General features: G+C 43.7%; 1 protein-coding gene, 1 long non-coding RNA gene, 5 other non-coding genes and 1 pseudogene across 9 annotated transcripts; 7 read left to right on the forward strand and 1 right to left on the reverse strand.

The window, feature by feature from the left end:
• Positions 1 to 16,103: 16,103 nt before the first annotated feature.
• On the forward strand, positions 16,104 to 75,487 carry LOC124055285 (protein SON). 3 transcript variants are annotated; one of them, XM_046381936.1, is made up of 20 exons: positions 16,104 to 16,258; positions 17,129 to 17,323; positions 22,621 to 22,655; positions 22,938 to 23,137; positions 32,740 to 32,930; positions 33,983 to 34,200; positions 43,469 to 43,757; positions 49,631 to 49,824; positions 50,242 to 50,394; positions 52,973 to 53,148; positions 57,142 to 57,276; positions 57,836 to 57,922; positions 58,394 to 58,612; positions 60,519 to 60,629; positions 61,781 to 61,897; positions 62,806 to 62,953; positions 63,889 to 63,957; positions 65,010 to 65,125; positions 70,682 to 70,783; positions 74,774 to 75,487. In XM_046381936.1, the coding sequence occupies exons 1-20, from the start codon at positions 16,176 to 16,178 to the stop codon at positions 74,849 to 74,851; spliced, it is 2,916 nt and encodes a 971-aa protein (XP_046237892.1). In that variant the 5' UTR covers positions 16,104 to 16,175; the 3' UTR covers positions 74,852 to 75,487. The 3 variants fall into 3 exon arrangements, with proteins under 3 accessions (XP_046237892.1, XP_046237893.1, XP_046237894.1); XM_046381937.1 differs by lacking the exon at positions 16,104 to 16,258 and having other exon boundaries at positions 17,207 to 17,323; positions 22,601 to 22,655; XM_046381938.1 differs by lacking the exons at positions 16,104 to 16,258; positions 17,129 to 17,323 and having other exon boundaries at positions 22,188 to 22,655; positions 22,918 to 23,137.
• A 31,404-nt stretch (positions 75,488 to 106,891) lies between these two features.
• On the reverse strand, positions 106,892 to 107,633 carry LOC124055564. Its single transcript, XR_006842715.1, has 3 exons — positions 107,342 to 107,633; positions 107,144 to 107,264; positions 106,892 to 107,058 (listed from the first exon to the last, which is right to left on the reverse strand). It is a non-coding gene; the product is annotated as an uncharacterized LOC124055564 (long non-coding RNA).
• Positions 107,634 to 130,464: 22,831 nt separating this feature from the next.
• LOC124055863 lies at positions 130,465 to 130,577 on the forward strand. Its single transcript, XR_006842851.1, has one exon. It is a non-coding gene; the product is annotated as a U5 spliceosomal RNA (small nuclear RNA).
• Positions 130,578 to 130,758: 181 nt separating this feature from the next.
• On the forward strand, positions 130,759 to 130,949 carry LOC124055858. The gene has a single exon (XR_006842847.1). It is a non-coding gene; the product is annotated as a U2 spliceosomal RNA (small nuclear RNA).
• Positions 130,950 to 132,961: 2,012 nt separating this feature from the next.
• LOC124055864 lies at positions 132,962 to 133,074 on the forward strand. The gene has a single exon (XR_006842852.1). It is a non-coding gene; the product is annotated as a U5 spliceosomal RNA (small nuclear RNA).
• A 181-nt stretch (positions 133,075 to 133,255) lies between these two features.
• Positions 133,256 to 133,446, forward strand: LOC124055860. The gene has a single exon (XR_006842849.1). It is a non-coding gene; the product is annotated as a U2 spliceosomal RNA (small nuclear RNA).
• A 2,011-nt stretch (positions 133,447 to 135,457) lies between these two features.
• On the forward strand, positions 135,458 to 135,570 carry LOC124055865. The gene has a single exon (XR_006842853.1). It is a non-coding gene; the product is annotated as a U5 spliceosomal RNA (small nuclear RNA).
• Positions 135,571 to 135,751: 181 nt separating this feature from the next.
• On the forward strand, positions 135,752 to 135,870 carry LOC124055862 (annotated as a pseudogene).
• The last annotated feature ends 1,707 nt before the right edge of the window (positions 135,871 to 137,577 follow it).

Raw genomic sequence — 137,577 nt, forward strand, 5'->3', positions numbered from 1 at the left:
GATTCTCAGAATGGTGCAATTTCATCCAACTGCCATCATATAACCTGCCTCTGCTCAGCATGGAAGCTCCTGTCAGGCATCGTAACGGCTAAGATTAGTCACTTGGGACAGCAAGATCAGGCAGACCAACCTGTGCACCACCTGGATTGACTACAAGAAAGCCTATGACTCCCTGGTACACATATGGATACGGCAAGGAAAGAGAAAGAGGCATCACATACCAACAAAGAGTGTCAGGTATGAAGAGCTGTGCAGCGGCAGGTCCTGATATGATCCACGCCTACTGCCTAAAGAAGCTAACTACACTGTATGAGTACCTAGCAGCACAAATGAACCTGTTGCTGATGAATGGGACACACTCAGATTTGCTAACCCAATTAAGGACAGTCCTCATTATGGAGAAACCTCAGATTGGTGCAATTCCATCCAACTACCAACTATTAACGTGCCTCTGCACAACACTGAAGCATCATAGTGGCTAAGATAAGTAGGCACATGAGTGGGGCTCAGGAGGGAATTGCTAGCAAGACTAGGGGAGCCAAGCACCAGTTGCTGGTCAACAGAGTAGTCACTCGAGACTGCAAGATTAAGCAGACCAACCTGTGCACCGCACATGGATACTGGAATGCCTGGAAATGTACAACACCAGCAGGACACTGAGGAGACGCCTTCATCAAGAACTCAATGGGGCTGTGGAAAATGACTCTTGAGGCCAACTCAAAGCCATTTGCACAAGTTATCATCAATACACAAAGGTGATGCATTATCCCCACTGCTGTTCTCTCATTGGGACAAGATAAGTGTGGTCAAATGGTATCAAAGAGAGTGAAGATCAGGTCCGAGGGGGTTGAACTACCAGAAGGTAACATTGCAGATGTTCAGGACAGCTACAAATACCTTGGGATCTCACAGGCAAATGAGGTTGCAAGGAAGTCAGCCACAATCAAATATCTACACAGGGTGAGGCTGAGAAGTCAACTGGGAAGAACACGGTCCAAGCCATCAACACATACAGCCTGCCAGTCATCAGAAACCCTGCTGGTTTAATAAGTTGGCCAAAGGAAGAGACAGAGGCTGCTGACACAAAGACAAGGAAGCTCCTCATGATGCATGGAGGCTTTCACCCCAGGTCCAGCGTGCTGACGCTCTACACTAAGTGGAAGGGAGGCCAGGGACACTGAAAAATAGTAACTGAAACAACAAAGATCCCAGAGTACATCAGAAAGATGACCCCCAAAGATGAACTTATAAGTAAATAATGTACCTTAGGCAGCAGAAACTTATGATGAGGAGCATGTACCTCTGACAGACAGAAGAAGTAGCTGATATCAAGAAATCCTAGCGGCTGGAAAAGATTGGATTGAATGACTGCACAGAAGCACTAATCATGTCAGCACTAGAACATGCACTTTCATGATCAATAGGGGTGGGGTCTACCACACTAGACTGGACCAAAGGTGCATGGTGTGCAAAGATGTCCCTGAGACAGTTCAGCACTTAACATGGATGCAGGCATGGGACACTATAAAAAAAGTAGCTGTCATAGTGTACACAAACATGGACTGGAAGTCCCAAGGTCAGGATGGAAGACACCTTCTAAGTTGGTTGAAAATGATCAAGCTAAGATCCTGTGGGACTTCCAGATAAAGACTGACAAAATGGTGATGGTTAACCAACCAGATATTGTCGTGCTTGACAAACAACAGAAGAAGGCAGTGGTGTCAGATACAGATACATTTATATATATATGCAAAAACACCAAATTGTAATAACTGCAGTTTACAATTTACAAGAACAATGTGAAATCTTATTCTGCTGCACTGTCATTCAGTTTTTATATATACATATAGTACATATAGTATTACTGTGATTATTAGCAGATTAACCCAAAGGTCAAACTTCACACTGACCTAATAAAAAGCAATAAGAAATATCCTCTAAAATATAAGGGCTTTGTTCCACATGTGATTAAATTATAGGAGGGCCAGCAGGTGCACAGCGCACATAGAAATGGAAACCTATAATACCAACATAATAATTGTCCCACCAGAAAAGAAAAAATGTGGACTTTTACCCAGCAGTGAACAGGCCTCCTGCACCAGGCTTAGGGTTATGATATCATCATAAACCGTGTATGTCATGAAGGTATCCTGGACCCCTGGTAGAGAGCTTTGCAAAGAACATGATTTATTAAACATGTACAAGTCCACAGCATCTAGATTAACATCTTGATCCCGACAGCCATTGCCGTCCATTATAATATACTGAATGTATGTATACGTGCCCAAACCTCAGTTTGTCCCAGGTGTCTTGGCCAAATCTCTCCATCACTAGAGACTGGAGGCAGCTATTAATGAACCCATACTGCAAAAAACAAAAACACTTTAATTGGTCACTGCAATCCAGTAAGGCGTAACAAACCTACTGAACAAATCATTTAAACGAGCACCTTCACTTAACTTAAATGGAATGTCTTTTACTAATCATCATACAATGTTTAACAGAGTACAATGATTGTCTACACAATATTTACCAATATTTGCAAATAGCCAAAATTAATCAATAAACCACATAATATATCGATTATAATGCAGCTACAGCTGAAACAATCATGAATAAATAAGCACACAGTGCACTTTTTCTCCAATAAAACTCAAATTACACATCCCTCTGTCCAGTTCCTTGTGCTATAGTTCAACACATATATGTTTTACTGTGATCAGCAGTCAACTTGCCAATGAACAACGACATAGACTAAATATCAAATGTTTTTTTCATATAGCATTATACACACTCTTTGGTGAATAAAGGTCAGCCTAAGAAATGATGAACGTAAGAAACAAAACAAATCCCACAAACACACTGAAGATTTAAATAAATTACTAGTATGATAACTTATATAATTTTAGGCTAGGGTATTTCAGTTTCACACTGGCACAATATATACACAACTTAGGATCAAATTTTGAAATGCAATGTGTTGCTATAATAACTGTAAACCCACATAAAATAGGAAACATAAATTGTAATTGTCGAAGCATTAAATTATTCACTCCAAAATTATTGGAAATGTTACATCTTTGGAAGAATATACCATTGATATTGGTCATAATAATCCCTACCAGAGCTTGTTAGACGTTGTCTTAAATCTATCAAAATAGGAATGCATACTCACCATGTCTGTCTGATGTTGTCCTACAACCACATGCCACATGGGTGCAAATGTAGAATGAACTCTCTTTGTCTGTCTTTCTCTCTGTCAGTCAGTCCCTCCCCACCACCACCACCACCTCTCTATCTCACCCCATGAGGCAAACATATCAGACTGATATCTCGAAACTTAGATAACACAGCTAGATATAAAAAAAATAATGCTTTGAGACTAAATAATAATATTTATAATACCATATTATTTTTGTGTCCATTTAAAATTTATAAATAAATGTGCAAATTACTTCCATATATACTTTGTTGAGACCCTAGTCTAAACTTTCTTTGGTTTTAATACATTTTGAGAGAGCACTTGGGTGATAGTGCTGCGAACCATCTTCTTATATCAGTTAAGTACTATACAACTAAAAAAGCAATTGATAGTGACAGACAAAGGCTCACCTTTGGGAAATGATGCAAAGGACAAAGTTGAGGTGTCCTAGCAAGGAGTGTGTCTGCCTAGGCCCTGGGTTTTTCTGCAGACAAGAGGACATTGGGGTTGAGGTAAACTCAAGTGACCAGTCCCAAAGACGGTGGTGATGACAGAGGGAAAATAATGAGGAGGATGTTTAGAAGTGTGAACACCAGGAAAGAAGCAGGGCCTGACGGCATCAGCAGACAGGTCCTCAAAGCCTGCGCTGAACAGCTCGCACCGGTGTTTACAATGATTTTCAACCTCTCCCTCTCACAGTGTGTGATTCCCATCTGCTTTAAGAAGTCTATTGTGGTCCCTGCCCCAAAGACAGCCCAGCCACCCCAATGACTATCACTGCCCTCACATCTGTGGTGATGAAATGTTTTAAAAGTTGGTCAAAACATTCATCACTTTCTTCAGAATTTAAAGTTACCATCATTATCAGAAGAAGAAGATTCTATATTAGGGGCCCCTTTATCACTTGATGAATCCAAACATTCTTTAGCAAAAATGAATAAAGCTAGGTCCTCTGGAAATGATGGCATACATCCTGAGGTCTATTTAAAATTTTGGAACCTTTTAGGACCACCAATGCTCGAGATGTTTAACACAGCTATTCAGAAAGGATGTTTTGGAAGAGATGTAAACTCAGCATTAATAATACTTCTTTTAAAAAAAGACAAGGGCCCAACTAATTGCGCTATTGCCCTCTGTCCTTACTGAATGCAGATATCAAATTATTTTCAAAAACACTTGCTAGTCGTTTGGAGGTGTACTTGCCAAAATTAATTCATCCAGACCAAGTGGATTTGTAAAAAAGCGCCTCACAGCAGACAACATTTGTCGATTACTACATAATCTTGATAATTCTGATAATTTATCATCAAAAGCTCTTTTGTCAGCTGATGCAGAAAAGGCTTTTGATCGCCTTGAATGGTCTTTCTTATGGTCTGTATTGGATCGCATGGGTTTGGGATTTGATTTCATTAACATGGTCAAAACTATCTATGCAAACCCTTCAGCTAGTGTATGTGGTGGCGCGAGGGGCCCGCATGCTAGGGGCCATGAAAGTAGGTAATAGTTGCCAGACAAAACCATCCTGGGAATTTCACCCAGGGAATTCTTTCCAATGGACTAACTCCACAAAAATGAACGGCACTCAGGTCTGTTTGCAACTGAGACAGAGACAGTAGTTCAAAAGTATAAATATAAATTTTTTTTTACAATTTAATCAAATCTCTTAAAAGACACAGGACTAGTATAAAATAACAAAAACAGTCATTGGGGAAAAATACGGGAGACCAATCAGGGCTGAACCTACTGTGTCCGATCCAAACAAAAAGGGGATCCCTGGAACACCACGCGTGAAATGAACAAAAATCAACCTGATGTGCAAACACAACACTAGAGGGACACCACCACCAGGACCGTCCACCACTGTAGGTTCAACACCTGAATGGGAGAGACCAAAGATCAACGGTTTAAAAATGAGAACAACCAACCGACAAAAAGAATATCAACTGAAAAGAAAGAAACTAATCAATGGGGACAAATGCAATAAATCAAAACGCAACCCACCATAATCAAAGTAAAATTAACAGTAAGTCCTTATTTGTGAGTTGCCAGCAAACCAATTGCTACAAAGAAACTAAAGAATATACCATAAAGAGCAAAAAAAGTAACCAAGAGACCAAAAGGAACAAATCCCATGCTACTCCCTCACCCCCTCCACACACGCGAACTACTACACACACAAACACACAGAGAGAAAGCCCCAGACAGCGACGGGAGCACCGAACGACAAGCCAGGGCCAAACCAAAGAGGCAAGGTACAGCAATTAGTCCCTGCTAAGGTAAAGCGATATCCAGCGCGAGGCAAAGCAGTTAGTCTCTGTTATGGCAAAGCAATATCCAGCGTGAGGCAAAGCAGTTAGTCTCTGTTACGGCAAAGCAATATCCAGCGTGAGGCAAAGCAGCAGTGAGTTCCTTCGCCGATTAGCCAACACTGCACGGCTGCCAGGTTATCCTTCCACCTACAATAATAATCACACACAACATGAACAACTTAGCAATGGCTGGAGGAGAAGCTAAAGCGCTACCTTACGTACCAATCAGGCAGTCCTGGACAAGGATTCAAGGATTCAAGGAGCTTTATTGTCATTTCACACACGTAAAACATGAGTGGAACGAAATTAGTTTCCCCGGTCCCAGTATAAGCCCAGTTTCCTAACAAAATAAATATAAATATAAACAATGCTATATAATATAAAAACAGTGGAATATAAGTGAAAACAGTAGATGATATAAACACCAGTGTAAACAGTATAAACAGTAGTGCAAATGGCTGACAGGGTAGTGCAAAATGACCGTAGTGCAATGAACATGAGTAGTTTGAGTTCTGTGCAAATGCTGCATTGTGCAAAATGTTCCATGGGTGGTTGTTTGTGTGTTTGTTGGTGTGTGAGGTGTGAGTTTGGCAGCAGGGGCTACAGAGGACCTCCAGAGTTCAACAGTCTCACAGCTTCTGGGAAGAAGCTGTTCCTCAGTCTGGTGGTCCTGCTCTTGATGCTCCGCAGCCTCCTGCCTGAGGGGAGAGGGGCAAACAGTTTGTGTGAGGGGTGGGTGGGGTCCTTCATGATGCAGGAGGCCCTTTTCCTGCACCTGGAGGTGTAAATGTCTGTGGTGGTGGATAGGCTGCGTCCCACAGTCTTTTGTGCAGCTTTCACCACCCTCTGCAGAGCTTTTTTCTCTGCTGCAGAGCAGCTGCCGTGCCACACAGTGATGCAGGAGCACAGGACGCTCTCCACCACACATCTGTAGAAGGATGTGAGGACCGAACTCCCCAGTCCGGCACGCCTCAGCCTCCTGAGGAAGTAGAGGCGCTGGTGTGCCTTCCTGATGAGGCAGGAAGTGTTGTTGCTCCAGGTGAGGTCGTCCGTTATGTGGATGCCCAGGTACCTGAAGCTGGAGACCACTTCCACCGCTGTCCCTCCGATGTACAGGGGAGGAAGGGGGAGATGTCTGCCCCTTCTGAAGTCCACGATCATCTCCTTGGTCTTTTTCACGTTGATGCAGAGGTTGCTCTCTCTGCACCAACCCTCCAGGCGTTCCACCTCCTGCCTGTAGTCGGACTCGTCGCTGTTGGCGATGCGTCCAACCACAGCTGTATCATCCGCAAACTTCACGATGAGGCAGCTCGGATGTTGCGCTGAGCAGTCGTGTGTTAGCAGGGTGAACAGGAGGGGGCTCAGCACACAGCCCTGGGGAGAGCAGGTGCTGAGGGTGATGGGGGAGGAGGAGATGTCATGGATCTTCACTGTTTGCGGCCTGTCCGTCAGGAAGTCCAGGACCCAGTTGCAGAGGGTGGAGCTCAAACCGAGAGCACTGAGCTTGTGGATCAGTGTCTGCGGAATGATCGTATTAAAGGCTGATGTGAAATCCACAAAGAGAAGGCGGACATAGGAGTCTTTATTCTCTAGGTGGGTGAGAGTTGTGTGGACCACAGAAGATATGGCATCCTCTGTGGATCGGTTCTTCCTATATGCGTATTGGTGTGGATCCACAGTGACGTCGATGCAGTCTTTGATGCGGGCCATGACCAGTCTCTCAAAGCACTTCATGACTATCGGAGTGAGGGCTACTGGCCGATAGTCATTCAGGCTCGTCACTGTGGAGGTCTTGGGAATGGGGATGATTGTGGCGGTCTTCAGACAGGTGGGGACCGTCGCTTGTTGGAGAGAGGTGTTGAAGATGTCCGTCAGTACCTCTGTGAGCTGATGTGCACAGCCCTTCAGCACCCGCCCCGGGATATTATCGGGACCTGCAGCTCTGTGTGGGTTTTTCCGCTGGAGGATCCTCCTCACTTCAGCTGAGGTCACGCTGAGGGGCTCTTCACCAGGTGGGGGGGTGAGTCTGGTGCTGAGGGGGGCGTCCGGGTCCTCAAAGCGGGCAAAGAAGTTGTTGAGAGCTTCAGGCAGAGAGGGGTCCCTGGGGCATTGTGCATCTTTGGTGTTATAGTCTGTGATGCACTTAATGCCCCTCCACATGCTCCGTGGATCGTTGGACGCAATGTGTCCCTGGATCCTCTGGGCGTATGCGGTCTTGGCCCTCTTCACTCCTGCCGTCAGCTCTCTCCTTGCCGCCCTGAGTGCCATTCTATCACCTGACCTAAACGCAGCATCCCTGGCTTTCAGCAGAGAACAGACCTCCGTGTTCAGCCAGGGTTTCTGGTTTGCGTAGGTGGTTACTGTCCTGGTACTGGTAACATCCTCTGCACACTTGTAGATGTAGCTGAGGACCGCAGATGTGTAGTCCTCCAGGTCCACCTCTCCCTCACGGACAGCTGCTTCCCTGAAGACCTGCCAGTCCGTGCGCTGGAAGCAGTCCTGTAGTGCAGGGACTGCATCGCTGGGCCACACGGTGATGGTCCTCTGCGTTGGTGTGTGGCGTCTGAGCAGCGGACGGTAGGCAGGAAGCAGCATGATAGAGATGTGGTCGGAGAAGCCGAGGTGGGGGTGGGGGACAGCTCTGTATGCGTCTCGTTTGTTCGTGTAAACACGGTCCAGCGTGTTATTTCCCCGTGTTGGTATGGTGACATGCTGGTAGAACTTAGGCAGAGTGTCTGTCAGGTTTACGTGGTTGAAGTCTCCCGCAACCACGTAAAAAGCCTCCGGGTGCTTGTGCTGGATAGAGCTGATGTTATTGTGTAGCTCCCTTAGCGCCTCGTTAGCATTAGCACCCGGCGCGATGTAAACAGCCATAACAAACACCGCCGTAAACTCCCGAGGCAGATAGTGTGGCCGACATTTCACAGTCATATACTCTATCGCCTCAGAGCAGTGGCTGTTAACTTTTATACAGTTTGTACACCAACCTTGTTAACGTAGACGCATAGTCCGCCAGGAAATGCCGCGACCCAGCGACCAAGCCAAAAGGGACACAGGTGCTCTCTATCTGCTTTTATGCGATATTCTCCCACAGCGATTGGCTGAGATCCTAACCCAGCTGAAACTCATCAGGACCACCAATTGCGTCCTGCCACATGTAGTCACAGGTAATATACATTCCCCTCCTTTTGAATTAAGCAGGGGTCGGCAAAGAGATCCAATTTCATCAATGCTGTTTATAGCACTGGAGCCTCTAGCACAGGCTATTAGGTTATCTCCAAATATTACACCAATAAAAATAAGATCCACTGAGCATCATATATCTTTATTTGCCGATGAGGTTCATTTATTTTTATCTGATATTAAGTATTCTCTTCCAAACAACCTCGACATGTTTGAACAGTTTAGCCATGTCTCCAGCTATACGATAAATTGGACTAAGTCCTCCCTGTTACCATTGAACTCTATGAGCAAGGATGAGTGTACAGATTTCAATATCCTGGTAGTATCTCATTTTTAATTAATACTGAGGGGTAAATGTATTTACATCTCCAGATAAAATAATCACTGAGAATTATAATAACACCCTTAAACAAGATTAAACAAGACCTGGAAAGATCTTTTTGCTACATGCTACCTCTGGCACCCCCTCCAAGATACTGGGATAAAATACATAGCATTATCACAAGGTTCTTATGGAGAGGCAGACGACCTAAAATAAAGTTACCCAATTTACAAAGAAAGAAGGAACTAGGAGGTTTATCAATCCCTAATTTTAAACTTTACTTCCACACTCTAACTAATCGTCCTTTGTTAAACTGGTTGACTGAAAAATCCTCACCTCCATGACTTAACATAGAGAAGAATCTGGTGGAACCATCCATCCATCCATTTTCTATACCGCTTATCCATCAGGGTCGCGGTGGAGCTGGAGCCTATCCCAGCTGACTACGGGTGAGAGGCGGGGTACACCCTGGACTGGTCGCCAGTCAATCGTAGGGCCAACACACAAAGACACAACCACACACTCTCACACTCACACCTAGGGGCAATGTAGAGTAGCCAATTAACCTAATCGCTTGATGCTGCCCACTGCTCCTGTGTGTGTTTCATTGCATGTAATTTGCCAGGTGTTGCATGTGTGTGTTCAACTGAGGATGGGTCAAATGCAGAAGACGAATTCAGAGTGTGTTTGTAAAAATATATATACTGTCAATAAAGCTGATTCTTCTTCTTCTTCAAATATCGGGGCTAACTAAAGGACGTGTCTCTGCAATTTATAATAGTTTGTTAGAACATATGCAAACTCCTTTAGCGATAACAAACGTGTGAAATAAGGACTGTTCAGAATCACCTATAGATTGGCCTAGAGTTTGGAGGAATGTTGGCCATTCCTCACAAAATCTAAATAATAAATTTGCCAATCTCAATTTCTTATATCATACTTATTTAACACCAAAGCGACGCTTTATGATTAAGCGGTCTCCTTCTTCAAATTGTAATCTCTGCGACTTGAATCAGATACGGACTTTCTTGTATATCATGTGGGAGTGTCCATCAGCTCATAATTTCTGGCAACAAATAGCAAAACATCTCTCTGATGCACTCGACATCCACCTCTCTCCAAAATGTATGCTTTTAAATGGTGATTCCGGTCAAAATTTTAACCATATGCAACGGTTGCTGTGGCTATCTTCAGGTACAGTGGCTAAAAAGATGCTGTCGGTTAGGTGGCAATTACCGCATTCACTTTCTATCCATCAATGGGCTGACTCCAATGTGCTTAAGGCTAGGAAGGAGGTACAGTCGATGTAGCTCGGTCTATGGTTTAACTCCTTACTATTATTTGGTATTTTTATGTATTTATCTGAAATATCCAGCACTTTGTGAATTTTGGAGAAAGATCTGTGGGATAGGGTTGGTTAGGGTCAAAGGACTATAAAATAGGCAGTTGCTTTGTGTTATTTTTCTTCTATTTTTTATTTTTTAATTATGACTCGTGTCTGCCACAGTAGTGACATACTTATGTATGTGTATATGTGTGTACATGTGTTTATATGTATATTTATTGTTATTTATTTATTTTTTGTTGTTTCTGTGATTTATTTCCCAATTAATGTATTTGCATATATATGTGTGCATGTTTACATGTCTTCTCTGCAGTGACAGACATATGTAGATTTGCACCTACTTTCCAATAATAATAATAAAAAAAACATTCATCAGCTCCTCTCAGCCCACCACCCTGGACCCTCTTCAGTTTGCATACAGCCCAGACGGATCCATCAACAACGCCATAACCTTCATGCTGCACAAGACACTTTCCCACGTGGACACTAGGACAGGGAACTATGTGAGAGTGCTGTTTGTGGACTACAGCTCAGCATTCAACGCCATAGTTAAATACCATCCCATCACACAGGATCTGTTCTGGTTACTGCACGTTAACAGGACTGTTGAGAAGGCCAGGCAGCGTCTGTTCCACCTCAGACGCCTCAGAGACTTCAGGCTCCCCCTCAAGGTGCTCAGGAACTTTTACACCTGCACCATTGAGAGCATCTTGAGTGGGAGCATCACCATATGGATGGGCAGCTGCACAAAGCAGGACCTCTCGGCCCTTAGGAGGGTAGTCCACTCAGCTGAGTTGACTACCAGAACAGCTCTACCCGACCCACAAGACATTTACACCAAACGATGCAGGTCGAGAGCTGAGGAGATCCTCAGGCAGCCCCATCACCCTGGACACTCACTCCTCTTCCTGCTGCCATCAGGCCATCAGTTCTGCTACCTGAGAACCAACGCATAGAGGATGAGAAAAAGTTTCTTCCCCCAGGCCATCCGTCTGCTCAACAGTGAGCATTAAACTGGACAATCCTACTCCCACCTGCACTAGATGTAAATACACTACTTTTTATTTTTGTAGCAAGGACAAAGAGAATTTCACTGCACATTGTACTGTGCATGATTGTGTGTGTAACAAATAAAACTATCTTGAATCTTTTACAGCCAGTTATGAACCTAATATAGCAAAGTAACAAGCATCTCTCCAGCACATGCCAAAGAATGTGCAGAAGTCAGGGAGGATGACATGTTCTTTGTCCAGTCTGCCCCAATCCTTATGTTTGATTACAGTGGTTGTCTGAAGACAACCAACCGCCTGACAAACCAGGACCCAGGCCAGGAGGCAGAGTCGCTGTCTTCACACTTCTCTGCTGCTTCTGTAGGACTGCCGCCCTCCGTTAAAAGTAGAATAAATAAAAATATAAATGCACACATCCCATAGAAATAGTGTCAGTGCCTCGTCCTCCCATAGTCCAACAAGCACAAAATGTAAGTGTTAATCATAATAACCTCATGAAAATACAAACTAGCAAATATTTAGAGCCAAAAAATAGGACAATCAGATGTGGATTATTAAATATACGATCCCTCCTAGTCAGTGATCTAATTATTGATCATCAGTCTGATATATTCTGTCTCACTGAGACTTGGTTACAGGATGAAGAGTATGTTAATTTAAATTAATCAAACTGGCCAAGGAGGAGGAGTGGCAGCAATCTACCATTCCAGTCTTCAGATTAACCCCAAAATTAAATCTATCTATAGTTCATTTGAGAGTCTCACTCTCAGCCTGTCTCACCAAAACTGGAAGTCAGAAAAGCCAGTTTTATTAGTTGTTGTGTATCGCCCACCTGCTGCTGCTTACTCAGAGTTCCTGTCTGAGTTTTCAGACTTCTTATCTAGTTTAATGCTCAGTACAGATAAAGTCATTATAGTGGGTGACTTTAATATTCGTATGGATGTTGACTCTGACAGTCTTAAGACAGCCTTTAGTTCACTGTTAGATTCAATAGGTTTCCTTCAGATAGTGAATGAACCAACACACTGCCACAATCACACACTCGATCTAGTTCTCACCTACGGCCTAGAAACTAAGAACCTGTTAGTTGTCCCTCAAAACCCTCTCCTTTCAGACCATTCACTTGTAATTTTTAACTAACTCTAACAGACTTTACAGCACACAACAAAAAGGTCTACTGTACCAGATGCCTCTCTGAGAATAGTGTAGACAGATTTAGGGATGCAATCCCATCACAGCTCCCTTCAGCACCATATACCAGTACAACAGAGCGTACTGATTTAAACGTTACTCCTGGAGACATTGATTCTTTTGTCAACAACACTGCAGCAATGTTGCACACAGTTTTAGACATGGTTGCTCCACTGAAAAAGAAGGTGACAAATCATAGGAGGCTAGCTTCTTGGTATAATTCAAATATACGAACACTGAAGCAAACATCAAGACGGATGGAGAGGAAGTGGTACTCCTCCAAATCAGTTGAATCCCAGAGGGCCTGGAAAGATAGTCTATTGGCATACAAATAGGCCCTTCGTAAAGCCAGAACTGCTTATTATTCAACATTATTAGAGCAAAACAAGAACAACAAATCAATAACATTAGAGAAAAAATCAATAAAGATCTCCCCAGAATAGCCAATATAGTGCCATCTCTAGAAACCTCTTTAAATCCTACTCCATCTCTGGACAGCTTCCTGTCCATAGACCTCCCCAAGCTGACCTCCTGCATTAACAAATCTAACCCAACTACATGTCTCTTAGACCCCATCCCAACTAAGCTGCTCAAGGACGTATTTCCCTTGATTGGCATTTCCTTCTTAGATCAGATCGACTTGTCTTTAACAACAGGTTATGTACCACAGGCGTTTAAAGCCGCTGTTATCAGACCTTTACTTAAAAAAACCTTCACTTGATCCAGACATCTTAGCAAACTATAGGCTGATATCCAACCTCCCATTTTTGTCTAAAATGCTTGAAAGAGTGGTTGCAAATCAGTTAACTGATCACCTACACAGGAACAGTCTGTTTGAAGTGTTTCAGTCTGGTTTCAGAGCCCATCACAGCACAGAAACAGCACTGGTTAAAGTTACAAATGACCTCCTCATGGGATAAGACCACGGGCTTGTCTCCATACTCGTCCTATTGGATCTCAGTGCTTCTTTCAACACTGTAGATCACAACATTTTATTACACAGATTAGAACATGAGACTAGGATCACAGGGACTGCGCTACGCTGGTTCAAATCATATTTAACAGATAGATTTCACTTTGCTCAAGTTAATAATGTTTCCTCTTCATATATAAGGGTTAGCCTCGGTGTTCCACAGGGTTCAGTGCTTGGGCCAATCCTGTTCACCTTATACATGCTCCCGCTAGAAAATATTATTCAGAAACATGGCATCAACTTTCATTGTTATGCTGATGACACTCAGCTGTACTTATCCTTAAAGCCTGAAGAAACAGAGCTGTTAGCCAGACTCCAGGCATGTCTTAAGGACATAAAGGACTGGATGACCTCCAATTTTTTATTATTAAACGCAGACAAAACTGAGATCATTGTTCTAGGCCCCAAACACCTTAGAACTAGAATAGCTGATAATATTCTTTCTCTGGACGGCATTACTTTGGCCTCCAGTACGACTGCGAGGAACCTCAGCGTTATCTTTGATCAGGACGTGTCATTTATCCATCACATTAAACAGATCTCTAAGACCGCCTTCTTTCACCTCCCTAATATTGCTAAGATTAGGAGTGTCCTCTCTCAGAGTGATGCTGAAAAACTTGTCCATGCTTTCGTTACCACTAGGCTGGACTACTGCAACTCCAAATTACTCTTTCAATAGCCTGCAGCTGATCCAGAATGCAGCAGCTAGAGTTTTAACAGGAATCAGTAAAAGGGATCATATCTCCCCCATCTTAGCTTCTCTTCACTGGCTTCCGGTAAAATTCAGAATAGACTTTAAAATTCTCCTACTTACATATAAGATAGACTAGCCTCATCATACCTGCAGGATCTAATAGTCCCATATATTCCCAATAGAACACTCAGATCACAGAATGCAGGTTTTAGTTCCCAGAATTCATAAAAGGAGAATGGGAGGACGAGCCTTCAGCTATCAGGCACCCTTACTGTGGAACCAGTTGCCAATCTGGGTTCGACAGGCAGACACCACCTCCACTTTTAAGACCAGACTTAAAACTTTTCTGTTTAGTAAAGCATACAGTTAGCTTCAAACAAAGTGTGTAGGGCTGGTAGGCATAGTTACAGTCACTTCTTGATACATAGCCACAGGTAGAATAGGTCTGACTAACTGTTAATCTTTAATCTCTATCATAGCTATGCTGCTATAGGCCTATGCTGCTGGGGGACACAAACATGATCCACCGAGCAGTTCCCCCTCCTCCTTTTCCTCTTCTTCCTCTTCTATCCTCTCCCCTCGTCAGATTAACATGCAGTTCATTATTTCATGTCACTAACTGTGTGTCCAGTTCTCCTCGTAGTTTTGTGTCTCTCCCTCCCTCCCTCTCTCTCTCTCTCTCTGTATCTTTCTGCAGGTATCTCTCCATCCAGATCTTCATGTTGAACTGCATCCGGCTCTATGAATAACCCAATGTCCACTGTTGACATCTGCCTGTCATTCTTCTGTGCACCAACTATGGGCGGGGTGGTTCTCCCTTGTGGGCCGGAATTGAACTGAATTGAATTGAATTGATAGGATAGTGGTTTTCAACAGAACATGAAAAATACATAAATGATACAGCATTTTATTATAATTTCAGTCTTGTGAAATCTTAAAATCATATTGAGGTGGTATGGAAAGTGAAAATGAATGGATGAATGACATGAAAATTTAAAATTTTTATGAGTTGAGATTTTGTTTTATTTGTCTTTTTAGTAATGTTGCTTTCATGTTGTTAACTGCCTGTACAACATCCATTGCACGTCCTGGGTGAGGGATCCCTCCTCTGTTGCTGATCCTGAGGTTTCTCCCTTTTTTTCCTGTTAAAGGTTTTTCTGGGAGTTTTTCCTTAGTCGATGTGAGGGTCGAAGGGCAGAGGATGTTGCTATGATGTTATGTAAACCCTTTGAGACAAGCTGCTTGTAAAAATGGGCTATACAAATAAAGTTGTCTTGTCTTGTTTTGTCTTGCACATGTGAATTTTCTGCCTCGGTCATAGCACCCCCTCCTGGCAACAGAAAGTAACAAGCTCTCTGTACTAATCCTACCAAAATGATCATATCGACCTCAGATTTGGTCAGCACAACGTCAATGTGTTGATGATCCTTCAGTATGAAGTTGATGAGGTTTCGTCAAATACTGTTGCCGTGGCAATGCATTCTTTGCCATAAAACAGGAAGTTGTGTTTGAGAGAGTACAGATGCTCAAAATCTTATGGAACTTGGCACGCAGGATAGTAATATTTAATATGTTTTTGTATTGGCCGTGTTAAATGTATGAAAGACGGTAGTTGTTATGGTTTTTGTTTAGGGTTTTTGTGCCATTAAGGCATAAAACTGCGTTAATGAGCGATAAAATAATTGTCGGCGTTAATTAATTATTTTATTAATAACGCGTAACTTGCCAAACCCCTATACGTTAACGCGTTAAAATTGCCCAGCCCTATACATTAGCTCAGGTCACAATGAATCTCCAACAGGTCGCCAGCAGGTCACAATGGTCATCCACAACCAAGGTTCTTTGAAAGCCCAGGAGCCTGTCGAATGTGAAATAGACATAGCGGAACATAGCGGAAAACATAACTGTTCCTACCCGGACCAACAAGTAGATGCACACTCTTAATCATGGCGGCCAACATAGAGCAAATTTTCCAAGATTTTATATTGAATAAAATCAGAGAAATCGAAGACCAGAATGAAGATAAAGCGTATGCCACTTTTATGTTTTGTATTTCTCATATTGGTAGTCAAATACTGTTAACTAGTCAGTTAATAGAACCTAAAATCTATCTGAAGCGGCCGGTTTCCACTCTGGTTACCAATTGTACCATACAAGCTAACATTAGCTAGATATTTTTACAGTTAAACATTGGGATACAACTGGTGATGATGTTATTGATGAGGTTCGTGGGATGCAAATAATGCTCCCGTTAAAAGTGATTAAGTGCGTTAATTAGTCCTATTTGTATTTACGTGAGATAGATAAGATAGCGTTCGCTTGATCACTTTTACTGCTTAGCTAGCTAACCTGCAAATTGCATGCACGATAGTCAGCAAACTTGACTAAGGAATACTCATTCAAGAACTGTACATTTTCTCCATTTGTGAAAGATTATTGCTCTGCGGACTTTCAGAGAAACGGGTGCTCACATAATACTTTGCGTGTGTTTCTGAGATACCCAGTTCCCAGGCACCCTTCCAAATACATAATTTTTTCCATAAGATATGTTCATTATATGTGTGCGAATCACACATATAATAAACTTGAGATTCAAATCTGACGTTGTGGTGGTACAGCATAACTTTCCCATTCTTCTGGCTGACCATCTAAGCATAATAAAATTCATAGAATAAAATCTCTGTCACATTAAGAATATGTACCTGAACTTCAGTTCTGGGTTTTGCTGAGCAGATTAATTGAGGTTGTCTACTCTCTTTGAAATAGCCCCATGAATGAATTTCCAAGTTCAGACTCAGGTTTCCTGACATGGACATTTAACAGACGTTGCTGCAGCTGTGTTGGGCCAATCCAGTTGCAAGTGCAAATAATAATATCTTATTTTGTTCTGTGTGTGCAGCAGCAGCAGTGAAATGATTGGAGCAGAGAGCGCCACTTCAGAGAAAGAGAAACGGGAAGACTTCAGGGGCAGTGGTTCACAAAAGAAACATAAGAAGCATAAAAAACATAAAAGCAAGAAGAAGAGGAGGAACCGAGAGAAGGCAGAGAAAGAAAGCAGTTCAGAGTCAGCAAGAGGACAAAAACATCAGCCAAGGTGAAACATGAATAATGAATGTTGTCACTCACAGAATAGTTTTATTCAAACTATTTAATAACATTGTGCTTACACTTCCATCATACCATGCTTTAACAGTTAAAGTAACCTCCCCAACATAATATTTACAAGATTATGTTGCTGTGCAACATAATGGCTGTTGATGTGTTCCTTTGTAGAGGGGGTTGTAATCCATCAGTGAGTTTGTTGTACCAGTGTTGTACATTGTGTGTGTCAATTGTAGTGACTTTTGCTAATTGAAGAATAGAATAGAAAGCTTTTATTGTCATTGTACAACAACAGACATGCCTTTGCAGGGGCTATGAGGTGCTGGTCCTAATATAGGAATTAGTATAGTTGTAGTGTAAATGAAAAAATATGGATGCTGTACAAGAACACAAATGCTGCAAAAATCAGAATGCTGTATTAAATATTAATGTTATCCATGTTACAAAGATATAAATGTCATCTAAAGCACCAAGCATCTAAAACAAATGCTACACAAAAATACGAATGGTATACCAAAAAGAATGAAGAATGCTGCATCTTACTTGTGTCTGCATAGCAAATGGTAAGAGCAGGATGTTGCCTGACAAGGTTATTGCTGATTATTGCACATACGGTTATTGCACATAACTCACAGGTTAAGATATTGCACAGGAAGTTGTTGTAGAGGTAAGGTTTTTGCACAAGAGAATTTGTTTCACATGAGATTTTTGCATGTTAGGGGTCTGGTGCATTTGTGCATTCAGGATGGTGATGGCTTTTGGAAAGAAATTGTTCCTGAGTCTGTTTGTCTTGTATGTAATGCACCTGTAGGGTCTGCCAGAGGGCAGCAGGTCGAACACAAAGCACACATCCCGCTGTGCTTTCTCTGGTGATGGTCTGCGCTCTACTGAGGCAGTGAGATGTGTATAGGGAGGTTAGGGGGCAGTCCATGATCTTCTACGCTGTCTTGACCACTCTCTGGAGCTTCTGCCAGTCTGCCTCCTTGCAGTGGGAGAACCACACTGAAGTACAGTATGTCAGGATGCTCTCAATAGTGGATTGGTAGAAGGTTATCAACAGCTTCTGGTTGATGTTCTCCCTGAGCACTCTAAGAAAGTGCAGACGCTGTTTTGCCTTCTTGACGACAGCCTTGGTGTTAGCTGACCAGGACAGATCAGCGGAGATGGTGGTGCCCAGGAAGGTGAAGGTTTGGACTCTCTCCACTGAGTCCCCGTTGATGGAGAGAGGAGACGGGTCTGCCCTGTGTTTCCTGAAGTCTCCTCCTGAGATTAGCCCCACCACTGTTGTGTCATCAGCGAACTACACGATGGTGTTGCTGCTGTGGGCCGGTCTGCAGTCGGAGGTGTAGAGGTTATGAGGAGGAGGCTCAGCACACACCCCCCTGTGTGGAACCTGTGCTGAGTGTTCGGGTGGAGGGGAGGTGGGAACCAAGGTTGACTGTTTGGGTCTGGCTAGTGAGGCTGGGATGGAGGCCTGTGTCAGGGAGAGGTTAAAGATTTTGGTGAAGCCCTGTGCAAGCCGGTCAGCACAGGCTCTGAGTACTTTCCCAGGTACACCATCTGGTCCAGTGGCTTTCCTGGGATTGACTTTGCTGAGCTCCCGTTTCACATCCTGTGCCTGCACAGTGAGTGTTTGAGAGCTGTGGGGGGTGGTTGGGGTTGGGGTTGTGGGGGTGTGGCTGCAGGTTGTTGGGTCGGGGTCTCAAAGCGTGTAAAGAAGGTGTTCAGCTACTCCGCTAGTTGGACGCTTGAGTGCACAGCCGTGTTGTTCTGGCCCTTGAAGTTGATGATCTCCTGGTTGCCCTGCCACATCTGCCGTGGGTTGTGGTTGGAGAGATGGTCCTCTATTTTGGTTTTGTAATCCAGTTTGGCTTTTGTAATTCCTATTTTCAGGTTGCATGGCAGCACTGTACAGTTCCTTATTGCCTTACCTGAAGGCGGTGTTGTACTCATTGAGAAGCATCCTGACTTGGCTGGTCAGCCAGGGCTTCTGGTTGGGGAAAATCCGGATGCGTTTATCCACTGTGACATTCCCCATGCAGAACTTGATGTAAGATAGCACAAACTCTGTGTGTGCCGCCAGGTTCTGGTGTTCAAAGATACTTCACTGGAAAAGTGCATCCTCTGGCCATGTGGTGATGGTCTTGGTCAGAGGAGCACAGAGACGTGGTCTGACTAGCCCAGTGCTTCTCAATTATTTTCTGTTACGCCCCCCCCAGCAAGAAGAAAACAATTCGCCCCCCCACCCCACCCCACCCCACCCACTCTCTGCCGCGACTATAAATAATAGTAATAATAATATGTAATAATATTTAATAATATGTAATAATATGATGCTAACAGTGCTCGCTGGTTTACTGCAGTAGCATTCACAAAGCGGGATGATTGTTGGCAATATTCGGCACGTTTTCGCTGAAAAAACTCCAGCGGCTTATCAGCATGATTGGGATGTAATGTCTTCAAGTGGCGCCTTAATTTATTTGGCTTCATGCTGTCCGCTGCCAGCATTTTTAGACACAGTAAACACACCGGTCTTTCGTCTCCCACTGTAGTCACAGTGAAGCCAAGCGCTACATATGCTTCGTCACATTTCCTCGTCTTAGCTTTCGGGTGTGTTACTTTTGTCTCATTATCTTCGTCTCTCTCCGCCTTTCTTTTCATCCCTGTTAAAAATTTCTTCATGTTGTATGCTATGCTAACGTTAGCATCTGGTGGTATACAGCTGTGATTAGAACGACTGTTAGGTCTTTCGGCATGAAAAAGGGACAGAATCTGATTGTTATGAACTCTGAGGTCCGGTGAACAATGTCTTTGTATGCTGAGGTTATCACTGGCCCAGTTGTTGTGTATATAGATGCACAGACCGCCACCTATGCTCTTACCAGAGTCTTTGTTGCGGTCCCAACAATGAGCAACAAAGACTCCGGCTAATGGTCCTGCTGTGCCTCTGCTGGTGTTTTTTTCATCAACTTTAACTTAAATTACCCTCTACCTTTTAAAAAAAAAAGACTTAGACAAAAACTTCAAACAAAAACAGAAAAGCATTGAGACACAAACATAAAACTTTTGAAGTATGTGGGTGCATCAAAACAAGATTTGAATAATTCAAAAAACGTGCATGCTTGCAGTTATTTTTTAATGTTGTGATCTCAAGATAACTAGTTTTTATTTTATCAGTTTCAATTGTTTTGTTGGGAAAATGAGGTTTGTTATTTTGAGATAACAACCCGTTTATATAAGAAAACAAAGGGTGATTTTCAGTTATTTGCTGTCATGTTTATTCAAGATCAGGGTTGTCATGCCAGCATGCATTGATGGTCTCTGACTGTAGCAAATGACTTCAGCTGAGAATGTCACATTAAGGACCACCCTTTACTATTCAGCATATCAGACTTAACATCCGTCTTACTAATTTCCGTATTTTATTATGTTGTTCAAACACCAACTAGTGATGGTTGTATCTTCTCCAGTTTCCCAATGGTTATGAGAATTTCCTATGCCTGTAGCCTACTGGCTAGCACATGTGCTTTAAGATGACCACTGTGTGTGGTTCAAATCTCTACCTTACAATAATTATCAATCCAGTAGGGATAATATTTTTATAACAAATGGCAAAAGTTCTTATTCCCATACACCAAACCTGCCCCAGTGTATGTCGTGGTCTACTATTGTGAATGTTATGAAGTAATTTTCTCTTGATTATTTTGTTATCTCTAGAAGCCAGTCTTTTCCAGGTCATCTTCCATAGAATAGTTTAAGTTGGGGCAACTGGACTTCAGTTTAAAGCAAAGACATTTTGCTTCTCATCTAAAAGGCTTCTTCAGTTCTGATAAACTGGTCAAGACTTCCAGGTATTAAATTAGGTGGCTAGATGGTAGACCCGCTCCACCAATATGTGACTGCAATGAGGCTGAATGGGTTGTTGTCCCACATAGCCATCATGTGAAGTGCATTGTTGTCTACATCTTGGATAGGGAAGACAGGTGGTTTGAGAGAGATGTGAAGGAAGCCATCTATGTCCACCTGGAACAACTTTCCTTCAACAGAGGTGGTGCTCTGTGCCACCACCCATCAGCCACCTACAGTGCATCCTTGAGATTCCTCCCCAGGAGACCCACACCTCATTCCCCCAGGACATACAGTATGTGACGTTTACAAGTTAAATGATGAAAGGGTGGGCTGACGACCCCTTTGATGGGCCAATATGACTGTGGGGGGTGGGTGAGTCATTCACACCTGAATACATGAGACTCTAATAAGTCACATGATGGCTGTGTGGGACAATGACCCATTCAGCCACCCTTGCAGTCACATATTGACAGGGTGGGTCAACCATCTAGCCATTAGATTTAATTAATACCTGGGACTCTCGACCAGTTTATCAGAAATGACGAAGCCTTTTTGGTGAAAGGTGGAACATCTTTGCTTTAAACTTAAGTCCAGTTGTCCCAGCTTAAATTCTTCTGTTAAGAGGACTTGCAAGTATGGGTATTCTTGTCTTATGTACATATGGCAGAGCAAAGGTAATATTTAATTTTAAAAAGAACTGCACCAAAGATAGTGCTGTGGGACAGTGGAACATTTTACAGTGTCAGTGTTCTCTAGTGGACAATCTGTGTAGTGGAAGCACTGTCTCATAATGACCTCAGATATGCTTAAATAAAACCTTACCAGTTCTGATTCCTATTGTAAAGGCAGGAGTGACCCTTTCAGTTGCCCTCTTTGGTAGTAAGTCTTAGATAGATAGATATTTTATTGATCCCGATGGAAATTCAAGCATCCAGTAGCCCATTACAGCAGTGTAGCTTAGTCAAAAAGTAAGCAAACAAACAATCAAACAAGGCCTAACTGTTAGTAGGAAAAATAGACTAAAATATACTAAATAAACTAACATATGCTACATGATAGCACAATAGAGTGCAAAGAAAGCAGGTTGACCTGATTGACTGTGTGTATAAAACAAGAGACTAAAAGCTACAGTGTAAACATGTGAAGACGGATTGCTACCCAGAAATGAGTTATAAAGTGCAGGTTAATTGTGCAAATCATAGAAGGTAAGGAGGTCTTGACACTGATCTGAACATTTGTGATGCAATTTAGCAGTCTATGCATGTAAGTGTGAAACACTAAATAAGATCTAGTAGATATCCTTAAAGTATTTGGGCCTGGACAGACACATTTCAAAATATTTTTGTCACTGTGGGGGAAAAAAAGGTGGTCTCCTTCCATTTTACTATTAATACCTGCTTTTCAACTGTGCCTAACTCAGGTTTTATCTTTGCTTCATAGAAGAGGAACACCAACAGCAGCAAATATGGAACGATGTAAGTCTCTCATTATTTTATGTAAAGTGATATAGTTTTATATCATTGTTGTCTTAGTGTGTCTTTTAAGTGTTTTAAACTGTGTTTAAGTGTTTTAAACACTTTTTCAGTCTGATGTTGTGCTGTGGCTGATGTACCAAGTAACCACTTTGCTTGTGGACATCGGCAAAAAGCCATAAATCACAGAATTGCTCATTCAGTTACTGCTTACATTATTATACTGTATTTTCTGTTGTACAATACATGCTGTCTTGGCACACAGCTGCTGTGTTGTTTGTTCAGGTGAGGATAACAAGAACAATGCCAGATGCCACAAGCGGCATGCTACAGCAAAGAGGAAGAAGAAAAAAAGACAGAGGAAAAGTGATGAGAACTCATCAGATTCAGACTTAGAGTTTGTCTCAAAGTTGAGGGACAGTAAATGCGGTCCAAGTTTTTCATCAAGGCGACAAGAGGAACTGCCTGATATCATCCCAAAACAGGTAATAGTACCAATAAACAAACAAATACAAATAATATTGACAGTACATAATTTCCCTTAGTTTACTTCAAATGAACATACACATTTTTTCTTTCACTATAAGTAAGGGAAAATGTAAATATTGGACTGCAGCTCTTTTGACTGTGACTTATTCTATTTTCTGTCTATTTCCTTGTTTTAATTATCAAGAATGTAACCTGTTGTAAACTACAGATGTTTTAGATTTTTTTTTTAGAAAAGTTATACATTTACAGATAGAGATTTTAGAATTTAATCTTGATGTTATGTTCAGCAATGTGAAAATCACCATTGAGAGGTCATTGCGAACAAATTCGTGTTTACAGCTGATAGGACGGCTGTAGGCATAATTTATGAATTCCCTTATCATGCATTGTTGCAGAATGATATATGCAAAACCTGAAGTTTACCAAATTAATAACTAAATCAGAGTGCTTACTATGAATAGGTTGTTTGTCATATGCACAAGTACAATGAAGCAGTTGTTGGCAAATAAATTCTTGCTTTTAGTGATTTTCCCTAGGTTGACTACTTTCAGAGTTAGGTAAACAACAAGTTGAGGACTGGACCACTGAAACAGGTTTGCTGGAAAATTGACCACTACAGTCATCAGTTAGATTAAGCTCTTTATTAATAGAATGGAAATGGTACAAATGCTAGAGCATGGTGTTGCAAAATTCTCTAGTTTTTTAAATTAAGTACAAAGAAACACATGAACACTTGCATGGTTGTCTGTAGAGTAAAACAGGGCAAGCTAGCTAGCTAGTTGTGTGAGAAAAAAAATCTCACGTTTGGAGAAATATGGTAGTGATAATAATTTTTCATTTTCATTTCATTTTTTTTTAAATTCATCCATCAATGTAATTTCAGGCACTATAATAAAATTTTAAAAACTCAACAAAAATGGGAGACGGTGACGTAAGTGGTGAAGATGGCAGCTTAGGTGTGGGACTCTGCAATCTAGACAGCCTATTTTCTCAAGTAGGAATGATAAATGACTTTATCCCGCTGCACAGAGGACATTTAACAAGTCATCGGCCGGCAGTCTATATGTACGAACTCAAAATGCCCACCTAACAACAACAAGAAAAACTTCGGCGTCAACATGCTAATAAAGAGGGCTTGACTAAAGCTTGCGATCCAACGGAGAAGAGTGATAGCCCGCCACTGCCCCCAAGCACTGCTGGTAATGGCAAAACTGAGTGTGGCGTGGTGTACACTACGGAGCATAAAAATCGTGGTTGCGACAACGCCACCTGGGGAATTGCACCCCAGGAAATCTGAGCCCAACTGTGTTGGTTATTTAGACCAAGGCCACACAGATTCAGTACCACAGGGCAAGACAGTTCCACAACAAAAGCAATTTATTAACAAATGAAATAAACAAAATACAATTCAAAAACAGTCACACCAGTTAAGCACACAATAAAATAAACTAGGGGGCAAATGAAGCTGGCCGGGGCTACCGTGCGGCAGGACAACCACAAGACAAGGAGGAGGGAGGTCCTCAAAAGAATCACCTGTGAAACTGCACACACACGCACACACAAAACCAAAAAAAAGGGGGGGATCGTGAAGAGCACACCACCACCAGGGATTAACTGCCACAGGGAGCCCACGACACCTGGCAACAAAAGAAACAACGATTAATAAAACAAGCCCAAAGGTTAGTATAACTGGCGTGAACTAAACAAACATTTACCTAAAGAAAGAAGAAAGAAAAACAATATAATAAATCATCAATACAATAAAAGAAAAAAACCAACACAGAGAAAAAAAAGGAGAAACAAACTCCACATAAGGCCGAAACAACAATAAAGCTGAAACAATAATAGAGCCCAAAATGGGAGTAGAGCCAAAACGGTAGTAGAGCCAAAATGGTAGTAGAGCCAAAACAGCAGCGCAGACCCAGGGAGGGGTGGCTTATATTTGCCGGCAGTTTACCCTCGCCTCGTTCCGTAAGGAACGGCCACGCCAGAGAGAGGCAGAAGACAACCAGCTCCCGTCACGGGTCAATCACTCAGCTGCACCAAAACACCAAAACAATCAGCTGGGAACTGAGGGACAGAGCCGCTGGACGGCAGACAATCGCAGACTTACCGAAAGGGCAGGTGAGCATCTCCAGGAAAAAACTACAAGCGGGGCGACACATCCCCACGGCCCGGCAGCCGGTCACGCTCTACAAAGCAAAGATCGCTTCACCAAAACCACCAAAGAGTAGCAGAATGCATTACCTGAGTGAAGAGGATCATACGCCCACAACAACCACGTCACACAATCACGGTGGCCACAGGAAGGAAGCGAAAGAGGAAGAGGCAAGTGCATCGCACATCTATATATAGAGATGCATCGCACCGCCCCTCAATCAAGGCGCTCAGTCCTTTGGCACAATGCCATATAGTGGCAGGGAGAGAGACGACCGGTCACACCTACCCCCCACTTTTGCATCGTCGCCTCAAAGATGGATAAAATAACCAATGGAACTACCTCCAGGGCCTGAAGATGGCAGTCTGGGCATTAAACACAGTCTCTGTTAGCAGCATTTTGCTGCTGGCTGGCAGGCTGAGGGAGATGATGGACATTAGAATGGTGGCCAGCTGTAACACGAGCTGTTCTATGCAACGCTGGCTGGCTCGTGCTCGGCTGGTTAGTTGGAGACAACAATGAGGCTGTTGGTAAGGCACCTTCGCATGCTGGAGAAATCACTGGAGCAAGACTGACCAGCTGAGAAGTCACAGTGGGGGGGTCTATAGGGCAAGAGGTACCCGGGACAGCTGCCGGTGGCGGACAAGATCTTTCAGTGACCGAAGCCCACAGTTCATCGTCACTGGAGGGTTCACCATCCAGTGCTGCCACAGCAGATGGAGAGGACACCTCCAGCTGGGGGCAACAGCTTCAGGTTGGATTATAGTCTTCAGCGTCTTCCGATGCACGTTCTGAACCCTTTGCGGGTCACTCACAGGAGCAACAGTGTAAACTGCTCCTTCACCAACAGGGGCCTTCACAATCTGATAGACCACCAAGCTCCAAAGATCTTGTATTTTATGGCGCCCTCTGACACTGTGGTCCCTCAAATACACCTGCTGTCCCACTGAAAGCGGTGCCTCTCTGACCTGCTGATCATGCCGCTCTTTCCGTCGGCCAGCTGCAGCCAACATCTTGTCACGAACACCCTCAAAAGCGAGTCTGAGTCTCACCTGATTCTCGGCCACCCAGTCCTGTACCTGGCCTGCTGCAGGCTCCTGGACACGTCCCAGGAGAAAATCGACTGGAAGACGTGGTTCTTGCCCGAACATAAGGAAGAATGGAGACTCGCGTGTGCTCTGATGAGGAGTTGTGTTATAACAATAAAGCACCTGAGGCAAACAAGCTACCCAATCCCGGGAAACCGGAAGGGTGCGAAGGAGATTATGCAGGGTTCGGTTAAACCGTTCGCATTGACCGTTATCCGTGGGATGGTACGGGGTGGTACGGGATTTAGCAACGCCATACAAAAGGCAGAGCTGATGAATCATTGAGCCCTCAAAGCTTCTCCCTTGGTCCGAGTGCAGGCGACTCGGGACACCAAACTTGTAAAACCACTCGGAGATCAAAACCTGGGCCACGGTGGAGGCCCGTTGATCCTGAGTGGGAATAGCCACCGTGAATTTACTGAACACATCTGTCATGACCAGAACATTCTCGTACCCATTCCGAGAAGGCTCCAACAATGTGAAATCAATGGCCACAATCTCATTAGGTCGGGAGGCCAACAAGTGGCCCATAAAGCTGTTAGGCCCGTGTCCTGAGTCCTTAACCCACTGCTTTATGTCTGCTGACATTCCTGGCCAATAGCAACGTTGCCGGACCAACTCTGTGGTCCGCTCTATGCCTTGGTGACCATGGTCTTGGTGAAGCTGGCTTAAAGTCTCCTGCTTAAGGGCGGCAGGCAGAATGAGCTGTAGAAACTCTTCACCCCCATCGGAACGGAAGACCTTGCGAAAGAGAACACCATCTATCTCCACTAGGCAGTCCCATTGGCGAAAAAGTGCCAGGACTGGCTTGGAGAGCTGCCGCCTTTCCACAGAAGTCATCATATATTTTTAAAAAGTTAGAACTGATCTGTCTTCAATCAGTAAACAGTTTCTAAGTAGATCTCCATTTAGAGAGTGGTAATGTATAGTTAGATATTCCTTGACTCATAGCAAGAGAAGTGTCTGTTCTTGCGAAATAAAAGTAGGTTTATTGTTCCTCATACATAGGCATGGTCTAATGTCTGGCCATAGCCTTATCAAACACACAAGATAGATTGAATGTGGGTGAGGATGTTGTCAGTTGTTTAGGACCCCTATTTATAAGCACTCTTGCTTCTTTGGGGTTCCCTTTCATGTACATCTGTTGCATACTGTTCATGTGTAATAGGGATGGGCAATATGGACTAAAAAATGAAGCCTAATCTTTTTGACTATAAATCTACCGTCAAAATAGTAATAAAGGCTACTAAACTACATCAGTTAAATTCAAGTAGTACACCTGGACTGCAAAAATGTAGTGAGTGACAACAAACAAACAAGTCTGAAATGTGAAAACAGAATCTATTATTTATTAAAAATGTATTAAAACATTTTGGCACACAGGCAGTAAAAAAAACAGTGCAAACAGCAAAAATAACTTAGCTTAGAAATATCACAAGACTTAGACTTAGACTTTCTTTATTTGTCATTTGGATTTTCATCACAAACGAAATTTCGGTACAGTGGCTCAAGCATAGCAGGAATTACCGACATATTCTTTTTAAAAGAAAAAAAAAGTAAAAAATATAATATATACACAACATATACACACACAATAAATATGCAGTAAAAAGTACTTGAAAGTGAGGTATTTTGTATAATAAGTCAGTCAGCATATATACTTATGTAATTATTATTGCACAGTGAGTATTTGTAATAAATAGTACTTTTGTAGATGTACAGAATATAAATATATTGCACAGTAAATAAATGGGCTGTAGTCTTGAGTGGTGTTTGTGTGGGTGAGGAGGGGAAGTGATCATGTAGAGTTAAGTAGTCTTATGGCATATGGAAAGAAGCTGTTTGCGAGTCTGGTTGTTCTGCACCGCATGCTGCGGAATCTTCTGCCAGACTTCAGCAGTGAAAACAGGCATGTTGTCAGGGCCAGCTGCTTTCCGGGCATTCACCTTCCTCAGGGTTCTCCGGACATCAGCTGAATCCAGGCGGAGTATCTGCTCACCTGGGCGAGGAATGGATTTTATTGCTGAGGTGGTGTTCAGTGCTTCGAACCTCCCAAAGTGTTTGTTCAGTTGGTTGAGGAAGCTAGTGTTGTTCTCACAGGAAGGGGTAGGAGCCTTGTAGTCAGTAATAGATTGGATGCCCTGCCACATCCGCCTGGTGTTAGTGGGGTCATTGAAAAAGTCCTGTATTATTTGTCCATGAGCACGCTTGGCCAGTCTTATAGCCCGGTTCAGGTTGGCTCTAGCTGTTTTCAGAGCCACCATGTCACCGGACTTGAAAGCCTCGTTTCTTGCTTTCAGCCTTGCGCGTACCTCACTGGTCATCCAGGGTTTCTCATTTGCCCGGGTGGTGATAGTTTTTACCACGCTAACATCCTCCGAACATTTCTGGATGTATCCTGACACAGATTCAGCATACTCCTCAATGTCCACGGCAGCTGACTTAAACATGTCCCAGTCAGTAGACTCGAAACAGTCTTGTAGGGCATGCATGGCTCCTGCAGGCCAAATCCTCACCTGTTTCACAGTGGGCTTATTCCTGATCAATAGTGGCTTATATGCAGGAATTAGCATTACAGAGAGGTGGTCTGAGGAGCCAAGGTGGGGGCGGGGTGTTGCCTTGAAAGCCCCTTTGATGTTGCTGTAGATCAGGTCCAGCGTATTCTCGCCTCTCGTGGCAAAATCCACATACTGGTGGAAGTGAGGAAAGTTTTCATATTGGCCTGATTAAAGTCCCCTGCCACCATAAACACCCCCTCTGGATGTGCAGCTTGCAGGTCACTGATGGAGCGGTAGAGGACATTCATGGCATCTGTGGTATTTGCATTGGGTGGAATGTACACTGCTGTGATGATGATAGCAGTGAATTCCCGAGGTAGATGAAACGGTCTGCATTTCACCGTCAGTAGTTCCACATCAGTGACATGTGATCTTCTCTGCATTGCTACACCAGTTGTTATTTATGTATATGCAGACCCCACCGCCCCGCGATTTGCCAGTGAGAGAGCTGTCTCTGTCCAACCTGAATGTTGTTAGCCCCTCCATGCTAACGGCGTCATCCGGTACAGATGGAGTCAGCCAGGTCTGTGTGAGAATGATGGCGCAGCAGTCTCTCGTTTCCCGCCTGGTCGTCATCTCTAGCTTTAGGTGATCCAGTTTGTTCTCTAGGGAACGGACATTGGAGAGCAGGACAGAGGGTAGCGACGACCTGAACGGGTTAGCCTTTAGCTTGGCTTGTAGCCCCGCTCGACACCCCCGCTTCCTCTTCCTGCCTCCCACGTTGTCAGACACCGCTGGTACGAGGCTCCGCTGCACCACAGGCCGCTGGATGTAGCTGGCGCAGCAGTCCGAGGCTGTCAACTACCTCCGTTAATTCTTTCCACCATTTGCTCTGATCATCATACGGTGTGAATTGAGCAAATGCATCGGCAAGTTTCTTCTGAGTGGATGGTTTCTTTGGATGAAGTTGACGCTGCTTCTGCATCCTTGTGCACTTTCTGGCTTTCATCGTATTGCGGTTTGTGCTTGTGTTTGAGATGGTGGAGCAAATTAGTCGTGTTACTGTTTGTATGCACTATTTGTTTGCAAACCTTGCACGTGGTAAATTGCTGCTTCACGTCAGACTTTGTAAAACCAAACCAGTTCCAGATAACAGAGCTGGAGCCCCCTTAAGAAACGAGCACCTCGCTGCCCGGCATATCTGCTCCCCCTTCCATCATTGTTGTCAATATTCCACACGTGTGTCGTGTGTCATGCACTTACATACGTCATCAATGGGAATTTATCGTTTTTATCATGGGGTGACCTATTCTTGCCGTGGGGAATGTTTTCGACGATATATCATAAACGATAACATATCACCCATCCCTAATGTTTAACCTATTTTTCTTGGCGAATGTGAGTTGTGAGAATGTGAGTAAGTTTAATGGCAGCTCATGTGACCATTCTTGGGAATGGAGGACAATGCAAATGTGAAGTCACACTTCCACTCAGACCATCTACACTCTTGAGATGTGTGTAAATATATGGTTATGTGGGTTAGTAAAGAGGAAAAAAGAGGGAACAGAAGGAGAAGCCCTCAGCAGCGCAGCTCTTGCAGTACTGAGAGAGGTGCAGTAGCCTGTCTGTTGTAAGACAGAACATATCGGCTCAGCTTATGAGCAGGACTGGTCACTGGACAGTAGAGTACGGACCTCAAACACAATTGCAGAGTAACATTCACAAACTTCATGCAGTGGATGAACAAATAACCAGCACTTAAAGAAACAGTATGCCAATCACAATACTATACAGTAAAGGGGAGGGTTCCGAGTTCCACAAACAGCAATTACCTTAGCAAAACACACTAATCAACTACATCTACTGAGAGCTCAAGGCCTCTTACTATGCTTTTCTGAGTGAAGTTGGCATGTGTAAATCTGTGCTTGTTGTCCTCACAGTAGGTCAGTAGTGTTAATCAGCAGCTACCAGCGACAAATATCCTTGGCGAGGTGGTGGAAGGAGCTCAGCAGATTAGCTGATGCAGGGGGTGCTGGGAAGAGTAATTCCAACTAAGATTCTTTGTTTTGGCGAGCAAAACGTTACTCAGGGTTTGGCTAGTTCATGTAGACCAGAGGCAAGCTTGTTATCAGAGTCGACCTGCATGGTTTGAAATCTTGATGAGGGACAACCATAGTCTTGGCATGTTCACTCCACTCTTCTCCTCCATTGTGTCTCTCTTGTCACAAACTTTTTATTTTCCCTGCATACTTTCAAAGGAATTAATAACATTTGTTACAAATTTGGGAATAAATGAGCATTTACACTAGGATTAGCATTGGTACTACATGTCAAAGTGTCCTTGGGCAAGACACTGAACCCCAAATTGTTCCCAGTGGCCGATGCGTTGGTGTATGAGTGTTATCATGGTTATCACTCCTGATGAGCGGGTGGAACTTTGCATGGCATCAGTGTGTGAATATTTTTATGAATGGATGATTGCTGGCTTGTATTGTAAAGTGCTTTGAGTGGTCAGTCAGGCTAGAAGAGCGCTAAATACGTATAGTGCATTTACCATAGACCATTTTGCAGCAACTAATATAACAACAACAATAATAATAATAGGAATACTGATATAGTAGAAATATGAATATCAATAAATGATAACAATAGCAGTTGGTGTCATGCAGGACCACAACAGGAGATCCAACCATGATCCATGGAACCTGTGAGATAAGAAAGCACAAACATCCTGGGGAAGAAGCAAAGTTAGTAGCATGCATTTATGGGACATGAGTGTGCAGAAGGAGAGGGAGAGGTGCAGATAGAAGCTCAGTGTATCATAGGAGGTCTCCCAACAGTTAAACATTGATGTTAACATTATTAACGGATGCTTGTATTTTGGGTATTTTTTTTATAGAGTTATACCTGACTAGGAAGACTGGACTTCAGAACAGTAATCAACAAGCTGTAGCTGCTTAGTAGTGTTTAGTGAATTAACAGTTTGACTATCTCACCATTACTTTTTTCAGTGTGTTACATGCAAGAATCCATAAATATTGTCTGTAAATCTCCATAGAGCCACATATTTTACCACTAAAACAATGTGGGGTTCCCCTGTCCATCAACACCCGTCCCTTAAATAAAAATTCCGACCTATTGAAAGTGACCCAAAGTGCAAAGGTGGCACCTATTGTGTTAAGGTTGCAAAAATTGGTACCACAAAAGCAGCACACTCAAGATAAAGGGAAAAGTTTTGAAACTGAAGCTTTACAGATTGATTTGTCCAAATATTATTGAACTAGATGGCAGGCATTACGAAGATCTAACATTGAGAAGATCCTAGCTCCCTGCAGTGGTTCAAAGGTGGAACTATAAAAGAGGTAAAGGGTATTTGTTATTTATTACATTTTTAATGGTAATGTTGTTCAAACCATGGTAAGTCTATGCAGGGACGATAGGAGGCTAAGGGGTCCCTGATCTGCTAAAAATCTCCTAAAGACCTTTGAATGCTCGATAGATGCTAATAATAATAATAACAGTAATGATGCACTTAACCAACTTTTAATTCCGGTGTCGGCTTGTGAGGTTCATTGAAATATGGAGTAAAACAAATATGAAGTACAATATGCGGCAAGATTTTGTGATGGAGTGCTCTAACCCCTAATAATTCAAACCGTAAAAGGAAATAAAACAATACATTTTCTTTAACCCCTTCCTGTATTATTTATTTGTGTATTGAGTTTTACATACATTCATCAGATACTCTATTATTGCTTTGTGTTGATTTTTAGGTCTCCACAGAAATTTACAAGAAGTTCAAAGGAAGTTGACAGTTCATCAATGTCTACCTTTTTTTATTTGCTTCCTGACAGGACAGCTCCAATAAAAGAAGAGGAGTTGAGGAAAGAAATGGGAAAAGGACTCATCATTCCAATTCACATTCCTGTTCTCATTCACATTCCTGTTCAGCGAGGAGGGACACTCACTCTTGTTCTAGACACCCCCTTCAGAGATACAGGACTCACTCTATATCCAGTTCACAGCACCCCAGGACCCGGTCCAGGTATGAAGGAAAAAACATCAATTGATAGCATGATTCTTGAGAAAAATGCATTGCTGGATAACATTGCATAGACTTTTTATTCATTTAAATTGTTTGGGGTCTGCATTGTTTTCACATAGTTGTCCCTTTAACACAGACTATTCAAGGCAGGACTATTGCGCCATTACTTAGCGGTTAGAAGCTAACTCAAAGAAAAAGGAATAACTAATAGTGTTTGATAACTGTGGGGTCAACATGAGTTTTGGGAGCTTCTTACCCTCCAAGCAGAGGATGAGATCGACTGCCATCCAACAGGAATGGTAAATGGTAATTATTGTCTGTGTCGTAACGTTGTTCAGAGAGCGCTGCTAGAAGTGTATGTAACACTTTGTTAACACTTCATACCTCTTTCTCTTGTGAAACACCTGATAAATCACACACTATGGTGGGATTATGCTTTGATTAAATTGATTATGTCAATTTCAGTATTTCACTATGGATTTTGCCCTCTTGTTGTAATAAGTGCAACACATTTGGGAGATATACTGCCAGGGGATGTGCTCGATATGGTCAGTGCTTGGTTCAATTTCTCATTTGTGAAGTGATAGTCTCTCCATCCCAAACACATTATTGTAGCTTGCTTGGCTAAAGATTATGTGGGGGATGATGGTGAGTATGCTTTTAGTGGTGCATAGAGAAGCTGACTCGTGTTTATGTGATTGGCGGTTTCATAGAGACCACCACCAACAAACTATGATAACCCAATAAAAATTGGTGGTAGATCATTCAGAGTACCCTTAAATCGGTCCTGAAAACATAAGGAGGCAGCAGTGTAATCATGTAATGTTTTGCAGATTGTCCTTTCAGATGTTACCCAAAAAAAATTAATTTGGACTCCGAACGTAGTGTCAAAGTGATGTGATGTGTCTCACAGTTTTATTTAGAAATGATTGTAAATCACTGGGTCGTTCACAATATATTATAATACTACCCACACTAACTGTAATGGCACAAGATCCTATCTTCTCTCATTGTGATGTTGCTTTATCCTGCCTTGATCTGACTGATGGAAGCTCCTCTGAGAAGATGGGCGCTCTGGATGAATCCATACAGTCGACACTAAGTCCATCAAAAGGCTTCCAGCTGTGTCAGCTGTCCTCCACCTATGCCCAAAGAAACATCAGAACAGAGGAGCTCACAGATTCAAGCACAAAGTTTCTGAGCCCTGATCAAAGTCAGAAGTCACCAGAGAAAAAAGAAGAAAAGGCAGAGGACACAAGACAAAAACTAGGTAGGACCTGTTTGATGACATTGTACCTATAGTGTACACATTGTCCCATGTTGAAACTTGTTCATTGACCTGAATACAGTTCTACACTAATGATAGGAGGGCGGAAGGTGTGTTAAATCTTTAGATATTCTCAAAGCAGTTTGTTATTTCCTTTATTGACTCTACCACTTCTATTGTATGACAGTTATTTAAAAATTGATTTAATATATAAGCTGTAAATTTCCCACAAACTGAATTTTTTGATTGTCTTAGATACAATAGGTGCACATAGATCTTGGTGATATTGCTGAAAAAATAATCTCAATAAAATGTTTAATTTCAGTCAATGTCTTTTTTATATATTTCAGTCAATATATTTTTGCTACTCGATTATAATGACCTATTATAACTCTTTTAGGTAATTAAAAATGTATGAATTTAACAACCTATTTTTATTAAAGCTCAGAAGTCTGGCCGTAACAAACACCATATTCGAAAATAAGATGGTCCATAAATGTACTTGTCACCAGACTATCTTAGGCCAAAGGTCATTGATTGACTTTGGTCATATCTTCAGAACTGTGGCTATATTTCTTGGAGACATAGTTGAAGAGAGGAGTATAGCTATCAACTGATCAAGGCCTGGTGGTGAGTTGGATCAGATGGTGGGGGAGGCTGCCGGACAGACAATGTAAGCCCAAATGAGTAATGAAGGTGAACTGGGAATGTCTGGCAGAGGCCCTAGTCCATCAGGTATTCAAGTCCAGCCTCTGGAAAGAATTTCATACACATCCTGAGCAAGGGTTGGCACATGGAGTCCAAGTGGGCCATGTTTAAAGCCTCCATTGTTGAGCCGCAAAACTGTGGTTGGAAGGTGCATTCTGTGGCAGTAACTGAAGAACCTGCTGGTGGTGAACAGTGGTGAAGGAAACTGTTAAACTGAAGAAGGAAACCTTTCAGGCCTAGCTGACCCAGGGCTCTCCCAAAGCAGCAGACAGGTACCAGAAGACTGCTTGGGCATTTACTGAAGCAAAAACCTGGTTGTAGGAGGAGTTTGGGGAGGCTATGGAGAAGGACTGTGGGTTGGCCTCAAGGAAGCTCTGGCAACCTGACAGACGACTCAGGAAGGGAAAGCAAAGGAGATGATGGATAACAACCAGGCAAAGGGGTTGAGGTATCTTGGGGTCTCCATAGGGTGGCTGGACTCAGTCTTATAGATCAGGTGAGAAGCTTGGACATCCAGCCTGAGCTCAGAGTAGAGCCACTGCTCCGAAGTGTTGAAAGCAGCCAGATGAGGTGGTTTGGGCATCCGATTACCCATTGTTAAGAGATATGATTGGCTTTTTATGAGCCATGGCATGTATGTTACCTGCATTCATTGTAGTTTGCATGTAAGTGAAACTGTTTATCAAATAGTGTTGTTTATTTCTGTTGATGAAATGTCTGTCCCTGGTACATATTACATTTGTTTCATTGATCAGGTCTAATCACACAGTAGTGGGTATTTACAGATACCTTATAAATCATAGGGATCTCTTTCTGTGGCCTCACAAAAAGTTGGTATTTTCTTTGTATTAGAAATTGGGTCTTTGTCACACAGACTTATAGTGAACCCAAGCATGTGGGCTTGGACAGAGGGAATGGCCAGAGAGAGCGTCCAATGTTTCTGTGCGGGACATTGGTAACCATGGGCACAAAGACACTGAGAATGGAATGGATACAGTTGATAATGATGTGTATTACAGTTTTGACTGTTGGACAGGTTGAAGACCTGTGAAGATCTTTGCTTTCCTGCCTGTACAACATCCATTGCACGTCTGGCCATCCTGGATGAGGGTATCCCTCCTCTGTTGCTCACCCTACGGTTTCTTTTTCCTTGTTAAAGGTTTTTCTGGGAGTTTTTCCTAAGTCTATCTGAGGGTCGAAGAGCAGAGGATTTTGCTATGATGTTATGTTAAGCCATTTGAAACAAACTGCTTGTAAAAATGGGCTATACATATAAAGTTGTCTTGTCTTGAAGAAATCCAAAGTGACATGAGCCCATGGAGACCAGAGCGAGGCATTGCGGATGATTTACTGTATGTTGAGCGAATTTATGCTGAGATTAAATCAGCTAAAATACAGACTCCATCTGGCTTATCAGGTGTTCAGTAGATTGGATAGGCAAGGTACTTTGGGTCTATATCATGAAGGGTTGGTCTGCTCCTTCCAGCCAGTGGCACCTCTCCTCCAAAACCACAAATTTATTTGACATGTCATAGAGGTCATCCTTCATCAGGGCATGACAGGGTATTCAGTGGAGTGGACCAAGAATGTAATTCAATTAAATTCAATTCAGTTCAATTTTATTTTAAGTGCCAATTCATAACATGGTTATCTCAAGACACTTTACAGGTGTGTAAACAATACATTCAAAAAAAGAGAAGAGAATCAGAGAGAAACAGGTCCCAGGGCAAAACCCTACACTGAGTAAGCTCCACACTGAGGGACAGGACAGGGGTGAGATGAGAGACAGGAGATGGAGAGAACAGTGCAGAGCAGGAGCAGCAGGATCCGGGCAGGACCGTGGCGAGGGTTCTGGATCCAGCAGCACTATCAGTGCAATAGGCAGGGCCATAGAGAGCTCAGGATCCAGCAGCATCTTGGAGGTCTGATATGGTTCAATGAGATCAGTGATATATGATGGTGCCAGACCATGCATGGCTTTGTAGGTTAGGAGGAGGATCTTAAATTCTACTCTAAATTTTACTGGGAGCCAATGTAGAGAGGCCAGCACAGGTGAAATGTGGTCACACCTCTTAGTCAGAGCACGAGCTGCGGAGTTCTGAATGAGCTGCAGAGTCCTGAGGGACTTTTCAGGATATCCTGGCAAAAGAGATTTACAGTAATCCAGCCTAGAGGTAACAAAAGCATGGATGAGCTTCTCAGCAGCATCTAAGGAAAGGACATGCCTGATTTTTGCAATGTTACGAAGGAGGAAGTATGCAGTCCTCGAGATTTGTTTTATGTGGGTGTTGAAAGACAAGTCCTGATCAAAGCTAACACCCAGATTCTTTGCAGTGGTGCTAGAGGTAGGAGCTAGTCTGTTATGAAAGGCTATATCATTAGCTAAAGATTGTCTAAGATGTTTTGGACCAACTAGTAGAACCTCAGTTTTGTCTGAGTTCAACAGAAGAAAGTTGTTGGTCACCCAGGACTTAATATCTGCAACACAGGATTGCAGTTGTGTTAGCTGATTGCTTCCAACTTCCAACAGCCTCAAATTTTTTAAGAAAATTTAAAAATACAGGTATGTACATGTGTAAAAAACCAATATATACATTGTATATATAAAAGTGAGTGAGTGTGTCCGTCACAGTGCTGAGTTTAGTAGTTTGATGGAATGATTTCCATCAAACTACCAGGCAGGAATGATTTCCTGTGTCGCTCTGTGGTGCATCGTGGCAGTAAGTCTTTTGCCGAACGAACTCCTGTAGCTGATCAGCACATTGTGGAGAGGGTGAGAGGGAAAGTCCAGTATAGTTCTTATTTTGGACAACATCCTCCTCTCAGACACCACTGTCAGAGAGTCCAGTTCCTCTCCCACAACATGGCTGGCCTTCTTAATGATTCTGTTGAGTCTGTTAGTGTCCCTCACCCTCAGGCAGCTGCCCCAGCAGGCAACAGCATATGTGATGACACTGGACACCACCACTGACACATAGAACATCCTCAGCATCGTCCTGCAGATGTTGAAGGACCTCAGGCGCCTCAGAAAGTAGAGGCGGCTCTGGCCCTTTCTGTAGACCATGTCCACGTTCTTGCACCAGTCTAGTTTGTGGTCTAAGTACACCCCCAGGTATTTGTACTCCTCCACCACCTCCACAGCGGCCCCTTTGATGTTGATAGGGGTCACTGGAGCCTTAGTCCTCCTCAGGTCCACCACCAGTTCCTTGGTCTTTGTCACATTGAGCTGTAGGTGATTTTTCCTGCTCCATGTGACAAAGTTGTCCACTACTGTCCTGTACTCTCTCTCATCCCGCCTAGTAATACACCCAACCACTGCAGAGTCATCAGAAAATTTCTGAAGATGGCAGGACTCTGTGCAGTGCGTAAAGTCTGTGGTGTAGATAGTGAAGAGGAAGGGAGAGAGGACAGTCCCCTTTGGAGTCCCGGTGTTGCTGTCCTGGATCGCAGACTATCTGACGGGCAGATGATTGTATGTTTGCCTGAAATGCTGCCTGTCAGATAGTCTGCGATCCAGGACACCAGTGGGGCATCCACCTGCATCGCTGTCAGCTTCTCCGCCAGCAGAGCCGGCCTGATGGTTTCAAACGCACTCGAGAAATCAGAGAACGTGATTCTTACAGTGCTTTCCGACTTGTCCAGTTGGGTGTAGACTCTGTTCAGCAGGTAGATGATGGCATTGTCCACTCCAAGGCGGAGCTGGTTGGCGAACTGAAGGGGATCCTGAAGTGGTTGGACCATGGGCCGGAGCTGTTCCAGGACAAGTCTTTCCAGGGTCTTCATGATGTGTGACGTCAGGGCCACAGGCCTGTAGTCCTTGGGGTCGCTGGGACGCGGCGTCTTCGGGACAGGAAATACACCTTGACGTTATTCCTGACTACAAAAAGGAATAATTCAGTTGAACTTGAATGTTAACTGATGTTGCAGATATGTATAGTGTGGCATGACGTCTTCCACACCACGGGGACCCTCTGAAGACTCAGACTCAGGTTGAAGACATGATGAAGTACTCTGCTTAGCTGGGGGGCACAGGCTTTCAGGGCCCTGGGGCTCACACCATCTGGGCCTGCAGCTTTGCCTGCACGGAGTCTCTGCAGCGGTCTTCTCACCTGATCAGCTGTGAAGGTCATCGTTGAGGTGATGGGTGGGGGAGGAGTGCATGTGGTACCCAGGTGAGAGTGGTCCACCCAGGCTTCTGGGGACGAGGTGTGAGCGAGGCCATCCAGTTGGAATGTGAGGGGAGGGAGAGAGGCTGGAGTGGCTAGTTGCTGCAACCGTACTGCTGAGGAGTCGTTTGAAGCGTGAATTGGGGTCCCTGTGTCGAATCTGTTAAAAACACTGATTCAGCTCATTCGCCCGTTCCGCACTGCCATCAACTCCTCCTCCGCTGTTTGGCCCATAACCTGTGATGGTCCTCATGCCACTCCACACCTCTCTCGTGTTGTTCTGCTGGAGTTTCCACTCCAGCTTCCTCCGGTACCTTTCCTTTGCCTCCCCTGATCTTTAATCTCAGGGTTCGCTGAATAGCTCTCACCTCCTCCCTATTGCCTGCTCTGAAAGCCCTCTTCTTGTCGTTGAGGATGGCTTTGATGTCCTTGGTTACCCACGGCTTGTTCTTGGGGTAACACAGTTGTGGTTGGGACAATGGTGTCCACACAGAAGTTTATGTAGGCAGTGATGCACTCAGTGAGCCCATTAATGTCCTGGCTGTTGGGCTCACAGAGTGCCTGCCAGTCTGTCACCTCAAAACAGCCCTGGAGTGTCTCATTGGCCTCGTCTGTCCATCTCCTCACAGTCCTTGAAGTTGCGGGCAGACGCTTTATGAGAGGCACATAGCAGGGGGAGAGGTGGATCAGGTTGTGATCTGACCTGCCTAGTTGGGGGAGGAGGGAAGAGCTGTAACAATCCCTTGCATTAGCATACAGCAGATCTATTGTTCTTCCCTCTCTGGTAGGACAGTTCACAAACTGAGTGAAAGTGGGGAGTGTTTTGTCCAGGTTAGTGTGGTTGAAATCACCCGAGATTACAATGAATGCACTTGGGTGCTGAGTCTGTATCCGGGCTATTGCAGAGTGAATAGTTTCACATGTCCTGCACCATGAAGAGGAGTGATGGCTGAACTAATAAGAGGAAATTAATATTTGTTTATTATATTTGTTATGTTATTTATTCCATGAATGTCTGTGAAAAATCTCAGTGTGCCATACTTTCACTAATGAAAAAGCAGCACCAAAAACGGCACCCACTGAAATGGAGGATGAACACCACATCCAGGGTCCCGAATCTAGTAGCCAGCTCAGGAGCACTATGGGAGTCCATCAGACGGAGAGAGGACATTCAGTTGCATCCTTTCCACAAACTGGGTGATTAGATACTTTCAACATTTCCTCAACAAAGTTAAAGTGCTAGAAGCGAAGGCAAGAGATATCTTTTAGGTTGTTGAAAACCTTTCATCTTTCATCCATAAGACTAACCTCCAGTGGGGATGTCACCTTGGGGGTGGTCCTTAGGGTCGTTGACACTTCCTGCCATCATGTGAGTTGTTATGGCCGCATGAGCCTTTCAATGAGAGGTGAAACGTCTTCAACAACTCATCAACTGTCCCAGGAATTTGCCTTGGGTGGAGATGGCCTTATTAATAGCGGACAAGGCAAACGGATTTTGTGACTCTGAATCTGTGCCTGCTGGGTTGCAGTGTTCTGATCATGCTGCTGTGCAGACTGGTAGTGAATGTAAAGAACACAGAGATGAGTTTGGGCAAAGAAGAATTCATTAACAAACTAAAAACACCAGATATGTCAGGAGGACAGCCTGAGACAGGGTTGAGCAGGGCAGAGGACCTGACTGAGGGAATCAAGGATTCAAGGAGCTTTATTGTCATTTCACACATGTAGAAACGTGAGGTGGAATGAAATTAGTTTCCCCAGTCCCTGTATAAGCCCAATAACCTACAAATATTGATGCTATAAATATAATAACAACACTATATAAATATAAAAACAACCAGAATAAAAAGGTATAACCAGTGAACAGGGACCAGATGGCAACAATATTTACAGCAGTATTGCAGAATTGTGAGACAAGTAGTGCATAGTTCTGTGCAAAATGGCTGCATTGTGCAATGTTCATGGGTGGTTGTAAGGGAAGGGAGAGGGAGGGTGACGTGTGTGTGTGTGGGGGGGGGGGGGTGTTTGCAGCAGCAGGGGCTACAGAAGTCCTCCAGAGTTAAACAGTCTCACAGCTTCTGGGAAGAAGCTGTTCCTCAGTCTGGTGTTCCTGCTCTTAATGCTTCGCAGCCTCCTGCCTGAGGGGAGAGGGGCAAACAGTTTGTGTGAGGGGTGGGTGGGGGTATCATGAAGGGTATCATCCTTCATGATACAGGAGGCCCTTTTCCTGCACCTGGAGGTATAAATGTCCGTGGTTGTGGATAGGCTGCGTCCCACAGTCTTCTGTGCAGCTTTCACCATCTGCAGAGCTTTCTTCTCTGCCGCAGGGCAGCTGCCGTGCCGCACAGTGATGCAGGAGCACAGGACGCTCTCCACCACACATCTGTAAAAAGATGTCAGAACTGAGCTCCCCAGTCCGGCACGCCTCAGCCTCCTGAGGAAGTAGAGCCGCTGGTGTGCCTTTCTGATGAGGCAGGAAGTGTTGTTGCTCCAGGTGAGGTTGCCCGTTATGTGGACACCCAGGTACCTGAAACTGGAGACCACTTCCACCGCTGTCCCTCCGATGTACAGGGGAGGAAGGGGGAGTCCAAGAGTACTGAGCTCCAGGCGGAGTAAGTAATTGAACCAGTGTTGTAGTGTAGATTGTTAATAATGCTGAGAAAAGGTTGTAGTTTGGTTTGGTTTAGACACAAAAACTACTTGGTTAGATTTAGATTTAGATATGCTGACCAGGCTGCTGTGTTTGACATTTTGGGAGTGAGAACATCCACTGCAAACCCCTTCCCCTCAGTGTTTGGAGAGCTGACATGGACCATACTAAAAACTCAGAGTACACATCAGATAATTTTTGCCAAAGATGATTTCTATCATTTTATATAGTTTTTTTTATCATGCTCATGTTTGTTCTTCAAGTGTTTTTCTGGTTTGGTTTTAATTTGTTATTTGATGCTATAAGAAGGAACTTGATACTGTGGCTCCACTGCCATCACTACTGCACAGAATGTGTGAATGACGCCATCAGCAAGTATCTAGTATACTTTGGTTTCACTTTTGTATATTAAGAGGAAGAGGAAATGCGTCATCCCTTTGTCATTGTGGCAGATGTGATGTGACTTCATCCTCCATGGTGATTATATGTTTGGGGAGTTTACCATACAGCTTTGAAACACATTTTGAAAATAAAAAAATATATTCAAAATAAATACGAAAGACAACAATTTAAAGTTGTGTGTCTCTCCCTTAAGCCAAAAAAAAAAAACAAAACAAAAAAAAAACAAAAGAAAAACAAGTACCTCCCTGGGGTTTAAAAAATATTTTATGTGCCTTTCCTGTTTTGAAGCAGATTATGCAAACTAACTAAAGGGAACACGTTTTCTGCTAATGGTGAAACTCCTACTATCCAAACTTTAAAATATCAGACTTTTTTTTTTCAGCCATCAGGGGTGGGCAGTGTTTCATACAGATTGACAGTGTAATATTTTCTACTGAAAATTACTGCACACATACCAACTTGCCCTACTACACTTCTTGCTATTGTCTTTCCTGGTGTATGATCTGTTGAATTTGTTGCCAAGTTACCCAAAACACAACTTGGATTTGCAGTTTTTTTCACCTGCAATTCTGATGGCGATTGCAGTATGTTAATGATGTAAACCTACTGAAACAGTTGAAACCAATCTGGTGCTGAATGACACTGCAGCAAACAGGTGCACTTACAAGCTTAAAACAGTATAAATCCTCCTACATTTAACAATAGAGATTGCACCATAGGCAGTGCATTTATAGGAGGGACTTAATGCGAGAAAACATGTCTACCTCCATGTGTGTTTCTCCGCAGCACAGGTGCAGTTGCCAGTAGGCTGGAAGGGAAACTGTCTACTATTTAATCTATCACAAATGACATTCTCTCAGACAAACAAAAAAATAAATACCCCCTCCCCCCACTGGGGGTAATATGTGACAGTTGATATTGTTGCAGGCCACCACAAATAAATGAATATATGGGAAACGCTTATAGGATTGTTGTTGTTTTACATTTGCATTCACAAGTATATTCCAAGAATAATATATTTGACAAGAATTTAATATCTTTCCCTGCCCCTAGACCTTCCCGTTACAGGTCTCACTGTGTTATGGTTGCTCCTTCTGCCCTTATTATCGATTTCAGTGCACAGGGATGTAGAAGGAAAAATTGACAAATATCACTCAAAAGTTTCTTATTGCTTCAGTGCAACACTGTTAAGATAAGAAATGTGGTTATTATTCTAGAGGTAAAATAAGTTTTTGTACCTACCTTTGTTTTCCATCCCTTTAACTTACATAAAGACAAATGTTTTAAAATAGGTTTGTTTAGTTCTTCAAGGTGTGTCAAAATATATGTGTTTTGTTGTCTAAAGCTTCAGGTTCTGGCATATCCCAGTCCATGCTGAAACAGTCCACATTTTCTGAATGTGTCCAGACCATGGAGCCCAGCGTCTCTCAGCTTAACACATCAGTATACCCCAGTTCCCTTGCTACCTGTGTTAAATGGCCATCAAAAAAGAAGAGGAAACCATCTAAGTCCCCACAGAGGAAAAAAGAAGCAAAGACATCAAAGAGGCAAAAAGGATCCAAGTCACCATGTAGGAGCTACAAGAGGGGCTCCAGATCCAGCAGCTCTTCAAAGAAGAGGAGATCAAGGTCAAGGTAGACTGACTGGGTTTTTGTCTTTATTGAGGTCTTTCTTTATCCTGTAGCCAAATGAACCAAAATTTGCAGTGATAATGTTGCAGTCCCAGAGAAAGCCCAGGGAAATAACAGTTAAAAAAATGTAAGAAATTAAAGAAAGAAAAGAACTGGATTACAAACATTGTCAAAGAAATTTATAATTAACTGTTAACACAACTCATAACCACATTGTAGAAATTAAAATGTCGAGAAAACACAAATTATCAAATCAACTTGATGCAATATATTTTTTTACTCAACGATTGACTGACGTTATTAACCTTGCTAAGGTTTATAAGATTTGCCAACTTTCTCTTGTTGAATAAACACAATTCTTGCTTCAAAAACATTGCCTTTAAAAATGTGTTGCTGTAATTGAATTTGAGAAATATTCAGTAAATGAATAAATACAATAAAGCAAACAGCTGAAATTTAGCTGAAACCTTGTTTATTCATCTTGTGAACATGAAGTTTAACAGTTTAGGTACATACCGAGAGAAGTCTGGCCTGAAGTACAATGTACATGAACTGATATGTGCTGTCACATTACAAATACTGTTGACAGGAAAGAAAATTCTCAAAGTTTTTTCTTGATTACTGATGGATTCCTACTGGGCCAAAACCATTTCAAATCACAAATTCCTTTTCTAAATGCGGTGAGGTGAGGAGGAAGTGAATCCCAGGGTTTTGTAATGTTTCTAAGGAGGGAGAAAAAGGGCCTTGGAGTTTCCGTCATTTGAACTAATTAAACCAGAGTAGTAAATGGATTAAGGGACATACATACTGAAAATAGACCAGACACAAGATGTTTTACTAACAACAAACTTCAGCGAAAACTATTTACATAAGATTTGTGGATGTGTCAATTACAATTGGAATTACAGCAGCTTTCCCTTCCTGAGTTGCTGGACTGTTTGCCAGAATTTCTTTGGGGCTGAGAGAAAGTCTAGCTCTGTGACACCTACAGCCTAGCCATGCTTCAGTTTATTTATATAGCACCAATTCACAACAAAAGTTATCTCCTGATACTTTCCAATTGGAGCAGGTCTAAATGATACTCTTTAATTAAATTTTGTAGTACAGAGAACCCCCATAAGCATGCACTTAGCGACAGTGATGAGGAAAACCTGCCTTTTAGAATGCAGAAACCTCACCTAGGTGGACAGCCATCTGCCTTGACCGGTTGGGTTGAGAGAGAGAGAGAGAGAGAGAGAGAGAGGGAGGGAGAAAGAGGCAGGGTGAGGGTGAGACAAGGAGCACATAAAGAGAGATGTGTAGCAACAGCAATAATAGCAGAAGTACTAGAACTATAGATAAAGATAATGATTAAGTATACAGAAGGTACTATGGTGATTATGATAATAGTAGTAATAAAAAAGGAAAGGAAAGTTTTAAGTCTACTCTTAAACGTAGAGAGGGTGTCTGCCTTCCGTTAAGCCATATAGAGTTGCTATATCATTGGATAATTTATTTCTGAGATGTTTAGGGCCCAGAACAGTAACTTCAGTTTTGTCTGAATTTAGAAGTAGAAAATTGCCAGTCATCCAGGTTTTCATGTCTTTAAGACATGCCTGAAATTTGTCTGGCTGATTTGTTTTTATCTGGTTTCATTGAAAAGTACAATGGTGTGTCATCTGCATAACAGTGAAAATGTATGGATTGTTTCCTAATAACATCACTGATGGGGAGCATATAAAGGGTGAATAGTATTGGCCCGAGCACAGAACCTTGGGGAACTTCAGGACTAACTTTGTGAGTATGGACGGTGCATCATTAACATGAAAAATTTGAGATTGATCTGATAAACAGGACTGAAACCAGCTTAATGCAGTTCCTTTAATGCTAATTAAGTGTTCCAATCTGTGTAATTAGATAGAATGGTCATCCAAATGCAGCACTAAGGTCTAACCGTACAAGGATAGAGATTCCTCATCTGATGCAAGTAGATTGATGGCACCCTTCACCTCCTGGTGTCCACTAGCAGGTTCTGGAATTGCCGTTGTGACTGGCACTAGTGACCTTCTGACCTCCAAACAGCCAATGGCGATGGAATGGGACATGGGAATCAATGGCCCATGGAATCTTTGGCCATGGAATCCAATGTCCCACTTGGATTCTAGGTCTGTCCGTAGTCGAAGTTGGGCCTTGGCCACTCTGATGAGGTCCTCAGGCAAACATTCCCTGCAAACCCTCACTGTTCGTTAAGGTCTGCTGAGTCTATCTGGCATCCTCCCCATCTGATCCAACTCTTGACAGCTCTGTTCCCCTCTTTACCCAAGTGTCCACAACATACAACTGCAAAATCAATCATCAACTCGCAACCTAGAATATCCTGGTGCCAAGTGCACGTGTGGACATCCTTATGTTCAAACATGATGTTGTGGACAAACTGTGACTAGTAGTCCAATAACTGAACACCACTTGGTTTAAAATTGGGTAGGTCATTTCTCCCAGTCACACTCCATAGGTCATGCTGTCATTGCCAAGTCTCCAGTAGGGTCACCTTCCTGCACACATCCCAAAGACTCCAGAACGGGTGGGCACTGAATTGCCATTTGATGCATAAGCACAAACAACAGGCAGGACCAGTTCCCCAACCACACACAGGGAAGCAACCATCTCATTCACCGGGGTAAACTCCAACATGGAAGCAAAGAACCGGGGGTGAAACCCCACAGCTGCCCTTCCACTCTCACCTGGAGCGGCTCCAGAAAAGAGGAGAGTCCGGTGCTACTCAAGGAGGTTGGTTCCAAATCCTTGCTGTGTGTAGAGGTGAACCTGACTATGTCTTAATGGTATCTTTCGATCTTACGCATGAGCTCATGCTCCTTCCCCACGAGAAAGGTGACATTACATGTCCCAACAGCCAGTTTCAGCAACTGGGGATCAAACTGCCAAGGTCTCAGCCTGTGTCTGCTATCAGTCTGCATTGTTGCACGAATCCCCTTTGACTTCTTCTGTGGGTGGTGGGCCTGTTGGAGGACAGACCCATGTCCCTGCTTTCAAAAGATGTGCCATACTTAAGTAGAAACTCGAGGTATTTGTATTTTATGTAAGTATGAAAAAATCTGTGTTATACTATATTATCTGTAAAATGCAGAGATGGAATCTTGAGGCCAGAGAACCTGACACCCTTTGCCACTTGGCTGCGCCTAGAAATTCTGTCCATAAAAATGGACCGGTGACATAGGGCAACCCTGACAGAGTCCAACGCTAACTGGAAACAAGATAGACTTGTTGCTGGCAATACGAAGCCCATAACAACTGACCTACCACGCCATACTCTCAGAGAACCCCCTACAAGATGCCCCGAGGGACTCGGTTGTAAGCCTTCTTCAAGAGCCACCTGTCAAACAGTCCAAAAAACACATGTGGACTGGTTGGGCAAACTCCCGTGACTTTCCCAGGAAGGCTGAGGAGTGTGATCCCTCTATCTTTGGAACATACCCTCCACTCCAGTTTGCCACTCCAAGGGCAATATTTCCGATAACCATGCAGTGTTGCAGAGGCGTGTCAGCCATGACAGCCCCACAACATCCAGAGCCTTGAGGTACTCTGGATGGATCTCATTCAACCCCGAGGCGCTGCTGCGGTTGCTTAAGTTGTTAACTGCCTCAGCGACTTCCACTCCAGTGATGAGTGAGCCTACCCCGAGCTGTTTCCTCCAAGTATTGCGTGTCGTGGAATTAAGGAGATCCTCGAAGTATCAAATATATCCTCAGTTGAGGCTAGCAGCTCACCACTTCCACTGTAAACAGTCTGAGCAAAGTGCCGCTTCCACTTCCTGAGTCACCAGACGGCTTGCAAGAATTTCTTCAAGGCCGACTGAAAGTCTTTCTCCATGGTAGATGTAAATACCACTCATGTAAATAATGCACATTTTCACTTTTTTTAAATTTAATTTTATTATTTTTTTCTTTAAATTAAAATTTGTTATTTACCTATTTTTTTGGTAGCAGGGACACAAAGAATTTCACTGCACATTGTACCGTGTATGATTGTGTATGTGACAAATAAACCTATCTTGTATCTTGTATCTTGATCTCACTCCTTACACACCCAAGTTTTTGCTTCTTTGACTGCCCGATCCATCCATCATTCGAGTGTCCAAAACATACGGCCGCAGATCTGCTGCCACAGCTACAAAGTCAATCATCGGCACAAGGTGCTCACCAACGGGCCCTTAGGGTGGCTCCAGGGAGGGACCCCAGTAACCCTCCAGGCAGGGCACACTTTTGTTTTGCCTTTCGTAGAGTTCTCTGTGAACCGCACTTTGTTTAACCCTTCCCCCAGTCTTAAGAGACCCTACCACGGGCAAATCTCCTCCGCCAACATGGCTCCTGGGATCATTTGGGCACTCAAACCCCTCCACCACAATAAGGTGGAGACACAGCATCAATTTCCATAGCTATGCTGAAGACACACAGCTTCTACATTGCTGTCCCTTCTGATGACCAAGGGCCTAGCAATGCCCTTTTTAACTGTATTTTAGATATCAAGTTCTGGATGGCAGAGAATTTTCTACAGCTTTGTCAGGACAAAACCGAAGTCTTAATCACTGGTACTGTTCAGGGGGAGAGAGAATTAAAGTGGAACTACAAGCACTGGCATTAAATCCCTGTCAACAACTAAGAAACCTAGGAGTCATCTTGACTCGGATCTCTGTTTTGAGCCTCACATTAGAAACATAATATAATAACATTTTATCACCCAAAGAACACTGCCAGAGTGCAACTGTTTCTCTCTCAAGCCAGTACAGAGATACTACTTCATGTGTTTTTTTACCTGCAGGATTGACTGATGCAATGCTCTGCTTTCTGGTATTCCCGTAAGGAATACATATAAACAGTTGCTTTAAAACTCAGCAAGTGTGTTGACTAAGACCAGAAAGCAAGCACACATCACACCTATTTTAAGATCTCTGTACTAGCTACCTGTCTGCTTTATAGTCGATTATAAGATCCTTTTTCTGGTTTATAAAGCTTCTAATGGTTTTGGTCCTACTTATTTATCAGATTTGCTTATACCTTATGAACCTCCTAGAATCCTCAGGTCTTCTGGTTGTTGGCTTTTTCCTGAAGACCTGAGGGCAGTAGAGACTGTTGATGTTTTCAAAAGCAACTCAAGACTTCCTGTTTTATTGAGTCCTTTGTTTATCACACAACTATAGCCATAATATGCATATGGATGGGTGTGTATGTGTTTGGGGATGGGGATGGGTGTTTTTATTTTTTTAATTGTCTAAAGCAGTTTAGTTTGTATATATAATAAAATAGAATCTATCTATCTATCTATATATATATTATATTAATATTGTTTTATTAAAAAAATGCTAAAGACTGTCTGTCCGATTGGACCTTAGAGATCATGGTCTGATGACATCAAAAAACTTCACTGTTGGCAAAAATAGAGCCAGTTCTGAGGTCACTTGACCATATCCCTACTTACAAGTACATTATGGCCATGAAAATGACCACCTTGGCATAAACAGAGATGCTGTGTGTTATGATGCATCAATAGTCGATAAGAGCATGCCCTTAATTAATAAGCAACACTGTCAAGGTGTCTAAAAAGTTTTGAAAAAGCTATTCAGCTCAGTTCCAGCATATGTCACTTTGGCATATTATCACATTGTTTATGTTTGCTAATTTATCTGCAAAAATGCTCCGTTGATGTAAATATAAAGAATCATAGTTTTAAAAAAAATGAAAATAAAATAGTGTAAAATAGTGGTGATAGTACAAAGGTCGGTGCAGAACTGCCCATCAGAGGACTTGTTTCTCTTGCCATCTACTGATATGGTTTAACAGTTGCTCATTATAAATTAATTGAACTTCATGTTGCCTGTGCAGGTCAGGAGGCTGGAGATCGTGGAGGTCACGCTCACGGTCACTGTCACGAGGTCGAAGAAGGGTGACCTACAGCCAGAGGGACCGCTGGAAACGAGAACCAAGTCACTCCCCTATACTCATCCTCCGCAAAAATAGATCCCCCAACCGAAAACACTGCAGTTTGAGCGACAGCCATAAACGCATCAGTGAACTGGGTCAGATAATATGCCATCATTTATTTGGACCTTTTGCACCAATTGCAGTCAATACTCTTTTGCATTTTGGTATTATTATCTATAAGTAGGTATCTGTGTTATGAAGTCACTCATTTTTAAGAGATTTAGCTGTTTCAGACTAGGAAATGCTTAACATAAGAGAAGCAATGTGATTCTAAGCAGTATTAACTAACCACTGCTTTTTTTATGTAGTTTTTGCATTGTGCCGTTGTGCTCATGTATGGCTGGTGTACTGTATGGTCTAGAAATAAATAACTTGATTTGTGAACATATTGTCAAATATTTGAGTTTGGAACATCTCAGTGAAAAGAAACTTAATAAATACAGGTATTGTGTCAACACATCCAGTTGATTTATTGATTATTTTATTTATGTTTACTCTTTGTGCTTTCTCAGATAAGGACCAGTTGTTGGAAATTGCCAAAGCCAATGCTGCTGCAATGTGTGCCAAAGCAGGTATGCCCATCCCTGCCAGCCTGAGGTCAACGGTGTTTCCCATGGCTCTGCCAAATATGGCCATGAATGCTGCTGTGGCTAGCATGACAGCTGGTATGATTTTAACTCTTTTTTTCCTTCATGTGTGATGTTTTTCTGAAATTATTGAACCATTGATCGACTGTACTGTCCATTTGTCCGGTGAGTTGGTCATCATTTCAGGTCCCTATAAAGGCTTTGATGCTGATGTAATGAGCATCTTTTTAATTTAATCTTCACAAATGTTTGATTTTTGTTGAAACTGTTTTAAAAGATGATTCATAATTGTGGTAATTTTGAAGGCTGTACAGCTGTTTAACCTCATTGATCTAATGGAGTGAAAAATCTTAGCAATTTGCCCAGATATATTCTGTATGATTACTTTATATTCACTATATCACATATGACATATCACATATGAATCCCAGTTTGTGTGTTTTTTTTTTTTACAATATTTGCCAGTTCCATATACTTATTTACATTTGTCTAACCAGAGTCATTTGTCAGGGCTGACACATGAACAAGGCTGTTTGCCCTGGGTTTTATTGTCTCTTGCTATTTGTGTTTTGTTGTTATCTATTCAGAATTTGTCGAAATTATATAGTTAGACAAACAGGTGACAATAGTGTGCAGGCTTGTGAATGGGGAACAACAGCGATGTAGACTTATTCAAATACGGAAGCACACCATAAATGATTAAGTTGTGGTTTGTTTTTTAAGGTTGTGTTTCATATATCATACCTGAGCACATGATACTATGAATAATTTCATACTGTTTGAGAATATTACCTGGTAATCAGTCATACAGCTAGCTAAGTATTATTATAACATTAATACCATGGATGTAGGTTATAATTAGTGTGGTGTTAAACAGTATAGTCAAATTAACACAAGTACTTTGTGTTTTGAATTATTTCATTTACTTGCTTGTGCAAAGCAAATGAAGTCAAATTTAAAACGTCCATTCTGGGATTCAGGTCAAACTCATTTAATAGGCTAGGTATTGTGGATGCAACACTACTAGCCAAGCTTAACAGGCTGACTTTGAAATGTTTCTTTGCAAATCAGAATCAGAAAGACTTTATTGCCATTGTAAGTGAAGAGGTTTCACATTACTAGGAATTTGTCTTGGTGATTGGTGCATACATAGAACGTAACAAGTAACATATAATAGAAGAATAAAATAAAATAAGGTAACAAAATAAAATAAGATAAGTAAAATAAATATGTTTCTGACTGCGGGGGGGGTGAATGGCCGTGTTGATGGGGTGAGTGGGGGTGTCAGGGCCGGCAGATAGTCCATCAAAGCGACAGTAGAACTCGTTCAGACTGTTGGCTAGTCGCAGGTCGTCAGTAGAGTGGGGGGCTTTGGGCTTGTAGTTGGTGATTTGCCTAAGCCCTTTGGACTTATGAATAGGTTTGGCGAGCTTCAGCCTCTGTCTGTATGTGGGAATCAGGTGGACCATGACGTGGTCAGATAGACCAAGAGCGGCGCGGGGCACTGCACGATATGCTCCATTTATTGTGGTGTAACAGTGATCCGGTGTGTTCTCCTCTCTGGTCGGGCATTTGATCAGCTGATTGTATTTGGGTAACTCTTGGCTCAGATTTCCTTTATTAAAGTCACCAAGGACAATAACTAAGGAGTCTGGATATGTTTGCTCCACACACAGTACCTGATCCGCGAGTACGCGCTGAACTTCGTGCACGTCCGCACTCGGCGGGATGTAAACAGCGGCCAGAATGAATGAAGCAAACTCACACGGAGAGTAAAACAGCTTACGGTGTGTGAAAAAGTATTCCAGAGCAGGAGAACAGTGCTGGGAGATCACAGTCACGTCAGTACACCAGCCGCTGTTGATGTAAAAACAGACACCTCCACCTTTAGTTTTGCCGGAAATTCCCTTGTGACAATCCGCTCGGAGAAGTTGGAATCCCTCCAGCTGCAGCGCGCAGTCCGGTATCTGTTCACAAAGCCACGTCTCCGTGAAGCACAAAACACAAGATGAAGAAAGGTCCCTGTTATTTCTCATCAGCAGTGCCAGCTCATCCATTTTGTTACAGAGTGAGCGTGCGTTAGAGAGGAAGATCCCAGGTAACGGTGTGCACGTTCCGTGTCTGCGGAGGCGCACGAGTGCACCCGCTCGCTTTCCTCTGCGTCGGCGCCTCACTTTTTTGACTAAAATGCGAATTAAATCCGCAGCAGATGCTAAAAAAACTGGAGATAAGATAATGCAACATAAATAAAGAAATCATCAAAAGAGTGAATGAAAAATGAAAGGTTCTGCTTTCTTTTCATCTTTACTAGTTATGATAAGATAAGACAATCCTTTATTAGTCACATAACTGGGTAATTGCAGTATTACAGTAATAAATAGGATATAGTGGGTGCAAAGCATGCAAGGATAAGGGAAGGATGTGCATTCAGAAAGAATATATACACATTAGTTAACGTTAGCTAGCCATAAATGGGAGAAAAAATAATTGACAACACTGTGCAATTACATGGCTAGCAGCACTGACAACTTTTATGGAGTACCAACAAACACATGATCCTCTCCAGGCTTACACTCTGCAGAGTTAATTTGATACTGTTTGTTATTCATTGGTTGCTGTCTTGTTCTCTTTCTCTGTGCCTCTGTCTTCCTTATAGCTACCATGACAGCAGCCTTATCTAACATGGGAGCTCTGTCTTCACTGCTTCCGCTGCACTCCATTACCAGCAAGCCACCTCCTGGCCATGCTCAACCCAACATTTCTGCTGTGGAGGAAATGAAAAGGAAAGTAACAAAGCAGGCAAACAGCATCAGCATTAAGGAGTTTACTGATGTAAGTGTATACGGCATGTATTATGCATGTTGACCATGTATTATGTACTGTGGTGTACTATTCAGTTAACACTAAAAGTAATAAATAACTTGTTCACTTAGCATCCCATATGTAACTATTGTGTAATCATAAGATACAAAAAAGTCACTTGCAAAAAAAAAAAAAGTATTTATTTTATCTTACACAAATACTTGAAAGTGAAAAAGTAGTCTCATAGTGATGAGAACAAGAGAACATGTACTATGGAGGCCTCAACTCAAAACTATTTAGAAATTTTTACTGTATAATTAGCAATTGGGGGAGGGTAATGGTGGCACCAGACTAAGCATGATATTCCAGATGTCTCTCTCCCAGCCACATGTTCCAACTCACTGAGGAGGTGTTACCAGTCTAGATGAGATATACTATATATTCCTTTCAACAAAAACCAGCAATGACTGTAATGACTCTGAGCTGCCACTGGATGTCCAAGCTCCTCACCACATTTCTAAGGCTGTACCCAGCCACCCTACAGAAGAAACTAATTTTGACGGAACATATTCACTCACCATCCACAGGATCACAAGATGTTGAAATCTCTTTGCTTGGTGCAGCAACTCCTCCTGAACCTGGAGGAAACAATCCACTTTTTTCTGGCAGAGAATCATGACCTCAGACTTGGAGGTTCGAAATCTTCACATTTGAAAGCATACTGCCCCATTGCGTACCTAAAGGCATAGAATCAGAATCAGAATTACTTTATTTATCCCCGAGGGGAAATTCTTTTTTTTTTTTACAGACATTGCACTTGCACTTTTCCCAACCAAGAAAAAAAGTGAATAGTTTCATGAAGTCAACAGAAACACGGTTATGGCGTCGTCTGTGGATCTGTCTGGGCGGTATGCAAACTGTAGGGGGTCCAGGGTGGGGGGCAGAGAGGAGGTGATGAATGTTTTGACCAGCTTCTCAAAACATTTCATCACCACAGATGTGAGGGCTATGGGCTATAGTCATTGGGATTACTGGGCTGGGCTGTCTTTGGGACGGGGACTACAACAGACTTCTTAAAGCAGGTGGGAATCACACACTGTGAGAGGGAGAGGTTGAATATCGTTGTAAACACCGGTGCGAGCTGTTCTGCACAGGCTTTGAGGACCCGACCGCTAATGCCGTCAGGCCCTGCTGCTTTCCTGGTGTTTACACTTTTAAACATCCTCCTCACCTCCAGCTCCGTCACAGTGAGCGTCACCTCTTCACCGGCTGGGAGCGCAGCTTCTTGCCTGCTGTCCGACTCGAAGCGAGCAAAGAAGTTGTTGAGCTCATCAGCTAGAGAAGCATCGACTCTCATCTCGGGTGGATGTGTAGCTTTGTAGTCCGTGATGGTGCGTAGTCCCTGCCACAGCGCCCTGGAGTTGCTCCCCTCCATCTGCAGCTCCAGTCTTGCGGCGTAGCGGTGTTTAGCCCCCTTCACCGTCCTACGGACAGCGTAGGTAACAGCCCTGTACAGCGTCATGTCTCCGGTGGCGAGTCCTGAGTTGTAGGCGGCGGTGTGGGTCCTCAGCGCGTCGCGGACAGTTTTGTCCACCCACGGCTTCTGGTTGGGAAAAGTTCTGGTGGTGGCTGTTGGTGTTACGTCTTCCACCATTTTCCCGATAAATCCCACAACCGCTTCCGTGAACTCGTTGAGGTCACCGTCCGAGCTGCACCGAAACATATCCCAGTCCGCTGAATCCAGTGCGCCCCGCAGAGCGGCCTCTGATTGGTCAGTCCATCGTGTTACTTCTCTGACTGCAGGAGATTCCTGCTTCAGCCGTTGTTTGTATTTCGGCATGAGAAGGACTGCACTGTGGTCCGAAAGGCCAAACGGAGGCAGAGACTTGGCCCTGTAACCATCCTTGAAAGGAGAGTAACAGTGGACCAGAGTCCTATCTCCTCTGGTGGGGCAGTCGATGTGTTGTTTAAACTCCGGTTTCACCTTCCTCAGGTTAGCACGGTTAAAGTCCCCGGCCATGATGAGGGCTGCATCAGGCTGGTTAGCTTGATAGGTGGATATAGCCTCATGTAGCTCGGTGAGAGCAGTGTCCGTGTTCGCCTGAGGTGGGATGTAAACAGCGCTGATGATGACCGAAGTAAACTTGCGGGGCAGGTAGAAAGGACGGCACTGGATGGTTAGGAGCTCCAGGTCAGGGGAACATGAGTGTCTCAGAGACACAACATTCCTGTTGTCACACCAGTTGTTGTTTACCATCAGACACACACCACCTCCCTTTGATTTACCGGACTCGCCCGTCCTGTCCTTGCGGTGAACTGAGAAGAACTCTGCTGGTTGAACGGCGTGGTCCGGAGTCAGGGGGGTCAGCCAGGTCTCAGTGAGGCAGATGACGTTACAGTCCCGTATATCCCTCTGGAACTTTATTCTGGCCCTGAGTTCATCGAACTTGTTTTCCAGTCACTGGACATTGGCGAGTAGGATGCTGGGCAGAGGTGAATGGTGTGCTCTGCGTCTCAGTCTGTTCCTAACGCCGGCTGGTTTCCCTCGGGGCCTTCTCCGTGACCTGCGGCCTGAGCGTCCATTGTTGTTGTTGTTGTTGTTGTATCCTGCCCGTAGGATGTCGACGGGCCAGGTCGGGTCCGGGATTAAGTTGATAGGAGCACAGTTTGAGTACTGTGCTCCAAGGTTGATTAGTGTCTGTCTGTCGTATGTGTTACGACCTACAACAGGATGGCTTAACAAGTTAAAAATTACGCTAAAAACGACTATATACAAACAAATTTCGGGAGCAGGTACGACAGCGGCCGACCTCACCAGCGCCATCAGAATTCACAAGATTAGCCAAGTGTGTGTCTAAAGTGTGTGAGTGAAATAGCTGGAAAAAGCTGGAAAAAGACCAAGAAGCAAATAATAACCAGCAGTCTATGTGAACAAGTGTGGCAAGCAAACAAATACTCATATTTTCAAAATAGTCTGCAAATTGCCTCTCTAATCAAGTTAGCCTCATCATCTACAAAGGTAGTAGCAAGCTAATGTTATGCTGAGCTAAACATATTTGCTAAACGTCAATAGGTGTTACAGACGTTTAATTAACTTTCAATACCGCAGACATTGTTTTTCGCGATTCTTCCATTTTGGCCTTGTGAAAAGTTATTACAGACAAATGTCTTACTACCTGTGTACCTACCTTTGTTCATTAGACTTCACCTTTAATGCTGCAAAAAAGCAAAAAATAAAGATCTATGAAGATGAATATGCCTCCTCAAAATCTGCTAAAAGTCTTTGTGCATAGTGCAAACAAGAAAAGATTATACATAATGCAGAAAGACTATACATAGTGCAAGAGAAAACAGTACACAAAAACAGGAGCAGCATCAACCAGAACACAGTTCTGTGTGAAGTGTGTGATCATAACCATATTGTGTGACCGTCAACCATATTGAGTCAATGTATACTGAGAAAATCTTTGATGTAATTGAACAGTGATATATATTTGAAATTCCAGAAAGAATTGCAATTTGATTGGAGTTTGGTTCTCCTGTAATTCAGCCGTGGTGGTTGGAGAAGTGGCTTGTGACCGGAGGGTAAACTGGTGGCACTGATTAATCATATTAAACATATCAATTGCATTGAAATGAATTAGGGGGCTGTATTTTTCATGCAGTGCCCCTGTAAATATAAACATTTTGAAGAAAAATTATGTGTAGCTTGATATTGGAAAACAGGAAAATATGGAATTTCTTGTGCCTAGAATGTATAATCTCTGATCTTGCTTTGCAAAATATAAATTATTTTATATTTTTTTTAAGTTTGACACATTTTAGAAAATCTGGCATACCTGTGACTGTTCTCTGAAAACTTGTAATCATGAAGCACATAGGTAATAATGGTATTTATGTAGGCTGACTAATCATAAATGGATTCCTGGATAACTGTCAGATAAAACAATATTGCTTGAAGATGTTTTTTTATTTCTGCGTGTATGTTTGTGTCTGTTTGTCTGCATGAATGTATGATTGTAGAAATGCAAGATGATTGTGGACAGCAAAGATGAGCTGCCAGTGGCAGTACCTCATGTTTCAGATGAAGAGGATGATGGGAAACCCTTTGGAGGATCAGCTCTTCGAGAACAAAAAGCTATAAGCTTCAACATCAATGTAACATCTGCACACAGGCTGCATCTTATATGAGTTTACATAATTTCCTCTGTTATGTATGTAAATGTGGGGTAAATATTCCAAAAATATGTTACAAAGATAAAAACATGAAACAAATAATACCTCATTATTATTAGCATAGTACCATATTATTATCCCTGTTGTTCCTCTTATCATCCAAAATATCTTAACATTACACCCGATATGACCATTAAATTGCAGATGTTTGGCCCATTATAGAATATTGACATGATCATTGCGAGCAGTTGGTCTACAATTATTCCCTTATTGCCAAGATGTCTTGCCTCATTACTGCTTGAAATGTAATATATGTGATAGCTACTACAAGACAGTCAAATAGTAATCTGTATTTTCTGTAATTTTTTATATGCTTCTGGTTATTTTCAATTATGGTTATGGTGTAGTGTAAAGCAAGACTAGTATTTTAGCTGTGATTTCCTGCAATCAAGTTTGAGGTGCCCTGGCATTTTAACACACACTGGGACTCATTAGAAAAAAACAAAAACACTATCCTCTTTTTTTTTTCTTTTTTCCCCAGAACATGACAGTTCGTCCAGCAGTGCGTAGTGATGCAGGCATGGCCAAGGAGTTTCCTGTGTCATCAGGATCCCAACATCGTAAAAAGGTATATGTACATGAGATATGCAAAATAAGGAAAAATAAGTTCAAATTAAAATTAAAATAAATTAATTGAAGACAACTCTCATTGTGGTCTGAGCTGGTCTGAAATATTCATTCACATGTGTTCTGCAATAGTATTTTAACAAAACAGCTCTTTGAGGCTGTACATAATGCAGCTATATTATATACTGAATATTGTAATATTTTGTTGATGCACAGGCAAGATAGAAGTTCTCCTTGCAATACTTCAATATGTATATGAAGGCACACAAAATATGTTGAATTTGAGTAAAGTAAAAAAGAACCCTTTAACTATTTTACAAATTTCAAGCAACAAAGCAATGAACTGTTTACAGACGTGGTTCCCTCAAAAATCAATAGTGCTGATGATTTTGATCTGATTACAAATGATGTATTTCATGATATAACATTTTAATAATGCTTTAGGAATAATATAAAGGTTTTTACTTTCCAGGAGGGTGAGGCACCGGGTGCCTATGGAGAATGGATTCCCGTTGACAAAACAGCAGACAAAGCTGCACCTACCTCCAGAAAGGCTCACGCCACTGCCCCCATAGTGGCAGCCAGCTCATCATCAAGTGAAACAGTGACAGCAGCAGTATTAGCAGAGGTTGTTGAACAGCCACCATTTGTGCCTGATAAAGACAGTGTTTTTCCTAATTCACTAATACAGGTGAGAAGCAAAAGTATAATATATAGATATGTATATATCGTATGTTTGTGTGTATTTAATAGGGTTATTATGATTGCATATTGTTTGCCCATTTCTTTTATTGAAAGCCCGAGAACAAATCAGAGAGATCTTCGGTTCACAGAAGTACAATTTATTTAGGTCATAGCACAGGTAAAGTATGGCAGCGCTGGCCTCGGAGCATGGAGCTCTCGCAGGATCTCAGTCAGAAGGAGCCCGGATATCCGATTATAGTTTACATTTATCTTCTTGGTCTGGGTCTGCCCAGTACTTACTCGCAACCAAGGGTCATTGGCCAGCTATCTCTGAGGTGAACAGGCCAACCACAACCACTTACACTTCCTGAAATGTGATATCAAACTTGTGTGGATGTTGTTTTTGAGGTGTGTATCTACTGTAACAGACCTAGAAAGATTATAGAGGATCTTGTGGGTACATCCAAGGACACAGAGTAGGTTACATGAGTTCAGTTCAGAAATTCTAAGTAGAAAAATACAAATCTAAAATGTACACAGTAAAGACCAATTATAACAATATCCTGATCAGCCACAACATTAAAAACACTGACTGGTGCAGTGAATAAAATTAATCACATATTTGCACTGCAGTGTCCTATAATCGTGCAGTGTTCTAGCTATCGTGTGTTCTTTGACAACACATACCTAAACATTGCAGTGCAATGATTTACAGATTTTTTTCAACTTAAATGCAATTGATTGACAAGACAATTGTCTAGCATACCAATAGGATTTGCTGGTTACTGTTTCTAAACACACCGTTCAGTGTTGGCCTCTGCTCCCTAGGTCAATGTTTGAGAGAGATAGAGCAGTGGTGGTGAGAGTGACTGAAGAGAGAAAGAGTGCAAAAACAAAGCACTGAATTAGAAACTGATTGGGAACCTGTTCTTAAACACTAAAATGGAGAAGATGTAATTGGTCTGCAGTGTTAACATGGGTGTTGTGTGTCAAAGAACATACATGTGATTGCCAGAACGCAGGGCTTCCTTTCAGAACATTGCACTGTAAACAGACAATGTTATTCACTTCACCTGTCAGTGGTGTTAATGTTGGGTGAGGATGAGCCACTGGAACACTACACACGGTGCTGATATTTCAGATTATTTTCATGTAATTTCTAACGCTGAGGTGTACACTGCCAAAGCCTTTCTTTACAACACTGAGCACAGTTTCACTGGAACTGGAACTGGGTGTGAATTTCTGTTTTCATGAATTAACTGACACCCTTCAGCCATTCAGAATCAAGTATTCACTCAGAACATGGTTTAATATTATTTTTGGCAGCATCTATCAGTATGAACAGACTCTTAAAAATATGAGAAGTCTATAATGGTAACTAGATAATTTTCTTTGACCTCCACTAAGGCAGGCAGTGCTCAGTACAAAACCGAAAACCATTCAAAAGGTGAATAAATCATTATCTTAAAAAACTGAGATAAGGAAGGTTATGCACAGGATTAACTATACATTTCACTGTAAGAGGAAAAAAAACACTAGTTAATTGTTTGTTGTGACAACACAAATTACCACTGATTGAAAGCTGCATTTTCAGCATGCTTATGTTTCTTATTTGCATTCCTCTCTTGATATATATATAAAGCTTTTCTTATTAAATCTAAGTTTGTCTGTGTTAACTGCGTTTTAAAGGTTAAAGTTTATTTCTGTTTACCACTAGTCCGTGCTTAGAAACCTTTCTAAAGTCTGTGTGCAGATACATACCTCTATAACACAGGCCTTAGAGCTTATTATTATTATTGTTATTATTAATTACTTATTTACTACTTATTAATTTTAATTAAGTTCTCTCCCAACTTTCTTTCTTTCTTCCCCTGTTTGCCTGTCACTTCTGGTCTGTCTCTAATGCTCTCTAGCCAGTAGATATATCTCAGGCTGTAACTGAGAGAATCAAAGCTCAGAGACGGTTGGCTGAGAATCCCTATGATGTCAGTGCCATCTGCATGCTCAGCCGGGCACAAGAGCAGGTACAATACACATATTTTAAGGATTGTTATTCATACACACACTTTATTAATGCATGTGAAGATAATGAATTCTCCCTCTATTGAAAGCAAAATTACACTAAATTGCTGATGACATTTCCGATCACGATACTATTCTCTGGAAAAATCTGTGAAGACGCAGAGAGAGTGCAAGACACCGAGGCCAGACTACACGGTATAACAGATAAAGACAGAACAGCGTAGAGTAGATTGCTCCTTGTATCCTGCTGAGTCCCTCAGCACTCTAAGCCTATGGCAGCATAGCTATAAAATGGTTCAGTTACCTGAGCCAGCCCTAGGAAGTCCTATTGATACATTTTATATGGGAATTGAAGGACAGGTCCTGGTCGAAAATGATTCCAAGGTTCCTCACCGCTGTAATAGAGTTAAAGGTGAAGCCATCCAGGTTGACGGCCTGGCTAGAAAAAGAGAGATGTTTAGGTCCAAATACTATAATGTTTTTTCTGAATTAAGTAATAAGAAGTTGGAGGACATCCAGGATTAATGTCTTTCAGACAGTTTTCCAAATTGGTACGGTGGCTTCTGTCATCTGGTTTTCTAGATAAATATAGCTGTGTATCATCAGCATAACAATGAAAATTGATGGAGTGCTAACGGATAATATTCCCTAATGGAAGCATGTAGAGACTGAAAAGTATCGGCCTTAATACTGAACCCTGAGGTACACCATAAGTAACTTCACTATACTTGGAGCAATTATGATTAATGTTAACAAACTGATACCTGTCAGATAAATATGATTTGAACCATCGAAAGGCGGATTCTTTATTCCCAATTTCATGGTCCAGTCTCTGGAGAAGAATGTTGTGATCAATGGTATCAAATGCGGTACTGAGATCTAGAAGTACAAGTATGGAGACAAGACCTCTACTGGATGCCAGGAGAGGGTCGTTAGAAACTTTAATCAGTGTATCAGCAGTAGCTATAATGATTGCTATAATAAAATATAATCAGTGCTAGCAATGATCATACTACTATAACTACTACTGCTACTCACAACAACAACAATAATAACAATCATAAAAATATGAATTTGACAAATAATAATAGTTGCAGTGGGCTACTATTGATCTGATAAATTCTTCTCTGGTAATGTTCTGCTGGTGTGACAGGTGGATGCCTGGGCCCAGTCCAACACTGTTCCGGGTCTTTTCACTGGTTCGACTGGTGCCCAGGTCCTCAGCTCAGAGGAGCTGTCCACTGGTGGACCACAAGCATGGTTGAAAAAGGTAAGACACACATTAATGCAAGACACACAAACAACCATGAACTTTTTCCTGTAGAGTAGCATCTAGTCTTGACCATGATGCAGGATCTCTGACAAGCGCCAGCTGTCATCATGCATGACATTTGTTTTTTGGTGGAGGTGGGTTACAAATTGTCCACCCCTTTCTCCCTCAAACAGTTCCATGAGATTGAAACTGCTCTCTAAGTTTCTCTAAATTTTTCTTCTGAAAATAAGCTCAAAAAAGGTGAACAACTTCAGATTTTCAAAATAAAAGCCCCTTTCAAATTGCAGGAAGTGGTTGTCACAGAGCTTTTCAAAATAAAAGCTTCAAACATGTTTTCAGATCTACCAAGGAACGTTTCCAGCCCGCACACAGCACACTCACTCAGACACACAATGATTTTCAAAATAAAAGCACTCCACCAATAACAGGAATTGGCAGAGGTATAGATTTTCAAAGTAAATGCCTCAATTCTATTATCAGACATGTCAGTGATTGTTTCCGACCCACCCAGACACAGAGCTAACTAGCGCTAGCAACCCATACAAATTATACATCAAGTCGACCAGCATGGTGAGGAGAAGCGTGTTCAATAAGTCTCTTATTGACTTATTTCAGTTTTCGTTTTACAAGATGCACATGAAAAACACGTGTATCGAAAGACATTGGCCCACTCAAAATTTCTTGTGAAATTTTCTAGTTATTATTATTATTGTGTTTATGCTTGATTCATAACAGTTATAAGGGTGGGCCTTTTTCCCCCCTCTACAGTATTGCCTCAATACTCCTCTCAATATCATCTTTCACTATTTATTAGCTCTCACTGATAATTTTTTTATTTCTTTTTTCTCTCTTTTCTCTTTCTCCTCCTCTTTCCCTGTGTCTTACTGTGTTTGTGTTATGGACAGGACCAGTTTCTCAGGGCAGCTCCAGTATCAGGAGGTGTTGGAGAGTTCCTGATGAGAAAGATGGGTTGGAAGACAGGAGAGGGCTTAGGAAGAAACCGTGAGGGTACTGTGGAGCCTATCATTATTGACTTCAAGGTCGACCGCAAAGGTTTGAAGCCACAGCATTCTGGACCACCAGCCTAATGATACACATTTAGATAGACACTCATTTTCAGTCATGCAGTAACACCAAAAACACCAGAAGTGATCACAACTCTTAAGATATTTGGCATCTTGAAAAAAGGTAACGTTGACGTTGCATTAGTGTGGAATTGGGTTTGTTGCAACCTTGCATAAGTAGAGACATCTTTTACCGCCCCCCTCAGAAATAATCAGCATTGTAGAGTTTAACTTACATTAAATTCACCTCCACTGTTCAAAATGGGGGAAAAAAAGCAACTTACTGCTCTTAGCTGCATTCAGAAGATTTAGCCATTAATGTGTAGCCTGAAATTGTTTAGTTATCAAGGAATCAAAGTAATTTATTTTTCAACAACACAACTGTACAACACTGGCTCTGTTGAAGATTGAAGTAAATTATTCCTTTAGGTAAAAACATGTTGTGAGATTTGGATATTATAACATCCATCTGTTTTCAGGAGATTGCTTAGGTGTTATTGTAAATGTGTGAATCACACAAGTTGAAAAAAAAAGTCTTTGGCAGCAACCCCTGGAATTTTATTCTACACATTATGCAATAATGACATTATCGTTGTAGCCTGATTTTTATCTCTGTATAGAAAATACCGCATTTAAAGAGAATCAATAGAAATGCAAGAAAAAGCTTTCAAAGTATTCAAATGTTGATTTAGAATTAAAACGTCAGCGTTATGAAAGAAGCTTTAACTATCCCACCTATTCAATATTTACAACAAGATCAAATGTCCGTATTTTTAAATATGTTAAAAAGACAAAAGTTTTCGTAGTGTGTCATATCCTTTTCACGAGTCTAGTAGCTCTAGGAATAGTGTTTGACCACTTCTGGATCCAGACCTGGATGTGCTGTGCTTAAATGATAACAGTGATGATTTTGATGTTTTTCAGGATTAGTTGCTGAAGGAGAGAAGCCTCAGAAGCAGACAGGAGGACTGGTGGTAACAAAGGATCTAATGGGTAACAGATACAACAAACACAGTCACAGTGTTCGCCGTAAAAATAAATCCAAAAATTGTCCTGCAGCTTCAAACTTAATTCTATGTAATATTTTACTGTAGTTGTAGTTGCTGGGAAAGGCAGATTGAGCTGTTTGCTCTGACAAAACTGTTGAAGGCTGAGTGAACACTGTCCTTACTGCTACAGGAGAGATAAATATCAGTGTGAAAAATGTCTACTTTTTAATGTTTTGCTTTATTTTGGTCAACCACCATAGATGGAACTACAGGCCTGTGTTTGTGATTTGCATTGTATTAAACAATGTATGAAACAAATAAACAATATACAGTGATTAGGATTGTTTAGGATTGGGCAATATAACAGTATATACCACGAAACACTGCAACCATTCACCTTGATCCCTTAGTGTCTCTGCAGGGTATATAGCAAGTCACCCAAGTATGTAGTTGCAGCATGCATAATGAGGACTAAAAGGACGGAATTTGAAAGAAGTTTGTAGACAGGTTGTGACACAGAAAACTTACATTTTGATGTTTATAACTATCGTAGTAGAGGATTATAAGTTGTGCCTGTATCTATGACCATTTGCACTGATTACCTCACCTACTTGCACTATACTTCCACCCTGTACTACCTCACCTTTGTACTACCTACAGAAGCATATTTATTTTACTTATCTTATTTTATTTTGTTTTACCTTATTCTGTTTTATTTTATTTTATTCTATTTTTATATGTTACTCGTTCTTACGTTCTATGTATGCACCAATCACCAAGACAAATTCCTAGTAATGTGAAACCTCTTCACTTACATGGCAATAAAGACGATTCTGATTCTGATTCTGATGAGGATTATAAAATGATTGCAGTTTGAACCTTTTTTTCTGAGATCACATCTACGGCAGCATACCTGCCAGTTATGCCCTGGACTTAACTGCGGTGCTGCATAGCTGCTTATTAAAGGGGGAACTTGAATTCACTCAGACCATTTTAGTAACAGGACATTCATTGACATAGCTTTTAATATCAAATGCTCTTTTTTTCTTTGTGCAGGGAAGCACCCAGTTTCTGCTCTCATTGAGCTGTGTAACAAGAGACGGATAATGCAGCCAGATTTCGTAATGGTTCATCACAGTGGTCCTGACCACCGCAAGAATTTCCTGTTCAAGGTGGGTCATTGTGATTCTGTGCGTATGCCTTACACTACTAAAAGCTTCTGAGTTCTGTGCTGTTTGATTCGAAAAAATTCTCAGAGCTTCAATTTTGCTTTACTTTCTTCATCCGACAACAAGTTTCATCACCTCACAAGCTGAGGCAATGACATCACATGTACAAAACTAGGGTATGTTGGTCTGGTCTGGAACATAAATCAATTGCAGCAGTAAAAATGTTGGTGGGAAAATGCCGAACAAACCACATATCATTATGTTAGGTTTGTGTGTGTTATGAAATACTTAAGTGAAGTTTGATCAAGCATTTGACAGAATAAAAAATGTTAATTATAGTAAGGCACTAAATGTCAGCGTAGAGTCAGCATTTGACATATCAGGACATCATAAACTGCCTAGAAATTTAGGTTTGCTGGAATAAATCATGTCCACCAGTAGTAGTAGCAGTCAGTGTCCAGCACAACCACAGCAGGAGCTACAACCAAGATCCATGGGACCTGCAACAGAGGACGAAGATTCTGGGGAAGATACAATGTTAGTAGTATGCATTAATGGAACGTAAATGTGCACAGAAGGGGAGGGAGAGGACAAGTGAGAAGCTCAGTGTATTATGGGAAATTCCCCGGTAGTCTAAGCTTATAGCAATATACCTGGAGCTTAGCCCGGAGCTTGATTAGCCCAGAGCTTGATTAAAAGGGAAGGGAAATTCTTTTTCGTACAGACATTGCACTTGTAGTTTTCCTGACCAAGAAAGAAAAGTGAAAGATATAAAAATAGGATAAACAAAAACAAGATAAGTATGAATCTAAAATTACAGGTATTTACATGTGTAAAAACAATATATACATTTTATATATAAAAGTAAGTGTGTCCGTCGCAAAGTTTAGCAGTTTGATGGTGACAGGCAGGAATGATTTCCTGTATCACTCTGTGGTGCATCGTGGGAGTAAGAGTCTGTTGCTGAACGAGCTCCTGTAACTGATCAGCACATTGTGGAGAGCGTATGTGATGGCACTTGACACCACCGACTCATAGAACATCATCAGCATCGTCCTGCAGATGTTGAAAGACCTCAGCCACCTCAGAAAATAGAGGCGGCTCTGGCCCTTTCTGTAGACAGTGTCCACGTTCTTTCACCAGTCCAGTTTGTGGTCCAAGTACACCCCCAAGTATTTGTACTCCTCCACCACCTCCACAGTGGTTTCTCCCACTCCATGTGACAAAGTTGTCCACTACCGTCCTGTACTCTCTCTCATCCCCCCTAGTAATACATCCAACCACTGCAGAGTCATCAGAAAATTTCTGAAGATGGCAGGACTCTGTGCAGTGCTTAAAGTCTGTGGTGTAAATGGTGAAGAGGAAGGGAGAGTGGATGGTCCCCTGTGGAGCCCCAGTGTTGCTGATCACTTTGTCTGACAAGCAGTACTTTAGGCGTAAATACTCCTGCACTGTTATGTGAGCTAGATTACACCTCCGGTTATTAACGAGCACGGCAAGCCCTCCCCTTTTATGCTTACTGCTAGCAGCGCAGTCTCTGTCCACGCGGACCGTAAGGAAGCCCATAAATGTAAATGTAATGTAAATGTCGTATTGCCATCGGGTATATCCTGGTGCAGCCATGTCTCCGTAAAGCACATCAAACTGCACTCCCGGTATTCCCTCTGACTCTGAGACAGTGCCGTCAGTTTGTCCATGTTATTCACAAGTGACCTCACATTTCCCATGACAATAGAGAGGAGACACAGCTTAAACTTCCTAGTCATAAGCCTCCATTGTTTCAAAGCCTCCCTCCTCAATACTTCGTTTTCTGTTTTGTTTGCTGAGTCACCCTTTATGTGGTTGTTTATTTTGTGTGCTGATTTCCTCTCATGTAGTCAGTCGCCATCTTGGTTGTAGTTTCCCCACTCGCGGGGCCATTTGCCATTTTGGTTGTTGTTAGCCGCTATCTTGTTAGTTGCCACCTTGTTTGTTGTCTGCCGCCATTTTTAATCCTCCCTCTTATTCAAGGATTCAAGGATTCAAGGAGCTTTATTGTCATTTCACACACGTAAAACATGAGTGGAATGAAATTAGTTTCCCCCGGTTCCAGTATAAGCCCAGTTTCCTAACAAAATAAATATAAATATAAACAATGCTATATAATATAAAAACAGTGGAATATAAGTGAAAACAGTAGATGATATAAACACCAGTGTAAACAGTATAAACAGTAGTGCAAATGGCTGACAGGGTAGTGCAAAATGACTGTAGTGCAATGAACATGAGTAGTTTGAGTTCTGTGCAAATGCTGCATTGTGCAAAATGTTCCATGGGTGGTTGTTTGTGTGTGAGGTGTGAGTTTGGCAGCAGGGGCTACAGAGGACCTCCAGAGCTCAACAGTCTCACAGCTTCTGGGAAGAAGCTGTTCCTCAGTCTGGTGGTCCTGCTCTTGATGCTCCGCAGCCTTCTGCCTGAGGGGAGAGGGGCAACCAGTTTGTGTGAGGGGTGGGTGGGGTCCTTCATGATGCAGAAGGCCCTTTTCCTGCACCTGGAGGTGTAAATGTCTGTGGTGGTGGATAGGCTGTGTCCCACAGTCTTTTGTGCAGCTTTCACCACCCTCTGCAGAGCTTTTTTCTCTGCTGCAGAGCAGCTGCCGTGCCACACAGTGATGCAGGAGCACAGGACGCTCTCCACCACACATCTGTAGAAGGATGTGAGGACCGAACTCCCCAGTCCGGCACGCCTCAGCCTCCTGAGGAAGTAGAGGCGCTGGTGTGCCTTCCTGATGAGGCAGGAAGTGTTGTTGCTCCAGGTGAGGTCGTCCGTTATGTGGACGCCCAGGTACCTGAAACTGGAGACCACTTCCACCGCTGTCCCTCCGATGTACAGGGGAGGAAGGGGGAGATGTCTTTCCCTTCTGAAGTCCACGATCATCTCCTTTGTCTTTTTCACGTTGATGCAGAGGTTGCTCTCTCTGCAGAAACAGGCCCAGCAGAGGTTATACTTCCTGCAACAGCTAAGGAAGTTTAACCTGCCTAAGGAGCTGCTGATAACCTTCTACTCAGCCATCATTCAGTCTGTCATCTGCACCTCCATCGCTGTCTGGTTTGGGTCAGCCACCCAACGTGACAGGGTCAGACTGCAACAGACAATCAGGGCTGCAGTGAGGATCATTGGAGCTGACCTTCCCTCCATCCAGGACCTGTACAGGTCCAGGGCAGCAAAGATCTTTGCAGATCCCTCATATCCTGGTCACAAACTGTTTAAATTCCTTCCCTCTGGTAGGCGAAATCGGCAAAATCAGCCGGAACAAACAGCTTCTTTCCCCAAGCAGTCACTCTGTTGAACACTTTAATAGCCCCCCATCCTTACACTGGACTGGACTTACAATCACAAATGTCCTGCTCATCTACCTCATTTATTTAACCATACAATATCATTATCTGTCTATTACACTGCATTTACCTTGCACTGTATTTATTTTTAAAATCTTAGTCTACACACACTGTTATTGCACTATTCCACAGATTCACTGTTATTGTATATGGTATATTTTATTTTTTATCTTATTGTATATAGTATCTTTTATTCAAGATTCAGTCTTTATTGTTGTTATGCAAGCATAACAAAATTTTGTACAGATTCTTGGCTTAAATGCACACCTATAAATAGCAGCAGAAAAATTAAAAAGAAACACTTAAGAAAAATATAAAACACAAAGTAAAGTAAATAAAGTGCACTTAGTGCCAGTCTATGGTATGCTGTGAGTGTTTGATTGTGTGTGTGTGTGTGTGTGAAAAGGCGTGTGTATGTGGCTAGAGGTGGGAGGGTGCATGTGTGGTGGGGGGTGGGATGTAAGTGTTTCACTGCAGGGGGGGTTATTGCTTTCACAGCTCTGGGGAAGGAAGGAAGCTGTCCCTGAGTCTGTCTGCGCTTGTTTTAATGTCCCTGTACCGCTTTCCTGATGGAAGTGGTACAAACAGTTTGTTTGTTTGTTGTTTTTGCCAGCTGGGTGCCCTTTTTCAGTTCTTTCCAGGACCTGCTGTAAGCCAGCCAATCTCCTGACCTGTAGGCTACATCCCAGGCTTTTAGCAGGGGCCACACTGTGCCGTCCACCCATGGCTTTGGTTAGGAAAAAACGTGATTGTCTTTGTGGGTAGGACAGCATCAGTACAGAAGTGAACATAGGACAACACAGTTGACAACTTTATTGTCATACCAGCTCACATTTATATGTTTATGGTACGAAATTAGGACTCATGTCCTAATACAAAATGTGAATATAAAAATATGAAATGAAGAGTTGAATAAAAATAAAAATATAAGCTAGGTGAAAATAGAATATACAAGCTAAATACAAATATACAAATACAACATAAAAACTAAACATTTGAAAAAAAGAAATAAATAAATAAAGAAGCCAGTTCTAGCATGTGCAGCATACAAATGCATGTGCAAGTGTGTGCTAGTATGAGGTAGTCCAGGTAGTCCGTAATATTGCACTTGTAGGTGTAAAGTGTTTGTAGTGCAGGTCTGTGTTGTCGGGGGTGGGGGGTCTACAGGGCCTTCCCCCTGCATTGTGCTGTGTAGAGGTCTGAGGTGGTGGGAAGGCTGCTCCCCATGTTCCTCTGTGCAGCATTTACCACCCTCTGCAGAGCCTTCCTCTCAGCAGTGGTGCAGTTGCCATGCCGCACAGTGATGCAGGTGCAGAAGACGCTCTCCACCGCGAAGTGGTAGAAGCTCCTCAGGACTGAGCTCCCAAGCCCAGCTCGCAGCAGCTTCCTGAGGAAGTAGAGATACTGGTGGGCCAAAAAAAAAAAAAGAAAAAGCTGATTCTGATTATATGTCAGTAAGTAAGTGATATAGTGGTGTTTTACTAATGGCCACAAAGTGGGGCTACTACTCATGAAGAACTTTTATTTTAAGAAGTTTTATTTTGTCAAAGACAATAGAATTGTAGAAATACTATCATGGTTTAATGTTACTGTGGTGCTCCCTGTGGGTAAAATTGTTTGAAATATTAGACAAGGGTGCAATGTTGTTCTATGTACAATATTCCCAAATTTGATTGCAATTCAATTCAGTATTGAAGAGTGATGGACCATGCCATCAGCAGTTTGGTCATAAAATAGGGACAAACGAACAACACAAAGTGAATATTAGATTAAATATGTGCCAAAAGAGGCAAGAAAAGAAAATCCATTTTGGCAGAAGAAGGCTGGAGGTGTTAAAGAGCATGGCCTGTATCAGTATGTGTTTTATTGTTTTTGCCTCACCCCACAGTACATGATTTACAATATTAATGGAAACATAAAACATGTAATAACTGACCACACGGTGTCAGTATTGATGTCTTGTCAAGCAAAGCAAATTTCTGACTTCCACTTCTCTAATGGTCTTAATATGCCATTATTCAAAACAGCACAAAAGAATTTTTTAAAATAGTTAAATGAGATTTGTTTCCCTCCTCTTTTTTAATGTGACTTTTCATTCATGTGTTTTTTTTTTATTTATTGTATCCTCTGATGTTTCCACTTTGATGTTTGATCAACCATCCATATGTTTCATTGTCTCCAGGTCACAGTGAATGGTGTTGACTACCAACCCCAGACAGCTAGTCCTAATAAGAAACATGCCAAGGCCATGGCAGCTACAGTTGCACTACAAGCTCTGGGAGAGGTAATATTAAAAATAATATAATAAATTGTCAAGATGTTGAACATGTTTTAAAACAGACAAATATGGGTCATTGAAAGCCCTTGAATATAGATAAAATTCGAAATTTTTTATTTAAGAACTAGGGACTAAGGATCAACTGATATGATTTCTTTAGAGTGACGACCTGACCTGGAAACAATATACTTTTGCAGTAAAAAAAAAAAAGGAGAAAATTTTGTTAACAGCAAAAGCTCAGTTATTATTTCTGACTACTGCATACATGGAAAACCTATGCACCGCAATTGTCTTTCCATATGTGCAGGAGCCGTGAGGTGTCTTCGCCCACCCTCACAGCACCCCATAGTACAACACTTTAACTGGAACTGCTGCTTTTGAGTGTTACATTTCAAATAATTGCATCACTATTAAGTAATTTGTAATTTCCCAGCCTGGGATCTATCTATCACTATTATGTCAACCAGTTATGTTAATTGTTATGAAAATATCTGTAAAATGAATTTAAACAGTATTTACATTTTTAACATACACCCTACAGTGCAACTTCATCATCACATCATGAATGGTGTTATAGTCTTGGCGTCTGCAGTACCACACCTCTCCCAGGACTTTTGGGCAGCAGCTTAAATTTTGCTCCAACAATCCTCTGCTCTGACATAGTGGGCATGCTGAAGGTTCTGCCAGGCCCTGGCAGAAGATCTTGGATGGGCTGGGAAGGACATCATAGACCAGCTGATAGAGGATTTCCATCCTCTCAGCCCTTCAGAGCTCTAACCCACAAGATCTTTCAGTCTACTGCCTGTTCCCACTGCATCCACACCCCCTTCTGCCACATTCCACTCTCCTGCTGGAGTGTGCTTCTTCCACCCCAGCTCAAACATTGTCTTGGACCAGCTGGCGCATTTCCTTTCCCTTAGCCTGGGTGACTGCCTCATGTGCCTCCTCTTCCTTCCAGTTCTCTCCTCATACCTGCCAAGTAGACTTTGATGTTGTTCTCCATACAGGAGTACTTCTCTTGCCCACTTTACCATGAACTCTTTTGTTAGACTACTGAAGGTGAGTCACAACTTGTTCTTATTCCTATACAAGGCAATGCTGCTTAGACACATGGTAGGCCCATCTGCATGACTAAGCAAAGCCCTTGACAGTGATGAGTGAAACACTAGACTAGAAGTGGCCAGAGAAGCCGTGGCAGAATGCCATCCACGCTCCACACTTTTAACTTGCCCAGTAGCCCTGCCTTGTCTATTGCTTTGAGCCTTCTACCCAATTCTCTCCTTATTACTTGAATTTCTGCAGTGTCCCTCAAGGTGCAGTCAAGGTCTTTCGCAAGCTCTTAACAGACTTCTCTTAGACAAATGGACTCTGGATGCTTCCTAGGAAGAAGCAGAACCATCCAGGCCCAGTTAATGAGTCAGTCAAGGCCTTGGAGGATCCATCTCCAGCCTTGTATCGATGTTGTGGTCACCTTCAAATCAACCTTATATGCTCTGATAGGGAGCCGTACCCCATCTCTACTGATTTGACCTGCATATTCATGGCAACATCAATCAGAATCACAGAAATGGTACATCCAGTGATAATACCCTTCTCCAGTCCATGAAATGCATAATATTCCAAAATGAGATCCCATATGAGATATGCATTCAAGAGGAACTCCATCACTGGGCAACTCTACTGAATGCTTTGCCTTTGATGCTGAGCAATGAGATGTCCCTAAATTGCTCAATGGCACTTGAGCTCTCCTTTTTTGGAATCCGAATCCCCTCTCCATATCTCCACTGCTGGACCACCTTACCCCTCCTCCAGATGACCTTCTAGATCTTCCATATTCCCTGTAAGAATCTAGAGCACCTCTTATATACAACATATGGCATACCACTGGGACCATGAGCTGATCTGGTTCTGGCAGCCACACCTGCGGCAATGCTTATGATCTGTACACATTATCCACAATTTCTGGTTGGCATCCCCCCCTACTTGTAGCTTCAAGTACCTTGGTACCTTGACAGTACCTCTGTCAAGCATTTCATTATGGCCTGGTGGATCTTTATCTCATGCTGGTTTTTGCAGACTTTGCCAAACAAGCAGACCATGCCCATCGCTGTTTTTCCATTAGCTTGGATCATGCCTGTGAATCCCTATGCAGAACCATATCTGGCCTAAGCATGGTTGTGGGTTTTGTTTTTTGTTTTTTTCTAGGAATTTGAGCTGTTCGGTTTCAGCTCCCAGTCTTGTGTTGTTACCAAAAGCCCTCTTCACTGATTTGGGCAATATTGTGACTTCACGTTGGCCCTGAAAAAAGTGATAGAGTGTCTTGCTGGTTGCTGTTGCCTGCTGAGTTCCCAGTGCTGTTGACCTTTCCTATCACCCTCAGCACCTGGTCATCGCCCCAGCAGTAGTGTCCCTCTCCCAGGGCTTTCAGGCAACAGCTCAAAAACAGCTCAAAAAGCAAGTGATCTGTGCACTGGCACAGTGGGCATGATGGTGGTTGAATGGTCTGGGGAGGACACTGTTGACAGACTGAATGAGGATTGTAGTCCTCTGTGGCTCAGCCCTACAGCGATTTAGCTTTTGGTCCACTTCCTGCTCCCACCACACTTACATGCCTGCTGAAATCTCTGCTGTCCTACTGGTGTGGGTTTCTTCCACCTCAGCTTGGTCCTTGTCCTGCTCGACTTGATGTCACTTCTGCCACTAGCTCATTGTGCCAAGACTTGACCTGAGTGACTGCCTCATGTTCCCTCCACTTCCTGCCAGTTAACAAAGCAGTTATTCAGGAGTTTTGTTAAAATGTTAAATTGGCTATTTGCAAACGAGAGACAGTTAGAATGTGGTTCAGCACCCATATTTCTACACACAGTCTTTTAAGTCACACACAGTTGCTCTGTTCATTTGTTCACAATCCTTGAGTTCTCTGCTGTGAAGGTGCTGAAAGGGAACTCTCATACAGTTAAGTCTTACATTTAACACCTGCTGGAAATCAGTAGTTAGTTCCAACTTAACAAGCAGTGAAGAAGAAAGGTACTTTTCTCTCTCTTTCTGTGATCTGGAATTTGTTCTCCCTCCTCCAAAATAGAGGATCTTTCGGTGCAAGCCAAGTCTTCTCTTTCACCTTGTGTCATAAACTTTACACACTTTACACACTGAAATATATAGGATAATTTAATTGCAAAGTGTTGTGGAAGTGCACACAGCAGCGGTTTGTTATTAGTTTGTTTTTATTTTAAGACAATTGACAGGCACATTCTTACATAGCCATGTGATCTATTATTGTGCAAATAATAATAATGATGAACAAAATCAACAATAGTACCACTAATAATCAGCATGTTCAGCAATCACAATTGACATAGCTGAATCAGTAAGGGCCTCTTGTATATGTTATATATATATCTTGTACATGTATGTCTAATGAAGAGGACCCGAAGTACCACCCTGTGCACTGAGCCTAAAGTCTATACATAAAACACATAAACAAAAGATATACACGAAACAGTGCACATTAATTTTTTCTAAAAAGATTTCAGGTTTGGAGATATCGGTTATAGAAATGTCAACCTTCTCCCAAATACAACAGTATCTCTCCTTCCATAAGCTTAAGTCATTAATCATCATCAGGAATGCCAGAGGGTCTGTTAATTCAACCGAAAGCCCTCTACACTGTTTGCTCAACCTGTTGAATAACAGATGCAGATTAACTACAGATTAAAAGTCTTAAAAAGCTATAAGGGCTTTAAAATTCTATTATAGTTATGGTATATGTCCAGTTTTGTCACTACAATGACAAGACTCTTTGTCCAGCATGTTCACTCAAACCATTCCAGAACTGGGTTAATGCATGCTAACGGTTTTACTATAGACAGAAATTCTCTTGCTAATAATTTAAAATCCTGGTATACATTTTAAAAGGGTCTTTGATGTGGTAATCATAAAATGTCTGTGTAATGCAGATCTATCTGTTTATATTAAAATGTGTTATTTTATACCTAGGTTCCTGTTGATGGACCTGGACTCTATACTGGCCCTGTCTTCACTGCTGCTTCTACTGGCCCCCTGTTTTCTACATAGACACACACACGCAATAGTGGGACTGACACATAGTCCCATTGTTCGACTGATAAATTATTGCCATCATTGCCATTATGGTGGCTTATTTATTTGCTAAGAAATTAATAAATACGGCAGACATACAATCATGGGAACCATGAAGACAAGTCTGGCTTCAGATGTTGAAACTATGTTTGACTGATTTTATACTCACAGAACCTCACTTTTTAAAAATAATTCACTATGCTCATAACAGAGTAGCAAATAGTGGCTGTTTGTTAGGATTTGCAAAGAGTCTCCATCATAATAAAAGTGGGTGGCATGTATGTATGTATGTATGATGATATATATGTTATAGTAGCATTTCAGCCTGATATATATTAGCTGATCAATAATTTACTTAAACCATAGACCACACATGAGTTTCTCTATAATGGATTTGTCACTGATCACAGCACAGCAGAGGCTGGGCTGTAAATGAAAAGTTATCACATAAATGTCTGTTTGGTTAGCAACTTTTCTGTTGCTCCTGATATTACATCTGTGGCTTGGTCTCCTAACAAAACATTTCTCATAAAAGACGCTGTTAAACATTATGGAACTAACCTTCTGAAAATGTGTAAATGAAAATAAAGATAATATTTATGTTACATGGTAGAGGAAGACACTTTGTGTTTTTTGGTAATAGTGCCCATTGAATGTGATTAGAGCTTCTTTCTGTCAGCTTAGTCTCCCCTCTTTATGCAACAGGGGAGCATGCTGGCCTCCATTTCTGCTCTCCAGCTTTTCACTGTATTCTGAAAAATTCGATATTTTTCTTATTGTTAACAAATACCATGAAAAGATTCAAGGCAACAATAAACTGAGGCTATTGACACATACTGTGTTTGTATCCAAAGCCTGCAGCTTTGTGTGGGTTTATCCTCTGGAGGGTCCTCCTCACTTCTGGGGTCACTCTGAGGGACTCTTCACCAGGTGGGGGGTGAGTCTGGTGCTGAGGGGGGTGTCCGGATCCTCAAAGTGGGCAAAGAAGTTGTTGAGAGCATCAGGCAGAGAGGGGTCCCTGGGACATTGTGCATCTTTGGTGTTCAAGTCTGTGATGCATTTTATGCCCCTCCACATGCTCCGTGGGTCCCTAGATGTAAAATGTCCCTGGATTCTCTGGGCCTCTTCACTCCTGCAGTCAGCTCTCTTCTCACCACGAATGCCAGTCTGTACTCTGACCTAAACGCAGCATCCCTGGCCTTTAGCAGAGACCGATCCTCCACGTTCAAGATACAAGATAGGTTTATTTGTCACATACACAATCAAAAAGTATTTCACATGCAATGACTCAAGTTTACTGACTGAAACCAGGTTTTAGTGAGTGCTTCTTGTGAAATCAGCAAAAATTTGAGAGTAACAGACGTCAAATGTTTTCTGTCTAATTCAGTCAGGTTTGACTAATACTAAACCAAGAACTTGATTGCGCACACTTCTGTGAGAAAACTATACTCAAAATGGCAAAAATCATGTTTCCTCACTGAAAACAGCTTTTAAAGTGCTGCTTGTGAGATCAGCTAGAACTTGAGAGAAACAGAATTCAAACCATGTTTTCTGTCAAATGACTCAATTCAAATGACTACATCTAAACCAAAAACTTGATTGTGTGAAGAAACTGTACTTCACATGCAATGACTCAAGTTTACTGACTGAAACTAAGTTTTAGTTAGTGCTTCTTGTGAAATCAGCTGGAATATGAGGAAAAACAGAGGTCAAACCATGTTGTCTGTCTAATTCAGTCACATCTGACTGATACTAAACCAGAAAGTTGATTGTACACAGTTCTGTGAGAAAGCTACACTCAAAAGGACAAAACACGTTTTCTCACTGAAAACAGGTTTGAAAGTGCTTTGCGTGAAATCAGCTGGAATTTGAGAGAAACAGAGGTCAAAAACATGTTTTCTATCTAATTCAGTCACATTTGCCAAATAATAAATCAAAAATTTGATTGTGCATAGTTCTGTGAAGAAACTACATCACATGCTATGACTCAAATTTACTAACTGAAACCAGGTTTTAGTGAGTGCTTCTTGTGAAATCAGCTGGAATTTGAGAGAAACAGATCTCAAACACATTTTCTTTCTATTTCAGTCACATTTGATTTGAATACTACGCCAAAAAGTTGATTCTGCACAGGGCTGTGAAGAAGCTGCTCTCAAAATGCTGAAAAAGAAGTTTGCTCGCTCAAAAAAGGCGATAAAATATTTGTGATGTAATATTTGTGAACACATGTTTGCTGTCTAATTCAGTCAAATTTTACTAATAATAAGCCAAAAACCTGACTGTGCACAGGTCTGTAAGAAAACTGCACTCAAAATGTGTCCTCACTGAAGAAAGTGCATTGTGTGAGATGAGCTGGAATTTGCGACGAACAGAGATCAAACCATGTTTTCTGTCTAATTCAGCCACTTTTGACAATTTCTAAATATCTAAAAACTTGATTGTACACACTTCTGTGAGACAACTGCGCTCAACATGGCTAAACTCAAGTTTCCTCACTGAAAATGGGTTTTAAGGTCTGTTTTGTGACATCACCTGAAATTTGAGAGAAACTGAGGTCAAACCATGTTCTCAGTCTTATTGTCACACTTGACTACATCTACGGCAAAAATGAATGTGCTCTCTTCTGTGAGGAAACTGCACTCAACATGGTGAAACTCAAAGCGTAGATAATGCATACTTCTGTGAGAAAACTGCACTCAAAATGCTGAAACTCAAGTTAACTCACTGAAATCAGGCCATGAAAGACTTGCTCTGTGATGACCTGGAAATTGAGAGAACCAAAGGTCAAACTATGTTTTCTGAGTAATTCAGTCACATTTGACTATTTCTCAGCCAAAAACTTGATTGTGCACAGTTCTGTGAAGAAACTGCACTCAGAATGCTTAAACTCATGTTTCCTCCCTGAAAACAGGTTTTGAGGTGCTTCTTGTGATATCAACTGGAATTTGAGAGAAACTGAGGTCAAACCATGTTTTCTGTCTAATTCAGTTACATTTGCCTCAAACTGAGCCAAAAACTTCACTGTGCACAGTTCTGTGAGAAAACTGTACTCAAAAAGGGAAAAGTCATGTTTCTTTACTGAATAAGGGTTTACAGTGCTTCTTGTGAAATAAGCTGGAACATGAGAGAAACAGACATGAAACCGTGTTTTCTGTCTAGTTCGGTCACATCTGAGTAATACTAAGCCAAAAAGTTGACTGTGCACAGTTCTGTGAAGAAACTGCACTCAAAATGCTTAAACTCAAGTTAAATCACTAATCACAGGCCATAAAGTACTTCCTCTGTGATCACCTGAAAATTGAGAGAACCAAAGGTCAAACCATGTTTTCGGTCTAATTCAGTCACATTTCACTAAAACTAAGCCAAGAACTTGATTTGTCACAACCCTCTGAGAAAAGTGTTCTCAAGATGTTGAAACTCATGTTTCCTCCCTGAAAACAGGCTTTAAAGTGCTCCTCGTGAAATCAGCTGGAATTTGAGATAAACAAAGAAAAACTATGTTTACAGCACTGTGACAGAAGTGTACTCATATTTGGTTATTTGTATGCCAATTACTTGATTGTGCACGGTTCTATGAAGAACCTGAACTTAACATCCTCATTCCACAGACAATGATCCGCAAACTCAGTACTCTCGGATTGATCTCCACCCTCTGCAATTGAGTAATGGAATTCCTGACGGACAGGCTGCAGACTGTAAAGATCCACAACATTTCCTCCTCCCCCATCACCCTAAGCACTGGCTCCCCTCAGGGCTGTGTGTAACCCAGTGGAAACAGATATTCCTTATTTTATGAAGAAGAATTTAATTTGACCCAAAGCGTATGCTTTTATTGTCCTGTTAGTTTAAGGTTCACTCAGTTAGGTTTATTTCAAGTTTTTTGGTTGATTTATGTGCCTATCAACTTTATTTTATTGTTATTGGTCGAACTACGCAGTAACGAAATGCGATAGGCAGGTGGAAGCAAGTCCCACCCCTTTCACATAGCAGTTGCAGAAAAGAAAAAAAAAAAACATACGTGAGTAGCGAGAGAAGCTGCAAGAGAACACGGGTACACGAGTGAGAAATGAAGAGTAAATTCCTGTCAGTTATTCCATACAAGTTGGTTGTAACCATTTAAACGTGTTTGGAGTGATACTAGAGACGACTGAGATGACCCCGAAGCCTGTTGACTTAGGGTTTATTGTGAGCAGACCGTCTTGGTGAGTTATTTTCAGCTAGGCTAATGTAGCAAATGGCGGCCTGAGTCGGTTCATCATGCTGCGTCTTAGAGTGTGTGCCATCACTGTCTGGTTAATGTGCTACATGCAAAAGGTGATAGTTATGACTGTGTTCTGTTAAAAATTTCATGTGCATTGAAGGGCGCATATCTCAATGTTTAGTGAGAAAAATGAGTGTGAACCGTAGCTGTATTTTCATTTTTCATTGCAACTAATATATGTATTGTTGAGTATATTTAACACTATTAGTATCCTGCAGTTCGGGCCAGACTGTGTGACACAGCCTATCCACAACCACGGACATTTACACCTCCAGATGCAGGAAAAGGGCCTCCTGCATCATGAAGGACCCCACCCACCCCTCACACAAACTGTTTGCCCCTCTCCCCTCAGGCAGGAGGCTGCGGAGGGGACACACACAGTCACATTTAACTAGATCTAAGCCAAAACCTCGATTGTGCACTGTTCTGTGAGTAAACTTCACTCAAAATGTTGAGACTCAAGTTTAGTCACTGAAAACAGACCATAAAGTGCTTGCTCTGTGATGAGGTGGAATGTCAGAGAAAAAGAGGTCAAACCATGTTTTCTGTCTAATTCAGAAAACACATTTGACTAATACTAAGCCAAAAACGTGATTGTGAACAGGTTGAACAGGTCTGTGAGAAAACTGTACTCAAAATGCTGAAACTGAAGTGAACTCACTGAAAACAGGCCATGAAATACTTGCTGTGTGATGACGTAGAGTTTGAGGGGAAAAGAAGTTAAAATCATGGTTTCTGTCTGTTGGGACCTCTAGCCGTGTGTTCATGAGAACAATAGAGAGGCCTACATGTAACCCATAAAGCCTGAGTTAGAGTGACTAACCGTTAGAGACCCCCACCCATGACGTACACCAAGTCGTAAATTCCTCAATTCGAACTCAGGACCGGCACGGACATTGGCTGTGTGCCAGCCATCTCCACAGGGGTCCAAGGTGACGTCACTCAGGTAATAAAAGCTCACTGCGACCCTCAGTCGCTGCTTTTTCCCGTGCACAAGGACAGTGGAGAACTGTGAAGTTTTCTGCAACTTGGTCGCCGAAAGGGAGCAACTCCTCAAACGTTTGAGTATCGTTATTTCAAATCCTAGGTCACAGTCTCTCGCAGGCCGAGAAATAGACTGCAGTGTGTGTCGTTTTTTTTCTTTTTTTTTTCGACGTGGATTGCCACAGCCAACTGATCGCATGCGAACCGTGCACCGCGTGCGCCGACTTTGTTAAAGCGAAACAAAGTTTGTTTATTCACTGGTGATTTCCCCGCTGGCGCCGAGGGATCAATACTCCGCATCACCTGAGACACGGATCACCAGCATCCCACTGAGGACAACTCTGCGAACGTTCAAGCGGACTATTAACTTTCCAACTTCGAAGTGTCGGAGCAACGCAAAGTAAGAGGCTTATGTCTGGGCAGAGATAGTGTAAAGTAGAGTCGTTTACACATGTTTTCTATAACTTGTAAGTGCTGCATTTATTGATTTGGGGTTACCGATCATCCACTTCCGCCAGTTCAGCAAGACCACGCGTCACCAGTTAAAAGACCAATAGCTGAGCAGATAAGCTCCGGTTTGCTGACTCCGCTATTGTGTGGTGATACGCGGGACTCCAAAGAATTGGAGTGGATTATTTTATTTTATTGGGTGTGTTTCCTGCTCTTTCATTTCTATCTTCTTCCTCACACTCCTCTTTCTGAACAGTGAGGCGAAAGTCCGAGCTCGCGATCACGAACCGTAACAAAGGGGTACGTGGCGCCCAAAGGCTTTCGCCCATTGTTCTCTTCTGTGGACACGTAAGCCACACCCCGTGGGTTATCACCACCTGGGTTTTGCTGAGTCATCACTTGCGTGTTCATTTACTGCTTTGTTTCCTGAGTCACCCTTCAAATCCTAGGTCAGGTTGTGGAAGGGTTTTGGATTTTATTTCTTCACCAACTTTTGGTTTTTTGTGTGCTGGCACAGGGGTCCGGGGTCGTCAACCACATCCTGCTGTGCCCTCCTGTGTTTATTGATGTCCCTGAAAGTATGAGTCTACACTGGATCCTAGGTCAGGTTGTTCATTTTGTGTGCTGATTTCCCCTCATGTAGTCAGTCGCCATCTTGGTTGTAGTTTCTCCACTCACATGGCCATTCGCCATTTTGGTTGTAGTTTCCCCATTCATGCCATCTTGTTTGTTGTCACATTTGACTACGTCTAAGCCAGTGCTTCTCAATTATTTTCTGTTACGCCCCCCCCCCCCAGCAAGAAGAAAACAATTCGCGCCCCCCCACCCCACCACCCACTCTCCACCGCAACTATAAATAATAGTAATAATAATATGTAATAATATGTAATAATATGATGCTCACAGTGCTCGCTGGTTTACTGAAGTAGCATTCACAAAGCGGGATGATTGTTGGCAATATTCGGCACGTTCTCGCTGAAAAAACTCCAGCGGCTTATCAGCATGATTGGGATGTAATGTCTTCAAGTGGCACCTTAATTTATTTGGCTTCATGCTGTCCGCTGCCAGCATTTTTATTCACAGTAAACACACTGCTCTTTCCTCGTCTCACACTGTAGTCACAGTGAAGCCAAGCGCTACATATGCTTCGTCATATTTCCTCGTCTTAGCTTTCGGGTGAGTTACTTTTGTCTCATTATCTTCGTCTCTCTCCGCCTTTCTTTTCATCCCTGTTAAAAATTTCTTCATGTTGTGTCTTAAGGGTTCGTTTACTGCACTTCATATCGCCTGCTCGGTGCAAAAAAACCGCTACACCATAGAGCTAATACTCCCTGCGCACACTCTGACAATGAGAGCGCCACTGCCAATTACTGTAGTGGATGTGCAATTACACTTTATTCTAGTACGGCAAAAAAAGCATGTTCCCCAGGGTCACCCCGATGCCAGGTGGGGCGCGCCCCACTATTTGAGAAGGACTGGTCTAAGCCAACACCTGGATTGTGCACAGATATTTGAGACAACTGTACTTAAATGCTGAAACTTGTGTTAACTCACTAAAAATAGGTCATAAAGTACTTGCTCTGTCACCAGCTAGAACTTGAGAAATAAAGAGGTCAAACCATGTTTTCTGTCTAATTCAGTCACATTTGACTAATACCAAGCCAAAACCTTTATTGTGCACAGGTCTGTGAGAAAACTGCACTCAAAATGCGGAAACTCATTTTTACTCACCAAAAACAGGTTTTAAAGTGTTTCTCGTGAGACAAGCTAGAACTTCAGAAAAACAGAGGTCAAACCATGTTTTCTCGACAGAAAACACGTTTGTTTTCTAGACAGACAAACGTGTTTGGCTGGATTCGGGAAGCTGTAAGCTCCAGTTGAGAATCTGGTATTGACGTTGATGCCGGTGCACAACTGGACTTCCTGTTGTGGTTAAGCGTCCTACGTCATTTCCTGTTGTTGTGTGTTAGTGGTGGTACGAGCAGCTCCGTCTGCGCTTTAATTAAAGATCGCTTAAGTTGTTCTAATATTCGCTGTAGCGAGTAATTTCACACTGTTACCCTGATCGTTTGTTCTAGTCATAGACTTCGTCACTCACTTTATTAATTTGACGCTAATCTTATAACCGATTAGTAAATTCCTCTAAGCTATCTTATCCTGTTTATTAGCGATGGCTTCTCTGTCTTCCTCTCGCTCTCCTGCTCTCTCCTGCTTGGTGTGTCAAATGTTTAGTTATTCCTCTGCCTCCTTTAGTGAAAGTGGTAAATGTAATAAATGTAGTTTACTTGTAGCGCTGGAGGCGAGGCTTAGTGAATTAGAAGCACGGCTCCGCACCATGGAAACAAAGTCTCTAGCTACTGTTGTTAGTCAGCCCCCATTAGCCGGTGCGGACCGATCTAGTGTAGCTCATAGCCTCGTAGGTCCCGAGCAGCCGGGAAACCAGCTGCTTAAAACTTATAAAGTTACTATTATGGGCGATTTCAACATCCACGTGGATGATAGTAATGATAGCCTTCGTGCAGCATTTATCTCTCTCTTAAATTCAATCGGCTGTCAGTGTGTACATGAACCCACTCATTGCTTCAATCACACTCTTGACCTTGTTCTGACATATGGTATTGATGTAGAACATTTAATATTCTTTGAACAAAATCCTCTTCTGTCTGACCATTGTTTAATAACTTTTGAGTTTATGTTATTTGACTTCATACTACCAAGAAAAAACTCCTACTCTAGGTACTTGTCTGATAGTGCTATGGCAAAATTTAAAGAAATGCCATTCCTCCAAACTTATTGAATCTCGCTCAATCTGGCAAGACAGTCTTAGATTATATTAGAGACAAAATTCAGCACCTACTGACCTCAGCTGATCCTGATGTAACATCAAACATTAGTGTCTTAGAACCAACAGTAGAAACAGATATTCATCTTGACTGCTTTTCACCTATTGATCCCCATCAGCTATACTCACTCATGTTGGGATCTCTGGCCATGCGCTCTGGAGAACAATAGAGCGGCCTACATGTAACCAATAAAGCCTGAGTTAGAGTGACCAACTGTTAGAGACCCCACTAATGATGTGCAACTAGTCATAAATTCCTGAGTTTAAACTCAGAACCGGCACGGACATTGGCTGCGTGCCAGCCATCTCCACGGGGGTCCGAGGTGACGTCACTCAGGTAATAAAAGGTCACTGCGACCATCAGCATGCGCTTTTTCCCCGTGCGTGCTGTGACAGTGAGAGCTGCTCCAGGCTCTCCAAATGTCCAAACCGCCAAAAGGGAGCAACAATCAAACGTTTTGATTAATATCATTTTAGATCCCGGGTCACAGGTCTGCAACTCGCAGGCCGAGAAACAGACTGCTGTATTTTCTCCGTAACTTTTCCTTTTTTCCTTTTACCGACGTGGATCGCTGAACAATCAGCTGATCGCACGTTAACGAGCCGCGCGCCGACTTTGTTAAGGACGAAACAAAGTTTGTTTAACCTCGTCAACGGTGATTTTCTCCGCTGCCGCCGAGAGATCAACACTCCGCATCATCAGAATAACGGACCGCCAGCATCCCGCCGAGGACGACGCTGCGAACGTTTAAGCGGATCATTCTTTCAAACTCCGAATGATCGGAGCAACGCAACGTAAGAGGCTTATGTCTGGGCAGAGATAGTGTAACGTAGGATTGTTTACACATGCTTTCTGTAACTTTTAAGTGCTGCATTCATTGATTTTAGTTTCCGGTCGGCCATTTCCGCCGGTCCAGCGAGACCGCGCGTCACCAGTTAAAGGACCAATAGCTGAGCAGATAAGCTCCGGTTTACTGACTCCGCTACTGTGTGGTGACACGCGAGTTTCTAAAGAATTAGAGTGGATTATTTTATTGGGTTGTGTTTTCTTGTATTTTCATTTCTATCTTCCCTCACACTCTTCTTTCTGAACGGTGAGGCGAAAGTCCGAGCACGCGATCGCGAACCGTAACCAAGGGGTACGTGGCGCTCAAAGGCTTCCGCCCATTGTTCCCTTCTGTGACCACATAAGCAACATCACGTTGGCTATCACCATCTTGGCTCTGAATAATGCGGCCGGCGTATTCTTCGGTAGTCATTTGGAGTTTTGCTGAGTCATCACATGCGTGTGACTAGTTTTGTTTGCTGAGTCATCCTTTATGTGGTTGTTGATCCTGGTGTGCTGACCCCTCCTCATGTGGTCCTCCACCATTCTGGTTGTAGTTCCTCCACTCACGTGGCCATCCGCCATCGTAATTGTAGTCAGCCACTAGCTTGTTGTTAGCTGCTATCTTGTTAGCTGCTATCTTGCTAACCGCCATTTTGTTTGTTTTTAGCCACTAGCTTGTTAGCCGCTACCTGGCTAGCTTGTTAGCCTCCATACTGTTGTCATCATCTCTTTCTCACACACCCATACATACACACACACACACACACACTCCTGTATATATGCACACCTATGTATAGATATACTCTTGCTGCTGTACCTGTGTTATCTTAGTTAATAGTTAATGTGTGTTGATAAAACTTAGATTATAATAGTGTTTATTACAAAGTGATACTTATCTATGGATGGTTGTTGCTGTTTAATAAATCCTGTTATAGTTTAACCTGTCGTTGTCTGTGGTTATTGTGTATGTACTTGTAATAACAGCTGAATTCATGACAGCCAGTGCTCGGATTCATCCTTCACAATTTTAAGAGACTGTTTTCCCATTAATTAATTTGGCTATTGGTCCCTGGTAACAGGGTGGTGCCCCGATATTTATGTGTATTAAGTATACACTGATTTTACTTTAATGATTATTCCCCATAATCATTGACTCTTTGCCAATAACCAAATTGCTCCTACTAAGTCGCACAACACTCATATATTCATCCAAGCCAACAACATGCCTCTTAGACCCCATCCCTACCAAACTTCTCAAAGAAGCTTTACCCTTACTTAGCACCTGTCTATTAGACATGATCAATCTGTTCCTGATAACAGGCTATGTACCCCAGTCCTTTAAAATAGCTGTAGTCAAACCTCTCCTTAAAAAACACACACTTGATCCAGAGGTTTTAAGCAACTATAGACCAATATCTAACCTTCCATTTCTTTCCAAGATCTTTGAAAGAACAGTCGCCAATCAGTTATATGACTTTCTTCAAAATAATAACTTATTTGAAACTTTTCAATCTGGCTTTAGAGCTCATCATAGCACAGAAATGGCATTGGTCAAAGTCACAAATGACCTCCTCCTGGCATCAGACAAGGGATTTATCTCTGTCCTTGTACTGTTAGACCTTAGTGCTGCATTTGACACCATTGACCACTCTATATTACCGCACAGATTGGAACACCTAATTGGCATCAAAGGAACTGCATTAAGCTGGTTTCAGTCTTATTTATCAGATCGATTTCAATTTGTTCATGTTAATGATACATCGTCCACACTCACATAGGTTAGTCATGGAGTTCCCCAAGGTTCTGTCCTTGGGCCAATATTATTCAGCCTGTATATGCTCCCCATTGGTGACATTATTAGGAAACACTCCATACATTTTCATTGTTATGCGGATGACACACAATTGTACTTATCAATGAAACCAGATGAAACAAATCAGCTAGTCAAGCTTCAGGCATGTCTTAAAGACATAAAAACCTGGATGACCAGCAACTTCCTACTTCTAAATTCAGACAAAACCGAAGTTATTGTTCTGGGCCCCGAACACCATAGAAATAACTTATGCAGTGATATTGCATTGATAGATGGCTTAGCCGTGGCCTCAAGCTCCAATGTAAGAAATTTAGGAGTTATCTTTGACCAGGACATGTCCTTTAACTCGCACATAGCAAATATTTCAAAGACTGCATTCTTTCACCTCCGCAATATCGCAAAGATTAGGCACATCCTGAGTCAGAAAGATGCAGAAAAATTAGTCCATGCATTCATTACCTCTAGACTGGATTACTGTAACTCTCTTCTATCAGGCTGCCCCAGTAAATCCATAAAGACTCTCCAGCTAATCCAGAAAGCTGCAGCACGACTACTGACAAGAACCAGCATGAGAGACCATATTTCTCCTGTTCTGGCTTCTCTACATTGGCTACCTGTAAAATTCAGGATAGATTTTAAAATTCTCCTCCTCACTTATAAAGCCCTGAACGGTCAGGCACCATCCTATCTTAAAGAGTTAATAGTACCCTATTATCCCACCAGAACTTTGCGTTCCCAAAATGCAGGGCTACTTGTGGTTCCTAGAGTCCTCAAAAGTAGATTGGGAACCAGAGCCTTTAGTTATCAAGCTCCTCTACTATGGAACCATCTTCCGGTTTCAGTCCGGGAGGCGGACACCCTCTCTATATTTAAGAGTAGACTAAAAACTTTCCTCTTTGATAAAGCTTATAGTTAGGGCTGGCCTAGGCCGGCCCCTAGTTATGCTGCTATAGGCTTAGACTGCCGGGGGCCCTCCCATGACGCACTGAGCTCTTTCTTCCTCTCCCTCTCCTTCTGCACACATTCATGTCCCATTAATGCATATTACTAACTCAACTTCTTCCCTGGAGTCCCTGTGCTTTCTTGTCCCGCAGATTCCTATCGATCATGACTGAACCTCCTGCTGCGGTCCTGCTGTCGTCCTGCTCAAAACCTACTGCAATTACTACTGTTTAGTCATAATCTGATTTAAATCTGTTACGACTCTGTACAGCTACTACCATTATTGTTACTACCATTGTTATCAAAATCACCATAATACCTTCTGTATACTTCAATGTCATTATCATTATCTACATTCCGATACTTCTGGCATTATTACTGCTGCTATGCATCTCTGCTTGTGTGCTCCTTCTCTCACACCCCACCCCCTCTGCCTCTCTCCCTTGCTCTCTCTCTCGCTCTCCTGCTCTCTCTCTCTCTCTCTCTCCTTCTCTCTCAACCCAACCGGTCAAGGCAGATGGCCGCCCATCTTGAGCCGGGGTCTGCTCCGAGGTTTCTGCCTTCTAAAAGGCAGTTTTTCCTCGCCACTGTCTCCAAGTGCTTGCTCAAGGGGGAATGTTGGGCTCTCTCTATTTTACAATTTAATTAAAGAGTTTGGTCTAGACCTGCTGAAATTGGAAAGTGTCATGAGATAACTTTTGTTGTGAATTGGCGCTATATAAATAAACTGAATTGAATTGAAAACTAAACTGAATTGAATCTGACGTCATAGTCATGTATAACTTGGACAGTCTTTAATGGTCAAAGACATTTTCACAGATGGCTTTGAAGTGTCTGACATCATCATCACAAGTACCATTGAAGTTCAACAACAGTCAATGACATTTTCACAGACGGCTTTGAAGTGTCTGAGATCATCATCACAAGAACAATTGAAGTAAAACAACAAAGACATTTTCACAGATCGCTTTGAAGTCTCTGACATCATGATCACAATAAACATTCAAGTTAAATAACAGTCAATTACATTTTCACACATGGCTTTGAAGTCTCTGACATCGTGGATACCGAGGACTTTGACGTTTTATGACAACGACTTTTTCACAGATGGAACTGAAGTCTCTGATTTCATATTCACCCATATCTTGGATGTTCTTGACATCCAAAGACATTTTCACAGATGGCTTTGAAGTGTCTGACATCATCATCACAAGTACCATTCAAGTTCAACTACAGTCAACAACATTTTCACAGATTGCTTTGATGTGTTTGAGATGAACATCACAAGTACCATTGAAGTGAAACAACAGTCAACAACATTTTCACAGATGGCTTTGAAGTCTATGACATCATCATCACAAAAACATTCAAGTTAAATAACAGTCAAATACATTTTCACACATGGCTTTGAAGTCTCAGACATCATGGACACTGATAACTTTGACGTTTTATGACGACGACTTTTTCATAGATGGACGTGAAGTCTCAGATTTCATAGTCACCCATAACGTGGATGTACTTTACATCCAAAGACATTTTCACAGAACAGATGGCTTTGAAGTGTCTGACATCATCATCACAAGTACCATTGAAGTTCAACTACAGTCAACAACATTTTCACAGATTGCTTTGATGTGTTTGACATCATCATCACAAGTACCATTGAAGTTAAACAACAGTCAACAACATTTTCACAGATGGCTTTGAAGTGTCTGAGATCATCATCACAAGAACAATTGAAGTAAAACAACAAAGACATTTTCACAGATCGCTTTGAAGTCTCTGACATCATCATCACAATGTTATGACCGGCTCAAAGTCACAACACATTAAGGTAAAATGATACTAGATCTGATGCAAGAAAAGCATATTTATTTACATCAAAAGATAGTTAACACAAACAAAGGCTGGGATCCTGTGCCAGGGAGATGAGAGAGAGAGAGGGCGGAGAAAAGAGCCACTTATATAGGCCACACCCACAGCTTGATGCAGGTGCCCTGCATCATCTCTCAGGAAACTGCACCTAAAACACAGACAGACACACATACAAGGGACAGCAAAATATACAATGGCACGTAACACCCCCTCCCTTAAGATGACAGCCCTGCTGTCAGCATCAACCTCCTAGGTTACGCGAGAGAGGGCATCAGCAACAACATTATCGCACCCCTTCTTGTGCCGAATCTCTATATTAAAGTTCTGGGCCATAAGAGCCCGCCGCATGAGCCGTTGGTTGTGGTTGTACATGCGGCTTAGAAAGACTAGAGGGTTGTGATCAGTAAAGATCAACACCGGCTGTGGTGTTGAGCCAACGTAAGCCTCAAAATGTTGGAGGGCCCAAAGCATGGCTAAAGCTTCTTTTTCAATAATGCTGTACCTAAAAAAAAATAACAAACAGGGTGATCAATACCCGAGGAATCCTCCTGCAGCAGTACAGCACCAGCACCAGTTCCGCTTGCATCAACCTCTAACTTAAATGGCACTGCAAAATTAGGAGCCGACAACACTGAAGAAGAGCTGAGAAAAGCTTTCACGGACTGAAAAGCCAGCTCACAATTGGTGTCCCACAATAGATCCTTGGTGGGGCTAAGGAGATCAGTCAAAGGAGACACAATGGCAGCAAAATTACGGCAGAACCCTCTATAATAACCAGCTAGCCCAAGGAAGCGACGCAGTTCCCGCTTAGTGGTGGGAACAGGGAACTCAGCAATAGCTGTTATTTTGGCATCTACTGGCCGCACTTGTCCCTGACCAACCTTCTTGCCAAGATAAGTGATGGTGGCCTTGGCAAACTCACATTTTGCTAGATTCAGGGTGAGGGATGCATCCTGCAGGCACTGAAACACAACAGACAAGGTTTCCACGTGGGATTGCCAGTCAGCAGAATAGACCACCACATCATCAAGATAGGCTTCACAGTTTGCCACACCAGACAGCACTATTTGCATAAGGCGCTGAAAGGTGGCAGGGGCATTGCGCATACCAAATGCCATGACCGTGTACTGCATGAAACTATCTGGTGTCACAAATGCAGAAATCTCAGATGCACGTGGCGTTAAAGGTACCTGCCAGTAGCCCTTTAACAGGTCCAGCTTGGTGACGTAGCGAGCAGCTCCAACTCTATCGATGCAATCTTCTATGCGAGGAAGAGGAAAAGAGTCTGGTTTGGTTACAGCATTAGGTTTCCGGAAATCAGTACAAAAGCGTGATGTTCCATCAGACTTTGGTACTAATAAACATGGAGAGCTCCAGGCACTAGAGCTGGGAACAGCCAGGTCATGCTGTTGCAAGTACTCAACCTCTTTTTGCATTTGAGCTCTTTTGGTGGGATTCACACGGTAGGCATGCTGCTTAATAGGAGGACAGTCACCAACATCAATGTCATCCTGTAACACTGTGGTTTGGGTCGGTACATCTGAGAACAGCATGTGATTACTTTCAATTAACTTGAGGATGTCACTCTTATCTGTCCCAGAAAGATGACACAAGTAATTCTCCAAATCACTCAACACTTGGGAGTTTGACAGCCGAGCACACAGAACAGGATCATCTTGCATCACTAGATCATCATCCTGAGGAGAATAACATGGCAGTACTGCTGTTAAAGCTACAGGCAACCCCTTAGCTGGAGGGGAATGGGTAGTTTCATTGAGCCGGGCACAGTAGGGCTTGAGCATGTTCACATGACATACACGAGTTTTTCGTCTCCTATCAGGAGTACGGATAACATAATCTGTTTCACTCAGTTTCTTTTCAATTACATAAGGGCCAGTAAACTTGGCCTGAAGCACTGAACCAGAAATAGGAAGAAAAACCAGCACAGGATCTTCAGGTTTAAAACTGCGTCTAACAGCACTCTTATCAAAGTGAGCCTTCATTTTAGATTGGGAGCCAGACAGTGATTCTTTCGCTACCTCACAGGCATGATGAAGACGTTCTCTGAAAGAACTGACATAGTCCAGCACGTTTTGGACAGGAGAAGTAACCCCCGTCAGCTGCTCACGCAACAACTTCAACGGTCCACGAACTGTGTGGCCAAATACCAATTCTGCAGGACTGAAACCCAGTGACTACTGAACAGTCTCTCGAACAGCAAAAAGCAGGAATGGTATACCTTCATCCCATTCCTTACCAGTTTCAAGACAGTAAGCACGCAACATTGTCTTCAGGGTCTGGTGGAAGCGCTCTAGTGCCCCCTGGCTCTCTGGGTGGTAGGCACTGGAGACCTGATGTTTCACAGCCAACTCTTCCAACACCTGAGAAAACACTTTCGACATAAAGTTAGTACCCTGGTCTGTTTGAATTACCTTTGGCAACCCAAAAGTGGTACAGAATTTCATCAGTTCTTTTACTACCACCTTAGCTTTAAGAGAACGCAGTGGGATTGCCTCAGGGTATCGAGTTGCAGCACACATTAAGGTCAAGAGAAACTGGTGACCAGATTTTGACTTGGGTAACGGGCCAACACAATCTATGAGGAGTCTCTCAAAGGGCTCCCCCATCACAGGTATAGGATGAAGTGGAGCCTGTGGGATCACTTGGTTTGGTTTCCCAACCAACTGGCATGTATGACATGAGTGGCAATATTGGGAAACATCACGTTTCAAACCAGGCCAGAAGAAATGCTTTAATATGCGATAGTAAGTTTTAGCTATCCCTAGATGACCAGACAAAACATTATCATGAGCTAAGCTCAATATCTGTGCCCGGTAACCAGCAGGGACAACAATCTGATGTACATCATTACACTCACTGTCATCAGCTGAAGGAGCCCACTTGCGCATGAGGATACCATCCTCCCAGTAGTAAGCCACCCGAGAGGCACCCATCTCATCTTTAGGCAATGCTGCTGCTACACACTTAGCCAAGGAAGGATCGGCCTTCTGAGCCTCTACCAACTGCTCCCTGCCAACCTTTAACTTTTGAAGTGTCTGACTTCATAGTCATGTATAATTTGGACAGTCTTTAATAGTCAAAGACATTTTCACAGATGGCTTTAAAGTCGGCTTTGAAGTGTCTGAGATCATCATCACAAGAACAATTGAAGTAAAACAACAAAGACATTTTCACAGATCGCTTTGAAGTCTCTGACATCATCATCACAAAAACATTCAAGTTAAACAACAGTCAAATGCATTTTCAGAATCAGAATCAGAATCAGAATCAGCTTTATTTGCCAAGTATGTGTGACCATACAAGGAATTTGACTCCGGATTTTTCTCTGTCCTGTGCACCATACAAAATACAAAATAGCAATAATAATAATAAAATGAAGAATAAAATATTTACAAGAAAAAACTTGGATGGTCTATAACAGAAAAGACATTGTCACAGATTGCATTGAAGTGTCTGACATCATCATCACCAATAACATTGAATTTCTATACCAGTCAACGACATTCTCACAGATGGCTTTGAAGTGTCTGACTTCATAGTCACTTACGACTTGGATGGTCTATAACAGAAAAGACATTTTCACAGATGGCTTTGAAGTGTCTGAGATCATCATCACAAGTAACATTGAAGTTCAACTACAGTCAACAACATTTTCACAGATTGCTTTGATGTGTTTGAGATTAACATCACAAGTACCATTGAAGTTAAACAACAGTCAACAACATTTTCACAGATGGCTTTGAAGTCTCTGACTTCATCGTCACCCATAACTTGAACGTTCTATAACAGTCAACGACATTTTAACACATGGCTCTGAAGTCTCTTACTTAATAGTCACTCATAACTTGGACGTTCTTGACATCTGAAGCCATTTTCACAGATTGCTTTGAAGTCTCTGACATCACCATTACCAATGAGTTTGAATTTCTATGACAGTCAAAGACATTTTCACAGATGGCTTTGAAGACTCTTACTTCATCATCACCCATAACTTGAACCTTCTATAACAGTCAACGACATTTTAACACATGGCTTTGGAGTCTCTGTTATCATCATCACAAATAACATTGAAGTTAAATCACAGTCAAATACATTTTCACAGATCGCTCTGAAGTCTCTGACATCATGGACACCGATAACTTTGACGTTTTATGACGACAACTTTTTCACAGATGGAACTGAAATCTCTGACTTCATAGTCACCCATAACTTGGACGTTCTTGACATCTGAAGCCATTTTCACAGATTGCATTGAAGTTTCTGACATCACCATTACGAATAAGTTTGAATTTCTATGACAGTCTAAGACATTGTCACAGATTGCATTGAAGTCTCAGACATCATCATCACCAATAACATTGAATTTCTATACCAGTCAACGACATTCTCACAGATGGCTTTGAAGTTTCCGACTTCATAGTCACTTACGACTTGGATGGTCTATAACAGAAAAGACATTTTCACAGATGGCTTTGAAATGTCTGAGATCATCATCACAAGTAACATTGAAGTTAAACAACAGCCAACAACATTTTCACACATGGCTTTGATGTGTTTGAGTTCATCATCACAAGAACAATTGAAGTAAAACAACAAAGACACTTTCACAGATGGCTTTGAAGTCTCTGACATCATCATCACAAAAATATTCAAGTTAAACAACAGTCAAATGCATTTTCGCACATGGCTTTGAAGTCTCTGACATCGTGGATACAGATGACTTTGACGTTTTATGACAACGACTTTTTCACAGATGGATCTGAAGTCTCTGACTTCATATTCACCCATATCTTGGATGTTCTTGACATCCAAAGACATTTTCACAGATGGCTTTGAAGTGTCTGACTTCATAGTCACTTACGACTTGGACGGTCTATAACAGTCAAAGACATTTTCACACATGGCTTTGAAGTGTTTGAGATCATCATCACAAGTACCATTGAAGTTAAACAACAGTCAACAACATTTTCACACATGGCTTTGAAGTCTCTGACTTCATCGTCACCCATAACTTGAATCAGAATCAGAATCAGAATTCCTTTATTTATCCCTGGAGGGAAATTCTTGTTTTTACAGACATTGCACATGCAGTATTCTCGACCAAGAAAGGAGAAAAGTGCAGAGTATTAAAAATAGGATAAACTTAATAAAGATAGGATAAACAAAACTAAAATCTCAAAGTACAGGTATTTACAAAAAACTGTATTCCAATTTTTATGAAAATTTAAAATACAGGTATGTACATGTGTAAAAAGCCAATATGTACATTGTATATATACAATGAGTGTGTCCGTCACAGTGCTGAGTTTAACAGTTTGATGGCGACAGGCAGGAATGATTTCCTGTGTCGCTCTGTGGTGCATCGTGGCAGTATGAGTCTGTTGCTGAACGAGCTCCTGTAGCCAATCAGCACATTGTGGAGAGGGTGAGAGGGAAAGTCCAGTATAGTTCTTATTTTGGACAACATCCTCCTCTCAGACACCACTGTCAGAGAGTCCAGTTCCTCTCCCACAACATGGCTGGCCTTCTTGATGATTCTATTGAGTCTGTTAGTGTCCCTCACCCTCAGGCAGCTGCCCCAGCAGGCAACAGCATATGTGATGGCACTGGACACCACCAACTCATAGAACATCCTCAGCATCGTCCTGCAGATGTTGAAGAACCTCAGCCGCCTCAGAAAGTAGAGGCGGCTCTGGCCCTTTCTGTAGACCATGTCCACGTTCTTGCACCAGTCCAGCTTGTGGTCTAAGTACACCCCCAGGTATTTGTACTCCTCCACCACCTCCACAGTGTCCCCTTGAATGTTGATAGGGGTCACTGGAGCCTTAGTCCTCCTCAGGTCCACCACCAGTTCTTTGGTCTTTGTCACATTGAGCTGTAGGTGGTTTTTCCCGCTCCATGTGACAAAGTTGTCCACTACCGTCCTGTACTCTCTCTCATCCCCCCCAGTAATACACCCAACCACTGCAGAGTCATCAGAAAATTTCTGAAGATGGCAGGACTCTGTGCAGTGTGTAAAGTCTGTGGTGTAGATAGTGAAGAGGAAGGGAGAGAGGACAGTCCCCTGTGGAGCCCCGGTGTTGCTGATCACTTCATCTGACAGGCAGCACTTCAGGCGTACATACTGCGGTCTGCCCGTCAGATAGTCTGCGATCCAGGACACCAGTGGGGCATCCACCCGCATCGCTGTCAGCTTCTCAGCCAGCAGAGCCGGCCTGATGGTGTCAAACGCACTCGAGAAATCGAAGAACGTGATTCTCACAGTGCTTGCCGGCTTGTCCAGGTGAGTGTAGACTCTGTTCAGCAGGTAGATGATGGCATCGTCCACTCCAAGGCGGGGCTGGTAGGCGAACTGAAGGGGATCCTGAAGCGGTTGGACCATGGGCCTGAGCTGCTCCAGGACGAGTCTTTCCAGGGTCTTCATGATGTGTGACGTCAGAGCCACAGGCCTGTAGTCCTTGGGGTCGCTGGGACGCGGCGTCTTCAGGACAGGAACGAGGCATGACGTCTTCCACACCACGGGGACCCTCTGAAGACTCAGACTCAGGTTGAAGACATGATGGAGTACTCCGCTTAGCTGGGGGGCACAGGCTTTCAGGACCCTGGGGCTCACACCATCTGGGCCTGCAGCTTTGCCTGCACGGAGTCTCTGCAGCTGTCTTCTCACCTGGTCAGCTGTGAAGGTCATCGTTGGGGTGATGGGTGGGGGAGGAGTGCTTGTGGTACCCAGGTGAGAGTGGTCCACCCAGGCTTCTGGGGACGAGGTGTGAGCGAGGCCATCCAGATGGAATGTGGGGGGAGGGAGAGAGGCTGGAGTGGCTGGTTGCTGCAGCCGTATTGCTGAGGAGTCGTTTGAAGTGTGAATTGGGGTCCCTGTGTCGAATCTGTTAAAGAACTGATTCAGCTCATTCGCCCGTTCCACACTGCCATCAACTCCTCCGCTGTTTGGCCCGTAACCTGTGATGGTCCTCATGCCACTCCACACCTCTCTCATGTTGTTCTGCTGGAGTTTCCACTCCAGCTTCCTCCGGTACCTCTCCTTTGCCTCCTTGATCTTTATTCTCAGGGTGCGCTGGATAGCTCTCACCTCCTCCCTATTGCCTGCTCTGAAAGCCCTCTTCTTGTTGTTGAGGATGGCTTTGATGTCCTTGGTTACCCACGGCTTGTTGTTGGGGTAACACTTTACAGTTTTGGTTGGGACAATGGTGTCCACACAGAAGTTTATGTAGGCAGTGATGCACTCAGTGAGCCCATCAATGTCCTGGCCGTGGGGCTCACAGAGTGCCTGCCAGTCTGTCACCTCAAAACAGCCCTGGAGTGTCTCATTCGCCTCGACTGTCCATCTCCTCACAGTCCTTGAAGTTGTGGGCAGACGCTTTACGAGAGGCACATAGCAGGGGGAGAGGTGGATCAGGTTGTGATCTGACCTGCCTAGTGGGGGGAGGGGGGAAGAGCTGTAACAATCCTTTGCATTAGCATACAGCAGATCTATTGTTCTTCCCTCTCTGGTAGGACAGTTCACAAACTGGGTGAAAGTGGGGAGTGTTTTGTCCAGGTTAGTATGGTTGAAATCACCCGAGATTGCAATGAATGCACTCGGGTGCTGAGTCTGTATCCGGGCTATTGCAGAGTGAATAGTGTCAGATGTCCTGCTGGGGTTTGCAGAGGGGGGAACATAAACAGTTACCATGACAACATGTGAAAACTCCCTGGGCAAGTAATATGGACGTAGTCCAACGGCACAAAGTTCCACATCCGGGCTGCAGATGCGCTCCTTCACCGTGATGTGAGCTGGATTACACCACCGGTTGTTAACAAGCACGGCAAGCCCTCCCCCTTTGTGCTTACCGCTGGTAGCGCAGTCTCTGTCCGCACGGACCGTATGGAAGCCCGTTACCGTCACATTGTCGTCGGGTATGTCCTGGTGCAGCCATGTCTCCGTAAAGCACATCAAACTGCACTCCCGGTATTCCCTCTGACTCTGCGACGGTGCCGTCAGTTCGTCCATCTTATTCCCGAGTGACCTCACATTTCCCATGACGATAGAGGGGAGACACGGCTTAAACTTTCTAGTCATAAGCCTCCGCTGTTTCAAAGCTTCCCTCTTCCTCCGTAACTTTTTATTTCCCCTGCATCCCCTGTGCGTTTTAATCCGGCATTTAGCAGGGATTTCTCTCGGTGTTTTCCCTGGAGCGGTGGTCGGCTTCAGGTCCATCAGCTGATCCCGAGTGTAAACAATGCGGGCAGCGAGGAGTTTCATCGCCGCTCCGAAAAGTGTATTTCAGCGACGAACAAAACACCAAAAAGACACACAACTTTCCTGGTGTGTGGTAGATAGAAAAACAGTGTAGTCCAGAGTAAAAGAAAGTAAAAGGAGTCGCGAAAAAATAATAAAATAGTAGAAAACAGTGAGAAAGATCGGGAGCGTCTGTAACAGGCTGCACACGTATCGACGCATGCGCACTGATTCGTTCTATAACAGTCAACGACATTTTAACAGATGGCTCTGAAGTCTCTTACTTAATAGTCACTCATAACTTGGACGTTCTTGACATCTGAAGCCATTTTCACAGATTGCTTTGAAGTCTCTGACATCACCATTACCAATGAGTTTGAATTTCTATGACAGTCAAAGACATTTTCACAGATGGCTTTGAAGTCTCTTACTTCATCATCACCCATAACTTGAACCTTCTATAACAGTCAACGACATTTTAACACATGGCTTTGGAGTCTCTGTTATCATCATCACAAATAACATTGAAGTTAAATCACAGCCAAAAACATTTTCACAGATCGCATTGAAGTCTCTGACATCGTGGATACCGATGACTTTGACGTTTTATGACAACGACTTTTTCACAGATGGAACTGAAGTCTCTGACTTCATATTCACCCATATCTTGGATGTTCTTGGCATCCAAAGACATTTTCACAGATTGCTTTGAAGTGTCTGACATCATCATCACAAGTAACATTGAAGTTAAACAACAGCCAACAACATTTTCACAGATGGCTTTGATGTGTTTGAGTTCATCATCACAAGTACCATTGAAGTTAAACAACAGTCAACAACATTTTCACAGATGGCCTTGATGTGTTTGAGATCATCATCACAAGTCCCACTGAACTTAAACAACAGTCAACAACATTTTCACAGATGACTTTGAAGTGTCTGAGATCATCATCACAAGAACAATTGAAGTAAAACAACAAAGACACTTTCACAGATCGCTTTGAAGTCTCTGAAATCATCATCACAAAAATATTCAAGTTAAACAACAGTCAAATGCATTTTCGCACATGGCTTTGAAGTCTCTGACATCGTGGATACCGATGACTTTGACGTTTTATGACAACGACTTTTTCACAGATGGATCTGAAGTCTCTGACTTCATAGTCACTTACGACTTGGACGGTCTATAACAGTCAAAGACATTTTCACACATGGCTTTGAAGTCTCTTACTTCATCATCACCCATAACTTGAACATTCTATAACAGTCAAAGACATTTTAACACATGGCTTTGGAGTCTCTGTTATCATCATCACAAATAACATTGAAGTTAAATCACAGCCAAAAACATTTTCACAGATCGCTCTGAAGTCTCTGACATCGTGGATACCGATGACTTTGACGTTTTATGACAACGACTTTTTCACAGATGGAAGTGAAGTCTCAGATTTCATAGTCACCCATAACGTAGATGTACTTTACATCTGAAGCCATTTTCACAGATGGCTTTGAAGTCTCTGACATCATCATCACAAAAATATTCAAGTTAAACAACAGTCAAATGCATTTTCGCACATGGCTTTGAAGTCTCTGACATCGTGGATACCGATGACTTTGACGTTTTATGACAACGACTTTTTCACAGATGGATCTGAAGTCTCTGACTTCATATTCACCCATATCTTGGATGTTCTTGACATCCAAAGACATTTTCACAGATGGCTTTGAAGTGTCTGACTTCATAGTCACTTACGACTTGGACGGTCTATAACAGTCAAAGACATTTTCACACATGGCTTTGAAGTATCTTACTTCATCATCACCCATAACTTGAACATTCTATAACAGTCAAAGACATTTTAACACATGGCTTTGGAGTCTCTGTTATCATCATCACAAATAACATTGAAGTTAAATCACAGCCAAAAACATTTTCACAGATCGCTCTGAAGTCTCTGACATCGTGGATACCGATGACTTTGACGTTTTATGACAACGACTTTTTCACAGATGGAACTGAAGTCTCTGACTTCATATTCACCCATATCTTGGATGTTCTTGACATCCAAAGACATTTTCACAGATTGCTTTGAAGTGTCTGACATCATCATCACAAAAACATTCAAGTTAAATAACAGTCAAATACATTTTCACACATGGCTTTGAAGTCTCAGACATCATGGACACCGATAACTTTGACGTTTTATGACGACGACTTTTTCATAGATGGAAGTGAAGTCTCAGATTTCATAGTCACCCATAACGTGGATGTACTTTACATCCAAAGACATTTTCACAGATGGCTTTGAAGTGTCTGACATCATCATCACAAGTACCATTGAAGTTCAACAACAGTCAACGACATTTTCACAGACGGCTTTGAAGTGTCTGAGATCATCATCACTACTGTAGGACCTCCTGCGTTGGGTAACGTATTGCGTATTGCGTCACTTCCTGTTCTCGCACTACTCATTCACTTGCTAGCGTTTGGTGTTCGGTGGTATTGGTGTACTTCAGTCGACATATTTTGTGTTAGCTTTTACTGTGGTTGGTTCTTACAAATAAGTACACAAGCACTTTAGGAAAAGTTTTTTAACCGCACGATCATCTAGATTCTTTCCTTTCCCGATCCCCGTCCTGTTTGTCATTGAGCTTCGCTTAGTGCTAACATGGCTTCTTCCACTCACTCTCCCTCTGCCTCTCCCTCTCCCGTCTTCTGTAAGGTGTGTGAAATGTTTAGCTATTCCTCTGCCTCCTTTAGTGAGAGTGAGATGTGTAGAAAGTGTAGCTTATTCATAGCCTTGGAGGCGAGGCTAAATGAGTTAGAGGCCCGGCTTCGTACTGTAGATCATAGTCCATTAGTCGCAACAGCTAGCCAGCAGCAGTTAGCCTGTGCGGATCAGCCTACTTTAGCTGATGTCAGCCGCCCCCCGGCAGCCCCCGAGCAGCCGGGAAGTCAGGGTGGTTGGGTGGCGGTTCGAAAGAAGCGTAGTCCAAAACAAAGGCCCGTGGTTCACCACCAACCGCTTCATGTGTCTAACCGCTTTTCCCCACTCAGCGACACACCCGCTGAGAAACCGACCCTGGTTATTGGCGATTCTGTTTTGCGATATGTGAAGCCGACACCAGCAACCATAGTCAAATGCATCCCGGGGGCCAGAGCGGGCGACATAGAGGGCAATTTAAAGCTGCTGGCGAGAGATAAGAGTAAATACGGTAAGATTATAATTCACGTCGGCGCTAATGACACTTGGCTACGCCTGTCGGAGGTCACCAAAGTCAATATTGAGTCGGTGTGTAATTTGGCAAAAACCATGTCGGACTCCGTAGCATTCTCTGGTCCCCTCCCGAATCTGACCAGTGATGATATGTTTAGCCGCATGTCATCGCTCCGTCGCTGGCTGTCACGGTGGTGTCCAGAAAACAACGTGGCCTTTATAGATAACTGGGAGACTTTCTGGGGAAAACCTGGCCTCATTAGCAGAGACGGCATTCATCCCACTTGGGGTGGTGCGGCTCTTATTTCTACCAATATGGCCAAGTTTATTAGACAACCAACACCCTGACAACCCAGGGTCGAGGCCAGGAAGCAGAGTCGCTGTCTTACACACTTCTCTGCTGCTTCTGTAGGACTGCCGCCCTCCGTTAAAATTAGAATAAATAAAAATATAAATGCACACAGTAATACTAAGATTAATAATCCCATAGAAATAGTGTCAGTGCCTCGTCCTCCCATAGTCCAACCAGCACAAAATTTAAGAAGTGTTAATCATAATAACCTCATAAAAATACAAACTAGCAAATATTTAGAGCCAAAAAATAGGACAGTCAGATGTGGATTGTTAAATATACGATCCCTCCACTCTAAATCCCTCCTAGTCAGTGATCTAATTATTGATCATCAGTCTGATATATTCTGCCTCACTGAGACTTGGTTACGGGATGAAGAATATGTTAGTTTAAATGAATCAACTCCATCTGGTTATATTAACTATCATGTTCCTCGAGGCACAGGCCGAGGAGGAGGACTGGCAGCAATCTACCACTCCAGTCTTCAGATTAACCCCAAACCTAAATCTATCTATAGCTCATTTGAGAGTCTCACTCTCAGCCTGTCTCACCAAAACTGGAAGTCAGAAAAGCCAGTTTTATTAGTTGTTGTGTATCGCCCACCTGCTGCTGCTTACTCAGAGTTCCTGTCTGAGTTTTCTGACTTCTTATCTAGTTTAGTGCTCAGCACAGATAAAGTCATTATAGCAGGTGACTTCAACATTCATATGGATGTTGACTCTGACAGTCTTAAGACAGGCTTTAGTTCACTCTTAGATTCAATAGGTTTCCTTCAGATAGTGAATGAACCAACACACTGCCACAATCACACACTCGATCTGGTTCTCACCTATGGCCTAGAAACTAAGAACCTGTCAGTTGCCCCTCAAAACCCTCTCCTTTCAGACCATTCGCTTGTAGTTTTTGAACTAACTTTAGAAGACTTTACAGCACACAACAAAAAGGTCTATTACACCAGATGCCTCTCTGAAGATAGTGTAGACAGAATTAGGGATGCAATCCCATCACAGCTCCCCTCAGCTCCATGTACCAGTACAACAGAGTGTACGGATTTAAACGTTACTCCTGCAGTAATTGATTCCTTTGTCAACAACACTGCAGCCACGTTGCACACAGTTTTAGATATGGTTGCCCCACTGAGAAAGAAGGTTAGAAATCATAGGAGGCTAGCTCCTTGGTATAATTCAAATTTACGAAAACTTAAACAAACATCAAGACGGATGGAGAGGAAGTGGTACTCCTCCAAATCAGCTGAATCCCAGAGAGCCTGGAAAGATAGTCTATTGACATACAAAAAGGCCCTTCGTGAAGCCAGAACTGCCTATTATTCAACATTAATAGAGAAAAACAAGAACAACCCACATTTTCTCTTTAACACTGTAGCCAGGCTGACCAAGAGTCACAGCTCTGTTGAACCTTGTATTCCTGCAGCTCTTAGCAGTGAAGACTTCATGAGTTTCTTCACCAATAAAATCAATAACATTAGAGAAAAAATCAATAAAGATCTTCCCAGAATAGCCAATATAGTGCCATCTCTAGTAATCTCTTTTAATCCTACTCCATCCCTGGACAGGTTCCTGCCCATAGACCTCCCCGAGCTGACCTCCAGCATTAACAAATCTAACCCAACTACATGTCTCTTAGACCCCATCCCAACTAAGCTCCTCAAGGACGTCTTTCCCTTGATTGGCGTTTCCCTCTTAGATCAGATAAACTTATCCTTAACAACAGGTTATGTACCACAGGCGTTTAAAACCGCTGTTATTAGACCTTTACTTAAAAAACCTTCACTTGACCCAGACATCTTAGCAAACTATATGCTGATATCCAACCTCCCGTTCTTATCTAAAATACTCGAAAGAGTGGTTGCAAATCAGTTGATTGATCACCTACACAGGTACAGTCTCTTTGAGATGTTTCAGTCTGGTTTTAGAGCCCATCACAGCACAGAAACAGCACTGGTTAAAGTCACAAATGACCTCCTCATGGCATCAGACCGGGGGCTTGTCTCCATACTTGTTTTGCTAGATCTCAGTGCTGCTTTCGACACTGTAGATCACAGCATTTTATTACACAGATTAGAACATGAGACTAGGATCATAGGGACTGCGCTATGCTGGTTCAAATCATATTTAACAGATAGATTTCACTTTGCTCAAGTTAATAATGTTTCCTCTTCATATATAAGGGTTAGCCTCGGTGTTCCACAAGGTTCAGTGCTTGGGCCGATCCTGTTCACCTTATACATGCTCCCTCTAGGAAATATTATTCAGAAACATGGCATAAACTTTCATTGTTATGCTGATGACACTCAGCTGTACTTATCCTTAAAGCCTGAAGAAACAGAGCCGTTAGCCAGACTCCAGGCATGTCTTAAGGACATAAAGGACTGGATGACCTCCAATTTTTTATTATTAAACTCAGACAAAACTGAGATCATTGTTCTAGGCCCCAAACACCTTAGAAATAGAATAGCTGATAATATTCTCTCTCTGGACGGCATTACTTTGGCCTCCAGTATCCTCCGTTATCTTCGATCAGGACGTGTCATTTATTCATCACATTAAACAGACCTCTAAGACCGCCTTCTTTAAAATTCTCCTACTTACATATAAGGCCCTAAATGGACTAGCCCCATCATACCTGCAGGATCTAATAGTCCCATATATTCCCAATAGATCACTCAGATCACAGAGTGCGGGTTTACTTACAGTTCCCAGAATTCATAAAAGTAGAACGGGAGGACGAGCCTTTAGCTATCAGGCACCCCTGCTGTGGAACCAGTTGCCAACCTGGGTTCGACAGGCAGATACCACCTCCACTTTTAAGACTAAACTTAAAACCTTTCTGTTCAGTAAAGCATATAGTTAGCACCAAATAAAGTGTGTAGGGCTGGTAGGCATAGTTTCACTCACCTCATGCTATATAGCCATAGGTAGAATAGGTCTGACTAACTGTTAATCTTTAAATCTCTATCATAGCTAAGCTGCTATAGGCCTATGCTGCCGGGGGACACAAACATGATCCACCAAGCAGTTCCCCCTCCTCCTTTTCCTCTTCTATCCTCTCCCCTCGTCAGATTAACATGCAGTTCATTATTTTATGTCACTAACTGTGTGACCAGTTCTCCTCGTAGTCTTCTGTCTCTCCCTCCCTCTCTCTCTCTCTCTCTCTCTCTGTATCCTTCTGCAGGTATCTCTCCATCCAGATCTTCATGTTGAACTGTAGCCGGCTCTATGACCAACCCAATGATGATGATGACACCTGCCTGTCATTCTTCTGTGTACTGACTACCGGCGGGGTGGCTCTCCCTAAGGGCCGAAATCAGTTCATTATAATTTTCATTACTTGTGAAATGTTAAAATCATATTGAGGTGGTAGCAAAAGTGAAACTAAACAGTTGAGATTTTCTTTTACTTATCTTTTTAGTAATGTAATTTCTCATGTTGTAAATTGCTTTCCTGCCTGTACAACATCCATTGCACGTCTGCCCGTCCTGGGTGAGGGATCCCTCCTCTGTTGCTCACCCTGAGGTCTCTTCCATTTTTTCCTGTTAAAGGTTTTTCTGGGAGTTTTTCCTTAGTCGATGTGAGGGTCGAAGGGCAGAGGATGTTGCTGATGTTATGTTAAGCCCTTTGAGACAAACTGCTTGTAAAAATGGGCTATACAAATAAAGTTGACTTGAATTGACTTGACTTTCTCTCCCTCCAGATCAACTTATCTTTAACAACAGGTTATGTACCACCGGCGTTTAAAGCTCCTGTCATTAGACCTTTACTTAAAAAACCTTCACTTGACCCAGACATCTTAGCAAACTATAGGCCAATATCCAACCTCCCGTTTTTATCTAAAATACTTGAAAGAGTGGTTGCAAATCAGTTAATTGATCACCTACACAGGAACAGTCTCTTTGAAATGTTTCAGTCTGGTTTCAGAGCCCATCACAGCACAGAAACAGCACTGGTTAAAGTCACAAATGACCTCCTCATGGCATCATGGAATAGCTGATAATATTGTCTCTCTGGATGGCATTATTTTGGCCCCCAGTACGACTGCGAGGAACCTCGGTATTATCTTCGATCAGAACGTGTCATTTATCCATCACATTAAACAGACCTCTAAGACCGCCTTATTTCACCTCCGTAATATTGCTAAGATTAGGAGTGTCCTCTCTCAGAGTGATGCTGAAAAACTTGTCCATGCTTTTGTTACTTCTAGGCTGGATTACTGCAGCTCACTATTGTCAGGATGTCCAAATGACTTTATTAATAGCCTGCAGTTGTTCCAGAATGCAGCAGCTAGAGTTTTGACAGGAATCAGTAAAAGGGATCATATCTCCCCCATCTTAGCTTCTCTTCACTGGCTTCCAGTAAAATTCAGAATAGACTTTAAAATTCTCCTACTTACATATAAGGCCCTAAATGGACTAGCCCCATCATACCTGCAGGATCTAATAGTCCCATATATTCCCAATAGATCACTCAGATCACAGAGTGCAAGTTTACTTGCAGTTCCCAGAATTCCTAAAAGTAGAATGGGAGGACGAGCCTTTAGCTATCAGGCACCCCTGCTGTGGAACCAGTTGCCAATCTGGGTTCGACAGGCAGACACCACCTCCACTTTCAAGACTAAACTTAAAACCTTTCTGTTTAGTAAAACATATAGTTAGCCCCAAATAAAATGTGTAGGGCTGGTAGGCATAGTTACACTCACCTCATGATATATAGCCACAGGTAGAATAGGTGTGACCAACTGTTAATCTTTAAATCTCTATCATAGCTATGCTGCTATAGGCCTATGCTGCCGGGGGACACAAACATGATCCACCAAGCAGTTTCCCCTCCTCCTTTTCCCCTTCTATCCTCTCCCCTCGTCAGATTAACATACAATTCATTATTTTATGTCACTAACTGTGTCCAGTTCTCCTCGTAGTTTTGTGTCTTTCCCTTCCTTTCTTTCTCTCTCTCTCTATATCTTTCTGCAGGTATCTCTCCATCCAGATCTTCATGTTGAACTGTAGCCGGCTCTATGACTGACCCAATGTCTACTGTTGACATCTGCCTGTCATTCTTCTGTGCACCAACTATGGGAGGGGTGGTTCTCCCTTGCAGGCTGAAATTGAACTGAATAGAATTGATAGGATAGTGATTTTCACTGTATTATCCGCAAACTTCACAATCAGGCAGCTTGGATGTTGCGCTGAGCAGTAGTGTGTTAGCAGGGTGAACAAAAGGGGGCTCAGCACACAGCCCTGGGGAGAGCCAGTGCTGAGGGTGATGGGGGAGGAGGAGATGTTGTGGATCTTCATGGTCTGCGGCCTGGCCGTCATGTTTGTCCTTTGTGATGTATGATGTTTATTGCATGTGTGGCCAAATGGGGAGGCAGGAGGAAAGTTGCCCGACAACGCCACCTGAGGAATTGCACCCCAGGAAGTAAACTTCAGTCAGCACGTCTATTACAATAAGGTCACACAGGTTTGTCACACTGGAAGGACATCCAAAATGAAAAAAACAATATTTATTTGATAATAACAGCAATGTTTAAAATCATACAAAACTATACCCCTTGTAGCCTGAGTGTCAAAATAATAACCAAAGCTGAAGGCAGCAACAAAATTGACAGGTTTTGCAGACAGATAAAGGCAAAGGAAAAAAGGGGTCCAAACCAAAAAAAAACCACTACAAACCAAATCACCACGTGCCACGCCAAAAGATAAGTAGTGAAAGGAAAACCACCACCAGGGACGTCTGCCACTCCACTCCTGCCCTGGAAAAAAGAAACAAACCAAATTATAACACCGCATATGAAAAAGAGGGGACACTCAGGCAGACAGAAATATACAGAAGGCCAATATTAAAACACAACACACGCACATAACACTAACCCACCCAAACCAGACCACACAATAAGAAGAACCCCCTTGACCAACTAAATCATTAATTAGAACAAAATAAACAAATATACAAACAAACAAAAAAAAGAACAAACAGAGAATAACACAAGCTTAACCCCCCCCCCCAACTAAATAAACAACCACAGAAACAATTGGCAATCAACAAATTCAACATAAGGGGAGAACGATGAACTAAATAAAAAAAAAAAACAAAATCAATCAGAACGGGAGTGATAGTGGAGTGAGGAACCTGAAACTGCATCACATCACGGACGGCATTGGTAGGAACTGCTTCCCACACTACCAGTCCCCAGAGACGGAGTAGAGACGGAGCGACTGCACCGGGGCTGGAGACGGCGAATCGCCGTCTTACAGAATGCTCAGCTGATGGACCATTTCACTGGCGGAGCTTGCAACCCCCGCGGAGCGCCAGAGCCGAAGAAAAGGTGCTAACTATGGCCTCAGTGCTGCAGCAGGACAGAGAACGGGGTCACTGACTCAAGCTACCACCCAGCGGACAAAGTGAACGACAGAACAAGAGGGGAAGCTTACCCAGATGAAGAAGACTCACGCACACCCTGCGCACTATGCAGGCACGTCTGACGGCGAGGGCAGAGAGCGCACACCACCAAACGATCCTCAGGAGGGACCACACACAACACAGCAGACACCGCTATAAATGAAGAGATAGCAACCGCCGTCACGATGTTAATGCCCAACTTACTCAGTCATAGCAGCACCTCAACTTACCGTGTGGATCACCGTTTGGTGCCGATCACCGCAGTACCAGACGAAAACCTCCGGCCGCGAACGCCGAACAACAATGTGTGCGCCGGTGTGAACGCGGCCAATTAACAGGTAACGCCCCCTGCGCAATCAGAGTCAGGTGGGACAATTGGACGTGGAGGTTGGAGCAACACTCCACCTGCCACACATGTATGTTTCTCTCTCTCTCTTTCATCCTCTCTGTCCTGTCTACCTCTTCTTCTCCTCTTTTACCCAGTCTACTATCAGCTGGGTGGTTCTCCTTTGTGAGCCAGGTCCTGCTCAAGGTTTCTTCCTGTTAAAAGCGAGTTTTTCCTTGCCACTGTCTGCTTGCTCGTGAGATCAGGCTCTGGGTTTCTGTAAAGCACCTGGAGACAATTTCGATTGAATTAAATTGAATTGTATGGATGTGACTTGTTTATGAAACTTGAGGTGTGCAGACAGATACATAGGCATTTATTTAATACACTAATCAAGATGTAGTGCTGATATGAAAAAATAAATAACTATGATGTCTGTGTGTGTCTGTACGTATTATTATTTACCACCAATCTGTAAAATTGCGTCCTTAAATTGTAATGGATTAACTGCATTAATGTGTAAATAATCACAATTAATCACAGAGTAAAAGGTGGAACTTTTTTCTCTACACAGAATATTATTTTTCTATAATTGCATTCAAGCTTAAAATTTTTAAATTTGATAGAAAAATGATATTTTTGCATAATTTCACCCGATTACCATTAACACTGGAAAAGTGTTAATGGTATTTTTTGTTCAAAAATGCATATATATATATATATATATATACCAAGGGTTGTACAAGGGTTAAATATTCTTAATGGGTACTGAATCCATGACTTCCTTCCTTCATACATTGTTAATCTTCCATTTTGTGTACTGTTTTAGCTTCAGCAACATTGCCACCAATATGTACAGGTAAATACAATGCTACTGACTGTGACTGTTGTGCTTCTCCATGGTTTACAGAGAATGTCCTTGACATATGGATGAAGCACATCAGGGGCTGTTAAGATAACTCATGTTATGGTTTGGTACTACACTGAAAAAATGAACTTGCACTGACATTTTTAAAGTAAATTTTACTGCTGAAATATACAACTCACTTGCCAGTATCATATAAAATTTACTTATTATGCAACTTTACATTTGTGAAGATATTATTGTGTGTTTGAGGGTTTTTTTGCTCTGGAGAACAATAGAGAGGCCTACATGTAACCCAAGAGACCTGAGCTAGAGTGACGAACCGTTAGAGACCCCACCCATGACGTACACCTAGTCGTAAATTCTTGAATTCGAACTCCACAGGGGTCCGAGGTGACGTCACTCAGGTAATAAAAGTTCACTGCAACCCTCAGTCGTTGCTTTTTCCCTGTGCTTGCTGTGACAAGGAGAGCTATTCCAGGCTCTCTGAGGTGTCCAGCTCACCGAAAGGGAGCAACAGTCAAACGTTTCATTATTATCATCACTTTAAAATCCTAGGTCACAGTTCTTAAACTCGCAGGCCGAGAAACAGACTGCTGTGTTTATTTTGTAACTTTTCCCTTTTTTCCTTCTGCCGACGTGGATTGCTGCAATCAGCTGATCACACGTTAACGAGCCGTGTGCCGACTTTGTTGAAGTAGTTTTTAGTTTTTAGTTAGTTTTTTCTTCATCTGTGATTTTCTCCGCTGCCGCCATGGGACCCACAGTGATATGCCACATCGCCAAAGGAGCGAAACAACCAATCGCCAGCACCCCGCTGAGGACAACGCGGCGAATGTTTAAGTGGACTAATAATTTTCCAACTTCGAAGGACCGGAGCAACTCACAGTAAGAAGCTTATGGACGGAGGCATTATTAAGGCAGACGCATTATTAGGCAGAGACAGTGTAAAGTAGGGTTATTTACACATGATTTTCTTTGACTTAAATGTGCTGCAATCATTTAATTTTTGTTACCAGCATTAAGATAAGATAAGATGAACTTTATTGATCCCGCAGTGGGGAAATTCACCTGTTGTGGCAGCTCACAAGAACACAAGAAGAGTGCAAAAAGTGTGCATAAACAGTTACAAAAAAATATAGAGGTGAAATAAATTAACAATTTACAAGGTAAGTAAAAATAGTACACTATAAAGCTATATACAAGTCCTCATAAGGGAAGAAAGAGGACTAGACCATAGAATTATACAGTCTAACAGCAGCGGGAATGAAAGACCTGCGGTAGCGCTCCTTCCTACACTGAGGGTGTAGCAGTCTGCCACTGAAGGAGCTGTTCAGAGCCTCCACTGTCTGATGCAGAGGATGAGAGGTGTTGTCCATGATGGATGTCAGCTTGGCTAACATCCTCCTCTCACCCACCTGCTCCACGGAGTCCAGTGGGCAGCCCAGGACAGAGCTGGCCCTCCTGACCAGCTTATTTAGTCTCTTCCTGTCCCGGTCCGTGCTGCCCGGTCCCCAACAGACCACAGCATACTGAATAGCAGAGGCTACCACAGAGTCATAAAAAGTCCTTAGGAGGGGCCTGCACACTCCAAAGGACCTCAGTCTCCTCAGAAGGTGGAGGCGACTTTGGCCCTTCTTGTACAGGGCATCGGTGTTATGTGTTATTAAGATAGAGTTGCTAACGTGTGACTCTCATTTATATGTGCTGCAATCATTTAATTTGTGTACCGTATTATTGAGATAGAGTTGCTAATGTGTGATTTTCGCTTGTAGGTGCCGTACTCATTTAATTTTTGTTACCGATCATCCAAATCCTTCAGTTCCGTGAGCTTGCGCGTCACCAGTTAAAAGACCAATATCTGAGCAGATAAACTTCGGTTTACTGACTCCAAGTGGTGATAGTGTGAGACTCAAAAGAACTGAAGTGGTGATCTTTACTGGATTCTTAATTCATTAAGTTCCTCTTCTATCCTTATCTCTCTCACACATTTTTACATGGGCATGAGTCCGAGCACGCAATCACGAATCTCCTCACGAGACACGTGACGCTCAAGGATCTTTGCCTTTGTAGTGTTTGTTTGCCACGTCAGCCATATTATGTGGGCAATCGCCACCTTGGCTCTGAGCTGCACATCCTGCGTGCCACTCTATCGCCATCTTGGTCTTGCTGACATCACTCACGCGACGACCCGCCATCGTGGCTTCGAGGGACACCCCCCCCCACGTCATCCCTCTGCCATCCTGGTCTCCACCGCTATCTCTCTCTCACTCTCTCTGACACACACACACACACACACACTCCTGTATATATATATACCCATGTATAGATATACTCTTGCTGCTGTACCTATGTTATCTTTAGTTGATAGTTAATGTGTGTTGATAAAACTTGGATTATAATAGTGTTAATTACAAAGTGATACTTATCTCTGGATGGTTATTGCTGGTTAATAAATCCTGTTATGGTTTAACCTGTCGTTGTCTGTGGTTATTGTGAATGTACCTATAATAACAGCTGAATTCATGACAGTCAGTACTTGGATTCATCCTTCATAATTTTAAGAGACTGTTATTTCCTATTAATTAATTTGGCTATTGGTCCCTGGTGACGGTGGTGCCCCGATTTTGCTTTAATGATTATTCCCCATAATCATTGATTATTCAGCCAATAACCAAATTGCTCCTACTAGTGCACAACAACAGGTAAGTCATTATGGACTTTGTGGACTGGTGTGAGCGCAACTAATTGCACTTAAACACCAGTAAAACGAAGGACGTGGTAATTGGTAATTGACTTCCAAAGAAGAACACTACCACATGCACTGGTGAACATCCAGGGCTCGAACATTCAGATGGTGGACAGTTTTAAGTATCTGGGTGTCGACTTCAACCATAAATTGGACTGGTTTGCCCTGTACAAGATGGGCCAAAGTTGCCTCCACCTTCTGAGGAGAATGAGTGTACAGGTCCCTGTTACAGACATTTTATGACCCTGTGGTAGTCTCTGCTATTCACTATGCTGTGGTCTGCTGGGGACCGGGCAGCATGGGCCGGGACAGGAAGAGACTGAACAAGCTGGCCAGGAGGGCCAGCTCTGTCCTGAGCTTCCCACTGGACTCTGTGGAGGAGGTGGGTGAGAGAAAGACATTAGCCAAGCTGACAACTATCATGGACTCAATTCAGTTCAATTCAATTTTACTTAAAGTGCCAGTTCATAACACCGTTATCTCAAGACACTTTACAGGTGTGTAAACAACACATTCACAAAAAAAGAGAATTGAATCAGAAAGAAACAGGTCCCAGGGCAAAACCCCAGTAAGCATTTGGCGACAGTGGCGAGGAAAAACTTCCTTCTAACAGGCAGAAACCTTGAGTAGAACTAGACGTGTAGACGGCCTTCTGCTGTGACTGCCTGAGAGAGAGAGAGAGGGGGAGAGGAGAGAATGGGAGATGGAGAGAGACAGGAGAGGGGGAGAGGAGAGACAGGGAGATGGAGAGAGAAAGAAGAGGGGGAGATAGAAAGAAAAATGAGAGGGAGAGAGGAGAGACAGGGAGGATAGAGAGAACAGTGCAGAGCAGGAGCAGCAGGATCTGGGTAGGACCATGGGGAGAGCTCAGGATCCAGCAGCGGTACCAGGCCTCAGGAGGGCAGGGTAGGAGATTCTGGATCCAGCAGCATGCTCTGGAAGGGCTGAGAAAAGATGGAGACAACACCTCTCACCCTCTGCATCAGACAGCTGGGGCTCTGAGCAGCTCCTTCAGCGACTCAGTGTAGGAAGGAACTACAGCAGGTCCTTCATTCCCACTGCTGTTAGACTGTACAACTCAACATGCACCTAAGCTCAATTTTGAGTGTCATGGCAAAGGGTGTGAATACTTATGTATATGTTACATTATTTTTTTCATTTTTAACAAATTTGCAAAAAAATCACGCAAACTTGTTTTGCTTCATCATTATGAGGTATTTTGTAAAAATTTTGAGGGATACTTTACTATCATCCATTTTGGAATGGGTCATGACCGAAAGAACGAGATCTCGGATACAAGCGGCTGAAATGAGCTTTCTTCGCAGGGTGGCGGGGCGCTCCCTTAGGGATAGGGTGAGGAGCTCTGTCACCCGGGAGGAGCTCGGAGTAGAGCCGCTGCTCCTCCACATCGAAAGGAGCCAGTTGAGGTGGCTCGGGCATTTGTTCCGGATGCCCCCTGGACGCCTTCCTGGGGAGGTGTGCTGGGCATGCCCCTCTGGGAGGAGGCCCCGAGGAAGACCCAGGGCACGTTGGAGGGACTATGTCACTCAGCTGGCCTGGGAACGCCTTGGGGTCCACCCGGAAGAGCTGGAGGAAGTGTCTGGGGAGAGGGAAGTCTGGGCATCCCTGCTCAAGCTGCTGCCCCCGCGACCCGGTCCCGGATAAAGCGGAAGAAGATGGATGGATGGATGGACTGTAACATAAAATGTGGAAAAAGTGAGGCATCCGGATGCACTGTATGTTTGGTAGGTAGGAAGGTAAAGTGGTGAAAAGAAAGTGTACACTTAAACTGATACTGACTTTTTAAGTTGTCTAAAGCACATGTTGCTGCTGACCCTGCCTACAGCATGGCACTGTTTAGATTACCTGTGTTCCTGCTGCTTCTCTTACCGCTGTTTCATCAGCAGTAACTTAACAGGACCCCTCCACAGCTGAAAGAGAATACGAAACAGTCAAAATAATGCAGAACCTGAAAGAACAAACAGTGAAACAGGAGAAAAACAAATTTTCAAAGCTCTTAGGATTACAATGTAGAAATTAGTACAGCCAGTTTAATAGATGTTACTATTCCAAAAAGTTTGTTTTTTCAGTGAGTATGCATCATATAGACTTCACATTATCCTTTCACTTTACAGGCATCCTTGAGAGGGAGAAGAGCAGGGAGGCACTTGAGCATGTGTATGGGTTTATTGCCTGTGTGGCCAGGTGGGTTGTTTCCTCCCCACCGCTGTATGGCGCTGTCCCACGGTTCCAGTGTGCTGATTGTGGGGCGGCCCCGCAGCTATTTAAGCCGGCAGGTGGCTGCGCTTTCTCTCTCTTCTTCCTCCTTGTGCGGCGGTGGCCTGCAGCAGTAGCTGTGGTGAACGTGGGTGCCGTGGTGCTCCGGTATCCAGGTATGTGTTTTGTCTGTTCTGTCTGTGCACCAAGGTACGTTGCAGTCATAGCGGCTGTGATTTGTTTTGCAGCGTGCGTTGTGGCGGCGTGTATGCGGTGGGGCTGTCGTGTCCTCTTGCCTGGGTCCGCCTGCGGTGTTGGCACGGTAGGTTGTTGCAATATTGTGCTAGCTAGATCTCTCTGTGCTGACGCTGTTTTCTTTTCTTGATCTGCAGCGGTGGTTGTGACGGGGGTGGCTCACCCACCGTTAGCGTGGCCTCCTTTCCCTCCCCTTTTTATCGGTGCACCGGGTAGGTGCTGCTGTTCTGGTGGCGCTGCTGTTCTGGTGGCGCTGCTGTTCCGGTTGGGCTGCTGTTCCGGTTGGGCCGCTGTTTTGGACGCGTCGTCGCTCGGGACGCGAAGTCGTTCCGGACACGGAGCTTGTGCTTCCGAGGGACTGTTCAAAGACTGAATTGAATGCGTTGATGGCGGTTGGTGTTTTATTCTGGGTTTTGTTTCTTTGGATTATTACTTTGATCTATTGTGTAAATTTAGGTTTAATTTTTGTATATTCATATTTCTGTGTATTGTTTTTGGGTTAAAATTAGTTAGTTTAGTTAGTAGTTACTGAGTTTTTCCTTTTCCCTTTTTTTTATTTTTCTTTCTTGTTTTGTTTGTTGGAGTGTGTGAGTGTCTGTATTTTAAGTTGCCGTGTTGTTGGGTCCCTGTCATTAATTTCTTTCTCTTTGTGTTTGCTGTACAGGAGCTGTGGCCTGGTGGTGGCGGTGGTCCCCATTTCCTGGTGCTGGGTTTTGTCTTCCCATCCTTATTTTATTAGATTGCAGTGTCACGGTGTGTAGGTTGCTCCCTTTTCTTTTCTTTCCACCTCCAGTACACCACAGCCCTGTTCACTCTTGGGGTTGATTTTGCAGGGCCCCAACATATCTTGCTTGTACTAGGCAACACATAGTGCTCATGACCAAATTTTATTGTGTGCTTGTTTTTTTTCTTTTGTGGTTTAATAATAAAAAAAGTTGTTCTTTCTACCTGTCCCTTGCCCTGTGTGTGACTCGGACCTGTGTGCATTTCCTGGGGTTGAGGCACCTCTCCTCCAGGTGGCGTTGTCAGCAACTGTCATTTATTTAGACTTACCTCCTGAACTCTGCCACATTCTGGCGTTGTCGGCAGGATCACGCATTTAAAAGGGCAAGGGCGGGTTGTTTTTCTCATTGTTTGTTCGTGTTGTCTGTTTTTTTTTGTGTGTGTGTTACGGGTTTATATATTTTTGTATAATTTTGCTTAACAGAACCAGAACAGCAGCATCTACTCAGGTTGTATTACCTGTTTGCCACAGCTACCTGTTGGTGGCCAGCCTGTGGCTGTCATGGAGGAGGAGGTGCAGCAGCTCAGAGAGCTGGTGATGCAGCTGAAGGCGGATAATGAGCGGTTGCTCCGTGAACGGGGTGCCTCCCAGGCGGGTCCAGGAGAGGTGAGTGCAGCTTCCTCTGCTCCAGCTGGCCAAGCGACACGGCCGGCAGTCGCTGAGCGGTTGATTTTGATCCCTAGAGATCGCAGGTGTCCCATGTTTAATGGTAGGACAGGCATGGGTGTCGATGAGTGGATGGAGGAGGTACAGACATGCATGCGTGCTCGACATCTATCTGCTACTGATCAGGCTTTGTTCCTTTTTGATCACTTGGAAGGTGAGGCTAAGGAAGAGATTAAGTTTCGATCTAGTGTCGAGCGAGGGGACCCAGATCGGGTTTTTGCCATCCTAAGGGAACTTTATGGTTGTGTTCAGCCTTATGTTACCCTACAGCAAGCCTTTTTTTCTAGGAAGCAGCAGGAGGGGGAGACATTGCATGAGTTTTCCCTTGCTCTCCTGGCCTTGATGGAGCAGGTTAAGCAGTGTGCACCTGATGGCGTGCCTAATGCCGAAGTTCTCCTTCGTGACCAGTTTACTGAGCATGTTCTTGACGGGGCTCTTCGTCGGGAACTGAAGCAGGTGATCCGCCGCCAGCCCACGGCTACTCTGTTGGAGGTACGTAGTGAGGCTATTAGGTGGGAAAGAGAGGGTCTCCCTGGGGGTGCTAGAGGACGCAGTTATTCACTTCCATCTGCTTATGGTCTTCAGTGTGGTGTCCAAGGTAGTTCTTACCCAGCTCCTCGTGTTACACCCCAGCAGCCAGAGTTAGGTGAGTTGAGGGATCTTCTGAAGCGTCAGCAGGAACAGTTGGATCAGCTCACCCAGACTGTTGTTTCACTTCAGGCTGCCCGATCACAATCTAATGTCCGGCCCCCTCGGAGTGGCCCTTTGATTTGTCGAAGGTGCCACCAGCCAGGTCATTTTGCTTGTGAGTGCAATGGCGAGCGGGTCCCTTCTCGGGCCCGGGCAAATTCTGTTGGTGACGCAACTCCCCACGCTGCTAGATCCGTCCATTCTTCTCACCAGTCGGAAAACTGAAGCCCACTGAACTGCCGAGCCACAGCTCAGGTGGGGAGTCTTTTGGCTCACAAGATGGTGTGATTGCTAGTTTAATGTCATCTTGTCCAAACATTAATGTATCGATTGGTGGCATTATTGTACCATGTTTGGTGGACACTGGGTCCATGGTGTCTACCCTCACGGAGAGTTTCTTTTTAGAGCATTTCGCACCTTGGGGCCCGGATCGCCTTCGGTCTTGCCACTGGCTACAGCTTCGAGCAGCAAATGGCCTCTCTATCCCATATATAGGGTATCTGGAGCTGGAAGTTACCTTGTGTGGTAAAGTGATACCTGGTTGTGGGGTTCTGGTGGTTAAGGATCCCCCTGGCGCTTTGTCTTCTGCTCCTGGTATCTTGGGGATGAATGTGATTCGGAAATGTTATCAAGAGCTCTTTGGAGTACATGGCGCTTCCCTTTTTGAGTCTTCTCCTGTGTTGCAGGCACCTGGGCCAGTGGTGGAAGCATTGCAGAAGTGCCATCAGGCTGTTGCTCAAGGTCTTAGGGATCCGAGTGGCACTGTGCGAGTTCGGGGAAAGCGTGTGGTGCGCATACCAGGTGGGGCAATGAAGTTGGTCCCTGGCACCTGCCCAGAGCTGCGCCCTGGCAAGACTGCATTGTTTGAGCCTTTAGAGTCTGGTTTGCCTGCTGGGTTGCTGGCGTCACCATGTCTGGTCCAGGTCAAACGGGGTGTGACACATATTCCTGTGGTTAATGTCGGTACTGCTGAAGCCCTTCTTTACCCAAGAACAAGTCTTGGTGCCTTACGTGATGCACAGGTGGTCAGTCTTCCTGTTGGTGTCACTGAAATCAGGTCGGTTGAGGCCGCTGTCATCCCAGATCGGGTAGAGGTTTTGGACCTGTCTGCACTAGGGGAATCTGAACAGATGGAGGTGAGGTCTTTGTTGAGGGAGTATAGTTCCATCTTTTCAGCTCATGATGGGGATTTGGGCTGTACAGATCTTCTCTGTCATGACATCCCTTTACTGGATGATATCCCTGTGCGGCAGCGATACCGGCGCATTCCTCCATCGGAGTATGAGGCAGTAAAGGCTCATATCAATCAGCTTTTGGAGTCTCAGGTCATTAGGGAGAGTAGTAGCCCCTATGCTTCCCCTATTGTCCTTGTCCGGAAGAAGGATGGTAGCCTCCGTTTGTGTGTCGATTATCGTCTACTGAATAGTAAGACGAGGAAAGATGCTTTCCCTTTACCCCGTATTGAGGAGAGCCTGGATGCGTTGTCAGGAGCTCGCTGGTTTTCAACCATAGACCTGGCCAGTGGGTACAACCAGGTTCCGGTTTTGGAGCAGGACAGACCGAAAACAGCTTTTTGCACACCGTTTGGTCTCTTTGAGTTCAACAGGATGCCCTTTGGGTTGTGTAATGCACCTAGCACGTTCCAACGATTGATGCAGAGAATGTTTGGGGATCAGCAGGGGCAATCGCTTCTGCTTTATCTGGATGACATTATTGTCTTTTCCACCTCTGTCTCCCAGCATTTGCAGCGGTTGGAACTGGTTTTCGGCCGGCTCCAAAAAGAAGGGTTGAAGGCCAAGTTGGAGAAGTGTGCGTTCTTCCAGCGAGAGGTTACTTATCTGGGACATGTTATTTCTTCTGAGGGAGTCTCCACAGATCCGGCAAAAGTAGAGGCAGTGGCTAAATGGCAGCGTCCTACCAGTGTGTCTGAGCTGCGCTCATTTTTGGGCTTTGCCAGTTACTATCAGCGCTTTGTGGAGGGCTTTGCTAAATTAGCAGGCCCTCTGCATAAGTTAGTAGCAGATCTGTCTGGTGCTAAGTCCAGGAAGGGGCCTGGATCAGCCTTTGGTGCTGCATGGACTCCACAGTGTGAGGACAGCTTTGAAGCTCTAAAGGCTAGGCTGGTTGCAGCTCCTGTGTTGGCATATGCTGATTTTTCACAACCCTTTATCTTGGAGACTGATGCCAGCCATAGTGGGCTTGGAGCTGTGCTGTCGCAGGAGGTGAATGGTGTGGTTCGGCCTGTTGCTTACGCCAGTCGAGGGCTCCGGCCTACTGAACGTAACATGACAAATTATAGCTCGATGAAGCTGGAGTTTCTTGCACTGAAGTGGGCCATGACTGAGAAGTTCAGGGAATACCTGTTGGGGCACAAGTGTGTGGTATTCACTGACAACAACCCATTGAGCTACCTTCAGTCTGCTAAACTGGGGGCCACTGAGCATCGTTGGGCTGCTCAGTTGGCAGCTTTTGATTTTGATATTAAGTATCGCTCTGGGCGCAGTAATAAAAATGCTGACGCTCTTTCACGTCAGTATATGTCTGGGTCAGGTGTGGCTCACCAGTTTTCTGGCACCTTGGTTCCCGGTGTCCTTCAGCAGGTCTCATGTCCTGATGCCGGGACACCTGTGACCCAATCTCTTGTTGCTGCCTTTCCCAGCCATTCAGTACCAGATGTTCGGGCCTTACAGGAGGCTGACTCTGTCATCAGGGAGGTTTTGGAGTTTTGGAGGAGGCAGGTTCGACCAACTTTTGCTGAACGGCATAAGTTGTCTCAGCCTGTTCTGGCCTTGCTGCGCCAGTGGGATCGACTGGTGGAGAAGGAAGGGGTGCTATATCGCCGGATTTTCCATCCAGATGGTGGAGAAGAGTCCCTCCAGCTCATTTTGCCAGCCGTTCTTAAACCGGAGGTCTTGAAGCAGTTGCATCAAGATCATGGCCATCAGGGCATCGACCGGACCACTGACTTGATACGGCAGCGTTGCTATTGGCCAGGTATGTTTTCTGACATTAAGCAGTGGGTCCAGGAGTGCGAACGGTGTCAGGTGGCTAAGGACTCTGGGGCTGTGTCGCATAGCTTTATGGGCCACTTGCTTGCATCCAGGCCTAATGAGATTTTGGCCCTGGACTTTACCTTGTTGGAGCCCTCCAGGGGTGGGTATGAGAATGTCCTAGTGATGACGGATGTGTTTAGTAAATACACCGTGGCAGTACCCACACGGGATCAGCGGGCCTCTACAGTGGCCCAGGTTCTTGTGGTTGAGTGGTTTTACAAGTTTGGTGTTCCGAGTCGGCTTCATTCTGATCAGGGTCGTAGTTTTGAGAGTTCATTGATCCATCAGTTGTGCTGCCTGTATAAGGTAGAAAGATCTCGCACAACTCCCTATCACCCGGCAGGGAATGGTCAATGTGAGCGGTTCAACAGAACCTTGCATAACCTCTTGCGTACCCTCCCAGTTTCACAGAAGCAGGACTGGGCCTCCTGTCTGCCACAAGTGCTCTTTTGTTATAATACCACCCCTCATCAGGGCACGGGTGAATCTCCGTTTTTCCTCATGTTTGGAAGGGAGTCCCAGTTGCCAGTGGACTTCCTTTTGGGACGGGTTCCGAACCCTGTACCAGGGGAAGTACAGGATTGGGTGGCCGAGCATCAGGCCAGATTGAGAGTTGCTTTTGAGAATGCCCATGGGCGATTGCTGGCAGCCGCTGGTAGACGAAAGGGACGGCATGATCAGAATGTCCGAGACTTGCCACTATCAGTTGGGCAGCTAGTGTACCTGCGGGATTACAGCAGTAGAGGGCGCCATAAAATTAAAGATGTTTGGAGTTCAGTGGTCTATAAAGTGGTGAGAGCTCCCTCAGGGGAAGGTGTAGTTTACACCATTGCCCCTGTTAGTGACTTACAGAAGGTTCGGATTGTGCACCGGGATGCAGTGAAGGCAGTGGTGCAGCCTGGACCTCTGCCTTGTGCCCCAGTGGCGCAGGCTCCATCTGCATTGGCTGCCACTGACAGTGAGCCGTCTGAAGAAGTGTGGTTGTTGGCCCCTGAGATCTCTTTACCAGTGACCCCAGCAGGACTTGATACTGTCGGGCCTATGAGTGTGCTGGATGCATCTCCACCAGAACCGGCTCCAGGGACGTCCTCTTCCCAGGGGAGCCTGTTGGCGGTGGGTTTTCCATCATCAGAGGACGGTCCCTGTTGTAGTCAGCAGACCTTGCGGCGTACTTCTCGCCCTACAGCAGGCCAGCACGGCAATGTACACCATCTTCCCCGGTCTGTTGGTCATCAGAACCATGCCCCCCCAGAGTCCTCTCAATCTGTGTCTAGCGTGCAGGTGGCCCTGTTTCGGCCATGGCATTAATGCCTGTTTCTTTTTGTCATCGTCGGGGCGACGATTCAGCAGCCTGGAGTAGATGTGGCCAGGTGGGTCGTTTCCTCCCCACCGCTGTATGGCGCTGTCCCACGGTTCCAGTGTGCTGATTGTGGGGCGGCCCCGCAGCTATTTAAGCCGGCAGGTGGCTGCGCTTTCTCTCTCTTCTTCCTCCTTGTGCGGCGGTGGCCTGCAGCAGTAGCTGTGGTGAACGTGGGTGCCGTGGTGCTCCGGTATCCAGGTATGTGTTTTGTCTGTTCTGTCTGTGCACCAAGGTACGTTGCAGTCATAGCGGCTGTGATTTGTTTTGCAGCGTGCGTTGTGGCGGCGTGTATGCGGTGGGGCTGTCGTGTCCTCTTGCCTGGGTCCGCCTGCGGTGTTGGCACGGTAGGTTGTTGCAATATTGTGCTAGCTAGATCTCTCTGTGCTGACGCTGTTTTCTTTTCTTGATCTGCAGCGGTGGTTGTGACGGGGGTGGCTCACCCACCGTTAGCGTGGCCTCCTTTCCCTCCCCTTTTTATCGGTGCACCGGGTAGGTGCTGCTGTTCTGGTGGCGCTGCTGTTCCGGTTGCGCTGCTGTTCCGGTTGGGCCGCTGTTTTGGACGCGTCGTCGCTCGGGACGCGAAGTCGTTCCGGACACGGAGCTTGTGCTTCCGAGGGACTGTTCAAAGACTGAATTGAATGCGTTGATGGCGGTTGGTGTTTTATTCTGGGTTTTGTTTCTTTGGATTATTACTTTGATCTATTGTGTAAATTTAGGTTTAATTTTTGTATATTCATATTTCTGTGTATTGTTTTTGGGTTAAAATTAGTTAGTTTAGTTAGTAGTTACTGAGTTTTTCCTTTTCCCTTTTTTTTATTTTTCTTTCTTGTTTTGTTTGTTGGAGTGTGTGAGTGTCTGTATTTTAAGTTGCCGTGTTGTTGGGTCCCTGTCATTAATTTCTTTCTCTTTGTGTTTGCTGTACAGGAGCTGTGGCCTGGTGGTGGCGGTGGTCCCCATTTCCTGGTGCTGGGTTTTGTCTTCACATCCTTATTTTATTAGATTGCAGTGTCACGGTGTGTAGGTTGCTCCCTTTTCTTTTCTTTCCACCTCCAGTACACCACAGCCCTGTTCACTCTTGGGGTTGATTTTGCAGGGCCCCAACATATCTTGCTTGTACTAGGCAACACATAGTGCTCATGACCAAATTTTATTGTGTGCTTGTTTTTTTTCTTTTGTGGTTTAATAATAAAAAAAGTTGTTCTTTCTACCTGTCCCTTGCCCTGTGTGTGACTCGGACCTGTGTGCATTTCCTGGGGTTGAGGCACCTCTCCTCCAGGTGGCGTTGTCAGCAACTGTCATTTATTTAGACTTACCTCCTGAACTCTGCCACACCTGCATTACTGGCCACAGGAAAGGGGTCATCACCAACCTTAAGGTCAAGGAGTTTTCCCAGGCAGAGGAGGATGAGTTGGGAAGGAGAATAATCCGGGTAAGAGAATGCATCATGGTACAGCTTGTAGAGTATTTCCCTTTTTATGTTCTGAATATAAACTACTGAATTTCAATAAAGTATCTTTCTATCTATCTGCTAAATTTCTTCCTCAATATAGACCCTAACTCCCTTTACATTACACGCATGGGTAACCATGACTACCTACAGCATGCTTCCAAATATAGCATTTTCACTACATGTCTGTGTTTCCTTGCTTTATTCACAGAATCAGAATCAGAATCAGAATCAGAATCAGCTTTATTTGCCAAGTATGTGTGACCATACAAGGAATTTGACTCCGGATTTTTCTCTGTCCTGTGCACCATACAAAATACAAAAAAGCAATAATAATAATAAAAAGAAGAATAAAATATTTACAAGAAAATATATATATATATATATATATATATATATATATATATATATATATATATATATATATATACATGTAGTGCAAACAGTGGAATGAGGTAGTGCAAACAGTGTGATGGTTCACACAATGGCAGGTGGTTTATGGGGAGATCAGGGAGACAGCCTGGGGGAAGAAACTGTTTTTGTGTCTGGTGGTCTTGGCATACAGAGCTCTGTAACGCCTACCAGAGGGAAGCAGATCAAACAGTTTGTGTGCAGGGTGTGAGGGGTCTGCAGTGATGCTTCCTGCCCGTTTTTTGACCCTGGACTGGTATAAGTCCTGGATGGAGGGCAGGTCGGCCCCGATGATTTTTTCTGCAGACCTGATTGTCCGTTGCAGTCTGTTTCTGTCCTGTTTGGTGGCCGATCCAAACCAGACAGTGATGGAAGTGCAGAGAACAGACTGGACGATGGAGGTGTAGAAGATGGTCAGCAGCTCCTGAGGCAGGTTGAACTTTTTCAGCTGTCGCAGAAAATACAACCTCTGCTGGGCCTTTTTTCTGATTAGGTCTACGTGGGACTTCCACTTGAGATCCCGGGCGATTGTAGTTCCCAGGAACTTAAAGGAGTCCACAGTAGACACTGTGTTGTTGAGAATGGTAAGAGGAGGTACGGTGGGTGGGTTCTTCCTAAAGTCCACTGTCATCTCCACAGTCTTGAGCGGGTTAAGCTCCAGGTTGTTCTGACCACACCAGAGGACCAGCTGGTCTACTTCACGTCTGTAGGCAGCCTCATCACCATCCTTGATGAGGCCAACTACAGTTGTGTCGTCCGCAAACTTAAGTAGTTTTACGGACGGGTCCCCTGAGGAGCAGTCGTTAGTGTATAGGGAGAAGAGCAGCGGGGAAAGAACACACCCCTGGGGGGCGCCAGTACTGATGGTTCTGGTGCTGGAGGTGATGCTCCCCAGCCTCACCTGCTGCCTCCTGTCAGTGAGGAAGTTGTAGATCCACTGAGAGGTGGAGGTCGGCACTGTGAGCTGTGAGAGCTTCTGGCGGAGGATTTCTGGGATGATGGTGTTGAATGCAGAGCTGAAGTCCACAAACAGGATCCTGGCATATGTCCCTGGGGTGTCGAGGTGATGGAGGATGAAGTGCAGTCCCATGTTGACTGCGTCATCCACCGACCGGTTTGCCCGGTAGGCAAACTGCAGGGGGTCAAGCCGGGGGCCTGTGATGAACTTCAGGTGGTTCAGCACCAGCCTCTCAAAGGATTTCATGACCACAGACGTCAGGGCGACGGGTCTGTAGTCATTCAACCCCGTGATGGTGGGTTTTTTGGGGACTGGGATGATGGTGGAACGTTTGAAGCAGGAGGGTACTTCACACAGCTCCAGAGATCTGTTGAAGATCTGGGTGAAGATGGGTGCCAGCTGGTCAGCGCAGATTCTCAGGCAGGAGGGGGACACTCTGTCAGGTCCTGGAGCCTTCCTGGTCTTCTGCCTCTGGAAGAGCCGATGCACCTCCTCCACATTGACCTTCAGTGCTGGTAGGAGGTCTGAGTTGAGGGGGGAGGGTGAGGTGTCAGGTATGGCACAGAGGTTGAGTGTTGTGGATGGGGTGGGAGAAGGGTGTGAAAAGCGGCAGTAGAAGCTGTTCAGCTCCTCTGCCAGTCCTTTGTTACCCACAGGGTGGGGGGATGGGCTCCTGTAGTTGGTGATGTCTCTCAGGCCTTTCCACACTGAAGTAGGGTCGTTGGCTGAAAACCTGTTTTTCAGCTTCTCAGAGTAGCACCTCTTTGCAGCTCTGATCTCCCTTGTCAGTGTGTTCCTGGCCTGCTTGTACAGGGCCCTGTCCCCACTTCTGTGGGCCTCCTCCTTAGCCTGGCGCAGCTTCCTGAGTTTATTGGTGAACCATGGTTTGTTGTTGTTGTATGTGCAGAAGGTTTTGGTCTGCACACATGAGTCCTCACAAAAACTGATGTAGGATGTCACAGTGTCGGTCAGTTCATCCAGGTCTGTGGCTGCAGCCTCGAAGATGAGATGGACCATGCAGTGGTCAGAGAGTCCCAAAGCAGCACGGGAAACAGGTGGAAGATCACAAAACCAAAGAGAGCTTTGGTCATGCCCAGATTCTGATTTCTTTTCAGGACTGCTGGGAGTCCTTTGGTCTTCCAGGGAGACCAACATTCTCCCCGATTCGAAGCAGCATAAGCACATGTGTAAGATTTGTTTCATTTTCATCAAACTAATTAAAAACATGCACAATTCTGTTTTTGCACAACACTTAATGTTTTTGTCATCATTTTTTTGTAGGTTGGACGGAGTGTGGAGGAGAGTAAAAGGGGAAACATCCACAGGCTGATGTTCCACTCAACGGCCACAGCAGAGAAATTTTATGAGGCTGACCTGGGCTTCAGTGAAGCTTTCCAAATGCGCAAAGAAACAGCCAGTGCACTTGCAAACACCTTCAAAAACAGATGCAGGACCTACAAGAACACAGAGAAAACAGACCATGCTGATAAAGGCAACACTGTTTCCCAGGGTAAAGAGAATGAAGAGGGAGCAGAGAAGGGCAAAGAAAAGGGCAAGAGAAAGAAGATGACAAAAAGGCGTGGACAAGTCAGTGACAGTGAGCACACAGAGAGCAGTGACAGGAAGTGCTCACAGGAAGATGAGGAAGCCCACAAGGCCAAGAAGCATGCTGTGAGGAGTGCCAGAGTGCAGAATGAGAGCCAAAAGAAAACAAGAAAGGATGTAACACAGGTCAAAAGAAAGAAGATGTCAAAGAGTTGCTTACAAGTCAGTGACACTGACCACACAGGGAGCAGTGACGGCAAAAGCTCACAGGGAGAAGGTGATGGAGATGAGGAGCATGTGCAGCAGGAAAGTGAAATACAACTCAGTCAGGTTACAAAAGAGGACTGTGGAACAGGAAAGAGTGATAAAAGGGTGACACAAGACAAAGACAATGACACAGAGAGACTAGATCAGATGACTGAAGTTATCTCGTCTTCTGAGGAGACAGAAGACGCGAAAAAAGACAACAGGAGAGCAAGTGCAACCGACAGTGAAATATGACAACACCAAAAAACGTCCCAGATTGTCCTGCAACCCAGTGAGGTCTTTAAGGACGGTGAAAAATTCGAACAAAAGACCCATGGCCAAGTATGGTTATCTCCAAAGGAAGGGAAAAGGATCTCCTCCTAAGAAATCAAGCCCCAAGCAGTTACTCTTACGAAACTGCCAGGTAGTGCTGCAGAGGGTGAATACTAAGACTTTGGAGGAACTGAAGAGACAGAGAAAGGGAAGGGCAAAAAAAGGTATCTCTCACCAGAAACCTCAGCATTTTATCAGATGGCCCAAAAAACACAAGAAAAACAAGACAGGAACAACAGAAGACATGAGAGGAAACCAAAAAGATGATTCACATCAGGCTGAAGTGAGAGCAGGAAGCAGAGAAGAACATCTTGCAGATAATGCTGTACCGGAAAAGGACAGAAAAGTAGATCCAGAAGACAGAGATGCACAGGCAGGAGACCAAGAAGGAGACCCAAACAACAGCAAATTACAGAACAGAGATCCAGAAGACAGTGCAGCACAAGGAGACAAAGATAATGAGCTAGAAAATGGAACGAAAATGGCACTAGGCCGAGACAGAGATCGGGGATACAGTTCAGAACAGACAGAAGACCAAGACGGTGATCCAAAAGAGAGTGCAATACCATTAGGACACAAAGTAGAAAATTTGGAGGACAGCGCAAAACAGACAGGAGACCAAGAAGGAAATCCAGAAAATGGTGCAGTACAGATTGGAGAAAGAGAAAGTACTGAAATTTCAGAAAAAACAGGAAATCAAGAAGGACATCAAAACAAAAATGCAGCACAGACAGGAGACCAAGAAGGAGAACCAGAAGGTGATGCAGAGCAGTCAGGAGACAGCGAAAGAGATCCAGAAAACTGTGTAGAACATATAAGAGACCAAGAAGGAGACTCGGAGGATGGTACAGTACAGACAGGAGACAGAAAAGGAGAGCCAGAAGAGGATGGGTGAATTCTGTTATAGCACTGAAGAGGGCAGTAAGCAGAGGAGTGCATCCATCTTAAATCTTGAATTCTCAAGAGGAAGAGAGAAGGTGAGGTAGGTGATGCAGGTGCATTGGATTACGCAAATTGAGGAACAAAGCCTGCTTCAATTTGGAGAGAGCATGGAGATGCTGTTGGTATGAATTCAAAGATTATTTGTTTGGCACATGTACGTATCTTTAATAATTTAATTTAATCATGAGTGATTGTTTGATTTGATCTTAAAAGAAAAAAAATCTTATTTATATGTATTAATTAGTAATTTTGATTTAAATGAACTGTGCAGAGTTGGTGGATTTGATTTAAAATATTCTGTCCTGTTATTTATGTTTAAGGTTATCAACCTGATTTGACCCTCCAAGCTGAATCTAAATAAAGCAAAAGGAAGAAATAGAGTTGTCCACTGTGTCCTTTTTCAAGTTTGGGCAGAAATTGAAGCAAAATATCTAAATAACTTGACAACAATAGACCTGCTGTATGCTAACATAAGGGATTGTTACAGCTCTTCCCCCCTCCCCCCACCGGGCAGGTCAGATCAGTTCACAACCTGATCCACCTCTCCACCTGCTATGAGCTTCTCGTAAAGCGTCTGCCCATAACTTGTCTGCAGAAAAGGCCCTCTATTTTCTGAGGCGGCTGAGGTCCTTCACCATCTGCAGGACGATGCTGAGGATGTTCTATGAGTCGGTGGTGTCCAGTGCCATCACATATGCTGTTGCCTGCTGGGGCAGCTGCCTGAGGGTGAGGGACACTAATCAACTCAATAGAGTCATTAAGAAGGCCAGCCATGTTGTGGGAGAGGAACTGGACTCTCTGACAGTGGTGTCTGAGAGGAGGATGTTGTCCAAAATAAGGACTATACTGGACTTTCCCTCTCACCCTCTCCACAAAGTGCTGATCAACTACAGGAGCTCGTTCAGCAACAGACTCTTACTCCCATGATGCACCACAGAGCGACACAGGAAATCATTCCTGCCTGTTGCCATCAAACTGTTAAACTCTGCACTGTGACGGACGCACATACTTTTATATATACAATGTATATGTTTTACACATGTAAATACCTATATTTTTAGATTTTTAACACATGTAAATAACTGTATTTTTAGATTTATACTTATCTGTTGTTTATCCTATTTTTATATCTTTCACTTGTCTTTCTTGGTCGGGAAAACTGCAGGTGCAATGTCTGTACGAAAAAGAATTTCCCTTCTGATTCTGATGCTGATTCTGAAAGGTTTTTTTTTTCAAAACACTATAAATCCATCCGTTTCACAGCTACAGCCTCACTATCTCTCTTTCTTGTCTTTACTTTCTTCCTCCAGTTTTTATTAACCTCAAAGTCATTAGGAGTCACACGCACACTGAACTTCAGAACTGAAGAAGGTTCTTGGATGAGAGGCTAAACGTCTTTAAGAACCCTAACTCCAGATGCCCTAAAAATTTACTACACAGACCATGACCTCGATGACTGAGAACCTTCACCAACATCAGTAGGCTAGTACTATCATTAGTACTTTCTCATGTCACGTCAGCATGCTTGTTCTTGTAAGGGACAGACCTACAAAATGGGATTAAACTAGTCAATTCTGAAACTAAAATTGTACTCTTGTACTCTCCACACACTTTAATGACTGCCGCCTTGCAAAAGGGCACCTTCTCCGTGGGACTGTTGTGTGCAGAACGTCTGTGTACCACGCAGCCAGCTGGATGTGAACACCGGAGCAAGCTGAGTTTCATAGTGCCTTAGCGTGGCTTGGGAGACGCCATCAAGTCCTGGGGCTTTCCTTAATTTCAGCCACATGAAGAGCTTGTGGACATCCCTTTTGGTGATGGTGAGGGGGTGGAGGTGAGTGACGTTGGGACAGCCTTATGGCAATGCACCATGTGCTGTGGAACTTGAAATTTGGGAATGTATTTTTATTTTTATTGTTTTTTCTTTACTTATTTATTTATTTTTTGCAATGACCTATTGATTAGGACGGCATGGTGGTGTAGTGGTTAGCACTGTCGCCTCATAGCAAGAGGGTTCCAGGTTCGAGCCCTTCTGTGTGGAGATTGCATGTTCTCCAAGTGCCTGCGTGGGTTTTCTCCGGGTACTACGACTTCCTCCCACAATCCCAAAAACATGCCCATTAGATTAATTGGCTACTCTACATTTCCCCTAGGTGTGAGTGTGAGAGTATGTGGTTGTCTGTCTTTGCGTGTCAGCCCTGCAAATAACTGGCAACCAGTCCAGGGTGTACCCCGCCTCTCGCCTGTAGTTAGCTGGAATAGGCTCGCTCTGCGACACAGAAGGATAAGCGGTACAGGAAATGGATGGATGGACCTATTGAATAGCTTTAGCTGAGACGTAATCATGCCACTGACAGGGACTTATCTTGCTGATTATGTTTCTGACTGTTGACTGCATTTTGACCCTCCAAATCTGTGGATCGGACATCCCAAAAGTAGTCCAATTTTTCACTTGAAGCACTGTTACCTACTTGCAATTCACTCCTGGAACAATGAGGAAACACAAATACTTATGTGGTATGGTTCTAATTCCAATCTGTCTCTCCACTTCCAATATGTTAATCTAACACACTTAAAGTGGTTAAGGGAGTGTTTGCCCTTTTTGGAATTTTTAACATTGGCCAGAAAACCCAAAGTGGAAGAATGCAGTGGTTTTGGATTCTTCCAAATCTTTTAACGGGTCAGAATACCCCGCTTGGAATCTTCTTTTTGGTGTTGTGCAATTACTAAAAGCAGACACCAGATGACACTGAAAAGGTTATTTAATCTGTGTTTTTTTGATTTAGAATCACCAATTGGAAGGGGAGGGACAACAGGCTTTTAACCACTCAGAAGCTAGTTCCAGATTGACTATATTGTTTCATGGTCTTTTCCAGAAATGAAATGCAACAAGCTAATATTGCTTCAAGTGCTTAAGATGGAATATTTTTAGGAATTCTGGGAACTGCAAGTAAGCCTGCACTCTGTGATCTGAGTGTTCTATTGGGAATATATGGCACTATTAGATCCTGCAGGTATGATGGGGCTAGTCCATTTAGGGCCTTATGTTTCCCAGCCTGGGACCAATAAAGTATATCTATCTATCTATATGTAAGTAGGAGAATTTTAAAGTCTATTCTGAATTTTACCGGAAGCCAGTGAAGAGAAGCTAAGATGGGGGAGATATGATCCCTTTTACTGATTCCTGTCAAAACTCTAGCTGCTGCATTCTGGATCAGCTGCAGGCTATTAATAGAGTCATTTGGACATCCTGATAATAGTGAGTTGCAGTAGTCCAGCCTAGAAGTAACAAAAGCATGGACAAGTTTTTCAGCATCACTCCGAGAGAGGACGCTCCTTGTCTTAGCAATGTTACGGAGGTGAAAGAAGGCGGTCTTGGAGATCTGCGTAATGTGATGGATAAATGACACGTCCTGATCGAAGAGAACGCCGAGGTTCCTCGCAGTCGTACTGGGGGCCAAAGTAATGCCCTCCAGAGAGAGAATATTATCAGCTGTTCTAGTTGTAAGATGTTTGGGGCCTAGAACAATGACCTCAGTTTTGTCTGAGTTTAATAATAAGAAGAAATTGGAGGTCACCCAGTCCTTTATGTCCTTAAGACATGCCTGGAGCCTGGCTAACGGCTCGGTTTCTTCAGGCTTTGAGGATAAGTGCAGCTGAGTGTCATCAGCGTAACAACGAAAGTTTATGCCATGTTTCTGAATAATATTTCCTAGAGAGAGCATGTATAAGGTGAACAGGATCGGCCCAAGCACTGAACCCTGTGGAACACCGAGGTTAACCCTTGAATGTGAAGAGGAAACATCATTAACGTGAACAAAGTGAAATCTATCTGATAAATATGATTTAAACCAGCCCAGTGCGAGAGGTTTCTTGGTTCCTGGCAGTGGAGGCTTACGGCTCAAGCTCTCCCAGTGAGCGGATGACACCGCGCTGCTACTGGACAGCCACACGCGCTTGCTAAGATCGTTGGAGGTTTCCCAGGATCTTTGCCGAGTGGCGGAGGCAAAGCTCCGTTTCACCAAATCCTCAGTTAAGTTTTGTGGGCGGCGGAAAGAGAGGGTGGGTGTGCCAGGGGTTTTTTCAATCTGCGTAGGTCCTCTGAAGATTCTGGGAGGTCAGCTTTGAGCGTGCGAAGAGTGCGACAGCCAACTGGACTGCGCGTTTAGCGCTAGCTCATGATAAACCGGGGCTGTGGAAGGCCAGGCGCCTGACTTTTATAGGAAAGGTTCCGGTTCTGAAGGGAGACATTCTGCCGTCACCTTTATATCTTGCATACACGTACCCACTGCCAGTCGGTATGAGAGAGCCTCTTCTGCGGCCGGTGTTTGCTTTCACGTGGGGCGGGAGATAGGAGTTTGTGGCGCTAGCCGGGATAGAAACAGGCGGAATCATAATCACGTCGCCAAATATGTGCGTCCGCTGCACGGCACGCCACAAGTGCCTTACCATAACCGTAGTCGCTGGGACCACAGCGGTCTTCCCCGCCACTCAGGAGAGGGCCGCACTACTCTGGTTTCTCTTCATAGCGCACAAGTCTTTCGCCTTTTACTAAAGACTTCCGTGGAGAGGAGCACCAACGAGTTGAAGCAATTTTTGACAGGCTTTGCTGTTCGGCTGAGCCTCCAGCTTCTGTGAACGTCATTTGAGATGCTGCTAACGAGACTTAGGGCGGAGCCGTGGAGCGCTTGGCTAGAGGCTACCCAGCGACGGCCATTCATATGCGCAGTTCAAATGGCTGCACCGCGACAAGTCAGCGCTCTCCCGGGAGGTGGCCTCCAGCAGAAAGCGGACGGGGCTCATCGCTTCTCGGCCTTTTGGCTAAGATCAAGTGTAGTATCTGTTCTTATCAGTTTAATATCTGATACGTCCTCTATAAGGGGACAGCATATTAAATGGATTTTTAGCACTGGGAGCCGAAAAAGGGGCTTGCTCCGTTCGCTCCACGCATTGACCCGGTGTTGCAGCGCTGCCGGGAACGGTGCACCTTTCTCCTGCCTTGTCCAAAAGCAAAGACTGATTGCAAAATGACAGGCTTCCGCAGAACGTTGAGAGGTTTTTCGGCTTGCGGAGCCGCGCTTTGGAGCCAGTAGGTTTGCACAGGTTTCCGCAAGGGCCGATTTTAATGTAGAAATGGGGAACTGATTCTCTAATTTCAATTTCAATTTATTTATCAAAATTGTCTGTAGATGCTTTACAGAGACCCGGAGCCTGAACCCCCGAGCAAGCAGACAGTGGCAAGGAAAAACTCCCTTTTTAAAGGAAGAAACCTTGAGCAGGACCAGGCTTGCAAGAGAGAACTATCCTTCTGATAGTCGGACAGAGAGGATGAAAGAGAGAGTGTGCGCCTGTCGAACGCAGATTGGCAACTGGTTCCACAGCAGGGGTGCCTGATTAGATAAAGGCTCGTCCTCCCATTCCACTTTTAGGAATTCTGGGAACTGCAAGTAAGCCTGCACTCTGTGATCTGAGTGTTCTATTGGGAATATATGGCACTATTAGATCCTGCAGGTATGATGGGGCTAGTCCATTTAGGGCCTTATGTTTCCCAGCCTGGGACCAATAAAGTATATCTATCTATCTATATGTAAGTAGGAGAATTTTAAAGTCTATTCTGAATTTTACCGGAAGCCAGTGAAGAGAAGCTAAGATGGGGGAGATATGATCCCTTTTACTGATTCCTGTCAAAACTCTAGCTGCTGCATTCTGGATCAGCTGCAGGCTATTAATAGAGTCATTTGGACATCCTGATAATAGTGAGTTGCAGTAGTCCAGCCTAGAAGTAACAAAAGCATGGACAAGTTTTTCAGCATCACTCCGAGAGAGGACGCTCCTTGTCTTAGCAATATTACGGAGGTGAAAGAAGGCGGTCTTGGAGATCTGCGTAATGTGATGGATAAATGACACGTCCTGATCGAAGAGAACGCCGAGGTTCCTCGCAGTCGTACTGGGGGCCAAAGTAATGCCGTCCAGAGAGAGAATATTATCAGCTGTTCTAGTTGTAAGATGTTTGGGGCCTAGAACAATGACCTCAGTTTTGTCTGAGTTTAATAATAAGAAGAAATTGGAGGTCACCCAGTCCTTTATGTCCTTAAGACATGCCTGGAGCCTGGCTAACGGCTCGGTTTCTTCAGGCTTTGAGGATAAGTGCAGCTGAGTGTCATCAGCGTAACAACGAAAGTTTATGCCATGTTTCTGAATAATATTTCCCAGAGAGAGCATGTATAAGGTGAACAGGATCGGCCCAAGCACTGAACCCTGTGGAACACCGAGGTTAACCCTTGAATGTGAAGAGGAAACATCATTAACGTGAACAAAGTGAAATCTATCTGATAAATATGATTTAAACCAGCCCAGTGCGAGAGGTTTCTTGGTTCCTGGCAGTGGAGGCTTACGGCTCAAGCTCTCCCAGTGAGCGGATGACACCGCGCTGCTACTGGACAGCCACACGCGCTTGCTAAGATCGTTGGAGGTTTCCCAGGATCTTTGCCGAGTGGCGGAGGCAAAGCTCCGTTTCACCAAATCCTCAGTTAAGTTTTGTGGGCGGCGGAAAGAGAGGGTGGGTGTGCCAGGGGTTTTTTCAATCTGCGTAGGTCCTCTGAAGATTCTGGGAGGTCAGCTTTGAGCGTGCGAAGAGTGCGACAGCCAACTGGACTGCGCGTTTAGCGCTAGCTCATGATAAACCGGGGCTGTGGAAGGCCAGGCGCCTGACTTTTATAGGAAAGGTTCCGGTTCTGAAGGGAGACATTCTGCCGTCACCTTTATATCTTGCATACACGTACCCACTGCCAGTCGGTATGAGAGAGCCTCTTCTGCGGCCGGTGTTTGCTTTCACGTGGGGCGGGAGATAGGAGTTTGTGGCGCTAGCCGGGATAGAAACAGGCGGAATCATAATCACGTCGCCAAATATGTGCGTCCGCTGCACGGCACGCCACAAGTGCCTTACCATAACCGTAGTCGCTGGGACCACAGCGGTCTTCCCCGCCACTCAGGAGAGGGCCGCACTACTCTGGTTTCTCTTCATAGCGCACAAGTCTTTCGCCTTTTACTAAAGACTTCCGTGGAGAGGAGCACCAACGAGTTGAAGCAATTTTTGACAGGCTTTGCTGTTCGGCTGAGCCTCCAGCTTCTGTGAACGTCATTTGAGATGCTGCTAACGAGACTTAGGGCGGAGCCGTGGAGCGCTTGGCTAGAGGCTACCCAGCGACGGCCATTCATATGCGCAGTTCAAATGGCTGCACCGCGACAAGTCAGCGCTCTCCCGGGAGGTGGCCTCCAGCAGAAAGCGGACGGGGCTCATCGCTTCTCGGCCTTTTGGCTAAGATCAAGTGTAGTATCTGTTCTTATCAGTTTAATATCTGATACGTCCTCTATAAGGGGACAGCATATTAAATGGATTTTTAGCACTGGGAGCCGAAAAAGGGGCTTGCTCCGTTCGCTCCACGCATTGACCCGGTGTTGCAGCGCTGCCGGGAACGGTGCACCTTTCTCCTGCCTTGTCCAAAAGCAAAGACTGATTGCAAAATGACAGGCTTCCGCAGAACGTTGAGAGGTTTTTCGGCTTGCGGAGCCGCGCTTTGGAGCCAGTAGGTTTGCACAGGTTTCCGCAAGGGCCGATTTTAATGTAGAAATGGGGAACTGATTCTCTAATTTCAATTTCAATTTATTTATCAAAATTGTCTGTAGATGCTTTACAGAGACCCAGAGCCTGAACCCCCGAGCAAGCAGACAGTGGCAAGGAAAAACTCCCTTTTTAAAGGAAGAAACCTTGAGCAGGACCAGGCTTGCAAGAGAGAACTATCCTTCTGATAGTCGGACAGAGAGGATGAAAGAGAGAGTGTGCGCCTGTCCAACGCAGATTGGCAACTGGTTCCACAGCAGGGGTGCCTGATAGATAAAGGCTCGTCCTCCCATTCCACTTTTAGGAATTCTGGGAACTGCAAGTAAGCCTGCACTCTGTGATCTGAGTGTTCTATTGGGAATATATGGCACTATTAGATCCTGCAGGTATGATGGGGCTAGTCCATTTAGGGCCTTATGTTTCCCAGCCTGGGACCAATAAAGTATATCTATCTATCTATATGTAAGTAGGAGAATTTTAAAGTCTATTCTGAATTTTACCGGAAGCCAGTGAAGAGAAGCTAAGATGGGGGAGATATGATCCCTTTTACTGATTCCTGTCAAAACTCTAGCTGCTGCATTCTGGATCAGCTGCAGGCTATTAATAGAGTCATTTGGACATCCTGATAATAGTGAGTTGCAGTAGTCCAGCCTAGAAGTAACAAAAGCATGGACAAGTTTTTCAGCATCACTCCGAGAGAGGACGCTCCTTGTCTTAGCAATGTTACGGAGGTGAAAGAAGGCGGTCTTGGAGATCTGCGTAATGTGATGGATAAATGACACGTCCTGATCGAAGAGAACGCCGAGGTTCCTCGCAGTCGTACTGGGGGCCAAAGTAATGCCCTCCAGAGAGAGAATATTATCAGCTGTTCTAGTTGTAAGATGTTTGGGGCCTAGAACAATGACCTCAGTTTTGTCTGAGTTTAATAATAAGAAGAAATTGGAGGTCACCCAGTCCTTTATGTCCTTAAGACATGCCTGGAGCCTGGCTAACGGCTCGGTTTCTTCAGGCTTTGAGGATAAGTGCAGCTGAGTGTCATCAGCGTAACAACGAAAGTTTATGCCATGTTTCTGAATAATATTTCCCAGAGAGAGCATGTATAAGGTGAACAGGATCGGCCCAAGCACTGAACCCTGTGGAACACCGAGGTTAACCCTTGAATGTGAAGAGGAAACATCATTAACGTGAACAAAGTGAAATCTATCTGATAAATATGATTTAAACCAGCCCAGTGCGAGAGGTTTCTTGGTTCCTGGCAGTGGAGGCTTACGGCTCAAGCTCTCCCAGTGAGCGGATGACACCGCGCTGCTACTGGACAGCCACACGCGCTTGCTAAGATCGTTGGAGGTTTCCCAGGATCTTTGCCGAGTGGCGGAGGCAAAGCTCCGTTTCACCAAATCCTCAGTTAAGTTTTGTGGGCGGCGGAAAGAGAGGGTGGGTGTGCCAGGGGTTTTTTCAATCTGCGTAGGTCCTCTGAAGATTCTGGGAGGTCAGCTTTGAGCGTGCGAAGAGTGCGACAGCCAACTGGACTGCGCGTTTAGCGCTAGCTCATGATAAACCGGGGCTGTGGAAGGCCAGGCGCCTGACTTTTATAGGAAAGGTTCCGGTTCTGAAGGGAGACATTCTGCCGTCACCTTTATATCTTGCATACATGTACCCACTGCCAGTCGGTATGAGAGAGCCTCTTCTGCGGCCGGTGTTTGCTTTCACGTAGGGCGGGAGATAGGAGTTTGTGGCGCTAGCCGGGATAGAAACAGGCGGAATCATAATCACGTCGCCAAATATGTGCGTCCGCTGCACGGCACGCCACAAGTGCCTTACCATAACCGTAGTCGCTGGGACCACAGCGGTCTTCCCCGCCACTCAGGAGAGGGCCGCACTACTCTGGTTTCTCTTCATAGCGCACAAGTCTTTCGCCTTTTACTAAAGACTTCCGTGGAGAGGAGCACCAACGAGTTGAAGCAATTTTTGACAGGCTTTGCTGTTCGGCTGAGCCTCCAGCTTCTGTGAACGTCATTTGAGATGCTGCTAACGAGACTTAGGGCGGAGCCGTGGAGCGCTTGGCTAGAGGCTACCCAGCGACGGCCATTCATATGCGCAGTTCAAATGGCTGCACCGCGACAAGTCAGCGCTCTCCCGGGAGGTGGCCTCCAGCAGAAAGCGGACGGGGCTCATCGCTTCTCGGCCTTTTGGCTAAGATCAAGTGTAGTATCTGTTCTTATCAGTAGTGATGGGATAATGATACCTCAAGGAGTGTATTGACACATTACACAAACTGTGTTGACACTGTATTGACACTGTGTTGGTCACTCAATAGTGACCTCTGCTGTAGATAAAAAATCATTGCAGGTAAACAAAGTGAAAAGATGGAAAAAAAAATTGCATGCTGTTAACCCAACATTAGCCTTGACATAATAATATAATAATATGTAAAATATAGCAAATGTATCTGTAATAACATTGGGAATTATAATGTTTAGCTTATGTATGGAATGTTGTTAACCAAAGTGTTCAATCATATGAAATAACACACTGAAAATGGATTAATTCATACATTTTTATTGAGGAATAAAAGTTTTTGAAGGGTCTGTGCTCCTAGGCGATTTCTCCTCTTAGACACCAGTTCCCCAGCCTTCGAAAACACACGTTCACAGGGAACTGATGAAGATGGCGTGCACAGATATTTGAGAGCTAGGAGATATAAGTGTGGATATGTTTTCCGGTTGTTCTTCCAGTATTGTAATGGGTCTTGCGTTCGGGGTGTGTTTCCTTCCGCCAAGTAGCGTTGTACTTCAACAATGGAATCTGCTGTAGAATTGCAGTTCATCCTATTCTCCTGAACTTCCATGTCAAGAGGTCTCCAGAGATTGTGCCCTAGCAGATGTTGTAGAAAAAATATTATGTCATGTGATAATACAATAAACCATGGAAATATACATATAAATGCACAAAAGATTGTGTTTTCATACCTGAACTGGGTTCTGATCCATGTGCAGCACTCACTTCTTCCGCTGGGTCAGGCTCATGGCTCCTCATTTCAGCGGCACACTCCGCTTTCAGTCTCTTCACAGCTTCTGTTGCTTTTAGTGGAGTAAAGAACCCGACTGTTTTGAACCTGGGGTCCAAGAGTGTTGCCAGTGTCATCACACTGAGTGATTCCATGTTGCAGATGGATTCAGTTAGCCTCCTTTTAAGATTTTCTGCCAGTTCTTGAGCAGCTGGTTTTGTTAGCGTTGAGGTTTGATGTCGAAGCTCAATGTGGATCATTCTCATCAGTGGAATTACCTTGGACCCCGAGACTCTTTTTTCCTCAGATAATTCTCTTGTCGCTTGTTCAAATGGAGAGAGCACCCTGAGCATCTCTTCAATTACATCAAAATCTTCAGGAGTCAGTGGCGTAATATCATGTCTCAGTGAGGCCAAAGACACCCAGACTGCCTCCTTCTGCTCAGTCATTCTCTCCAGCATGTGGTAGGTGCTGTTCCATCTTGTTGGCACCTCATTTATTAATTTATGCACTGGTGTTCCCAGCTGTTGCTGTATTTGAGCAAGCTTTTCTTTGGCCGTGGTGCTTGATCTAAAGTATGTCACAATTTGCCGTGTTTTGTTGCGTATATCTGTCAGTGTTATAATGGGATCACATGACTTTTTTACAATTAAATTGATTGAATGGGCAATACAAATAGTTTGCCGTATTTGCAGTATGCGAGCACATGAAATCATATTTGCTGCTGCATCAGTGACAAGACACCTGACCTTGCTCGCTATGCCCCACTCCTCCATAAGGCTCCTTTTAACTATGGCCAAGTTATCTGCAGTGTGTTTCTGTGAGAAATGCTGCACTCCCAAGACTGATGTATGCAATTCATGGCTATCTTGGTCCACATAGTGGCAAGTAACAGCAAGATAAGCCTCCATATTAATCGAGGTCCACATGTCAGCTGTTAAAGTCACAGCAATGGCACTCTGGAGGTCCTTTTTTGTTTTCTCCTTTTCCTC

Source organism: Scatophagus argus, chromosome 24 (assembly GCF_020382885.2).
Source record: "Scatophagus argus isolate fScaArg1 chromosome 24, fScaArg1.pri, whole genome shotgun sequence".
Taxonomy (NCBI): Eukaryota; Metazoa; Chordata; class Actinopteri; family Scatophagidae; genus Scatophagus; species Scatophagus argus.

Coding starts and splice junctions, on each gene's coding strand:
- LOC124055285 (XM_046381936.1), top strand. CDS start 16,176: ATGGCGGCCAACATAGAGCAAATTTTCCAAGATTTTATATTGAATAAA. Junction 16,259..17,128: donor GACCAGAATGAAGATAAAGC/GTATGCCACTTT, acceptor CTGTGTGTGCAG/CAGCAGCAGTGAAATGATTG. Junction 53,149..57,141: donor GCATTAAGGAGTTTACTGAT/GTAAGTGTATAC, acceptor GTATGATTGTAG/AAATGCAAGATGATTGTGGA.